The 144,179-nt window shown below is 40.9% G+C and overlaps 4 protein-coding genes across 4 annotated transcripts in view; 2 read left to right on the top strand and 2 right to left on the bottom strand.

The window, feature by feature from the left end:
* Positions 1–280: 280 nt before the first annotated feature.
* LOC124267924 (corepressor interacting with RBPJ 1-like) lies at positions 281–6,444 on the bottom strand. Its single transcript, XM_046702915.1, has 4 exons — positions 6,060–6,444; positions 5,512–5,608; positions 4,033–4,214; positions 281–618 (listed from the first exon to the last, which is right to left on the bottom strand). The coding sequence occupies exons 1-4, from the start codon at positions 6,442–6,444 to the stop codon at positions 281–283; spliced, it is 1,002 nt and encodes a 333-aa protein (XP_046558871.1).
* Positions 6,445–36,922: 30,478 nt separating this feature from the next.
* Positions 36,923–98,623, top strand: LOC124267921 (metabotropic glutamate receptor 7-like). The gene is made up of 2 exons (XM_046702910.1): positions 36,923–41,077; positions 96,436–98,623. The coding sequence occupies exons 1-2, from the start codon at positions 38,966–38,968 to the stop codon at positions 97,075–97,077; spliced, it is 2,754 nt and encodes a 917-aa protein (XP_046558866.1). The 5' UTR covers positions 36,923–38,965; the 3' UTR covers positions 97,078–98,623.
* Positions 98,624–129,295: 30,672 nt separating this feature from the next.
* Positions 129,296–135,261, bottom strand: LOC124267920 (NADH dehydrogenase [ubiquinone] flavoprotein 2, mitochondrial-like). The gene is made up of 9 exons (XM_046702909.1): positions 135,144–135,261; positions 134,021–134,080; positions 133,729–133,791; positions 132,964–133,051; positions 132,252–132,351; positions 131,882–131,985; positions 130,843–130,952; positions 130,160–130,236; positions 129,296–129,535 (listed from the first exon to the last, which is right to left on the bottom strand). The coding sequence occupies exons 1-9, from the start codon at positions 135,180–135,182 to the stop codon at positions 129,433–129,435; spliced, it is 744 nt and encodes a 247-aa protein (XP_046558865.1). The 5' UTR covers positions 135,183–135,261; the 3' UTR covers positions 129,296–129,432.
* Positions 135,262–135,401: 140 nt separating this feature from the next.
* The window catches only part of LOC124267923, a 16,344-nt gene continuing 7,566 nt past the window's right edge, over positions 135,402–144,179 (top strand). Inside the window, 7 exon segments of the mRNA XM_046702914.1 lie at positions 135,402–135,906; positions 136,580–136,704; positions 137,509–137,674; positions 137,978–138,076; positions 140,328–140,521; positions 141,738–141,930; positions 143,303–143,378. Coding sequence (XP_046558870.1) covers positions 135,702–135,906; positions 136,580–136,704; positions 137,509–137,674; positions 137,978–138,076; positions 140,328–140,521; positions 141,738–141,930; positions 143,303–143,378 — 1,058 coding nt within the window. The 5' untranslated portion in view covers positions 135,402–135,701.

Genomic DNA, 144,179 nt, shown 5'->3' with positions numbered 1-144,179 from the left:
TCATATATATTTTCAAATTATAAGCATTCTTACATATTTACAAATTTTACAGTGTAGACTCCTACCTTTCTGCTGGTTTCCACCACTCCACAACAGAGATGCTGATGTGGCGGACGCCATGGTCACCAGGGATCTCTTCCTTCCTTTCCTCCTGCCTGTGTCTTCTGACCCCTGCTGGCCATCTATATAGATTGTTAGGGTCTCCCTTCCTTCTTCTTTCCCTTTCTTAACCTATCTGCTTCTCCTTCCCCCTCATTTCTTTCTCCTTCATCTCCTTCTCTCACTCTTCTTTCTCCTTTTCTCTCTGCCTTTCCTGCTTTCTTCTTTTTCTCCTCCCTCTGCTCCTCTTCATCCTCCTCCCTCTGCTCTTTCTCCTTCTCTCTGCTCTCCTTTCTCCTTCTTGCCCTTCTATCTCTGCTCTTATTTTTCTGTCTTCCTTCGCCTCCTCTTCTTCCACTCTCCTCTTGTTTGCTCCCCTCTCTTCTTTCTCCTCCTCATTCTCCTTCTTTTGTTTTTTAAAATTTCCTGATGAGGATGATGAAGACGAGGATGAGGAAGATGTTGAGGATGAGGACGAGGAGGAGGAGCTTCTGGTTCTCTTTCCCTCGTCCTCACTCTCTGAAGAGGACACAAATTCCTTAGACGGGAACTTCCTGGCCGACCGGGGCCTCCTAACAGTTAGGTTTCTATGGATTTCTCTCTTGTGGAGGTTTCTCTCTCCCGGTCGGCCTTGAAGTTGCACTTGCTGCGACTCATTTCCCCATTCCCATGCACCTTGTACATTTTATGCTTTTCCCAAGGGCAAACATCTGGAAATGAACAGAAAGCAATTATAGTTCCATCAGTCCTGGTGTATATTTATCAAAGACTTATGGTTCCCTCCCCAATCAGTTCAGTTGGTACTTGCTAACTAGTGATAGAATATAATCTTCAAGATATCTTGGGCGCTTACGAGTACGCTTGGAACCATAACCACAAACCTCTTCTGCTGGAGAGTGGTCTTCTATTATAGGTAAGTACTCCACAAAATCTTCACTGTTGTTTTCCACGGGGAAATTTGGTGCTGGTATGGTATTAACCTTATGTGTTTCCCCACTTCACGGAGTTTTGCTGTTATTTGAAAGGGTCATTTCTGCAAAGTACACCATTGTTAATGGTTAACTGATCCCAAAATGCGCAATACAACTTAACAGCCTCACTGCACATTGACATTTCTGACCACTTAGGTTTATGTCCCTTTTCTAGAAAAGTCAGTACTTTTCCTATGTCCTCGTCCTGTTTCTGATTGTCGATTAAGTCCTGCTGACTTGTATCGACCAACTGTAATTGCCAAACTTCCCTAGTTACAGGTGAGTCCTCAGACGTCATACCACATTGTCTGCAAGGAAGGCGAGAAAGGCCATCTGCATTAGCATGTTTGTGTCCTGGTCTATGCTCTATTTCATAATGGTCAGAAGATAGAATCTCCAGCCACCTAGCTATTTGTCTGCATGGTTCTTTAAACCGAGTCAACCAGGCAAGTGCCCCATGATCTGTCCTTATCAGGAAGGATTTCCCATACAGATAGGGTTTGAAATGTTTGACAAAGTGTACTATAGCCAATAACTATTTCCTGGTGAAGCAATAATTTCGTTCCGGTTTTGTCAGTGTTCTACTGGCATAAGCAATTGGCCATTCAACTCCATCCTGTACCTGATTTAGTACCGCACCTATTGCAAAATCGCTCGCATCTGTGTTGAGGATGAATGGTTTGGTGAAATCAGGATGGGTCAAAATGTCGGCACTGAGGAGTTTACTTTTAAGATGTTGAAAAGCGATGGAACATTCCTGGGTCCAATTATACGCTCTGTCAACTTATGCAGACAAGCTGCAACCAGGGATGAAGCAACGGTAGTAGCTACACAAACCCAGAAAACTTCCGATACATTCTTCGGACATGGACAGTTTCTGATTGCTTCTATCTTCTTAGGGTCGGTGTGAACGCCTTGTCCATTTACAATGTGACCTAAGTATTCCACTTCCCTCTTGAGCAAATGACATTTCTTAGGTTTCAACTATAACCTGGCTTCCCTAAGTCTATCAAACACTTGCTTCAGGCGACTGAGTGCCTAATCAAAGTTGTTGCCAAACACAATAATGTCCATATTTCATATTTCCCATTGAAGACCCATAAGTACTGTTTCCATTAACCTCTCAAAAGTTGATGGTGCATTGGTAAAGCCGAATGGAAGAACTCTTGAATTGATACAGCCCTTGACGAGAACAGAAACTAGTGATGGGACGATCATCGGGGTGGACTTCGACCTGCCAGTAGCCGGACGTTAAGTCCAGGGTACTGTACGAACTGGAACCAGCTAATGAGTCTAACGAATTGTCTATTCTCGGTATTGGGTAAGCATCGATCACTGAACGATGGTTCACCGAGCGAAAGTCTACACAAAATCTTGTCGTTCCGTCTTTCTTCTTAACTAGCACAATAGGAGAAGCCCAAGGACTATTGGAAGGTTCTATGACATCTTTGTGTAACATATCCTGAATATGTTTCTTAACCTCTTCCTGACTAAGGACTGGTAACCTCCTAACTGGCTGTTTAATGGGTTGAGGATTGTCTTGCAAAATTCTATGTTGGACAAGGTTGGTTCTCCCTATGTCCGTTGACGAAGCTGAGAAGATGTCCTGATATTTAGTTAGCAAAGTTTTAAGCTTTGAGCCCTGCTCCGGACCTAAGACTGCAACAGCTTGTTTTGCCATTTCTTATAAGTATTCAGTGCTCATGAATAGCACCTGACCCTCTGACAAATCCGGAAGATTCGCCAACGGTCCGATAGAAGTCTACAACCTGCCGGCCCCAGTGTCTGACTGTATATTTTACAATGACTTTGACTGAAGTTGTTATATGTGACATGTGACACTTGTGCTGTTTATAAATATTATGTTTGTTAATAATTTTAGTGCCAGTTATAAGAAATGTAAAATGTGAAATGTGTGTTTAATATTATTCTATGGGTTCTGTGAATTTTCAATGGGTCAAACAGACATCTGAAACTTACAGGACCCAATGTCCTGTTACTTTGAAACACCATTCGTAAACACTGAGTATTCAGGTAATTCTGAATTTACTTTCTTTATGTTCCTCACCCGTCCAGGTGGACTGCCCTGCTTGGACATGATCTATTGGAAAACATTCTGCAAAATGAGTTCCCGCATAAATTTTTATATCCTCCTCAGATGGATTGAGCACCCTGACGACCACCTCAGCTTCATTTTCAGAGGCGCAAGTCAGAGTCCTATCTACGAATAACCCGCTTTTGGACATAAAAGACTGGCTTCCTTCAATGACATAGTCTTTATTTACAGCTTTTGTATTGTCAGTGAGAAATTGACCTGCCAGAATCATCTCATGACGTGCAGGGATACTTACTGTTTTCGGACAGGATACACGAACGCAGAAATCTGTCTCTCTCTCGTCTTCACAACGCAAGATTTTTTCCCGATCTCGAGGGATCCATCTCCCATGTTCAGATTACATGCGTTCTCTTTTAGAAAGTCCAGCCCGAGTATACCCTGATTTCCTATTTCAGCCACCCAGAACTCATGTTTACAAGTGTGTTTTCCCAAGCTTATATGGAAATGTTCTTTTCCCAGAAAGCTCAATGGTTTTCCATGCGCCTGTAATATCTTCTCAGCTGATGACTCTAAACTAGGTTTCCTATTTTTGTGAATTTGTGAATAACGTTTCACAGACATTAATGACACAGATGCCCCGGTATCTATCAACATGGAGAACTTTGAACCATTAGCAACAACAGGAACACAGATCCCGGAATCATCACAATTATCATTTATTTTACCACTGAGTCCTTCATCTACAGCCTTACTCCGACCCGTGAGGCTGACTCTAGTTTCTCGACTTCTTTTGGAACAGAGCTGGACAGTCGCGTTTGTAATGACCTTTTTGATTACAGTGAAAACATTCTATGTCCATGTGCTTATTGAATGACCTCCTCTTATTCTGTTTTCCTGAGGAATTACCCTGAGTTACTCTCTGAGTGAGATTTGCCACTGCCTTTGTCAAGTCAGACACCTGAGACCTTAAATCCTCGTTTCTAGTATCCTCTATCACCCTGGCAAGCTTACGCCCTCCCTGACGTTGAATTTCAGCATGTTGTAAAGCCTCCAACTCCACAGCTAACTGAACAGCCTCATCTAGGGTTCTAGGGATGAAATCACAAATAAGTTTACAGCTCTCCAAGAATATCTACAAGAATTATTTATAGGTAGAACTCCAAGATCTTCCAAAGAAGACCTCTACAAATTATTCACCAAGAAGCTAACTTCTTGACTATGCACAAAATAATTACAGTGATTCCAGTCCAAGGAAATGAGAATAATTACAATTGCAGAGTCCAAGATAATCCAAATATATCCACAAGACGAAGGAACTGGAAACTGTAACAATAATTTGCCGGGACTTATTACAACAACATATCATTAACATTTCTAACTAAATCCTTTGACCAAATAAATACCCACAAAGAAACTGTCTAAAAACAGACAACACAAAACATTATCACTTTCTAATATTATTCATCCCATCGCTGCCGCCAACAATTTATGTAAGGTCAAACAGGGGAGCGTATACTTTTTGATGCTCAGTCACTAAAATATGTACCCTTGTGCATGCGAACGTATAAGTGTAGAATTTAATATCCTAACTGATAATCTGGTAGCGCGAGTTTGTTTACAAACATGCCTAAATTCCGCCCCCTAAGTTGCATTACATTACCGAGTTCGCTTGTTACTCCCAAGAAAATATATTGCTGATAAGTGATTAATGTAGGACAAACGTGTTAAGATAGTTACACTTGTAGTATGTAAACTATTGTGTTCAGTTTAATTCGCTTGTATAAGACTTCTGCGCTTCGCGTCTAGATCATAGAAAACGTCAGCCATGTTTACTATACAATGTACTTTTTCCTAATTGGTCAGTTCCTGGAAAGACCGCCCTTTAACCTCTCTGACCCGGCATTCCTTGCGTATATAATTAGCTAGCTGGCGTTTACTAATGGCTAGACTTAGCATTTGTTTCTGAACCCGCGAAACTTCCACTTTCCATATCTCCGAAACTTTTGAAACAGCAACGTGGAAAAACGTACAAGATGCATTTCAAAAACAATAATAATTTATTAATACAGTAACATATCTACATATATACACTTAAAAAGACACTTAGAAAATTACTCTACATCGGTACATGCCGATCGTGACGTCCTACAGTACAGTAGCAACTGACTGATAACCCTAATTAGAAATTCCCCAAATTCATTATTAATAATTGTTATAAGTACTGGTTAATATTTACAAATGTTCTGCCATCCTCACCTCTTAACTTTGCTTTGTTCTGATGGAGAGATGCTTAGCTGCTTAAAGCTTCCAAAAAAAGCAGGCAGATTTACAGTAGCGTCTCCCTTTTATTCTTAATTACAATGACGTCACAATGGAAATGCACACGCTGCAGTGACCACGTGACCATGCGAGAGATTACTCGTTAGGTAATCAGCCGCGAGGATCCATCTGGCGTAGGGGCCTTGGCTGTTGCCGATGTGGGCTTTGGGACAAGTTGAAAGTCTCTTATCTCTTGATAGGGCTGACCCCAAAGAAAACCCTCTTCTACACGTTTCTCACGGTATCCATGGTCATATAAGAGTACACTGCCCCATAAATACTTTGAGGAGAACCGAGCAATATCTTGCATGAACCGGCATTTTGATTTGGTCCCGACTGATGCCGGTATTGACAGAGTACACTGTATTTTAAATAGTCCAGAATTCCTTGCTGGTCAAGTTCCTTTTCAGTAATCATATCTTTCAATATCCCTAAGCTCGCGTACGTCGACATATCTAAAGTTACTCTGCTAAGACTTGTCCTCGATCCCCGACTTCCAACATCCAAGATCACACCATCACCCAAATCCAAAGTCTTTTTGGTATCATCAACGCTATCGAAGGAATCCACCCATAGATAATCCACTATCTTCCGTGCTTTAGTGGTTTTCTTACCTCCCGCCGTCGCTACTTCTGGCTGACCAACGTCGATATGTCCGCCATGTTGTTCCACGTGGCCCCGCTGCTGCACTGAACCACCCCGATGAGAATCAGGCAAATTCCGTTCAAGAGCGCCTATTTCGGCCCTTAATTTGTTACGTTTAGTCTGTAGTTGAAGTCTTCTAAGCTCTGTTTCCAATACATCACACTCTTTTTCCAAATCTTCTGACTTCATGTTCGGCTCGCGACCGGCGACAGTCATACTCACACTAGGCGAAGACGGATGTGGCAAACTCGACGACGGCGTTTTGGGGGATTGTTTTAGCAAAGCCTCAATAATCTCTGGCATGCGAGCACCTGCTGCTTTTCTTTTTGGTTTAACGTCGGCCAGATCTGCCATTGTTATGAACAATATGAAGAAAATAAGAAAAAATTATGTGCGCTGTACCGCCATGCGGGCGGGCGTGCTTACTTGTCTAACGTGCAGTGGAAGGGAGATAACTCCATCTGGACTTATGACGATAGGAAATCTAAGGGAGGCAACTGTGCAAACATTTACTGCCTCACGTTAAAATATATTTTAAAACATTAAAATAACACGTAAACAAAGATGGCGGCGCCCATAAAAAAAACTGTCATCCCTACGCTGTTTGACGATTCTAACAACTATAGGGCTTTCGCACATACTTTATTCTGACGGTAAGGTAATAAACGTATTCTCTATATAACCGAGAACTAGTTTAATGACGTACAATCGCTTCCTAATGTCATAATCTAACCTAGTACTCCACCGGAAGTATGATGGACATTCGATTCGACAGTTACATGCAGAATGACGTAATGACCAGTACGTTTTAGAATAAGCTAATGATATCCTATTGCGCTTCAATACTTACTGTTTCTATTTATTGTTGTTAATTTACCATTAAAAAAGTAGGGATTATTGGATTTACATGATTGATAAAATGCAAATGATGAAGCCAAGGAGGAAACAGGAGGTTTCATCTGATTAGGAAATAAAGTTCGCTCTACCCAAATGTGTTTTGTAATAAAGTATAGTTTTGCCCTGAACTATTATAATTAAAGCACGAGGACGGTAGTCCGAGTGCTTTGATGTTATAATAGTTCAGGGCAAAACTATACTTTATTACAAAACACATTGGGGTAGAGCGAACTTTACATCTTTTCAAAGATGCTAAATTAAATACTTTCTAAGGATAATTACGATTAATTTAAGGCAGAAAACAAATGACGGTGTCGGTGACCTAAATTAAGAATCCTCGCACAGGGCTAACTGGTACGCTGTTCTATTGATGTGTCTGCCCCCCTACGTTAAGACGAACGTTACCAGAAAAAAACAAATGATAACAGTTTGATGACGGTTTACGTTCGGATTAAATATCTTCTCTGAATTATTTTAATTACATCTGTGATTAACGTAAACCATACGGGGCAATATGAACGTCGCATTTCTACTACCAACGTAAGTTTAGATCAGTACATCCAGATGAAGCTGAGTAGTCAAGCGACATTCCACGATTGCATTGTGGGAATGTAAACATTGCGAACGTTACCGTGTCGCTGAAAACTTGTGAGTTGAATTGGCACATTTTAAACGTCGTAAAACATAAACGTAATGTTTCCACCAGTGATATTAGCTGCGTGTAGCAACTGCAAACCAAGAAACGGGATGCATATGAGTAGTTTACTGTAGGAGGCCGTACGAGGCGATGACAACTGACATGCATCGTGACGTCACTTACATTGTGACGTAATGTAAAATAATTCGATTACGAGGGGGCACACTAGAATGGCGTCATCAAAAAACTATACCTTAATTGTCTCATAATGTATTTTTTTTTCGATTGTTCTAACCGCTAGGCATCTTAGAAATGGATATATATTACTTTTTCTCATATGCAATGGCATTGGCTAGTGGTATGCTCGCAAAAATGGAATATCCCTACTTTTTTTAATGGTATAGTAAAACGATTAAGAAGAAATCACATAATAAATCACACAAGAAGATTATCTCCCAAAACGCCATCAAACTTTGAGTGAGTTTAGTTTCAGGTGGAGAGTAAATTTGTTTTGATAAGAGTGTAGGCCAAATGGGAACATGCCATATAAACCGTCCCTTGGCATGTAATCTGCGTTATGGTGCTTCTATGACCGAAATTTAAATATTCTTGTGCGTGGAGGTTGAATAGTGCGTCTACCTGATATTACAACTTACCTGATAATACTTTGTCATCGACCTAGTCAATAATTCCCTGTTGAGCTGGTGACAGTCATAATAATTTGATCATTTGGGGACGATAAGATCGAAAAATTATTATTCCTTCAAGGATTATCGGTTCCTTATTGACAACCGACAACCATGAGTCAATTCGAAACCATATGAGTACCTTTCTTTAGCTATAATATATTTTTGACAACCAGTGCAGTTCTATCGCTAAACGTGTTTCTTTTCAGTATCGCGGACAGTGTTGGTCACAAAACATATTTCGGGAATCAATGACATGGTTAACGTAAAATGTATTTGAGTAATCTGTATTTATATTGAATTAATGAAACTATTAATTAATATGCTGCTATTCATAAAACAGCCATGTGTTACCAACTTTATCAAGTTGATGTTCTATTCATATTTGGCCACATTGACTCTGTCATTTCCCTTTTCAATTAAAGTATGTAATTCCAAATAAGAATATTTTTGTTTGTTTAATTTGTTATTTATTTTCTAAATACATTTGTTATGCTGCAGCAATATTTTGTAACTATTCCAAATTAAAAACTATTTTTTACATATTCAATATACTGTATTTATATTTGTTAGGAACTATTTGATCTCAAATAGTTCCTAACAAATATCAATATTGATATGTAAAAAATAGTGTTTAATTTGGAATAGTTACAAAATATTCAATAGAGACAATTGGCTTCATGCAATGTAAAATGCATGTGTATAAATACTTGAGGTACTAATATAAACACTATGTAAACTAATTGGTAGGCTTAATACTTTTACTCTCTTCCAAGTCCAAGGGATGACTGTATGCAAGTTCAGGTGACAGAATGACTCAAAGATACAAGAAATAAATTGTTTGTTGTTTTGCAAATGTGAAAGAAAATACATTATAAATTTTACTTTGGATAGATGACAGGGATCTGCATGTGTCAAATTGTTTCTTTGCCATGCTGTAAATATACTGATAATGATATATTGAATACAGGGATTGGAATGGAGACCTTCGACAATTTCAGGATTATTAGCCATTTCTGAATTTAGAATGGGCCACTGCCCTTGTATCAATAGTAAACTTCAAAATTTTAATGGGGCATTTTTATTCTAATGTGCAAAATGGCCCTGTCTTCCCAATGCCTGGAATAAATAGCAGTTCTTGTAACATTATAATTTTTTTTATAAATATATGAACTTTCCCATTTATGGTGATGTTTTTATTCACACAAGAAGTCATAGTGTCACAAATCAATCAACAGCACGACAAAATAACCTTGATGGCATGGTTACAATTATTTCGGTTACTACTGTCAGATATTCAAAACAAAATGTGAAAACCCTCAGCCATATGAATATTCATCATGAAACAATTATTTATCAAATTATGTAAACATTATTTTAGAGGTGATATATAAAAACTGGTTGTTGGACAATATTTATTACACTTTGTACTAGATGTCTTGGAGTGAGTGAACTATGTACTATGATCAAAAGTACATGAGTGTTATTTAGTTCTTGGTTATGCAGGGGTGAGGTTCTGCTATGCTGTAAGCAAAATATGAAGCAGCACACAGCACCTTCTAGTCACAATTGGCAAAAATGCAAGACCAAATACACTCAAAATATGGAGTAATCACTCAAAGACATTTCCTGTATTGTAAAATATACTGATCAATACATGGGGAAACTAAATGGGCATATATACTATGTCATGACTGTAGATTCTGCAGACATTGGCTGATAGCAGCATGAGTATGATTACTTGTCATGTAATATAGTGTTTTTCACCCATTTTTAGTAACTTATATATTCCAAATATTCTGCCAATGAGGCCAAGGTTGGTAACTGGCATTCCATATTTTCAACTACACAGTTAGACCAATATGTTTTTAAATAATGGTAAAGAATAATTTGACTGGTTATTGTGTTATGAACCAGTGTTGTAATCTTACAGCAAATAAAAACAAAGAATTTCATATTTCAACAAAATTCCATGTCATGTAGAATCACATGCCTATGCCATTGATTAAGTTTAACTTTTCATTGGTAAGCATGTTTTTTCCTGGAAACTGGAGTAGTGGGGTAACCTAGTGGTTAAACTGTTGCTACTTGTCACACTTTAAGCCCGGGTTTGATTCCCCACATGTGTGCAAAGTGTGAAGCCCATTGCTGCTCTCCCCAGCATGATGTTGCTGGAATATTGCTAAAAGCGGTGTAAAACCCAACTCTCTCACTTGGAAACCTTTGCTATATACACTGAAAATCTAATCTCCTACATCCATCGTTATATATTTACTGTCAAATCAATATCATGGCTAAAAGCAGAAACCTTCCAAACCATTCAATTTGTGTTTGCTTTATCCACACTTAAAAAAACAATAAACAAGTTTTAGAACTATTCTGCAATTTTATTCCAAAGACATAATTACTCATAACATATCAAACATTCTTTACATTTCCCAGATGCCAAACCTGAAAAAATACTGTGACAGTATAACCTGGAATACAAATGTTCTTTCATGGTCACTCATCTAAATTCTCACTGAATTATCTGAGAGTCCCAAGATGTCACAAGACTTTCCACAACACCTTGCTGGTTACAAGCATTTCCTGTTCCAGCAAGTGTCCAAAGGATGATGTGTAGGGCTTTAATATGTTTTATAACTGTATATACAACACTTCAATGACTTGCTGTTTCTTCATTTGCAATGTATACTGCTTGACCACCAGATGTTAAAAGAAATCTGAAGATCTGTTTCAGTTTGTGTTGCTCTTGATGTCAATGGTAATTGTGGTGATAAAGAAATCTTTTCCTCCTTCTTTCTCCTCTTAAAGATGTGCATATGTTCCAACTGAAAAAAATACATAACACACGTGAGACCAAGTATGATATACTTAATGAAATGTAAACAGTTCCTTACAATGTTGACATCAAGATATTATTGATGAATTAAGCATGTGGATGTTATGTTTAACTGAATATGCTGCACCATAGCCAAATGCTAAATGGGGTTGTAATAATATATTAATCAAGCTCATATTACAGAATACATTTGTGAGAGACACCTATTCAGAGCTATGGGTATCAATCAAAGTGTGGATATAATCATCATTGTTTACGCGCTATTAAATTATTATTTAATTCACTACATTTATTTTTTTAGAATTACACCTGGATTTTCATTGCACATTAAGTTATCTTCTGGATAATTCCAACTGCAAGATACTTTATTTATTAACACAGTTTTTTTGGTACACATGGATTATACCGGATACCTGCCTGCCATATTTTATTAGGTCCCCTCTCCGGGGGACAATAAAATCCCACTGTAAGATACCAAATGCAATCAAACGATTCACCAATCTGCACACATGTCAACTCCACCCTTATTGTGCGTGCCATGCTTAAACAATACCAGCCTTTAAATGAAAACAAAGAACTCCATATCTCTGAACTTCATCCCCCCACCCCCGTGAATATATATACTATTGAAAAGGAAAGGCATATTCAACTAAATGGTGTCACAGCAATTGATATTTCATATTCTAAATGAGACAAATAGTTTAACATTACTTTAATTTGTTCGTTATTAATATAACAATAAAACATACGAGTGGAATGAAAGATTGGCAACTTTAATACACCAGAGGAGAAACTATTACAAAGCCCTCATGCGGGGGGCTTAATGCAGACAAGAATTATTCCTCCAGCCCAGTGTTTTAAAGAAATTAATGGTAAGAGTAGAAAACTAGCAATAACATTGCAAAATTAAATAAATTTGGAAAATTAGACAGACTGTAGGGCTATACAGGAAACATACATTTTCCATTACAAGCTAGTAGGTAAAGCTGCACCAAACTTGCTCATTGCTTGCATTTTTTTTATCAATACTCATTTCTAGATACCTACAATAGGCTGAACTTCTCCAGTAACCTATCTCCTGTATGAGCTCACCTGGCAAACCCAGCGCGAATGCCTAGGTAGCCCCACCTCTGCGAAAAGAATGACCGGACACTTGGTCAAGAATACCTTGGGAAACAAGAACATGTCTAACTATATCAATAAACAAACTGTAAGAAAGAGCAAAACCCTTGTTGTCACACAAAGTGGCTGTGTAGACGTGTCAGTACAACTAGCATGTAATGCAAGTAGATTTTTCATGGCTGCAGCAGGATTCAAAGGGTGATCACCCAGATCCGGTAAAAACACTTGTAGTACCTTTTCCCGAAATTGGAGCGTCTTAGACCACTTTAATGATACAGTAAAGCCCCTATCCTGTCTCTCTACATCTCCAACTGTAATGTGCTTTTAGGGGTCAAAAACACCAACACAAAGAAAATTTCCAGAATCTTAGTAAACAGCGTAACCAAACAGATGCCCCTGTACAACAAGACATATCCAATCTACCCCACAGTGTTAACAAGTGGCTAGGCACAATAGGCGTTGCCCCCTGTTGTGCATCACCTAATTCCCGCTTTACACCCTTGAGCAGAAGAGATATTTGCCAATCACTGCCAACAGGATCTGGTAAATTGTTAGCCCGATGCAAAAATGTGATAGCACACAAAGACTGCCTTACAGAGGCATATTTTAGGCCCTGAACATCCACCAGATAAGCAATATACAAAGCAATAGAGTCGAATTCCATAGGCACAGGGTTGAGCCCAACGGTTTCACAAAACTGCATAAGACACTTTAGCTGACACTTATACGTCCGCTTCGAAGATTCTGCCCATGCCTGTCCTAAGAGTCTTGCCACTGTAGACTGTAATCGGTCAGCCAGTGGACCCCCAACTGGAAAAAATAAATTCTCTTGACATATGTCCTAACGGCATATCTTGATCAAAGGTTTGTAATTGTAAGTTACCCATGCTTTCAAATAACTGGGTCAATCTGCCACTTTCATGTAGTCTAGATATAACATCTGCTAGGGTATTCTCAACACCTGGTATAAACTCTGCTTTCAGACTAAAGGTAAAGGATACTTTGAGCCACCATAAATATCTCAACCATTGCACTTGGTAAGGATCCCGACATGAGCCTTTATTAATGAAAGCCTTAGCTGACTGGTTATCAGTCCTAACTACCACATATTTGTTTGACAGATATTGTCTCTTTAATGTTAATATGCATTTCATGAACCTCTGGCAAGTCTGTCTTCCAATTCACATAATAAAAGTCTCCATTAAAGTGACCGCCTGCCCCTTCATTACATGCATCCGTACCCACAGTTCTGAGAGGGCGATCATCCAAGAAAGAGAGCCAGCCATTGAAAGATTTCATGAAATGCAACCACCATGCAATGTCAGCATGAAATTCTGAGTCCAACTTGCACTTTGACGATTCAGACTTCAAGCTATTTTGTAGGTCCAATACACGCCTCAAAAATGTACGTCCTCCTTGTATCACCATACTAACCCAGCTTAAACGTCCCACAAGTTTTTCTAACTGGTGCTTACTTGCCCTAGCAACTGTAGGTCTCGTAGCTTATCACTTGGCAATGCTAAGGTGCAGGTGCATGTATCGATAATGATACCCCAAAACACCAATCTCTGTGTAGGCCCTTCCACCTTGTTCCAATTTATCCAGAATCCAAGTTCTCGAACAACATCAACAAGTTTGCTCAAAGCAGCCGCACACACAGCAGATGACTCACAAATCACCAGAAAATCGTCTATGTATGCAATTACAGTGAATCCATACTTAACCTTCATTATACGACACACTGCCGCGCTTAGTGTCTGAAAGATTTTGGGGCTTTTGGAAGGCCCAAAAGGCAGTTTAGTATCATACATGTAAGTGACACGCTGGTCACCACCGAACCGCCAGCACAGGCCAGTTAATTCAAAGTTGCTAGGGTGCAAACTCACTGAGCGATAAGCGCTTTTTCTGTCAAGTTTTGCAAGATAATATCCCGGTTTGATCAACTTCAGAGCATGACGTAGATCCATATATTCCGTTTCACAATTCACGATGAAACTGTTCATCCCCTTGTCAACAGGTACACATCGTGAATCAACCTTACTGTTCCATTATCTTTCAATATCGCCCCAAGAGGACTCACCACACTCGGCTTGACATGTGTGATGACGTAGTTACCCAAATTAATCTCTTCCACTATCTGTTTTTCTGTTAAGTCCTTAAGTTCGATTCCCCACATGGATACAATTAGGAGATAAACATCATGTGTTGGCGAATTTCCGGGTGTTATTGAGTATTTGAAGCACGGGAATTCATTTGGAACCGACGGCGTCAGCCGGAGGTTTCAAATGAGATATTCCCGTGCTTCAAATATTCAATAACACCCGGAAATTCGCCAACACATGATGTTTATCGACATTGTAAACACAAAAGTAAACCGAAAGGTCCACACACGTTTTTGTGTCTGCTCTCATTGACATCGAGTACGGGTACAGCAGTGAAATGTCATCAGCCGGCCGTTTCGGCTGTCTCCCATGGTAGCATCTGGAACTGCTCATTTGTGACGTCATTCGGACTTTAAGTCACAATATGATTTTAATGACGTCATCACAGCCGACGACGTAACAATACAATGGTGTGAGCGATGTTTGTATGTATTAATACGCAGAGAATTTCCGGGAATCAAATACCATTTGATCACGTTTTTCAACCAATCAGATTAAAGAACACAGTGACTTTTGGTTTACAATGTGTGAAGCCCATTTCTGGTGTCCCCCGCCGTGATATTGCTGGAATATCGCTAAAGGTGGCCTAAAACTAAACTCACAACTCCGGTACTGAAGATAATAATGACGTGTAGTTCCATGAATATATTTATAACTCCAAATGATCCCCTTATTTTAACTCAGTGATAAGAAAATGATACAGAAAATATCAAAATAGTAAAATAATTACGAATTCTTCTTTTCACACGTCCCGCATAATTAACGAATTTACTGAACGTACACCATTGTGGAAACCTACTGCATGACCCCGTCTATGTCTTTTGTGGTCCGGTTAGTTGGTCAACTACAAACCTCTGTGGGTAGTGTAGTTGTGGAATGTTAATGGAAAGTCGGAGTATGACGCATATGTCCGCGAAATGACATCATTGATAACTTTTACCCTTTGGCGATATATCCCTGTCCCTCTGCTTCGCTTTCTTGCTTAGAGGACTAGCTTTATCTGAAGGTACTATAGATAGAGATTTTGTGTTTTTGCAGATGTGTAATGTGTAATTAGATGTGTAATTTTGTATACCCTAATAACCGCTTGGTACAATGTCATACACGCTTGGTAAATATTGATTCTTGCCTTTGTTTTTAATATTAAATGTTATGGTCACTGTCTTTATTTTCAAATCTCCGTGTTTCTGCACACAGTGATTCACAACTGTAGAAAAGTCATCCATTAGGTGCAATATACACACCTAGCCTTGTTATCCATGTCTTAAATTGATCGAAATTATACTTTGTTACATCGAAACACCTGCTTATTTCATATTTTCGATAAACCTTAAGAAAAGGTGTACAGAAAATTCCGATCAATGCATATTCCAAATTTCCGATCACTGATTTCTGTGATCACTGTACTCCTGCGATCACCTCACCGAATATCAAATTTATATTTTGTACAATAACTTCTTCAATTTTCAGCTGAATGACTTTCTCTTGTAACAGAAACTTCTACTGGTGATATGTTTTAACTCAAAATCATTAAAAAATAAAATGTCTTTTGTTGTCATACTATTATTCAGTAGACTAGTAGCATCCCTGAAATAAGTGATGTGCATGAAATGAATGAGTGAGTTTAGTTTTACGCCGCACTCAGCAATATTCCAGCTATATGGCGGCGGTTTGTAAATAATCGAGTCTGGACCAGACAATCCAGTCATCAACAGCATGAGCATCGATCTGCGCAATTGGGAACCGATGACATGTGTCAACCAAGTCAGCGAGCCTTACAACCCGATCCCCCGATCCCGTTAGTAGCCTCTTACGACAAGCATAGTCGCCATTTGTGGCAAGCAAGGGTTGCTGAAGACCTTTGTCGGGGAGGTACACAAAGTATGTCATCTGGACTACTAGGAGTGACTATTGAGGGGGAAACAACTATTGCGATAGTTCTTTCTTCTCTTTGAACCTGCTAATTTGAAGTCATTTCCCAAATGAATGTGTAGTTTATACGAAATGAAAACAAGTTGACGTAATTTCAGTCTCTTTAATAACTGACAAGAAGCTAAATGACCAGATCAAGTAAACAGTTAAAACATTAACACAATGAAGCTGCAACTCTGCATCCAAACATATGCATTTTGCACTACGAATTTATCAAAGGAAGTCAATTACTAAACTATCCATTGTAGTTACCCATACTATCGATGCATCGACAGTTTTGGGTTTCTACCATCGATTCCATCGATTAATTGCTATCGGAGACTTAACAATTGCAATCCATCGATAGTTCGATGCATCATTTTGTCCGACTTCATTTTTTGTGCAAGCTGCGATGGCTGAGTGGGTTAGATCGCTGACTTTATGTGCCTGACTCTGAGAGTGAAGGTTCGAATCCCCAGTGGGACTCAACCTGACAAAATGTACTAGAATTTGTACATCACTGAGGAAATTGTAATCCCGAATATAACATATGCTAAATTTGACCACTTTCTAAATGGCATTGTGTAATTTTAGATCAACTGTCACGTACGCCTGTGTATATGTCTGGAGGTAAGATCAAGGAACCACTTGTTAAATAGGATCATATGTATCAAATTATTTGACCGGCTGTTATGAAACGCTTTACTCATTAAATCGAACCATCAGACTAATATGCTAAGGAAATGATTCTGATATTTACAGTTTGCACGGGCAACGCTTCCTGCACCAAGCCAATTCTACAGAGTTCCTGCAAGTACCGCTGTCCTGTGTCATACTAACCCTCACCATTAGCGCCAGGTCATTGACATTGCAGTCGAAGCCAGACCAGCACGTTGATCATACGGAGTGTGTCTAACAGGTGTAGATGCATCAACAGAGGCCATTCATCACTGTCCCGAGTCGCTCATTAATTCGATAACTTCATCACTGTAATCTCACATAAGCCATAGAAGGACGAAGGTTTCGATTTTGTGGTTGGTGAAGCTTTGAGTTCCTCACGCCCGCCATTGCTGCTTTCCTTCAAGAACATTAATTGTAGGAAATAGATACCCCACTTTAACAAGGGCGCCAACCTGCGTGAGTCAGGCCTCGTTTCACCTAGCTGAAACAACAACTTGGTCGTACCACTGCATGTCATGATAATGTAGGGTGGAGACTCGAACAGTATGGGTCATGCACAGGCAAACTGTAATGCAAATAGGGTTGCGCAACAAAGAGAAAATGACCAGTCTTCCCATATGCCAGCGAAGCGAGCAAAGGTTGGCAACGTACTTCCCTCGCTTCGGTTTGAAAAAATATTTTAATATCAAAATGAAATATCGCCACCATCAAAGGTAGACGCCCATTTCCTCACAGGGTTATGCTCTCAGATTTCCAACCTCATATTCAATAATTACTCACGTACAATATATTTAATTCAACATTATAAGCGCCACTCGTGGTATGTCAAACCGTTCTTCGTCTCCATTACCCCTGCCGGCTTTCGGTTCAACGGAGTGAATTAACAAGAATAAGCAGAAATTAAAAAAAATATCATATTGCCCAAATTTTGAATTAAACTGTTGGAGAATATTTTGGAGATCTGCCGTCGTTATTGTTAGAATTTTCGTAACATTTATTCTACAAAAAACACTCCGCAAGTATTCCATATAGCGGACATGTGATTCAACAGGATTTAACACCCTTGTCCCTGAGAGCACAACCCTGTGTGGAAATGGGCGTCTCCCTTTGATGGTGGCGATATTTCATTTTGATATTAACAATATTTTTCGAACCGAAGCGAGGGAAGTACGTTGCCAACCTTTGCTCGCTTCGCTCGCATATAGAAAAACTGGTCATTTGTTGCGCAACCTATTTGCGCTACAGTTTGCCTGTGGGTCATGTGAACGATGAATTAAAGATCAAGCTGGAAATACATAGCCGGTGACTGTGCTAAACTTTAGGTTGTTAAAGTATTCAGATGTATCACGGCGTGTCAGTGTGATGTGAGCATGAAAAAGGTCTTAAACCTTGGCCATTTTTATACAGACCACAAAAAGGGAGAGAGTATTCACAAACCGAGTAACATAATCACGGCGAACCGGAAGTCGTATCATAAGGGACGAAACTCTTTGCAGCGAATTGCGCTTCGCAGAACACTTGGCTACCCGTGCTTCTGTGGTGATTTTGAAAACAGTTTGGAAGAAATTACCGAGTAATACTACCCACTTGATGCATTCAAAAATACCATGTTGACAGGTACTGCTAGTCATTTAATGTGACTGGTAACTATCATGCCCGTGTTTGGCTGAACACTTACTCCTATAGCCTACTAGTAGCGAAGGTAGGGTAGCCTAATGGTTTAAACGTTCGCTTCCCCACACGGGTACAATAAACGAAGCCCAATTCCTGTCCTCAGCAGTCGACATCTCAGGAATATCTCTCAAAGCAGTGTAAAACCTTTGTCACCCATTACTCCCTGCGATTTAAACAAAATTCGAATTTTCAGAGACTTCACGTCTATTGTTCCGTGGTCCGACTCTGCGCTGTTTCTATCTCACTTTCAAACAGGAATGCCCATTAACCCAGTTCCTGCCTGACCTGGACGTGCTGAAGAGTAATTGCACAACGTTTCATCATTCCCATGGGTTGTCCAAATCCGGCCTGATCATCAGCTAGGTCTTTCATCAAACGAGTGACACTGAAATGGATCCTTCTATAGAACGAGAGCCTACATTTACAGACGTGACATGATGGAACAACTTGATGCTGATTCTTTCTACTACAGCCATAGTGGGGCGGTGGGGTAGCCTAGTAGTTAAAGCGTTGGCTCGTCACGCCGAAGACCCGGGTTCGAATCCCCACATGGGTACAATGTATGAAGCCCATTTCTGGTGTCCCCCGCCGTGATGTTGCTGGAATATTGCTAAAAGCGGCGTAAAACCAAACTCGATCAGTCAGTCAGTCAGTACAGCCATAGTGAAATATACTAAGGAAAACAAATAAGGTAACACCACTTCATGACATTGTTCCTTTATTTCTTCTGAGATTTCCTCCAACAGCGCTATTCAAAGCTGGTGAGGAAAACTGGAAAATATTGAAGGAACGCTTGAATTTTCCAGCGTTCCTTTATTTGTTTCTCTCAGTATGTTATCCTCAAACCATGTCATAAAATTAAACGACTTCGATGAAGAAAGAAATCAGTAACCTTTCAGTCACGCAGGACTGAATATTCCCGAAGGACCTTGTAAAGGAAAAATATAAGGCTTTGGTTTTGTTCTTGGAAGATGTTAATATTTAACTGGTGGATTATTCATGAAAAAAAGGTGTGTGAATGGGCCCAGGTGATAAGCAGTTCGGTTCTGTCACATGTCAACGTAGTGTGTAGGGTTGGAGAGTATTTCAGGTATATCAGGGCGTGTCATCTTGGTGCCCGAGAGAGCCTTGAGTAAATGAAGTAAACGGTCGATGTTTACCACGTGTGTGAATCCCACAAACTCACCAGAGATCAAAATCGGACGAATCTAAAAGGGAAACCTACGATCGACAACATTTACACGACCAAAGCGCCATGTTTAGAGACAGACTCCAAGGCAAATATATATATAAAAAAATCAATATTGGATCTACCCACGTGCTCACGACATGTGCCCATGTCACCATCTCAAAGTATTAAATTTGGTCAGCGTTGTACGCAAAGGCAAGCGCACAGATATAATGTTGGGGTTAGATTTTGAGATAAGCTAAAGCCAATCGCAAATTAGTTAAAGTTGTCCTGAAGCAAAATACTGAATCTAGGTACAACCACACATTAGGACATCACGAGCTTTAACACCATCCCAGAGGTATTTCCCCCTTCAATGGCGTGACAGTAATTCAATTCCCGAGACGTTTAGATTCCAGGTAAAGTCATTTAGGTGTGTACACTTTTTTAAACAGTTTCTCCTGTGCTAAACCAGCAGATTGAAGTAGTAATAGCCTTTGTGTGAATGGACTTACGTACACACCTTGTTCTATGTAACTGGAGCGCCAAACGATGTTTCGGGGACACACAACAAAATATTTTCAGAACTTCCAGCATGCGCAGGGATGTAAAACTTGAGGTCAATATATATATTCAAGCAGTCTCTCCAAAAGGTCTAGAAAAAATAACTTCACTAATATATTGGCATATCACAAAACTATTTCAAGTGCCCGAATACAGAATAAATGGAACACAGAATCTGCGTATATTCTCGGACATTATTAACTTTTACAGATCGATGGGTCTACAGTTATCACAGCGACCACAGTATCGACTAGAGTCGCAGGTCTTGATAATACTTTGAGCTGTCTTCCATTATCAAACACAGACTACATAGCATCGGAAAATGTTGGTATGTTACCGAATGTGAGCTTTGCACACAAGGCAACTGATTCTTTAAACTTTATCATTCACAAACAAATAATGGCTTCCGTATTTGTCCCACAGCATTCAAATTTCAGAAACAGTCAAAGGTTTCATTTTCTTATAAGAACACAATTTCATTCAAGCTGGAGAAACATGCTGAAGGATGCAAGCTTGGCAGATTAGGATGACCAATCGACAGATTAGGATGACCAATCGACAGATTAGGATGACCAATCGACAGATTAGGATGACCAATGGGCAGATTAGGATGACCAATGGGCAGATTAGGATGACCAATCGGCAGATTAGGATGACCAATCGGCAGATTAGGGTGACCAATCGGCAGATTAGGATGACCAATGGGCAGATTAGGATGACCAATGGGCAGATTAGGATGACCAATGGGCAGATTAGGATGACCAATGGGCAGATTAGGGTGACCAATCGGCAGATTAGGATGACCGATCGGCAGATTAGGATGACCAATTGACAGATTAAGATGACAAATCGACAGATTAGGACGACCAATCGGCAGATTAGGATGACCGATCGGCAGATTAGGGTGACCAATTGACAGATTAAGATGACAAATCGACAGATTAGGACGACCAATCGGCAGATTAGGATGACCTGGACAGATTAGGATGACCAATCGGCAGATTACGATGTCCAATCGGCAGATTAGGATGACCAATCGACAGATTAGGATGACCAATCGACAGATTAAGATGACCAATCGGCAGATTAGGATGACCAATTGGCAGATTAGGATGACCAATCGACAGATAAGGATGACCAATCGACAGATTAAGATGACAAATCGACAGATTAGGACGACCAATCGGCAGATTACGATGTCCAATCGGCAGATTAGGATGACCAATCGACAGATTAGGATGACCAATCGACAGATTAGGATGACCAATGGGCAGATTAGGGTGACCAATCGGCAGATTAGGATGACCGATCGGCAGATTAGGATGACCAATTGACAGATTAAGATGACAAATCGACAGATTAGGATGACCAATGGGCAGATTAGGGTGACCAATCGGCAGATTAGGGTGACCAATCGGCAGATTAGGATGACCTGGACAGATTAGGATGACCAATCGGCAGATTACGATGTCCAATCGGCAGATTAGGATGACCAATCGACAGATTAGGATGACCAATCGACAGATTAAGATGACCAATCGGCAGATTAGGATGACCAATTGGCAGATTAGGATGACCAATCGACAGATAAGGATGACCAATCGACAGATTAAGATGACCAATCGGCAGATTAGGATGACCAATCGACAGATTAAGATGACCAATCGGCAGATTAGGATGACCAATCGGCAGATTAGGATGACCAATCGACAGATAAGGATGACCAATTGGCAGATTAGGATGACCAATCGACAGATTAGGATGACCAATTGGCAGATAAGGATGACCAATCGACAGATTAAGATGACCAATCGGCAGATTAGGATGACCAATCGACAGATTAGGATGACCAATCGACAGATTAGGGTGACGTCGACAGATTAGGATGAACAAGACTTACCGTACTGATGCCTACATATTTATTACACAATGCATGAGACTTCTGTATAGTCGCCAATAACCAGCAGTGACAGTTATTCAAATATGGTCGTAAACAGCCTTCAACCAAAACCGATCACAACTTCAAAATCATTACGGATGCTTTAGAGACGATGTCTGTCAGGAACGGTTAAACCATCGCGTGATGATGTGACTTGCGGGATGCAAGGGCTGACAAAGAGGAAGCAGAACTGAATTAACCCATTCTGTGCCAGCCACTAGCCATCCCAGGTATGGCGGCCCCGATAGTTTGTTTTTGTTTATTCTGACAAGGTTCCCTTAGAGTGAGTGAGTTGAGTTTTGCGCCGCTTTTAGCAATATTCCAGCAATATCACGGCGTGGACACCAGAGATGGGCTTCACACATTGTACCCATGTTGGGAATCGAACCCGGGCCTTTGGCGTACCAAGCGAACACTTTAACCACTAGGCTTAACCACTAACCCTAAGATGTAAGGGCTAAGTCCCCGTTCTACACATGTCACGGGTTGTACGAAAACAAATAAGAAGCCCCTTTCTTGAAGTCCAAAGAATACAGTTCGCTATGTTAATTCACGTTGAAAAATAATAATCGAGGACCTGTTAATTTACATGGAAAAATAACTGAGGTCCTTAACAATAAAAGAATGACTTCCAAGAGAGCAGGTCTATTCCTCCTTGAGACTGGATTCCAAAACAATCATTCAAGGAGAGATAGACAGCCAGGTTCAGCAACTGTACCGCCAAACTCTCTGTCTGAATGGGGGCGGTTGGGTAGCCCAGTGGTTAAAGCGTTGGCTCGGTACGCTGAAGACCCGGGTTCGATTCCCCACATGGGCACATTGTGTGAAGCCCATTTCCTGTGTCCCCCGCCGTGATATTGCTGGAATATTGCTAAAAACGGCGTAAAACCATTCTCACTCACTCACTCACTCTGTCTGAATGGGTAATGTATATCACCCTAAAGATGAAGTGTAATTTTGTTAATTTGTGGTTTCTCAAATATCTAGGTTCAAATCGGGAAAAAACCTTGATTTGTCAACTTTGTGTCTCATCCCGCAATCTAGTGACTGACATCATGAGCATCAACCTACGTCATTGTGATGCGATGACATACATCAGCCAGCAAGCTTCCACCATCCGATACCATTAGTCGCCTCGTACTGCACGCACAGTCTCGTCTTCTCTAGGTTAGTGTGTTCTCAGGTCAATGACCTGAAACTGCCAAGAATTTATCAGTGATTTTCCCAATAACTGCGTGAGTACCAAATATTGAACAGTTTTTCCCTCCGACAGATAATTGATATCGACCTGAGCAAAACTGGAAGTGATAGCCATATATCCTATATATAACTCGCTAATTGTACACGACGGAAAACATAGCGGAATAGGACCAGTGTTCAAATTACTTGTTATCACTTCCATGGAAGACAGAATGTGGACCGGAAGTAATGTGAGAACGGCTGTAATTGGCGTCTCGATACATGTGTATCTACGGTTCCTAATTGCGATTGATGAACGCTAGCACTCGTTAAAACATGACATGGTTCCATTGTTAGAATTTGTCAGAACTGTTCGTTAACCCTCACTACGCAATACTAGAATTTCTTGTTTTTCAAAATCATTTGTGCTAGGTGTTTATTGTAATTGTTTTTCTGTTGTTAACTTTTGCATTGTTGACATCCCCTCTGTAACTGCAAGGTTTATGGAGCTAAACCATTGTTTGACTGACCCCGCTGTGTTGTCTCTTGGAGTTGCTCACAGAATTTCAGCGCGACGGCCATATTTGAAATTTCTTTTATGTCCATTTCTGAGCTATTTCCTCAGGTATCATAAAATTGATGGGCAGCATGTGTGTGTGGGTTGTTTTGGGGAATGACATGTGGCACGTGGCATACATTGCCACTTTTGTTTAATCTAAGACCTTTGACTATAAATTCGCATTTTCTACACTCCATTGGAACTAGAAGACTAACCGAAAATATCAACCCCCTTGCTGTGGTGTCTGTGAAAGATTCTCATAGAATTCTGATCCATTCTGAAATATACCTCCCTAATTTCTTCGTAATACAGGTGAGCTTCACGGACAGGTGACTTCATAATTTCGTAGCGAGCATCCATTTCAGTTCAATGGGGTTGTGTGTGTTCAGGGCGTTGTTTTCAATACATAGCTATGTCCAGAAAAAGTATAGTTTGATTGCAGTAGTACAAATCAGAAGTCTTTGCTGTATAGAATTATCCAAACGTCAATCCCTTTGTGTTAAAAGTGACAATAAATAAATTCAATTTGATTGAGGTCCTCGGTGACGAAAATAAATTAGTTTGTTAGAAACAGCTGGAAAGAAAAAAACAAATAATTGTTAAAAATCTCCATTCTGTAAAATAAAGGTACTTGTGGATGCGGTAGCGCTTCCTGACGGTTTACCCTTCCCTCGGTCTGTTTGCTGATATAATGCTTTTCAATTGAGGTTTATGTGATCTCTTATTAAGCTCTTGAATGTCCTTTTTGAAATACGGTTTTAAAACAATAAGCAATGTTGTGTTTAGATATTTTAGTGATAAGGTTCCATGAATGCTGACTTTCCCACACGTGTGTTGGTGTATTTATGCCAGAACCTTTCAATTCTGTGAAGACATGGACGTGCAACGATGTTTGCAAACCTAAGTCTGTCGCGGGAGAGTGTTCCCTTCACCTGTGGAATGACTGTCTGTCCTACACGACCACAGGACCTGGATTACTTGTATCAGACGCTTGTTAAGCTGACTAGCTAACGTCGCTCCCTGACTACCGGGTGCGGTGTTTGACCACTTGAGCGTTGTTTTCCTTTCTGTTGTTTTACGTTGCACAGGATTTTCTAGTCTGTCTCACAGCCCCTGAACCACATTATTAAAGCCCTAAATGAAGCAAGTCTAGATTCCTCAGGTCCCATCTCACTGGGACTCCTTTTCAATTTAAATGTTGTTATACAAATTAGATATATTAAGAGACTAAGGGTCAGTCTAAGTGTTTTCTTGTTCATTGTTATATTTCCGCCGTGATATTGCTGGAATATTGCTAACAGCGGCGTAAAAATAAACTCACTCACTCATTGTTTTATTTAGCACGATGTTTTCCTCTTCGTTTTTGTACATTGCAGTCTCACATTGTCTCGCTGTCTTACATTGTCTCGCTGTCTTATCTCGCTGTCTTACATTGTCTCGCTGTCTTATCTCGCTGTCTTACATTGTCTCGCTGTCTTATCTCGCTGTCTTACATTGTCTCGCTGTCTTACATTGTCTTGCTGTCTGATCTCGCTGTCTTACATTGTCTCGCTGTCTTATCTCGCTGTCTTACATTGTCTCGCTGTCTTACATTGTCCCGCTGCCTTACATGGTCTCGCTGTCTTACATTGTCTCGCTGCCTTACATTGTCTCACTGTCTTACATTGTCTCGCCGTCTTACATTGTCTCGCTGTCTTATCTCGCTGTCTTACATTGTCTCGCTGTCTTACATTGTCTCGCTGTCTTACATTGTCTCGCTGCTTTACATTGTCTCGCTGCCTTACATGGTCTCGCTGCCTTACATTGTCTCGCTGTCTTACATTGTCTCGCTGTCTTATCTCGCTGTCTTACATTGTCTCGCTGTCTTACATTGTCCCACTGCCTTACATTGTCTCGCTGTCTTACATTGTCTCGCTGCCTTACATGGTCTCACTGTCTTACATTGTCTCGCCGTCTTACATTGTCTCGCCGTCTTATCTCGCTGTCTTACATTGTCTCGCTGCTTTACATGCATTGGTCTCGCTGCCTTACATGGTCTCGCTGTCTTACATTGTCTCGCTGCCTTACATGGTCTCACTGTCTTACATTGTCTCGCCGTCTTACATTGTCTCGCTGTCTTACATTGTCTCGCTGTCTTATCTCGCTGTCTTACATTGTCTCGCTGTCTTACATTGTCTCGCTGTCTTACATTTTCTCGCTGTCTTACATTGTTGAATGTTTTCATCTTCAATGTTGTACTTTGTTAGGCGTTTTCCTCTGTTGTATGTTCTACCGTCATTACTTGTTGGCTGTTTGATATTAAGCTCTTGAATGTCCTTTTTGAAATACGGTTTTAAAACAATAAGCAATGTTGTGTTTAGATATTTTAGTGATAAGGTTCCATGAATGCTGACTTTCCCACACGTGTGTTGGTGTATTTATGCCAGAACCTTTCAATTCTGTGAAGACATGGACGTGCAACGATGATTGCAAACCTAGAGTCGCGGGAGAGTGTTCCCTTCACCTGTGGAATGACTGTCTGTCCTACACGACCACAAGACCTGGATTACTTGTATCAGACGCTAGAGCTGACCTGACTACCGGGTGCGGTGTTTGACCACTTGAGCGTTGTTTTCCTTTCTGTTGTTTTATGTTGCACAGGATTTGCTAGTCTGCCTCACCGTCCCTGAACCACATTATTAAAGCCCTAAATGAAACAAGTCTAGCTTCCTCAGGTCCCATCTCACTGGGGCTCCTTTTCAATTTAAATGTTGTTATACAAATTAGATATATTAAGAGACTAAGGGTCAGTCTAAGTGTTTTCTTGTTCATTGTTATATTTCCGCCGTGATATTGCTGGAATATTGCTAACAGCGGCGTAAAAATAAACTCACTCACTCATTGTTTTATTTAGCACGATGTTTTCCTCTTCGTTTTTGTACATTGCAGTCTCACATTGTCTCGCTGTCTTACATTGTCTCGCTGTCTTATCTCGCTGTCTTACATTGTCTCGCTGTCTTACATTGTCTTGCTGTCTGATCTCGCTGTCTTACATTGTCTCGCTGTCTTATCTCGCTGTCTTACATTGTCTCGCTGTCTTACATTGTCCCGCTGCCTTACATGGTCTCGCTGTCTTACATTGTCTCGCTGCCTTACATGGTCTCACTGTCTTACATTGTCTCGCCGTCTTACATTGTCTCGCTGTCTTATCTCGCTGTCTTACATTGTCTCGCTGTCTTACATTGTCTCGCTGTCTTACATTGTCTCGCTGCTTTACATTGTCTCGCTGCCTTACATGGTCTCGCTGCCTTACATTGTCTCGCTGTCTTACATTGTCTCGCTGTCTTATCTCGCTGTCTTACATTGTCTCGCTGTCTTACATTGTCCCACTGCCTTACATTGTCTCGCTGTCTTACATTGTCTCGCTGCCTTACATGGTCTCACTGTCTTACATTGTCTCGCCGTCTTACATTGTCTCGCTGTCTTATCTCGCTGTCTTACATTGTCTCGCTGTCTTACATTGTCTCGCTGCTTTACATGCATTGGTCTCGCTGCCTTACATGGTCTCGCTGTCTTACATTGTCTCGCTGTCTTATCTCGCTGTCTTACATTGTCTCGCTGTCTTACATTGTCCCGCTGCCTTACATGGTCTCGCTGTCTTACATTGTCTCGCTGCCTTACATGGTCTCACTGTCTTACATTGTCTCGCCGTCTTACATTGTCTCGCTGTCTTACATTGTCTCGCTGTCTTATCTCGCTGTCTTACATTGTCTCGCTGTCTTACATTGTCTCGCTGTCTTACATTGTCTCGCTGTCTTACATTTTCTCGCTGTCTTACATTGTTGAATGTTTTCATCTTCAATGTTGTACTTTGTTAGGCGTTTTCCTCTGTTGTATGTTCTACCGTCATTACTTGTTGGCTGTTTGATATTGCATGAAACTTTCTTGGTCATTGTTTTACATTGCACCGCCTGGTTTACATGCCATGGTGTGTTAACCTTATTGTTTACGTTGCACAGTTTTCATTTTCTTATTTTCATGCTGCACCTAGTTTTCTTGTTCCTTGTGTTTTGTTGCACAGTCTTTCCATTATAGCTGTTTTACATGTTTGTACGATGTTTTCCTCTTTGTTGTCTCACATTGCAGGGGCGGTGGGGTAACCCATTGGTTAACACCAAAGACCTGGATTCGATTCCCCCACATGGGTACAATGTGTGAAGCCCATTTCTGGGGTCCCCTGCCGTCATATTGCTGGAATATTACTAAAAGGGGTGTATAACCATACTCACTCACTCACTCACATTGCATGTTGTTGTTGTTTCTTGTTTAATTTGCACATGTACATGTTCTATCATTAAATATTTACGTGTATATTGGTTGATAATACGTTTTATGTGTCATAGTGGAGTCAATGTTTGCGTGTTCGTTATTTTCAAGTGTCTCGATGTTTGCGTTTTTTTTGTAGTAGCATTACAGCTATACCACACAGACTCTAAAGTTAGTGAGTGAATGTGGTTTATCCAAACGTCAGCAATATTGCGAGGGCATCAGAAATGGTCTTCGGTATTCGTAGAAAATCTCTGGTATAACTGAGTCGATTGGCCGATTCGGACTTTATCATGGACAATGTTTATGAATAACTATCATTTCACCATGGTACCTGGCGACACGTGAGCGTGACGTGCCCTACCGCTAAGCACATGAGGCCGTGACGAGCGAACACTTGAACCACTGGACTACCCCTCGGCCCCGTAAATAATGACCAAAGTCTTGAAGCAAGAGGTTCGTCCCACGCCGACAAGATATTATTATGACACACATGACTTGGCACAGTTCGAGATTTGTTTAACGCAACGGAAAATTTAATACGCGTGAAGATTCGGGTTAGAATTAGTCTTCAGTAACCAATGCTTGTCGTAAGAGGCGACTAACAGGATCGGGTGGTCACCCTCACTGACTTGGTTGACACATGTCATCGTATCCGAATTGCGTAGATCGATGTTCATGCTGTTAGGCATTGGATTGTCTGGTCCAAACTCGAATATTTACAGACTGCCGTCATATAGCTGGACTTTTGCTGAGGGCGACGTCAAACAACAAACCAACAATGGATTCCAGAATAAGGGTGCATGTTCTTGTTGCCAGATGCCACTCAAAGTGATCAGGTAGTTCAGTCACATTACTTTTCACGCAACAGCGATAGTTTAGGACGCTGTTCACACCATTAACCTGTCTGGACAATACGAGGCCCAGACTCGATTATGCACATAGATGGGATATTGCATGATGCAGTGTTAAGCACGCTCGCTATATCCAATCTTAGGGCACTCTAGGTGATTCTCCCGCGTTCCTCCTACGTCACGATCACGTGATTATTTAGGTCTATAGCAATCCCTTTTTGTGGCAAGATGCGACTAATGGGATCGGGTGGTCAGGTTGGACTCGATTACTTAACACCGTCGTCCTATTTAATAATAATAATAATAATGTCCATTTGTATGGCGCCGTATCCACACACTAGTGTATGCTCATGGCGCCCCGTGTGTACAGCTGGAAGCTGCAGTAGTTGTACAAGTCACTCGTAGTCTTTCCTAAAAAGATGGGTCTTTAATGAAGATTTGAATGAGTCAAGGGAGGTTGCTGTTTTGATGGCTATGGGAAGACTGTTCCACAGTGAAGGAGCAGCAAAGCTGAATGATCTGTGACCATAGTTCTTGAGATGGACAGGGGGTGTTGTTAGGAGAGTTCAGAGAGTTATTGAGGCCGTAGGTCATGTACACATTGGAACACAATGGTCAAGGTTTTGAATTCGATACTGGCTTGGATGGGCAACCAGTGAAGAGACTTTAGGACAGGGGTTATATGAGATCTTTCAGATGTTAGGGATACGATACGGGCTGGTACATTTTGGATTTTCTGGAGTTTTGTCAAGTATGCAGAGTTGAGTCCTAACAAAATGACAGAACGAGAGACCTGACGAGAGTATGGTTTCTGACGAATGTTATTGATAGCTCTCAGGTGGAAGAAGCAGATTCTTGAAAGATGGGTGATCTGAGCATCAAGTGATAAGTCCTGGCCCCGGGTCTATGACTACTCCAAGATCTTTCACGGATGGAGCTAGAGTAATTTCTGCATCAGCTATTGTGATTTTCTCAGTCGTGATTTTGTTCAGACGATGTTTACTGGCAACAAGCATAGCTTCTGTCTTATCATCGGTCATTTTGAGCATCATCGATGACATCCAGGATTTGATGGACTTTGTGCACATAGCTGTCTTCTCCTGAGAATGCTGCATTTCATTCAGAGCAAAAGGGTCTACCAGCTGGGTATCGTCTGCAAACGAATGATGAGGAGTGTCATACCTGTCGGTCAAAGGTGTCATGTAAAGGAGGAAGAGGATGGGCCCCAAAACAGACCCCGGAACTCCACATGTGAGATCTGCTGTTGTGAATGAAGACGTCCTATCACATATGATGCAAACCATCCCAATGCCAACCCGGTGATGCCCATTTGGTGTTCAAGAAGCGTGAGGAGGATGCTGTGATTAATCGTGTCGAATGCTGCACTCAAGTCTAGCAATACAAGTGATCCAACATTGCCACTGTCTACAGAGCATCTGAGGTCATTGAGCACCCTCAGGAGAACTGTTTCTGTGGTGTGTCTGGGCCGGTAGGTGGATTGGAACTTGTCGAATAGTCGATTCTGAGTCAGGTGTGATGACAGTCTCATGTTCACTGCTGTTTCAATCAACTTAGAGATAAAGTTAAGGTTGGAGACAGGTTGGAAATTTTTCAGTACGTTAGCATCAAGGTTATCCTTCTTAAGTGATGGTCTGACAACTTCTTCTTTGAAAACCTGTGGAAATATGCCAGACTGTAAACTAACATTGACAATCTGGGTAGCAACACATCCATGTTTTCCAGAACAAGTTTACAAGGCAGTGGGTCAAGAGGGCATGTAGTTTTCTTTGCCGATTTGATGATTATTTCTGATTCTGAGAATGGTTCAAAGCAAGAGAGATGATGTCCACTGAATTGTTTTATTTCGAACGAATCTGTAGAACATTTCGATAACCTTGCTCGAATAGAACTGATTTTCTCGAGAAAGAATGAGTTGAACTGGTGATCTGGCAGTCGGGTGATTTTATGAGTTCCTTGGAGAGACTTCAAGAAAGTACTCAGATAATAACTGGAATATTGTTCGTTGCGGCATAAAACGACAAATAACACACACAAACTACCTTCCAACCCTTTCAGTGCCGACTATGTAGAATATTAGGATATTCCAAGCAAATAGATTATTGCAGACCTGCAATCTAAAGGTTACCGTACAAATTTTATATCACGCGCTATTTACACGTGCGGTGAAAAGAAATAAACACAGCATCATAGCTGCTCATGACATATGACTGATGGACAGAACATATGGGAAAGCTCCATCTCTAATCGATTCGTAAATCGGAAAATATATCAATTTGTCGCAGAAATCACGATTTATCCTCACGCTCAAACCATAAAATATTTTTGTCCAGACATTATGCTAACTGACAACTGACGGTGTGGGCTATACGTTACAGCCAGTCGAAAGAACGCTGTTACAAGTCTCTAGGGCAGTCATTACTTATTCATCCTTGAGCGAGTCACGTCAGATGTGCCTCTGGTGGCACCAGCGCCATCTCGGTGGCAGCACCCCGCTGAATGATTGACTCCTCAGCTTCAGGGTATAGAACAAGGTTGGATGTGTCCACGGGTAGTGGATGACAAAGGTTAGTGTGGTGTCACACGCCTGGAGTGACTAGAGTACTTCACAAGGTGTTAAAAGTAGACATTTCAGACATTCCCAAACTCTGCTTCAGTGAAGCATTTGCAGTTTTCCCTTAAGATAACATGCATACACAATAAAGAGACAACAGTACCTCACAAGGTGTTAAAAGTACACATTTTCAGACAAACTACTGTGAAGTATTGGCGATCTTGCTTTAAGATAGCATGCATGCATACATGTCAAGACTCCGTCCACGTGTACATTATAACGCAATCCTAGATCAATTTGACCTCCGTACCAAAATACCTTAAACGATGGACCTTATTGTTACCTTGCCTGACAATCGGCATTAAGGGGAGAACAGAACGACAGGTCGGCTCGGAGTCTGTATACGGTGTTTTATCTATGTTAAACTGCGGCTTTGTATCTAAGTGGGCTGTCACTGTAAATATATGCACGGACATATACACATCCACACACACGTGCATTAACGTCTCCCTATCAGTGCAATACTCTTTAATGGCTTTGAAGCTAATGTCGTTTCACTTCACCTGAATCAGAGGTGATTCCGGTTGAATTCAGTGATTTGGTACGTCACTTTTGAAAACATTGTATAATAATTCATTGTACTTTATATTTGTCATTCAATGAGCTGTGGGGTAGCGTTCACTTGTTACGTTGAAATCCCGGGTTCGATTCCCCACATGGGTGTTCGATTCCCTCCCATCAGTCGGGCTTGATAACATGAAAGGGACAGTGGTGATTGAATGACTGGAGATCGAACTGGCCATCTACAGCCCGTTGGTCGGAGCTTGTTCTCTCCCCCTAATTACACTCGTTTTATCAAAGAGAGCTTGTGCCAATACGTTCTAAGATTTATCATTAATGAGAGAGTGAGTAGGATTCTAAGCCGTTTTCAACAATATTCCAGCAATGTTACGGAAGGGTACACTTGAAAGGGACATCAGACTTTGGTTGTTTGTTTTATTTGCTTGTTGTTTAAAGCGCACCCATCAATATACCAGTTATGTCCATTGTATGCATACGGGAGATCGAGCCCCGGTCTCAGGGTACCAGAGAACACATTAACAACTAAGCCACCACAATGCCCCGGATGTATTACCTATAAGGTCTGAGGATATATATCCTGTAAATACAAATCACAAAATAATTTTAATCATTAATTGTCTTCTGGAAGCAAAGGCCACTGAACGGTTCGGATCATATAAGCAACATGTATTTATGAATCACTAACCAACAGCAACGATACAAGCTATTCGTGAGAGGTGAGCGTCCCTGGGACAATCCTCACAAACACATGCAAAGCCAAGTCAATTCCACATATGATAAATATAGGGAATTGCACAAGACACCACGTTTATCAATGATAGATTAAATTTAAGTTTCTAGAAAAAAACATTTTCCAAAATGTCTGCCTGTATTCTAATGAGATTGGATATTCAAAGCATACAGTCGTTATCACTTGTATTCTGTTCGGAACATGTTTTGGTGTTCGGTGATTTACGGCAAACATACAACCTTCACACTTGCCACGAGTTCATTTCATGCTTGAAATATACCACACATTCGCAACGCACGTGCCAAGATATGCGCACTTAGACCTGAACTTTCACAGTACTCTTTCAAAGATACAGCTGTTTACATCATATCATGTTTTCTGCAAACCATCAAAACGTCGTGTAATAAGTCTTTTAGAGACTTAATGAGAAGTAGGGCACTGACTGATATCTAAACAGGAAATAACATTTGGCTCTCATGTATATGCAGACCCCCAACGTACGAGCTGTTAGTAAAGCGTTCAGCTGAAAAGTTTCGTTCCAGCCTACTTTTCGCAAGGGCAAGGACAAAACCAAAACCCGTACCTAAATAAATATTCTTTGGAAAAAAATCACCTTTTCTATTTCATTTCACCTACAATTTTGAAAAATTGGATATTTTAAAGTAATTCCTGTTTCAAAACATACAGCACAAACCATTTATGAAGGTTTTTTCACAGTCAGACCTGCCGATTAAGTCACCCTGCCGATTGTTGCCATGCAGCTAAAAGTGATGATTTATAAATCTAATACGTATACAATGTATATATTACAGCTAATTAAACCATTATGATGACGTCATGCTATTGTTCTTGCAGTTACTTCTTGGCCAGGAATTAACTGGGCATTCTGAACATGCAAATTAAACACGGGAAAACTGCCGTTAATAGAAACCCATTATATACAATTAGAGATAAATCATGTTTCATCCATTACGTTGTTTAAAGCCCAAATATCGTAGATTCTATTAACGGAATCAAAAGGTTGTCATCATTTCTCAAACTATTGCTAAAAGTAATCAATGATATTGTTAAATATCTGCACTGGAAATTATAAGGAGTCGTGTTAACTCGCCTTCCGCAGTTACCGAGGTAACTGTATTTCTTTAGGCCTTGTCAGATTGATCGACAGATCAGAATTTACATAGTGTGTATAAAAATGAAACCAGAGGGCGCTCTCTTGCTCATCTTCCGGTGAACGGAAGTGGAACGCAGTTATGTTGACAAGGCCCAAATCTTCATGTTTCCTGATGGCATTCATCATCCGCCGGCACATAGATGCAAGAACTTTGTCGAAATTCAAATTAAATTTTCAAAATGTCAAAAGAGACATAGTTTCTGTTTTCTGGAAGCAAAAGAAGGCTTAAGGACTATCAGGATCCTTCACATCCATTCTACACGTTTCAAATGACAAGATGCCATGAAAAACCAACAATAAGCTATATACGCGTTTAAGAGTAGTAACAGTGTGCCTGTCTGGTTGGGTTTTCACACACATGTATCTTTTCTTCAAAAGCACTTTGAGTAAATTGTTTGAAAGTTTTACTGAAAGTTTCTGAAGTGTGGGTAAAAAAAACCCATGACGATTAAAGCCAACAGCAATGTCTGTTCATTCCGGCCTGCTTGAGGGTAAGGAGAAGCAGAAGAGCTCACATATGGCTTTTGTCGGCTCTTTCCGTAACAGAAAAAACACTGTCGGAACTGACCTGTTGATACTGCGATTATGATCTTTGGATTGTCCGCGCCATACCCGTGATTGAGACTTTCATTCGAGTGATGAACATCTGGGACATGCATCACCTCGGGTATTCGCCCCACACCAAACAGACACGAAGGGGAGATAACTGAAATACTGTTTAAGTGAGGGAGTGAATTTAGTCCTACGCCGCACTCAGCAATATTCCAGCTATATGGTGGCGGTCTGTAAATAATCGAGTCTGGACCAGACAATCCAGTGATCAACATCATGAACATTAATGTACACAATCGGGCTACGATGTGTCAACCAAGTCAGTGAGCCTGACCACCCGATCCCGTTTATCGCCATTTACGACATGGGTTACTGAAGACCAATTTTAATCCTGATCTTTTCGGGTCCAATTATTACAGACTACATTTACAGATCTAACAGAACGAGAAGAAGTAACACATGAAATCATTGTCACCAAAACATATTAAATATTTTCAAGGCGCGGCAATTTTAGAGCGATCGAGTATACATTCTATCGGATGTTCTTGCATTAATTCGTTGGTTCATAACAGCCCGAAAAGAAGTGCTGATTTCGATACCTGGTTTCAGTTGACGATTGCAATAGCTGGATTTTCTTTGCCATCGTTTTTATAAAACCTAGCTGAGTTCTGTTGTTTCTCAAAGCAAGTATTACATCGTGTCGTGCATCATCGATTATTTTATGAAGTTCTCTGATGGCAAACTTTAATCAAGATCCAAAAGATATTATTAATATCATCGCTAGAACAGTGCGAATGTAGAGTGAGTGAGTGAGTTGGGTTTAACGCCGCTTTTAGCAATATTCCCGCAATATCACGGCGGGGGGACACCACAAATGGGCTTCACACATGGTACCCATGTGGGGAATCGAACCCGGTCCTTCGGCATGACGAGCGAACGCTTTAACCACTAGGCTACCCCACCACCCCGCGAATGTAGAGGTTTTAATGTCAAGCAAGAGTTGGTATCAACGCCGCTTTAAACACTATTTCAACCTGTGAAGGTCCGGGTTAGAATATTGATCTTCGGTAACCCATGCCTATCGTAAGAGGCGACTAACGGGATCGGGTGGTCAGGCTCGCTGACTTGGTTGACACATGTCATCGGTTCCCAATTGCGCAGATCGATGCTCATGCTGTTAATCACTGGATTGTCTGGTCCAGACTCGAATATTTACAGACCGCCACCTATAGCTGGAATATTGCCGAGTGCGGCGTAAAACTAAATTCACGCTTAAACAACCAGCCATCCGTAATAATTGGAGAAAGTGATAGAATGTCCATTTACGGCGCAGTTGGTATCATCACGACTGGCTGAATATGATTACATCGGTACGAGGGGAAGCATGTGAGAACTGACAGAGGGTGAGATGAGAGCAGCGAAATGCATCATGCATCACAAGACACGCACCTGCTCTGTGTACCCACCTGTTATAGGGATACGTCCTTGACATTGAACTAATGCGGACTAAATCCGTTGCTCCATACACAGGCGTCAGTGGAGACACACATATACAGAACCATACCTACAAACGCTGCAATGGTAAAGGGTTGGGAAAAACACGTTAAGTTTTACAACGATGAGCACCAAACATGAATTAAACCCATTATTTAGCACTATCCTGGAGAAGGTTCTGCTAATTTGTTAATGGAGACTAATGGAGTAATTTAAAGAATTAAATACACATCTGTTGTATGAAACGTGCCGTTACACGGCCTCTTGAGAAGCCTACTACAGTGTTCGATTTATTAACGTGCAGGTATCGGAGATCTTAGTGCCACTCAGCTCGCCGATCCCGCTTAGGCTTTTGAGAAACAGCCGGTGATGTTCGCTCCGTGCATCTTATCGCCGGTCTGAAGCGATACCGTCGTCATTACTCGATATGACTGCGCGTGTTGACGAGCTCACTCGTTGCTGTGAAGAGCTTCGATCAGATTGATTTCTTTGATTTGCATGCGCATGCGCTTGTAAAACAGACGACAATGCGGTTCTACAGTTGGCAGTTGTGTTGCGTGTAACGGCAACGAGCAGACGACAGTGAACACAGTGTCTAAAAGGAATTTTAGAACACTTAGTAGTGTTGTATGAAGACGGGAGAAAGTAATTGCCATAAAATGGACGGTTGACAAGACAATACAATATTTCTTTTTGGATAAAAGATTAATGGATGTCGGCTGAACCAAATTGGAAATAATCATAGTCGACCCGAAGGTAGGGGAGAGTGTCACGCAATGCACATCTAACTGTTACGCTGAGAATATAGGGCGTTCGTGATCCGGTAATTCGTTATTCCATCCTGGCTCCTCGAGATTAGTTCTGCTGTTACGTTAGGACATGACCACAACTTAACATGGACATAGGATCGGACAGCTGGATCAAGGAGGACAAATGAGCTCTGAAAACCCATGTTTCACAATTCCAAGTTTGGTGAGTGTGTGTTTTTGTTTGGACGTCCGTAATCATTGCAAGAGACTAAAGCTAAGAAATGTGTCATTTGATCAACGAAAATGTCAATTTTGGATGCTACACACGGCCGTGAGCTCTTTATGAAGATCATTTAAGCTTGAGGCTGAAAACCTGCCACGCTGACGCGGAGGAGGATTGTCACAAAGTTTCAAAATATCATCGAACGTGAAACCCATGGTTTATATGCCAAGCAGAAGCCAAGGTTGCTGTCAGAAGCGATTATTATCTCAGTCCTGGAAGTAATTATGTTTCAATGACAACAGCATAAAGTGACAAATATATTTAACCAGACTCAGAATCGTGAAGTTGTAGTTTAGTTTTTATGTCACGTTTGTATGCTGAGTATGCTTTTTTGGGAGAATTGCGAAAATCTGTTCATACTCTGAAACAAAATAATCAGAAATAAAAATTCCACGACCAGATTGTTTTCCCAAGGAAATGCAAACCGTGCACCCTCACCTGGGCTGTGCCTGACGTTTGTGTCGGAACTATCATGGATTAACAGCTCTGAAAGAACGCAGGACACCGCGGGCTCCACAACTTGTACACATTCCCCCGACAGATGACTCTTAGAATTGAATGCAGCCCCACCAGAAGCGGGGAACATGCCTCGTCTAATTAAGGCAAACTGTTGCTGCGGAGGTTGGTGTTTAACTCTACTTTAGGTTCTGTAAAAGCAGTAATGCAATTATCCTCAGAAAAGACTCTCAGAGAACGAACGTTACTTAACATAAAATAGCATGAAGTATTTCAAAGTTCATCTGTACGTGTTTACCTTTCGAGAGTGATTGTATATCTAGCTGAGCTGTCATCCATAGTGATATTTATGGTGGTTATTAGTGAATTCAACAAGAATCCACTGATGTAGGAAGTAATACTACGAGTATATTCCCACTGCAGTACTAACTGTACCTCCAGGGCAAGGTATCCGAGGAAACAGTCAATGACGCCAGCCTACCTCTGCTCCTGGAACTTTCCACGTCTAAGACAGACTAATTATACGCAGTATATTATCAGAACAAATGTGAATGTTTTCTCAGCGTTGTTTGCAACGGTTTAGCCTATCTAGACTCTTGCTCAGTGTGCACTGGAGTGGTCTTTTACGGAACAGCTTATGAGTTTATGAGCACTTGACTGAGTAATAGGCAGAGCGCGGTATATTGGCACGCCTGTTACAAATGTGCGACGACGCATACAAACGATTCGTTAGTTAAAGATTTATTCTATTTCTAGCTCAGCTCATGAAGCGGCCAACTACCTTCATGGATGTGTACGAGTAATCAAGACAGTTTGGAATCAATAAGATTATTGGATTAAAATACCTATTTGGGTTTTCCAATGAATTATGAACGTAAATTGGGATTTTAGCAAACACGTAACACCAATGTCATTTTGAATTCTAAAATAGAATACAAGTTCTATAAATATCGGCGGATTCGTAATTTCGATTCCAAATTTAACAGAGTAAAGAATATGATAACGGTTATATCAAAGTAGCGCTTCGGAGGTAACCAATCACAAAGAATTATGTGTTAATGTGTCTGGAACTCTCAAGTCGTAATTACAGTTTCTGAAGCACCATGGCGACAGGAACTCCCCTTGGAGTCTGCATCTCTGTGTTATTGATATCGGCACTCTTGCTTTTGGGAATACACTCTTTTCCCGACGACGTGTATGACAGTAAGTACTCCACCAGGATCGACGGCGACATCAACCTCGGCGCCGTGTTTTCAATACACGCCTCAAAAGACGGCCGCTGCAGCGACAGTATATTTGGATTCAGGGCTATTGAATATTTCGAAGCTGTCAGGTTTGCAATTAGTGAAATTAACAACAGTTCTGACATCCTGTCAAACATCACGTTAGGAGCCACCATCTTGGACGATTGCTTTCTGGCCTCGATGGCCCTAGCTCGGGCGATGCAATTTATGCCGGAAGCTAACAGGCTACACGTCACGTGCAATGATTCGTTATGTGAAGACCGGAAACTACCGAAATTTTACGATGTTGTCGGAGTGTTGGGTGCATATACGAGTTCCTTAAGTATCGTCGTTGCCAACGTGATGACCTTGTTCAAAATACCCCAAATCAGTCATACGGCGACAAGCGATTTGTTAAGTGACAAAAAGAAGTTTCCGTACTTCCTCAGAATGGTTCCAGCAGATCAAAATCAAGTGAAAGTCATAGCGGACGTGCTGCAATACTTTAACTGGAGCTACGTCTCGGTGGTGTTTTCCGAAGGAAGCTACGGACAGGAGAGCGAGAAGAAGTTGAAACCGCTTCTACGCCAAATTGACATATGCGTGGCCCAGTCTATTGAACTACGAGACGGAATGTCTGAGGACGATTACGATGACGTGATAACGTCTTTAAGGAGATTCACAACCGCAAAGGTTGTCGTGTTGTACGCCGACATCAGGCATACGACATTCATTATGAAGGCCGTGAAAAGAACCAGTGCATCACGGGAGTTTATCTGGATCGGAAGTGATGGTTTATCCGTTGTGTTAAATGATCATTTGGATATGTGCAAGGACATAGTAGGCTCTCTGGCCGTACGGCCGTATTCATCAACGTTGCCGAGATTCATGACGTACATGAAAACTCATCTTCAAGCAAGAAAATTCACTAAGGAGGAACGTAAAAAACTGAAAAGTTTTGACCAGTGGTTTTGTTTTGAAGGAGATGAATCTGGTACTGAAGTGGACGAGATCTTGGATAATTCCACGATGGACCGTGTTGACTACATCCCCAAATTTGCTGCATCGTACGTAGTTGACGCAGTGTACGCCTTCGCAACTGCGCTGGATGCGTACATCAAAGATGCGTGTCCCACCGCTAGGGGTAAGGATGTACAAAAGTGTATAAACACTGAAACCCTTCTGCAATACGTTAAGAAAGTAGAATACGAGGGCTCCATTGGGAAGATATCGTTTGACCAAAATGGTGACGTAGTTGGAAAGCTGGATGTTCGTCAGTGCCAAGTTGTCGACGGTGTTCCACTTCATCAGAATGTAGGTATGTGGGATATGAGAACCGCCATGTTGAACATAAACGAAACCTTTCTTCAGTGGCCAAGGTTCACAAACGGAAGTGAAGGCTTACCCCACTCAGTGTGCGCAGAACCGTGCAGTGTTGGTGAAATAGCAACGTTCCCCAGAGAGAATTGTTGCTGGACATGTGTCATCTGCAAAGACAACGAGGTTACATCCTCAAACTCAACACAGTGTCAAGCATGTGACGAGTTTTTCTGGCCGGATAATCAAACCCGAAAGTCGTGCCTTCCACTAGATCCAACGTATGTCAGAATGAGCGATCCAATTGCAATCGTCCTCTTCTTTTTCACCCTCGTCGGACTCTCCATCACCACTTTCGTCATTCTGTTCTTCCACAACTTCCGGAAGGAGCGCATCATCCGGTCGTCAAGCCGTGAGCTATCCCAGATGATGCTAGTGGGGATCTGTGCCGCCTACCTCCTCGTATTCGGCTTTCTGACGTTCCCAAACAACTTTTCATGTTACGTCAACAACGTTGGCTTCAGTCTGACCTTCACCTTGGTCTACGTACCGCTGTTGGTGAAGACCAATAGAATCTACCGGATCTTCAGAGCGGGAAAGAAAACGACTGTTCTCCCACGCTGCACGAGCTCTTCGTCCCAGGTTGTCATAGTAACCGGCTTATTAACCTTTCAGGTAGGTAAACAGTTATAGCATGTTTCTTCCGCCAATGGCAATTTCTGGTTTTAATTACCGACGCCATAAATCCTGTTCTGATAATAACTCGTATGTAATTATCTTCATTGGAAGCATGAGCAGTAGTTCTTGACTTAAAGAATATACGCTTTCTACCACGTGTTTTCATTCATGTTTAACTATTCCGTACCAGGTTTATGGCAATGGGATATTTTGATGAACTCGATTTTTAATTTATGTATAATCTATGTAGTCTTCAAAGTGATGTTATCAGGCCGAAGAGATTGCGTGTATTCATTTTTATATAACCATTTTTATATCCCGGGTTTGTGTGTGGACATATTTTAAGTATATTTATATAACAGAGTGTAAACGTACTTGGATGGAAAATGCATGATTGTGTGCGCGTGCGTGTGCGTGTGCGTGTGAGTGACATACATGCGTGTGAGACATATGTGTGTGCGTGTGTATTGTTTCCAAAACTGGTTCAGTGTGATCCGTCTTCCTTTCGGCTAAATGCTAATATTCTTTCAATGGGAACTGATCCTGCCGATGTGGAGATGTTTACGAAATACCTGTTTAGATGTGATCAACACTGAAGTTACTGTTACATGGCCTATGCACGATGGAAGTACAGGACGATATGTCAATAAAATGCACATGTCATAGTTAACAGAATCCTCTTACGATGGTAAACATAATGCTCTTATGATCGCTTACAAAATGTTCTTATGAATCATAAGACTGACTGACTGACTGAGTTTGGTTTTACGCCGCTTTTAGCAATATTCCAGCAATATCACGGCGGGGGACACCTGAAAATGGGCTTCACTCATTGTACCCATGTGGGGATTCGAACCCGGGTCTTCGGCGTGACGAGCCAACGCTTTAACCACTAGACTACCCCACCGCCCCTATGAATCATAAGAACGTTCTATTATCTATCATAACTTATGATAGATAACAATATGTTCTTATGATCGCAAACTGAATGCTTGAGAGTTAAGGCTTCTGTCGGAGAGTCGAAAGAAAATAGTAATAAAATGTATGGTACAACATTGTTTTAATCAACTTAGAGTTTGATTTTGAAATGTGTGTAAACTAAAGTCAGCTATGGGTACAAATTATCAATCTTTTAACTTCATAGGAGAATACTGTTTCAGTCATTTCAAAATGCCTTGATTTTTATCAAAAAACGCGATCTTTACTGTACTGCCATTCTGATATGTTTCTTTCTGAATTCTTTCGTCGGAGCCGTAACTCAAGCAAACGAATGTAGGACCATTAACGCCTAACATCTTGCAAGTCGACGTCAACTCACACACATTATACCTAACAAAGTAGTTTGACTTAAATTATTTATGAGAAACTTCCCAACTAACATTTCTCTGTATAAATGGAGTTGTCATCATTAGGGACGTGTTGGTCAAGCACTTAGAACGGGTTCGTGACAGAGAGTAGTTATGACTGTAATGACCTCGGCTGATAGTCCTATTATTTTTCAAATTAACAAAAAGGAATGCTGACGTGACCAAACACAATTTATTTCCTCTTCATACAATATATTCATCGGTTGCTGTGATATTACTGCAATCCCCATGGCAACCTGCACGCGTCTCCTGTAATATGACTGTAACTGAGTGTAGCGCAGTCAACTGACGCCATGATGCATCGGCGATGTCGTCACAATTCATGAATGAGAACGTCTTGACCCATGTCAAGCTCATATAAGAAGACTGTTTCAATTCCTTTGGGGACGTCTAACCTGTTCCAGACTCTTCTGTGGGACAGTTCTAGACACAAAATCAATTTTCGTGTCAAATTTATGATCATAGTAATTGCCAATCACTTTATTGTCTGCCATTTTGGCTAATAAGCGATGTCCCATTGCATTATTTCAGAATTAATTACTAACATAAGATGTGGCATCTGTTCTCCAGCATACAGACTGAATTACTTTGTCCAGATAAAATGTCACTGTCGCTGTTGGAGAATTTACTGTCATGCAATGAAACGGATTTGGGCAATATTTGTTAGGACATCTTTTGTGGGACGCGACTTCCTAATGGTAATTTTTACCTCAGTGTATATAAATACGTTCTCGGGCAACGATAAATATACAGCCGTGTTTGGTTTACCATTTAGACCAAAGAAATGGTTATTCGGTGGTGATGAATTTGAGGCGGGCATTATAACAGTGTTTGGGAAAACGTATTTGCTGTGTTTCCGTCACTGTTTTCAGTCTGGTAATGTATTCCAATTATCATGGGTATGCATTATATGTATTTTCCCGTTACCTTGTTAACCCACAGGTGGGCTTAATACAAATTGTACAGGTGAGTTGATTTCCTACATGATATAAAGGGTGAAGCATATGGGTAATTGCAGGGCCGACAAAATCTGCTTTTGAACATGTTTCATAATTTTCATACCAATATTTTTGTTTTATTTCATTTTCAATTTGACATTTGCAGTGTCCAAAATTGTCTCAGTTCCCCGTTTTTCACATTATGACACAGTACCGTTCTTGAATCGGACATTTTCAATTAAAGGTATATTCCCGAAGTAACAGGTGTCAGAAAGCATAAAATAAAACAAAAAAAACGTATAGAGATAAATTTAACAGATTGAATAGGTAGATTTGTGTGGATTTTTAACGTTCTTGAATCATACATTTTCAATTAAAGGTATATTCGCGAAGTAAGACTGACTGACTGAGTTTGATTTTACGCCGCTTTTAGCAATATTCCAGCAACATCACGGCGGGGGACACCAGAAATGGGCTTCACACATTGTACCCATGTGGGGATTCGAACCCGGGTCTTCGGCATGACGAGCCAATCGCGAAGTAAGAAGTTTTAGACGGAGCACAAAATGAATGAAAAATACAGAGATAAAATTTAGCACATTTTCTTGAATGGGTCAGGAACTGTGAAACAGCCTGAGGTCGGTCGCCGCAAAAACTTGAACATATCATTGAGGCGAAACAGGCTGATGTTGACCTTTTCTCTAGACTAACAACTGGTCTCTGAAATGAACATATTTTACAGAAAAAAAGCTCACAGTAAAAAAAAAATATAATGATAAGGAGCCCTGAGTCTTTCATCATTTTCAGAAGCTGTGGAAATCTAGACTTGCCACATTTTCTAGACTTGCGTGGGCTTTCTTTGATATATTTGCTTCAGGGTCTATATGACAGACTATCCTTTTTTCATGCATGGAGACACCATTTAGTACCTAACCTAGACTCGATTGTTCACAGACTGCAATGATCTAGGTGCAATACCAGCCGACTCAAAAGCAACATACGTTCGTTCACTCAGTTTGTTATAATATCATTTGGATCAAACACAGGACAAATACTATTTCAACCAAGACTTCTGTTTGAAGGGGGGCAGGTGTGTCCTCTTCATCTAAAGCACTGGTATTCCTTCTACAGAGTTCCGTCCCTTGGGTCCGCCAGAAACTGTGAGTGTTGGTTCGAGTCCCAGTTCGCTACGATTATTATACTTGGTTTGCTGTCTCATGGTTTCAGCATAGTTTCAAAACGTCCAAGGATCACTTCGGGATTTCTCCCACATTAAACTAACATGAATAATATAGCAGGATTACTGTTCAAAGACCTGTTAAACGTAACTAACTACTCTATTTCAATCATGATAGTAGAGAGTGTTTCAAACATATATAAAAAAGAACTCACTCATTTCATACCCTCACACTCAGATCCAACTGTACTCTGTCTCGCAGTCCCTGAACCACATTATTTCCCCTAATGCCTAGCCCTACATGCAATGTAGTCTGTCTCGCAGTCCCTGAACCACATTATTTTCCCTAATGCCTAGCCCTCCATGCAATGTAGTGTGTCTCGCAGTCCCCGAACCACATTATTTTCCCTAATGCCTAGCCCTCCATGCAATGTAGTGTGTCTCGCAGTCCCTGAACCACATTATTTTCCCTAATGCCTAGCCCTCCATGCAATGTAGTGTGTCTCGCAGTCCCTGAACCACATTATTTCCCCTAATGCCTAGCCCTCCATGCAATGTAGTTGTGTCTCTGAACGCAGTCCCCTGAACCACATTATTTTCCCTAATGCCTGCCCTCCATGCAATGTAGTGTGTCTCGCAGTCCCTGAACCACATTATTTTCCCTAATGCCTAGCCCTCCATGCAATGTAGTGTGTCTCGCAGTCCCTGAACCACATTATTTTCCCTAATGCCTAGCCCTCCCCTGCAATGTAGTGTGTCTCGCAGTCCCTGAACCACATTATTTTCCCTTGAACCACATAATGCCTAGCCCTCCATGCAATGTAGTGTGTCTCGCAGTCCCTGAACCACATTATTTTCCCTAATGCCTAGCCCTACATGCAATGTCCTGAGTGTGTCTCCATGCAGTCCCTGAACCACATTATTTTCCCTCGCAGTCCCTGAACCACATTATTTCCCCTAATGCCTAGCCCTCCATGCAATGTAGTCTGTCTCGCAGTCCCTGAACCACATTATTTCCTAATGCCTAGCCCTACATGCAATGTAGTCTGTCTCGCAGTCCCTGAACCACATTATTTCCCCTAATGCCTAGCCCTCCATGCAATGTAGTGTGTCTCGCAGTCCCCGAACCACATTATTTTCCCTAATGCCTAGCCCTCCATGCAATGTAGTCTGTCTCGCAGTCCCTGAACCACATTATTTTCCTAATGCCTAGCCCTACCATGCAATGTAGTGTGTCTCTAGTCAGTCCCCTGAACCACATTATTTTCCCTAATGCCTGGCCCTCCATGCAATGTAGTCTGTCTCACAGTCCCCTGAACCACATTATTTTCCCTAATGCCTAGCCCTCCATGCAATGTAGTGTGTCTCGCAGTCCCTGAACCACATTATTTTCCCTAATGCCTAGCCCTCCATGCAATGTAGTCTGTCTCGCAGTCCCTGAACCACATTATTTTCCCTAATGCCTAGCCCTCCATGCAATGTAGTCTGTCTCGCAGTCCCTGAACCACATTATTTCCCCTAATGCCTAGCCCTCCATGCAATGTTGTCTGTCTCGCAGTCCCTGAACCACATTATTTTCCCTAATGCCTAGCCCTCCATGCAATGTAGTGTGTCTCGCAGTCCCTGAACCACATTATTTTCCCTAATGCCTAGCCCTCCATGCAATGTTGTCTGTCTCGCAGTCCCTGAACCACATTATTTTCCCTAATGCCTAGCCCTCCATGCAATGTTGTCTGTCTCGCAGTCCCTGAACCACATTATTTTCCCTAATGCCTAGCCCTCCATGCGTAGCTAAACAACTAAATGAAGCAAGTCTAGGTTCACGTTCTGAATCTCCCATCTCACTTGGGCTCCATGTAAATGGGTTTATTTATTACTATCAAATTTATATATATTCAGAGACTAAGCGTTAGAGGGGCGGTGGGGTAGCCTAGTGGTTAAAGCGTTCGCTCGTCACGCCGAAAACCCGGGTTCGGTTCCCCACATGGGTACAATATGTGAAGCCCATTTGTGGTGTCCCCGCCAGGATGTTGCTGAAATATTGCTAAAAGCGGCGTAAAACTATACTCACTCACTCACTCACTAAGCGTTAGTCTAATCCAGCTGCTGCGAAAGTTAGCGAATGTTGATTTACATGTGTATAAACACACATGGTAGCATTCCGTTTCATGTCTCGAGATTTTATCAGGAAGTTCTTCAAGTGTCATGTCTTCCTTGTATTTCTTTACATTTATTTCTGTTCTCGCTTTGAAGTTGCCATTTCAAATTGAGCTCCTTTCTGATGACAGGAAATTAGGCATAGCGTTGGTTAATCATTCCTTGTAAACGTAGTTAAAAACAAACTCCAGTCGTCGTGTATAATTAGGTTTTCTTCTCTGAGGTAACCGAGAGAAAATAGGGGTCGAGTTCATGCAGGGATATGTGATCTGTGTGAGGTACATAGTCGCGTTAGTCTATGTACATTAGTGTTGGGAATTGGTTAAAATCTCACAATTGATGATTGGTTCATTACAACCGATCAATCATCGAAAAAATTGGTTAGCGTCATTAATGAAATTTGTTAATGCACATAAAAATAAGGAATAAACATGTAGTTCTTTTGGGCTTTTTTGGCAAAATTTCACATCTTTAAAGGATGACTAGTATGTCAGGAACATAAATTTCTTGGAGTCTTTAAGATAAATTCAATCATGACTTGAAACGAGCTTGTAGTGCTTATGAAATGTAACAGACAAAACCAACCTTGTGAAAAATATTGTTTATGAAAACAAGTGTTCCAGAATTGTTTGTGTTCGATTATGAGAAAACATGATCGATTGCTTGGTCGTTTAGTCACTGCGACCAATCTTCGATTATTTCAATTAATCGGACCACCTATAATGTACATAGACGGCCTCATTACCTATGAGTGAGTGAGTTTAGTTTTACGCCGCTTTAAGCAATATTCCAGCAATATCACTGCGGGGGACACCAGAAATGGGCATCACACATTGTACCCATGTGTGGAAAATATAAATTCAGTATTTTGGAGTCAGTGGTGTCTGAGGAAAAGTACGATAATGCAGTCATCCTTTCTATATGAATTTATAAAATGTCTTGTTTGTTTCATCTATACCCTTGTCTGGATACCTTCGCTCGGCACCAAGATGGCCATCAGTGCAATCTCAATCAGTGTAACTATTGCCATAAAAATCATTAGTTTCATGTATGTTTTAATGGTGACGATATTTTATTGGGGAAGTTTGTGCTTCCATAATCCCGTTGTTATGGAGACATACGCTTCCATGACGTCAGCCAGACGTAGATATAATCAAGAAAACAAGTAGGTACCAATACAGTAACATCTTCCTAATGTGCGCAGATAAGAATATACTTAAACTTACGACCAATGGATAAACAGATTTGTATTTGTCAGCAATGATGCTAATTTAAGACTCTGATATCACTTTGCCATGATCTTATATTTACGACGTGTATGAACACGTGTAACATATGTTGTATCTGGCTACTATATATATATATATATATATATATATATATACATATATACTATATGTATACATATATATATATACTATATATTCTTAATAAAGTACAGATTCTAGTGCTTTGGTTTGGTTGAGTCCCATCCTGGATTTGAACCCTCACTCTCAGAGTCAGGCACCTAATCGCCAGCACACAAAGTCAGCCGTCTAACCCACTCAGCCAGCGCAACACATGTACTTAAACCTGTACTTTACTGAGAAAGTGTAATCCCAAATATGACATGTGCTACATTTGACCACTTTCTGAATGGTATTGTGTATTCGTGTTGCTGTATATACTAGTCCTGGTTGTTTTACGGCTTTCCAATACAATAGCGCAGTTTAACATGAATATCGAATACTGATCCCCAGTCTTTATTTTATGCACGAACGCCAGGCAGGGTAAAACAAGTACCATGTTTTAGTCTTCTGGAATGACGTGGTCAGTTGACCTTCCACTCTCCGCTCACAACATATCGTGAGGCAGTCCCCGGGCTTCACACATTGTACCGTGCCAAGTGGGGAATCGAATCCGAATCTTCGGCGTGACGAGCAAACACTTTAACCACAAATCTACCCCACCGCCCATCTAGTATCTTGAAATAGTCATTTCTTATATGTCTCTGGTAACAGTCATAACGAAGGGCTTGCTTCGACCACACCCCCGTTTTGTGCGGACGTATCGTCATCCATTTGTGTCAAGATCGTTTAGTTAAGAGTCAAAATCGGGTTTCAATCGACTTGCAGAAATAACAATAAAGAATTGGTAGGTTTCATGATTGGTGCTCGATAGGCCAATCATCCATGACTATGTTCACATTAAGTTTTAATCGATTACATACGATGGTAGCGTAGCGATCGGCAAAGCAAGCGGGTGGGGTATACCGAAGTGTCCTGCCTTGTCATAATGTATTGTGCTGTGTAGCATTTCGAGTCGGGGGTCATCTAAAAAAAAGCATTTATAATCTATAATCTTCGCAAAGACACGAGGGCCTGTGCTTTACATGTGAGAACACGATCACCTTGTTGTGTTGGTCTTGGAGGGATTTGTTCATTGCCCTGAGGACACGTCACCTCGGGGGCAAGTACAGGATTACAGGAACACGCGCGGACAGTGTCAGTCTCGTTAGTGTAAAGCTGTCTGGAGTTCTCAGGGAGATAATGGTTTTTGTCGCCCGAGTGGTGATGGGATATGAAACACTAGATCCCTCTTCCTGGACGCAGTTACTGTGACGTCATTGTGTATGAAGGTCAGGGACGGAACCTTGTACTATTCAGTGTGCGCAGGTGAGTGTCTTTGTGCGTTTGTGTGTGTGCGTACGTACGTTTGTGTGCGTGTGTTTGAACTTATGTACGTGTGTGTATGTGCGTATATATGTGTCTGTGTGTGCGTATGTATGTTTGTGTTTGTGCCTATGTACGTGTGTTTTGTGTTTGTGCGTATGTATGTGTGTTTGTGTGTATGTACGTGTGCGTATGTGCGCATGTATGTGTCTGTGTGTGCGTATGTCTGTTTGTGTCTGTGCGTAAGTAGGTGTGTTTTATGTGTTTGTTTGTGTGCGTGTGTGTGTGTGTGTGTGTGTCTTTCTGTGTAATTACAAATGTATGTGTTTGTGTGCGTATGTGTGTGTGCCTGTCTGTGTCTGAGTGTCTGCATGTGTGCCTGTCTGTGTCTCTTTGTGTCTGAGGGCGGAAGGGTAGCTAACGAAGCCATGTGGCTAAAGCGTTCGCTCGACACGCCGAAGACCCGGGTTCTATTCCTCACAATGTGAGAATCCCATATCTAGAGTTCCCCGCCGTGATCTTGCTGCAATATTGCTAAAAGCAGTGTACTATACATACTCACTCTCTCTTTGTGTCTGAGTGCGTGGGTTTTCCGATCCTCGCGAGACTCGTTACCGAAGTGGGCGTCGGGATTATCACACATCTAAAATACCAAATGTACAGCATTGGAAAGAAACTGGAAGACGCACAGGATGAAATAGAATTTATCAGGCTGCTTGACACTTAAATAAGTCATTTTTGAAGTTGGTATGTTTGACATTTTGTTGCTACATAAGCCGGAGCGCCGAGGGTATCCGTACACCGCCTCTGACGTCTCTCTCTGAAACACAGGACAAACATGATGATTATCATTCAGTTTTTAATTTGAATAATTGAGGTAATGTGAAATGGATTTTAACGCTGCTAAAGATCATTTGACCTCTCTGTGTGTGTGCGTGCGTGTGTGCGTGCGTGCGTGAGCGTGCGTGTGTGTGTGTACTGATACTCGTCATGACTGACGTCAAGACAAAAACACCAGCCTTCTGGGGGAGTGAGTGAGTGAGAGAATTCAGTTTTACGCCGCACTCAGCAATATTCAAGCTATATGGTGTCGGTCTGTAAATACTCGAGTCTGGACGAGACAATCCAGTGATCAATAGCATGAGCATCGATCTGCGCAATTTGGAACCGATGACATGTGTCAACCAAGTCAGCGAGCCTGACCACCCGATCCCGTTAGTCGCCCCTTACGACAAGCATAGTCGCCTTTTGTGCTGCTTTTAGCAATATTCCAGTAATATCACGGCGGGGGACACCAGAAATTCGCATCACATTTTGTACCCATGTTGGGATTCGAACCCGGATCTTCAGCGTGACAAGCAGACTGTTTAACCACGAGGCTACCCCACAGTCCAGCCTGCTGAGGTACCAAACAGCACTTTGACATTGTTAACTCACTCATACATAGCGGACTTGTTCCACGAGACGAGTGCTCCTTAATGCAGGGCAGGACGGTGGGGTAGCCCAGTGGTTAAAGCGGTCGCTTGTCACGCTGAAGGCTCGGGTTCGATTCCCTACATGGGTACAATGTGTGAGGCTATTTCTGGTGTGTCCCGCCGTGATATTGCTGGAATATTGCTGAAAACACACCGAATCCCCAAATCCACGGGATAGGTCCTATTGTAAAAGCAGTTTGTATCTCGTACCATGAGTATTTTTGCGATCTTAACCCTGAGTCATGGCAAGACAATGCCCTCGGGTTGTATCCCTCATCAGTCAATGGTAATCCGGATTAGTGAATGTCACAGTGGTAGGCGCCAATTGTATAGGGTTACCGGAATGACACGAACGTTTCCGAAACGCTCCCATGGTAACAATGCGAGTGTTTGAACGCTGGAACACCAATCTCAAGCACTGAGCCTGTGGTTTATGTATGCATCTTTTGGAGTTCCTAGTATTTATATTTCTTATCAACAGTCCCCGGGCCGACGGCCCTCTTAGTGTTCTCCGTAATAGTGCAGCGTTGATACAGACTGCCTCTGCAGGAAGCTTAACTCTGAAGACACATGATTGTATTCTGAAAAAGAAGTGTGAATGAGTGAGCGAGTGAGTGAGTGGGTGGGTGGGTTTGTGAGTGAGGGAGTGGGGGTGGGTTAGTGAGTGGCTGAGTGAGTGAGTGGGTGGGTGGGTTTGTGAGTGGGTGGGTGGGTTTGTGAGTGGCTGAGTGAGTGGGTGGGTGAGTGAGTGAGTGAGTGAGTGAGTGGGCTTTGTTGTTTACGACCCACTAAGTTGTATTCCCTATATATGACGGCGGTCTGTAAATTATTGAATCTCGAGAAGACAATCCAGTGACTGACGAGTGAATAGAAGGGTGGGTAAGTGTGTGAGTGTATTGGGTTGAAGCTGCTCCACGCATAGTTCTTGCTCTGTCTCAACGTTGTCAAACCAAGATATGGCGGGGGAATCGAACCCTAGGCGTGACGAGTCGGCGCTAAGATGTAGGCTACCCCGTCTCTGAAAGAAAAATCACACAACAACTTTGTAATGAAGGCTTTGTGGTTATTTAAATATATTATCACAAAGTGATATTGTTTGAATATTCAGTAACACATACTCTAACCTCTTTGTAGAAGTATCGTAGAGTATTTCTCGCTTTAAGACCTTTCCTTCTTTAAAAAAACTTGCACTATGGAACTGTGAACTGAGATATTGTGTTTCAGTTTTCACATAAACACAAAAACACGTCACGGTAATTAAATGCAAACGTCCTTTATGGTTCTTCAAAATTTACATAGGCTACCTGTGTTACCAGAATCCGATATTCTCATTTAGTAACACATACACCATGTGCAGTTACGCTGATATCTAGACATCAACAGCCTACCTATTGTGGCTGTCTCTGTCTCGTTAGCATGTAGGGCTTTGCTATCCCAGTATTTTTAAGTTCAGAGCATGCCATACCTTGGAGAGATTCTCCTCCGTGTTGTTGATTACCATGGTAACAAAGCAGCGTTTGTATCTGGAACTGAATGGAATCGTAATTAAACAAAAAAGCGTCTTCCGCCCCGTCAGATTGTACCGCTGGCATTGTCTTCGTTGTGTATTCATCAACTTAAGTCAACAGCTAAATCTTGAGTAAGTTCCTCGCAGTGTTTGAGATTGTAGTTATCATTTCTTTAAACAGGAGCATTTAAATGTTAGGCGTTTTCAGTGGCAATGCTTAATTTACAACCCCACACTTTTTTGACGGAACACTGTGAAGATACACCAGGTGGACAATCAAATGATCACTGTCTGGAATGTCTTGGACGCACGTACGGTGTCATTGGAACCAAATCAGACATACGTATGTATCAGTGACAACGCTTCAGATAGAGATCAAGGGTGTGTGTGGTCGTGAGTTGGAGTCATGGTGACAGGTGCTACCATTGATATAAAGGGGTTGTCAGGTGTCATTGTGACAGGTGCTACCATTGATATAAAGGGGTTGTCAGGTGTCATTGTGACAGGTGCTACCATTGATATAAAGGGGTTGTCAGGTGTCATTGTGACAGGTGCTACCATTGATATAAAGGGGGGTTAGGTGTCATTGTGACAGGTGCTACCATTGATATAAAGGGGGTTAGGTGTCATTGTGACAGGTGCTACCATTGATATAAAGGGGGTTAGGTGTCATTGTGACAGGTGCTACCATTGATATAAAGGGGTTGTCAGGTGTCATTGTGACAGGTGCTACCATTGATATAAAGGGGTTGTCTGGTGTCATTGTGACAGGTGCTACCATTGATATAAAGGGTTGTCAGGTGTCATTGTGACAGGTGCTACCATTGATATAAAGGGGTTGTCAGGTGTCATTGTGACAGGTGCTACCATTGATATAAAGGGGTTGTCAGGTGTCATTGTGACAGGTGCTACCATTGATATAAAGGGGTTGATATTGTGACAGGTGCTACCATTGATATAAAGGGGGTTAGGTGTCATTGTGACAGGTGCTACCATTGATATAAAGGGGTTGTCAGGTGTCATGGTGACATGTGCTACCATTGTTATAAAGGGTTGTCCGGTGTCATTGTGACAGGTGCTGCCATTGATATAAAGGGGTTGTCAGGTGTCATTGTGACAGGTGCTACCATTGATATAAAGGGGTTGTCTGGTGTCATGACAGGTGCTACCATTGATATAAAGGAGCTGTCAGGTGTCATTGTGACAGGTGCTACCATTGATATAAAGGGGGGTAGGTGTCATTGTGTCAGGTGCTACCATTGATATAAAGGGGGGTAGGTGTCATTGTGACAGGTGCTACCATTGATATAAAGGGGGGCTAGGTGTCATGTCAACCACTGTCATCTTTGATATGGAGGGATATGTGTTTATGGGATTACTGTTACCTGTGCCACAGGCTTATTTCGAGATATTCAAGCAAGTGTTATCTCAGGCGCAGTGTATCGAGTCAGATATTTAGCAAGACAGTGGTGGAGGTAAGGGGAGATAAGAATGTCCAGAAATAAACCTATCTTCTTGTATGTTTACAAGCGTTAATGAGCTCTCACTCAAGATCAAGTTCTGATTACACTACCTATGCAATCCGACGCGGATGGTGCTGGAACCTAAACTGGCGCTACTTGTCATTTGGCGTAATAATTACCAGGTAAAATGTAAACTGCACATTTTCTCCTTAAGAAAACGAATGAATAAGTAGCAAATTCATGGCATTGACGCTTTCTACTTGTCGCTGAAGATGTTCGTAATTAGTTCGATTTTTTCTAATGGCAAACTGAATATATACACTTACTTACAGATACATCATTATTCCCTACGAACATATGCTGGTAATTTGGAATAGGCAAACGTGTTCTTTTTGTCATTCTGGCGATATGGCACAAACCAAACCATCTGTTTCTGATCACTTTTCAATACATATAACTGAAGGTTGAATTATAATATAATAGGAATATTTCGATTTCCCCTTGCACCTAAAGTCCCTTGGTTAGAACTGGCTTACAGAATCCTGTTCTTCTCGTGATGACTAAATGGTTCAGGTGGCCAGGCTGGATTGACGCATGTCATGGTATCCCATATAGCTAATAATTTGATTGTGAGGTACAGAGTCTGAGATCGTTTGAAGGTCGATGATGATGCTAGGAGGTCTGATGGGGATGGCTGCTGAGTGAGTGAGTTTAGTTTTACCGCACTCAGCAATATTCCAGCTACATGGCGGCGGTCTGTAAATAATCGAGTCAGACAATCCAGTGATCAACAACAGGAGCATCGATCTGCGCACTTGGGAACCGATGACATGTGTGCAGCGAGCCTGACCACCCTATCCCGTTAGTCGCCTCTTACGACAAGCAAGGGTTACTGAAGATCAATATTCTAACCCGGACCTTCACGGGTAGGGATAACTACTGAGGCTGAGGACAAAAGAAACCTTGGAATTCTTGTATAATGCAAAACATTTTACGTAACACAGGTCCTTTTCACGTTGTCCAAACGCGTGATTTCAAAGTAAAAGGCCAGTTTCAAAATGTAATCCTACTTCCGTTAAAGACGAGATCAAAGTACGGAAAATCTATAAAAACTGTGGGCTAACGTTTAGCCTCTGAAAATATGTCATTTTGATAGGAACATAGAACTTCATATAAAACCAAAGGGAGCCCAATGAGGTGAGAGTGTCAGAGTAAAATCTACAATTGGTTCAGTTAGGACATTGGCAATACAGTAAGGCTGGATGGAAGTGAAAATAATATGGTACAGCGACTGTCAGACAGACTATAACCTTTGCAGTGAGTCAAATGACAAAGGTCTGCGAGTACGCTTTTGTTTTAATGGGCTGGTGTATATAGAGGAAGGAGTCTAAAAGGGGAAGATGGCGTAGGCAGTATCATCTTCTCCAGGAATATCGTATTGTCTGCCGGTACCTGACCCCCGAGTGAGTGAGTGGGTTGGGCTGATAAGGTTGCCAAGTCTAAGGTGGTCATTTGATAGACACTACTGACAATAACAATCCAGGAGTTGATTTTCGGTATGTTTGGAACCGTATGGGTTCTTATGTCCGAGCAAGGTGCTCACCATACCATACAGATAATGGTAAGGACTATGTAGTACAAGCTACAGAAATGGAATAATATGGATAGCCCTAAAAAGATATGGGTCCTCATTCTCGGTTTCTTTGGAGTGCATTTAAGAGCAGCCCTTCACTGCTTGAAGCGGCGGTGGGGTGGCCTGGTGGTGAAGGTGTTCGCTCGTCATGCTGAAAATCCGGGTTCGATTCCCCACATGGGTACAATTTGTGAAGCCCATTGCTGGTGTCCCCGCCGTGGTATTGCTGGAATATTGCTAAAAGCGGCGTAATACCTTACTCGCTCACTCACTCACTATTCAGGCTCAGAATGAGTGGGCTTGTTTTAACGGCGCCTTGCGCTGTATCTCATACATATGACATCATGATATAACGGGAAGGAGGTCAGGGCAACTAGTCATATACGTATATAACTGTGGTGGGATTCCGGGTCAGACATGGTTTCAGCTGTTTATGTTGGTCGTAAATAGTGACTGAGTTTAGTTTTACGCCGCTGTTAGCAATATTCCAGCAATATTCCAGCAATATCACGGCGGCGTCGCCACTAGAAATACAGACCCGTGCCGGTTATTTTCGGACACTTGGCGTACTTCCATAGACTTACATGTTAATTTAGTGTGGCATAATTAATTTTCATGAATTTAATTTTCGTAAGATCCAAGTCAACTTTTGCACATTTGTGTGGAATCATCTTACCTACAATCACACAATTTCTGTTTAATTTTTCGTTGCTTATTTATCGAATGGCAACAATTTAATCAACATATGTACAGTGCCGTGAACTCCTTTAACATGGCGGCCTATGGGATTGTCCATACGTAAGTTGATAAATGTGATGTCATTAGTTAAATAGTGGTCAGAAAACTGAACTTATTATGTGCGCAGAGCAGAGATGATTTCAAGTTTGCCTGTCAAATCTTACAAAGATCCATCCTAAACTCACTTCATGAAAATTATTTATGCTACACTGAAATAACATGTTAGTCTATGTAAATTACGTCAGGTGTCCGAATATATCTTGCACGGGTCTGTAGACTTCAAACAGTTTACCCATTTGGGTAATCAAACCCGGGTCTTCGGCGTGACGAGCGAACGCTCTTACCACTAGGCAAACTTACCGCCCGCAACGAAATAGACTGGGGACAGTCTTGGTGACTAGACTGATAGCGTGTCATCGTATCTCCACAGTGTTGTCAATGTTGACAATATCGATCACTGGACTGTTGTGTGCGACAAGAGACAAACCCACCAGTGGTGCTGACATATAACGCAGAGAGCACACGTAATTGTATACATTGTCTGGAATCGACGTTCCATTAAACCTGGAAATTCTGTCAACATACATTGATTCCTTAAGGGAACACATTGCTTGTATAATGATGATGGCAAGTGCGGACTTTCCAGTCATGAGAATAACCAGGCGCGACTACCCGCTAGAAATCAGTCGAAGTACCGGAATATATTGCAAAACATGTTGTCACCATGGGCACACAGATAATCTCATTCTCATGTCGTATGTTGGTGTTAACACGTAATAAGCATAAGATTCGACTTTGGGTACACATGTGAAGGTCCGGGTTAGAACTGATCTTCAGTAACCCATGCTTGTCGTAAGAGGCGACTAACGGGTTCGGGTGGTGAGATTCGCTGACGTGGTCGACACATGTCATCGTATCCCAATTGCGTAGATCGATGCTTATGTTGTTGATCATTGGATTGTCTGGTCCAGACCACAGGGGCGTGTCACGCTTAGAAACAGCGTTAGAAAGACATATAGGTATATAGACCCTACCCTAGTACTATATAAAAGGAAAGGGATGTAACGACGGAACCACCCCCTCCTCAATCTAAGTTAGATTTCACCATGTAAACTATTTTTAAGGCTCCGTCGAGGCCTACGGATCAAAAGCGAGGTGATTTCCCTACAAAATGAGCTATAAATGGTCACAATCAGATCATTATTTCAAAAGTTATACGCCACGACTCACCGAAAACAGCTACCTCCGCAATTCCAAGCCAAAATCATGGATCACCCAAGACAGCGAAAACTCACCTATTAAATTCGTTTATTAATTCCAGCCACGTGGTCCAGACTCGATTATTTACAGACCGCCGCCATATAGCAGAAATGTTGCTCACAGCGACGTTAAACAACAAACAAAACACATCTTAATAAACATGTGTGAGAGAACATGTCAAACAGTACATTGCCCCGTGGATGTGCCATTAGTTATTATCCAATCATATTTTCTCATCATTTGCCCGTTTCTTCTGGTGGTGCTGGAACACTGGCCCACTTCCGGTTAAGTCCAGAGAAACTCATTGTATTCGCTATTATTGTTTGATCGCGGTAATTAAATTCAGCGGCAACTGCGGAAATTGGTCCGCATCTTCTATCAGTTGCACTTGATTCCTGTTTGCAAAAAAAACCCCTTTAAATGGGCTCAGATAGCGCCTCCAACAAGAAGCCAGTCCTCATTCAGCACAGACCTTAGTTCTTCGGCCAAGGACAGAAGGTTCTGCCAGCTTGGGTGTCATATGCTGGTTTTCAATTCTTGTATATATCTTTACTTATGTTTTCAACACTACATATACACTCTTTCAATTTTTTTTATTGGAAAGGGGTGTTTAGGGGTGTGAGGTGTGGGGGTGGGGAGGGGGTGACAACCATTATTGGCATGAGTATATAATTCATTAAAATGTTTTCAACATTTCATCTTTTCCTTCTCACAACCCCTGACGCTGTATTTTCTCTTCCGCCCAGTCCTTTCTATAATGCTAAAGCAGCAAGTGAAGCCACTTTAGATTTCCTCATGTTCAGGTTCTGAATTTCCCATCTCACTGGGGCTGCTTTTTAGTTAAAAATAAAATTATTTGCTTCTATCAAAAATATATTATTCAGAAAGTCTACATTTCATCTGACGGCTCTGGAATTAATATAAAGCTGAGATGTATGCTAGTGATCCCAGCGATATTTTCTACAAACTGTGAATTAACATCATAAATGTAAATTTCACCCGCTCCTGTCTTCTTTCCACATGTATCCTTATTCAATTGTGACAAACAGTAACATTGTGTTTTGTGGAATGGAGGATGCTTATCACACCCTCATCCCTTGACCTATACCTACTTCAGTGGCTGCCAATACGCCCACGGTTGTCATGGTGATACTGTCTCTCTGTTATATCATACAAGTACCTTTGAGTAATTTCATGAACACTGTGTAACGATGTCTGTTTAGTGGAGAATATTGTTATTTCTTAATCTGATACGCCTTTACCCAGTATGACCTTTCTGGTCTAATAATGCTATTCCAGGTAAACATCAGGTGAGCAACCTGTAATTAGTGGGTGTAATGTTTCCACATATCACAGTGTGGTTTTCCATTAGTTTAGCTAGTTTCAGATATGATTTACACTGCAGTACAGAGTCTGTCCCTAATAAGTCACGTGTTGCAAAATGATGTATGTACATTGTATTGGCAATCCTAACAGCGTCAATACCACAGGGGTTCGAATCACTAGTACTGTTTGGAGAATAATTTAAAAAAATAAAAATCTAGATTTGTTGCAACCGCATATTGTTTTTTGTTTGTTATGAGTAACTTATATTTCAAATTTGAACGAAATCGGTGAAGAAATGGATTTTTTTAGAAAATTCTCCCGCTACACTCATTACATAAAATACACATAATACCATCGTTCGTAACATCCCTGGGTGTTCAGTACAGATTCTGTCCCTAATAAGTCGCGTGTTGCAACATGATGTATGTACTGACAACAGCGTCAATACCATCGTTCGTAACATCCCTGGGTTTTCCCTTCGTCGCTTGCATCGTCAAGTCCAATAGGTTGACAAGCACTTACGCCATGTTTGTAGGACATGGGTCTCTCCGCGTCCCCTGCCGTGCAGGCTGATTACTCAGTTAACTCTGGTATTTGGGAAACTATTGCCGGTCGATGTTTCTTTACGATTCACAAATGGTTTCCCCGATTGGAATATTATTTTTGTTATAGCACGGTATAACAGATAAACCTTGGGGGAAGTAAAATATTAGTACGAACAATGTTATCCATATGTGACATAACGATATGAGACACGAGGCACATGGTGCATCAGTGCACGCGATACGACATTCGAGGCGCTCGCTTCGATACGCACATGGTGCGCTATTCGATATTCACGATTGTCAAAGTACGCACTGCAATATTCTAAGCACTTTATAACATTCAAAGCACACACTGCAATATTCTAATAACTTTATAACATTCAAACTACGCAATGCGATATTCTAATCACTTTATTGCAATTCAAAGCACATTCCGCAATATCCTTAGCACTTAATATATATTCCAAGCACACACTTCAATATTCGAAGTACTTTTCAACAATCGAAGCACACACTGCGGTATTCTTTGCACTTTACGATATTTTAAGCACACAATGCACGTACTTTTCCTTATTCTAAGCACACAGTGCGATATTGTAAGTACTTTTCATACTTTTAAGCACAGGGTACGATATTCTAAGTACTTTACAATATTCTAAGCACACACTGCGATGTTCTTTGTACTTTACAATGTTCTAAGCACACACTGTGGTACTATATGTACTTCTCATTATTGTAAGCACACACTGCGATATTCTAAGCACTACACACTGGGATATTCTAACTATATATATGGTACGATAAGCTAAGTACATTATAGTGAAGTGTGGTGACTGGTTACACTCCCAATGACCAGTTGAGCATGTTTGGTGGTCCATTAGGATTCAGTAGTCCTAACGGCATTCCTGTCTGCCCACTAATGCTACAGCTAGACGCTCTTTACATGTTACTTATATCACGTTCTCATCGTCACTGACATTGGCAGCGATACACTCTGGTACATCCTTACTCGCACGGGGTATTCGACTGTACATGAAAACCGAATGTTGCACCTCTGCACAACCCATTTTCCACTGTATAGTGTTCCAGGGACAACCCGGGCTCCCCGTTTACAGTTAGTTTAACGCTTCCCCACCTTTAACAAATGCAACATTTTAAATATGAGAATACAACATCTTCGAATACCCCCTGTGCTACTGTGGTACCCGTGGAGAGCCGGGTTAGAATTGGTCTTCAGCAACCCATGCTTGTCTTAAGAGGCGACTAACGGGATCGGGTGTCAGGCTAGCTGACTTGGTTGACACATCGTAGCCCGATTGTGTACATTAATGTTCATGATGTTGATCACTGGATTGTCTGGTTCAGACTCGATTATTTACAGACCGCCGCCATATAGGTGGAATATTGCTGAGTGCGGCGTAAAACTAAATTCACTCACTCACTGACACATGTCATCGTATCCCAGTTGCGTAGATCGATGCTCATGCTGTTGATCACTGGATCAACTGTAGAATCAGCTAGAATATTCCTGAATGCGGCGTTAAACAACAAACCAACCAACCAACTTTACTATGGTACCGTCGTGCTACACTATCAATCTCACCATGCCCACAAGGACGCTGGAGGAGTAATCACACAAGACAAATTGCAGTACCCGTGGGACCAGTCCCTCTCGCTGGAGAAAACCACGACATCATGGCTTTCATTACAACCTGCTAGGAACAATCCAGCTGTCCTATTAATAGCGCTTGTAATTCAAGAGGGTCAAGGTACGGGTTGAGGCTATTTCAGGAACTATTGGACCTTGGTAATCAGAACGGGTCTGTTTGTATTACACGGTAATTACAGTTGACGTATTAAGACCCAGTTATGAGTGACACACGTTTGCTATGCTCAAGTGCCATTAGTCAAGGTTGAGGAGATTGGTGGACATAGGTCAACATCAAATGTGGCTGATATTTAAGTATTTCCTAGTAATACCACAAATATTAGTGGACTAGGACATCGTGTTGTTCAGTACTGCTGCTAACAAAGCAGTTTTTATTCAAATTGTTTGATTGACGGGTGTTGGTAGGTCAGGACATGGTTGCCCTCCTCGCGAACACCTCTCGTCAGAATTGATTTTCAGTGATCTAATCACATAATTCTAGCGCTATTTTGCTTTTAACTCCAAGTAGTATCTGTATCGATCGATAAGCAATACTTGTTATTTTCTGGCGTTGACTTTTACTTTTACTTTTACGCCGTTGACTTTTACTACCCGCTGGAAATCAGTCGACGTAACGGAATATATTGCGAACAGTGTTGCCCCCGTGGCCATACACATATGCATCCATGTAATCAACATTCACTGATTTTTAAAGAATAATCTGAAACTTATAAATGTCATGAATCGGTAATCTTTGTGGTCTGTAAGTACAAAACTTGTGTATTTTTGTTGGTTTTCTTTAAATATTTACAGTTTTCAATTCCAAAACGTTTTTATTAACTTCAGAATCTCTGAACTTCTACACAGAAGTTGTAACTGAAAATGAGCACCTTGACTTTTTAGTTCATCGATCACTTGATTGTCTGATTTGTTTACAGACCGTTGTCGCATGTTTGGTTTGGTTGTTGTTTAACACATTCCAACTATATGGCGGGGGTCTGTAAAAAATCGAGTCTGGACCAGACAATCCAGTGATCAACAGCATGAGCATCCATCTACGCAATTGGGATACGATAGCTTGTGTCAGTGAGCCTGCACCCGATCCCGTTTGTCGCCCCTTATGACAAACATGGGTTACTGAAGACCAATTCTAACCCGTCTCTTCACGGGTATTGTCACATGTCAAGAGTACTGTTGTCAGGAGTGGTGCTGTTGTGTGGTACTGTTGTGCTGTAAATACTTACATTGTTTCAGGTAAAATGTGTGTTCCATTACTCGAACATCCGGTGTCATCACTGCTTTTCTGTGTCCATTCGCACAATTGTCATAGCTGTCTTGCCCTTTACACCCAAACGAATCGATTTCCGAGGATAGTCAAGACTGGCTATTCTTTTGTACTGACGTTTTATGTTATTGAATCTATTTTGAAACTCTCAGAAAGGATCAGAAAGGACAAGCATGGGGGATTCAATACTCCACAGATAAGGTCATTCATGATGGGTACAATTTGATTGTGTTCGTCTATATGATGTGGTTCCGTTGTTTTTTCCCGGCGAGCCAATGTTGCGACCTGGTTTGTATTAAAGTGTCTGTTATCTCCGCGTCTTGACGTCGTCTTGGAAACAATGTCTCCGTGCAATGTAAAATCACTCGTTTCATTATTTTTCTGTCGAATACAGTGCACTGAGCTTCAAACTGCCTGTATCTTTTTAGTTTCTTTTTATACACGCCACGATGGTTCTTTTAGGAGATAATTGAACAATATTGAGTCAGATTATAGGATCTCTGTTTTAAGGCTCTAATCACAATACCGTTTCTAGGCCTTTTATGACTATGGACGTTGGTTGCTTGTTATATATAGTGTGCTTGTGGGCGGTTTGGTGATAAAGAACTTCTGATTTCTCTGAAATATTACAGCCGAGTAAGCTGTTCTTGAGTGACTGAGTTTAGTTTAAGGCAGCACCCAGCAATATTCCAGCTATATGGCGGCAGTCTGTAAATAATCGAGTCTGGACCAGACAATCCAGTGATCAACAGCATGAGCATCCATCTACACAATTGGGATACGATAGCATGTGTCAGTGAGCCTGACCACCCGATCCAGTTAGTAGCCTCTTACGACAAGCATGGGTTACTGGAGACCAATTCATACCCGGATCTTCACGGGTATTGTCACATGTCAAGAGTACTGTTGTCAGGAGTGGTACTGTTGTGTGGTACTGTTATGTGGTACTGTTGTGCTGTAAATACTTACATTGTTTTAGGTAAAATGTGTGGATGGCGGGTGCTACCGGTAGGGAAGGACATCTTTACCCATTACTCAAACACCCGGTGTCAACACTGCTTTAATTTTTCTGTGTCCATTCGTACAATTTTCACAGCTGTCTTGCCCTTTACACCCAAAAGAATCGATTTCCGAGGATAGTCAAGACTGGCTATTCTTTTGTACTGACGTTTTATATTATTGAATCTATTTTGAAACTCTCAGAAATGATCGGAAAGGACAAGCATGGGGGATTCAATACTCCACAGATAAGGTCATTCATGATGGGTACAATTTGATTGTGTTCGTCTATATGATGTGGTCCCGTTGTTTTTTCCCGGCGAGCCAATGTTGCGACCTGGTTTGTATTAAAGTGTCTGTTATCTCCGCGTCTTGACGTCGTCTTGGAAACAATGTCTCCGTGCAATGTAAAATCACTCGTTTCATTATTTTTCTGTCGAATACAGTGCACTGAGCTTCAAACTGCCTGTATCTTTTTAGTTTCTTTTTATACACGCCACGATGGTTCTTTTAGGAGATAATTGAACAATATTGAGTAAGATTATAGGATCTCTGTTTTAAGGCTCTAATCACAATACCGTTTCTAGGCCTTTTATGACTATGGACGTTGGTTGCTTGTTATATATAGTGGGCTTGTGGGCGGTTTGGTGACAAAGAACTTCTGATTTCTCTGAAATATTACAGCCGAGTAAGCTGTTCTTGAGTGAGTGAGTTTAGTTTAAGGCCGCACCCAGCAATATTCCAGCTATATGGCGGCGGTCTGTAAATAATCGAGTCTGGACCAGACAATCCAGTGATCAACAGCATGAGCATCAATCTACGCAACTGGGAACCGATGACATGTGTCAACCAAGTCAGCGAGCCTGACAACCCGATCCCGTTAGTCGCCTCTTACGACACGTGAGTTAGTGAGTGAGTGAGTGTTGTTTCACGTTGTAATCGTTCACGACGCGCTATAAATACTCCATATAGGTGAGAAACACCAGTGACTGACAGTAGAGTTGAGGCACCGATGACCAAACAGAAGAAAGCCTACCATGGGAAACTGACCATCCAGACCATGAATACCCACGAGGCGATCTAAAGGCGCACTCACAGAATGGACCAAATGGCTTACTGGGGACCCGTGGCAGCCATCCCCGAAATCCTCACGGAACAGATTACCACAGTCTACCCTGTGTTATCCTGAATACTTATTGAGTAGAGGAGCGGTGGGGTAGCCTAGTGGTTAAAGTGTTCGCTGTTCACGTCGAAGACCCGGGTTCGATTCCCCACATGGGTGAAAATGTGTGAAGTCCATTTCTGGTGCCCCCGTCCGTGATATTGCTGTAATACTGCTAAAAGTGGCGTAAATCTAAACTCACTCACTCATTGAGTAGACCAGTGTACTAGGTACCTACACTGCACATGAAAACTAGTGGTCTAGAATGGGGTACTTTGTACATTTTTATCCACCAGAAAGCAAAAATAAGGTTGTCCTACTGAAGACCTATTCATCAAAGGAATACCAACGGTAGACACAAATTTGGATACAATTGACATTTTCTGCTCTGACTACATGCATAGAGCACTAGGGACCAGAAACCCCTCCTGGTGTATTCCGCCGCGTCAAACTGGTTCAATTCAGTGCTCTAAATGCATCGTAAAGTCAGGTCTTAAAGACAGGCTATTCTGGGACGGGCGCCCCGAGCATTGTAGTGCTGTCCATCTGCAGAAGCCTGCGTGATGACGTGCACGATGAAGCCCGAGACCACTTCCCATTGATCAAGGAATAAAAATAAGCCTGAATGCTGTAGAAGCACCTTCATCAGTCAGGCAATCTTCAACATGGGCCAGCATAAACAGTTTCATTGTCGATAATGTTGTTCTGGGTTATCCTAAAACACGACGCGAGTCCAGTGGGTTGCGTTCATACATATTCAACAGTTAGTATTTATGGGTGTATGAAACAGAAGACTTCCATCGTTTTCTTTATAAAGGACATGAACGTATTTTAAACCCTGGCTTAATACGTTATCCATGAGTCCCGAATGGAACTTGAAAAGCTTCAGCCTCAAGGTCCACCGCCTTTTATCTTAGAGAACATTAAGTAATGATATTACATGATAATCCATGAGGGGTAATTGTTTGTGGCATGCTAAACAGGTAATGTAAGCACCTGTCCGTGATCTCGTGTCGGATCCGTCGTTTCAATGTTTTAAGTGTCCTAATGACCTACAGTCAACTGACGTGAGGCATAATTTGGCACAAGAATGATGGAGTAAGTATGTTTTTACGCCGCTTTTAGCAATATCCAGCAATATCACGGCGGGGGACACAATTGATGCAAAGAACTTTTTCTTTGTATTCCGTTTGTTACGTTTTTGTGTAAATGTATAGTAAATTATAGTAGTAGTAGTGTTTTAGGGACGTTGAAGTGAAACAATGCTCTTACAAAGGCATATTCAAAACGCAAAATAGAAGTGATCAGAAGATAGCAGACATTGGACACCGTCTTGGTACTCATGAAGTACACGGCCTTGACTGGCTTGGCATCAGGTGACTTACAGTAAAACTAACATTCTGGTTATATTCAATTTGAAACGACCTTGGTTAAATAATTTCAGTGAGCTACAATTTCAGGTGTTCTACTCCTCGATTCCTTTTTCGAAACGATCTCAGGTCACCTCAATAAGAGTTCGCATCAGCCAATCAAAGTCCTCGGTATGAGTCAGCGAAACATTCACATTAACATATCTGAATTCTTCCAAATGTAGATAAATAAGACCGACATTTATATTGTCGTGTATATATCACGCACCTCGTCACAGCACCTAAATCTACAAGGATGTACTATGGAGGGCTTTATTTATTGGAAATGCTGTTCTGATGCAATCCATAATGAACTAGGTTTTCAAGATAAGTCCCATCATTCAGTGTAGGAACACTGGTGTGCCCAAGGTGACATGATCAGTTATTTCTGGACACACACAATGTTCCAGGATCAGTAGCGCTTTTGATACACCTACAGAATACCGGATACCGCCATATTGTTTAGGGTCACGTGCACTTCCATTATAGGGTAGCACGAGCTATAAAATTAGCAAACATAAGGGAGCATGAAAATAAAAAAATAAAATCGGATTATTTGGGACGACTTCCGGTTAGAAAACCTAACCAACGATTTGGAAAATGAAGGTAACTTACAAATCAAAAATATATGTGTCTTTGAAAAAACGAAGCTACGAAATTCTGGCAGTTGGGGCGAATGAGCGTGGAATAGTTACCTACCCTTAACCCTACCCCTACCCTAACCCCCTACCCCCCTACCCTACCCTACCCGTCCCTAACCCTACCAACCTACCCTACCTAACCCTACCCTACCCTACCCTACCCTACCCTACCCTACCCTACCCTACCCATATATGTTAAACTAACCCTAAAGAAGATAGTGACGAATATCCGGGGTAAAAAAAGTAAGTACACTAAGATAGCGAGTCGAGTAGTCTTTCCGCGCTTTTAAGAGTTTAGAGTTTATTACTCAAAATGGAACGACCTCCGGTGGTACATGAGTATATAATATGGAATGCAGAATATACAAAGTATGCAAGAAGGTGACAGGGAATATATGCAATGATTACTGAAAACTAGAACATATACATTTGATAAATTTAGATAGGTGTTTGATTGTTGAAATTTTAGTACTTGACATCAATTGTTTATATGTAGAGAGATTAGGGAAGGAACACGAGCTATCTTCTAGGTGAGTGATGCGTTGTTGGCTAACATATGAACATTGAAACATATAATGGAATTCATCCCCAGTTTACTGCGGTTACAAAGGTTACATACTCTTTCTTTTCTTGCGAGATTCGTCCATCTCCCACTTTCTATTGGCGATTTATGGTTAGATGTTTTAAAATATAGAATAGGTTTATCTAAATATTTTCAGATAGCAGTAAGTATTTGTCGAGTGAAGGTGAGTTTTTGAAAATCTGATATGATATTGTCCTTTAGATGAGTTATTTATTTCACTGGTCCACGATTGTAAAAAGTGGTCTTTAAGGATTCATTCACATTTTGATATGATCCAGGATTGAGTATAATGAAAGGGGTTTACAAATACATCCGTTGATTTAGCCAGGGAGCATCATCCATAATATAATCTAGAATGAAAGCTGCTATTTTATTGTTTGGATGGGAAAATTTCAATTTGCACTAATAAGTAATTAATCGTTTAGAGATTTGGAGCTGAATAGGTTGTCTTCCATAAACCATAAATTGTTCCATAAGTGTCCAATACTAACGCATACCAAACAAATGTACCGGTGGTGACTCGGGTCTGAGATCAGCTACATTTCATGCTTTCATCCCCAATTAAGGTGACACGCGGTGACATATCTGGAATACTGCACGAAGCGTCATTAAACCCAACCTACTAACTCACTAATGTCAGTAATCACCGCACTCTTTATATCCCGAGTCGTCCATCACATGCCGGAATCAGAGCATCACTGCTATTCCATTCCTGCAGTACTACCAGAAGGCGCCATCGCAGAGGTGAACGACCGATGTGTCATTGACCTCCTACGTGTAATTCCACGGTTAGATATATTTGAGTGTAAGAAACTGCACCCATAACAATAAGTAACCTAATAGATCCTTCAATAATTCATACTTCATGGTTCACCAGACACCGTTATTACAGTCTTCTGTACAACATGCTTCTAAGATTGGCGACATTCTGATGGTATGTTACATACACTGGGTCGTCTCTGGCTGGAGGGCAGTGACCCAAAGCGCCGGAATGCGCTGTTCAAAGCTAAGGCAAGTTCAAAGTTACGTCTCTTACCCGTGACAGGATCCTCTGGTCGTGGTTTCGAATCTCAGATTCACAGCGATTTTGCCCATCGTTCCATCAGAATGTTTCTCGGTCTCATGGGTTGTACCAGAGCGGTAATCGATCAGCTTCTTTTCGGTAGTTACATCCATATCAAGCTTGCACATTGTAATTGCATTCAGAGCTGTGAAAACCGGCATTATCCCTCACAGAAAATACCAGCATGAGCCAGCTTGTATCATCTATCTCAAAATACCAGCATGTGATAGGTTGGATCATCTAACTCTAAATATCTGTAAGGGCTAGTTTGTGTAATCTAACTTAACGGTTTGTGTAACGAGCTGTGCGACGTCTTCTCTATAACATGGTTCAAGTTAATGTAAGATGACATATACTTTGCCAAAGAAAAATTGACATGTCTGCATTTCCAATAAGGTCACAACCGTGACAGAGGTACATCTTTGTTGAACACAATTCAAGCTAAATATACCTTATCCAATCCTGAAATAGTTAAAAGCTATTTCTTTTCTCTGTGGTTTGGCATTCCTGTGCAGGGGACTCTGAGCAGCTTAGCTAAATCTCGGTGCTATACAAATAGCTATATATATTTGTTAGTGAAACACTGTCCTTAATTTCAATACTACTCTATATCAACGCCAGGGAATAATCAGTTTAAATTATCCGACGAAACAAATTCCAAAAGGCAAACCAGCCGTGTTCGCGGAAAGTGTATTAATGTCGTCAGCTACAGGTATCAGAACAGGTAAAAGGGCCGTGTGTTATGCTTTGCAGAACTCCATTCAACTCTTGCTCAGAAGTTGTTCGATCATGGTTTCAATATTCACAGCCTCAATAAAGTTAAAATGATGTGCGATGCAATTCCCCATTTTGACATGAACCACACGTTCCTGTGATTGAGGTGAACAATTGACTGGACTTTGCATGTGTTTATGACGGGTGAAACCAGTGGCCCAGGATACGCTCACCCTTTCACGAACACCTGGTATCATCACTATCGTCAATAATAATTCCTTAACACTTGCTTATAATGTTCATGTAGTCGAACTTGTAAAATCGACTCAGGAAAAGGTTTTATTGCTTTTATTGTAATGCATACTGTTAATTTAGAACAACCTCACCTTCGTATATCACTGAATAACTGTGAGCTTATGTACCTTTGGTCCTCTGGGTCCAGGGCCCCGTTCCTCAAAGCGATCGTAGCGCTACGACAGTCGTAAGTCTATGTTAAAGTATGGGAGTTACGATCATCTTAGCGCTACGATCGCTTTGAGGAACGGGGCCCTGATCCACAAAGCGTTCGTAGCGTTACGACCCATCGTAACTCTATATTTTAGCACTGGCTTACGAAATGGGTGTAATGCTACGAATATTTTGTGGATGAGGTCCCTGGTATTATGATAGAAAAACTTGACCTATCAGCTTCGTGGGGTCCTCCCCATCACCTATAAGGGTTTGCTTGCTTCTTGCGTAACACCTGCTCCACTTGATGCAACTGAAGCATGCTTGAATTATGTACATTCACAACGAATTATGTACATTCACAACCAAACAGACCATTGAATTCTAACGCAAAGAGGTAAGGTATCGGACTAAATCATTCGGGTATAGGAGAAGGACGCTTGGTTGACAATGAGAAATGTATGGATAACACCTTCTTTTATTTTCTGAGTGCTACATTTCGGTACCGTACAGATTGTTGTACCGTTTTCTAGCAGGGATGACCCCAGTTCTCCCAGAAGAACTTCTGCTGTTTGACGGCTGTTAGAAAATAACCGAGTCTGGACCAGACAATCCAGTGAATGGCATAATTAGTATCGATCGCCGCATGGGGGAATGACTTAAATCAACCAAGTCAGCCAGCCCAATAAGTTGCTGAAGATCAATCTTAGCCCTGATCTTCACGGGATCTCCCACCAATATCTTCCTCAGCATGTTTGTAGAAAAAGTGCAATGTGCGGCTATTTTTAACGTGGTGTCATTCCAGTGGTATGGTAGAGTGAGTGAGTGAGTGAATTTAGTTTTTCACCGCTTTTAGCAATATTCCAGCAATATCCAGCGGGGAACAGCAGAAATGGGCTTCACACATTGTACCCATGTAGGGGATCGAACCCGATTCATGGGCGTGACGAGCGAACGCTTTGACCACTAGGCTACCCCACCGCCCCGGTATGGTAGAGGATGCGTCCGGTGTATTTATCATCATATTATGGAAAACCAATTCCCTGGAAATTAGAGGATAAGCTGTCTCCAATTCCGAGACGCTACAACTCACCGGTATTATAAGCACATTAAACATACGATGTAAACATCGATATTAACCCAGAAAAGCATGTTATCCAATAAGGCTAAACAAGATGAGCCTGTCAAAATTACAATTTAATTCCATTATTGATATTATTTACACCCATTAAGAACATTTCGCTGACGTTGGACCAGATTAAATTTGTTTAACCGCATGATATAATGAAAATTGACTTAAATCATATTGACAACGGATTACCTTCTAATATTTCGCGCCCCAAAACCTAGGCTTGGATATCTAAGTTTTCTTACAATCAATATTTAGGTGAATTTGCGAAAACTCATGAGGTTACGGATTCGCATTGTAATCACAGAGTGTCTAAATGAGGAAACTTGATGTCAATAATCAATATGAGCCGGTTTATCTGACAGGAACATGGCACTCATGGTTGCACAGGGAATGTTCCCTGGACTACAAGGAGTATAATCCTAGGACTTCACGGAGTATAGTCCCAAGACTTCACGGGGTATAATACCCAGGACTTCACAAGGTATATTCCTAGGACTTCACTGGATATAATACCATGGCACAGGGTATTTTCCCAGGATTTCACAGGGTATATTCACGGGATATGATCCCTGGACGATCTCTGGGTAAAATTCCAGGACTTCACAGGGTATATTTTCCGAACTCACGGGATATAATACCCATGACTTCACAGGGTATAATACCCTGGGCCCCGTTCCTCAAAGCGATCGTAGCGCTAAGATGATCGTAACTCCCATACTTTAACATAGACTTACGACTGTCGTAGCGCTACGATCGCTTTGAGGAACGGGGCCCTGGACTTCACAGAATATAATCCCAATACTTCACGGGGAATAATCCCAGGACTTTATAGGGTATAGTCCCAGGACTTTCGGGGTATAATATCCAGGACTTCAGTCAGCAATATTCCAGCTGTATGGCGTCGGTTTGTAAAATTATTGTTTCTGGACCAGACAGTCCAGTGACTCACATCATGAGCTTCGATCAACGCAGTTGGGATACCATGACATGGAGCAACCGAATCAGCGAACCTGTCGATCCGAGCTCGCCTCTCATCACAAACTTGGGTTGCTTGTAACCCGGATCTTCTATTGCTTATCTGTTCACAAAGCAAGTTGTCAGAACCTGAGAACATATTTCTCAGAGAACTGACTTCAGAAGTCAGAAGTCAGACCTCAGAAGTCATGACTGAAGACTCCAGAAAGTTATGTTCATGATATACACGTGGAAACGAATATGAGAACACATGAAAGAACAAGTGTTCCTTTATTTATTCCCAGAATTTCGCCCACAAAGCTTGTGAAGAAACCTGGAAAAAATAAAGGAATACTTGTACTTTCATGTGTTCCCTAATTCGTTTCCATGAGTATATATTAGTCATCAGTTTAAAGTAGCAAGCTGATCTTTTTTAAGTTGGATTTGAAATGTGCTAATGCACAAATGTTTTCTTTATTTTTATATGAAAAATGACTTTAAGCATTTGTTTTCGATGATTGAGATTTCAACCAAGTCTCAACACAGGTATAAACACGTTCGTATCGTCCTTTGAGAACATATCTTACTGACAAATTTCCGTTTTTCAACGAAAGAAGAGTTCTAAATGCACAACTTTGTGATGCGCTGAAATAGGAAGCAAGCAAACTATTTTTGGACCATGTCCTCAAATTGTTTCACCAGGATGGTTGCTAGAATCTGACCTCCGTAGGGCTGTAACTACCACTCATCCTTCGGTAAACTCGACGCTGAGGCTTCACATCTTTCGCTCCCCGAGCTATACAACGTTAAGTGCCGCCGTGTATACACGGAATTACACATCTCTCTGAATCAATTTACATCGTGGTTAGCTAACATATATATATGGGCTGTGTAGTACACATTACATTAACTGATTAACAAATTGCTTTCTGATTTTTATGGTAGATAACAAACCTTTAATGTTACACGACGTCTCTTTATTGGAGACAGGAGAGCGTGTTTCAAGTGTGTAGGTTGTCGGTCTATCGTCGACCTAAATGGTTAAATAGAGGAAGGATTGAATTATCTGTCCCTTCATTTGGACGTAAATAACATCTCCTGATGCCCCAAGGCCTTTACTTAACTCCTGTGTGATAGCAGAGCACTCTTGTCTTGATTTACACTAATGGTTCTATCAAATAGTGTATAAACCTCTAATTGTGTAGAAAACGCTATTAGTGTGATAATCTCTGTGAAAGCAAAATTTGCGGGGTTGGGTCAGCATTGTATTTACTCCTAAATTAATACTTTTGCATTGAAAAGAACCTTATCAACGACATTCCCATGAGTTGTTTGTGTTCCTTTGACGCAACATTTCATGGTATTCCCGTTTTAAAACGATGTGACATATTTAGAGCTTAAGTCTGTGGTATAACTTATATATCCAACTGAAATTGCATTTAGCTTGATAACGGTGTAAGGATCTACAACGTTGTTCTGTGAAATTAACAACAAGTTGTAATTAATAAGTTCGATGCTTCGCTATTGACTTACCAACTTCTAGAATGTCGATCTAACAATTAGAAATACCGGAAGGTGACATGTCGTAAATTTGATGGGAAAACGATTGCCGTGGCTCAGATGCTTAAAGCATTGGCAAGGATGTGTCCTGACCAGGAATTCTTTGTGTCATTAAACGAGATCAAACTAAACATCCATAAACGATTCCGGGACAGATAAACAAGTGACTGACGGTATCAGGGAGTCTATTAGTCGGTCATATAGACCGTGAAACATATCAAAGAAAGCCCATGCAAGTCTAGAATATGTGGCAAGTCTAGATTACCACAGTTTCTGAACATTATAAAAGTCTCTGGGCTCGTTTTTATTATATTTTATGATTATAATTTAGGAACTATTTTGTGAGTCTAACACATGTTCATTTCAGAGACTAGATGTTAGTCTAGGAGTCTATGTATCCTATGAAGATTCTCTGATGTCAAGAGCTACGCCTCACATTGTCGGAGTGTACGGCGACCACGTCTGACCCCATGAACAAACTTTCATTACCTCATAACAATATCCTGACCAAATGTATTACATAACTGCAAGTGAATCATTCAATAGGATTACAGACCGCCAATGATTTTTGTGATTATGCCTGTATATATACCGAAACGATATTAGTCTGTGCCCACTAGCAGACAACTGATTCCTGACAAAGTGAATATGGATATAGGGTTCTGTATTATTGCCTTGAAATAACTTTTCATGTTACCGATTCAGTAAGTTGTGATTGTGGTATTATTAATTTAGAAGAATTGACGTAAATAGTGATTTGCCTTTGTGGAGCTGTAAATACAAAGTTTTTATCTTGACGATTTTACGGTTGTTTTATATACTCATGCCAATAACGGTTGTCACCCCCTTCAATTTTTTAATTGGAGAGGAGGTGTGGGGTTGGGGTGGGGAGAGGGTGACAACCATTATTGGCATGAGTATATATACGAGGGATGGCTGAACTGTTTGAGCCTTAAATATAACAGTAAGTCCTCCTCAGCAGGTATAACAGATGGGTCAATGATTGATAAGTTCTGAGTCTTAACACACAGTCCTCCTTAGCAGGTATAACAGATGGGTGAATGATTGATAGGTTCTGAACCTTGACACACAGTCCTCCTTCCCAGGTAAAGCGGATGGGTCAATGATTGATAAGTTCTGAGCCTCACCATAAACTTGCCCTAAAAAGGTTGAAAATTGGGATTTGTTTCCACATAATCCTCTTGCATATCAACGTACTTACGTCATATATTTGGGGACAGTTATCACCATTTCGCAGAAGTTCATCTCATTGCTGTGCACAGGTCTCGTGACATCTGAATTGAAGGAGCACGATTGAGGTGGGGATCTGGGGGAGATGAATACCACCCTTGTAGATGATTGGTATGGGCCATGACTGCTTTGGTCACAGACACACTGCACTGATGGCAGATTACTTCTTTTCTCAGCTTCCCGCGTTTCTCATTCCGGCGTTGAAGAAAGTCTACCATGATGACTACCATGGCATACATGAACAAGGATTGTTTAACCTTTCGGTCGGATGTCAGACAGAAGCTTTGGAACCCTACATAGTCTTCATTGCCGAGGATTATGTGATAATGGAATCACTCTGTGCTTGGAACTGCCTACCGACCTATCTCTATGGCGCTCAGACATTCACGATTCGGTCGTCACCATATCGTGGGTTTTCTGGATCTTCCCTGGACTTGTTGACGTTACCGGTGGTCTTGAAGACTCTTCGTGACACTTAAACTCTGCTGCCCCATCCTCCCCTTGTGGTGAATACATGTATTTATAGCTTTCAGCCGTGGCGGCCGTGCCAGTTTACACTTGTCAGAGAGGAACACCATGTATGTGATCTAGACGTCCAGTTGTCCGACTTCCATTTGTTAGGAAGATGCGGTGGCTGAGTGGGTTAGATCGCTGACGTTTTGTGCTGGCGATTAGATGCATGGCACTTCTAAAGATGGAACTCAACCTAACAAACGTACTAGAATCAGAACTTTACTGAGAAAATGTAATCCCGAACATAAAAAGGATATGTTACTTTCCTTGTGTTGTATACACATCTTCATGCCGGTTTTTTTTATCACGCGCCTTTTCTGAAAGTACTTCCTGGTTTTTTGTCCATGTTCCGAAACTCACGACCTCCTTGTGTTTTATTGACTTGTCACGGCAAAACAGTTTGTTTGTTCACCTCAAGTCTCTGTTGACATTACTCTTTGACATCTTCTAATTACTGTTACGCAATTAGCTCCTTTTATGAACTTATCATTCAGTCCTCGGACGTTCAGTACGTTCCACGAGCTATATTTGACCTGAACACACAACCAGGCACTGTGTAAGTGATAATGTATTCACTGTTAATTGAAATGACAGCGGAATTCAAGAGGGTGGAGAAAGGCTCGATATTGATCCAAGAACAGGAAGATGTTCAACTACCACCACTAAGGTAAATGTTGATAAAATAATGATATGATTAATAATGATAGACAGCTCTGATGAGAGTTTTGAGACCATTCTGAATCACTAACTCGGCATGACAAAGTCTTCAGCACGCTTGATTCCAAGGCTTCTGACTACTGATCAGAAACTCTCCAGATATACATCTCCACAGAGGCTTAGTGCAGTTTAGAACCAGACCCTGCTGATTCTACAGAGCGATTTGTCAGCACGGACGGGTGTTCGGTTTATGACTACCAGACAGTGAATAAAGACCAGTATGAGTGGAGACATCTAACGTCTCATCCGAAGGAGACAAAGTGTATTCTATTCTGGGTTTCCGAAGGAGGACTGCCTCCAGGAAAGGTCAGACAATTAATGGGCAATGATATGTCATTCTGCTAGGCAAGTGCGTGAGAATATAGAGGTTAAACGTTGTAGAAAACTATAAATGTATCTTAGCGGTGTTTTTGTATAAAGAGAAATTGGCATTTTGCGAACCATCAGGAAGAGGCCTTCTACACCTATGGGGTCCGGGCACATCGTTGGAAGAACTGTGTTGACCTCCGGGAGGGGTTAAGTTTAAAAAATAGTCAACAAAACACTCCATCAACGAATTCGATCATATATATACTACCCATCAAAAGTTTACACTCACTATTGTAAATATAGCCACTTACTTCAGTCAAATATTCTAACTAGATTTTGCAAAATATTCAATTCTGTATAAAGATACTGTTTACACATGAACTGATGTATTATAAAACAAATTCGTAACGTTGAAAAGATTAGTGTTATGAGTTCAGTAAATGTTGAAACTCGGTGAGAATTGGCGAATTCTTAACAAAACTTTACACCAAAACGCAGCTGTTCACATGCACGATATTGATACATGCTTTTCAGCACTTTGATGCATGATCCTGGTGAAAGTCGTCTACATAAGGTTTGCAGTTGTTTCCCCCAAGTTAGTTGAGAAATTCATCTTCGATGTAACCATATATATAAACATAACATATAGTGAATGCTTTGAGTGAGTCTAAACATTTGATGGGTAGTATAGTTAGCCCCAGTACTTTCTAATCACATCAAAGGGGCGGTGGGGTAGCCTAGTGGTTAAAGCGTTGGCTCGTCAAGCCGAAGACCCGAGTTCGATTCCCCACATGGGTACAATATGTGAAGCCCGTTTCTGGTGTCCCCCGCCGTGATATTGCTGGAATGTTGCTAAATGCGGTGTAAAGCATACTCACACACTCACTCACGCCAGGGATAATCTAGTCTCCCTGCTCACGCTAACAACCCCTACTTCAGAGGGAGATTAAGATTTAATTCAGTTCGTCATCTTTAATAAAGACCTGTTGCAAGTATACTCCGAGTTCAGTGGCATTACCTGACTAGTGTTCCACAAAATACGTCCATGTCCCAAGTTAAACTCACCGTATCGACCGACCATGTCAAGGTAACCTCACAATGACGCCGATTTACGACACCGCTGATATTCACCGCCCATTTGGTGCCTTATCGCTTTGGTGTCCGCAAGAGAGTTGGTAATTAATTTGAGCAGATTGGTTCGCCACTGACTGCCTTTGATCCAGTTAGTTGAGTGGGAGTTACCGTAATTGTAGCTGGGAAACAACATGTATTCTTCGATTACATAACGTGGTTCGCCAGAGCGCTGATCGAATCCATTAACACTGGGGCGCAGTCTCGGGGTTCAAAAAGTACAGTTGTATACAAGGCTTAAAGACACTATTACCTGAAGTAATGTTGTTCCCTTAACCTTACAACACCGTACCGTGGTGGGTCGACTTCCTACATATGTAAGACATTACTTTAACGACATTAAGGCCATACCGATGTATTTCGCTTTTCGGAAATTGCTATATGGCGTCACTGAAGATGTTCTGTGATTATTTCTGCAACTGATTAGGTAATACAAGGAAATCGATTAACGGTATCTTATCTACTTTCATATTGTGAACATCCACAGCTGCTCACATAGATATACGGATAAGAACTCGTCTTTTTTATTATTATTATTATATCATTTTTTTTTATTATAGGATATTTATATAGCGCACATATCCACGCACTAGTGCATGCTCATGGCGCTCGATCACTGGATGTCGATCTCAACGGCAGCCACTAGGCGCACCGAGTTATTGACCAATAAATGGACCTATTGATTCATAAATAGATCTAAACACAACATCTTTTTTAGGTTTGCAAACAGTAGTTTGTGGGAAAAATTATAAAGGGATTTTAAAAGTACCATGTGACGTTGGACACTCTGTTGCGGAGAAATTGAATCGGCCTCTACTCTCACCCATATTTGGCTTTCGTCCATTCAGATACTCCAGAAATACTTTATTTTCACATTTGCGTTTGAAAGAAATGAAAAGGAGCTAAGTACCAACAACTCATTTTTGTCGTGAGAAGATATTTTACTGCCAGGCGGCTTCCCAAGGGGAATCCAAATACGTATTCGCCATGGTTCCTCTTTATGGCACTATAATGCTGTTTTGTAGCAGAAGTAAGGAGCAGTGCGGGTGGGCGGGCGACATATGTATGACGGGTGTGCGGTGATCATAGACAAGGATTTATATTCTGCAGTTGGCCCACACGACAGGTCTTGCACAAGTGAGTGAGTTGGGATTAATGCCGCTTTGAATAGGACCTTACATTTCAACTGTAAGAAGGACAGAACCCAGTACGATGCGAATCTTAAATATTTACCTCATTGTCAAACCGCCGATCATTTTATCGTTATGTAAATGCAACTATGGATTACAGATGTTTGGACAAAAAGATTCATCCAAGTACTATTCAATGCGCGGCATTCGAGGAAAAACATCGTTCATGTAATCATGCACAGCGACAAACGTTCTTACTGTCCCGTCTTATTACCAACCCGTGAAGATCCGAGTTAGAATATTGATCTTCAGTAACCCATGCTTGTAAGAGGCGACTAACGGGATCGGATGATCAGGCTCGCTGACTTGGTTGACACATCATGTCATCGGTTCCCAATTACGCGAATCGATGCTCATGCTGTTGATCACTGGATTGTCTGGTCCAGACTTGATTATTTACAGACCGCCAAACTTAACTCACTCACTCACCCCGTGTTATCACCTCTAAATATTCATGACTGGTTTACCAGCAATCAGGCGTTTCAAGATGCCAATTTAAAGGACCTATTACCACAGCAATGTATCATAAAATGATTCAGCAACGACCTTGACAACAATTGTTACATAGATTACATAGACAGTATAACCTTCAGTCTGTCTCCCCGTCATTGTATATCACTGTCCAATGCAATAGCCGTACTGACTGACTGACTGAATTTAGTTTTACGCCGCTTTTAGCAATATTCCGGCAATATCACGGCGGGGGACACCAGAAATGGGCTTCACACATTGTGCCCATGTGGGGAATCGAACCCGGGTCTTCGGCGTGACGAGCCAACGCTTTAACCACTAGACTACCCCACCGCCCCGCAATAGCCGTACATGAAGCAGGGGTTAGACTTTTAGGACGTTCAGGATCTCCAGTCTCTCTGGGGCTTCATAAAACTTAGGTTGTGTTATCAAAACTGTATATCTTCAGAGACTAACAGCCCCCAACCAGAGCCAGACGCCATGACCCCTCGGCCCGGTCGTGTATTCGTAATATTAACAGCGATAAAATGACATGATGTCATGAACCAAGAAATAAACATCGATGCTTCACGATACTGATTCCTGTCAGTGGCATGCTAGTATTCGCAGTTCTAGTCAGATGGACAGGTTTGTTACACATTTTGACACCACAGTTTCCTGCCTACCCACGTGGTTGTCTTTATCTGTGGTTAAACGGACATCGCGACGCTCGTTTATGTCAGATACTTAGTCTTATAGACTTTGAGATGGTGCGCTGTCCCATTCTTGATTATTTAATACCCCAAGACAGTGTTATTTAAGCCTGACGTTGAGCTTACATACTTTGTGTCAATGTTAGGACGTTATGTCTGTGTAAGGAGCTTTGCGGTCCTTACCCCCTGGGGACTGTATCAAAACCTTTGACGTCAGACTAACAAGATGCACATTATATCGAACAGGCTCGTATGCTCGGATATAGCCTCACCCTATCAAAGATTAATAACCTGAAGATTGACTTGCCTTTGTATGTGTTTGTGACGGATGCCACAGGTTGAACAGGATCCGCTCACTTTGTCGCGAACACCTGCTCTCGTCACTGTTTGATGATGGTTCATAATACATGGCTATGATTTAGTGATAATGCTATGCTGGATAATGCATTTACGAGACACAAACTGCTATAACCAGGATATGTCTCATGATTATTGAAAACAAACTGTCGCGTTAATGTCATGTACTTAACTAGACTAACAACTAGTCTCTGAAATGAACATATTCTGCTGAAAAAAGTTCATAGTAAAAAAAATATATATAATGAAAAGGAGCCCTGAGACTTTAAATCTAGACTTGCCACATTTTCTAGACTTGTGTGGGCTTTCTTGGATATATTTGCTTCAGGGTCTGTACGAGAGACTAGTACTTAACCTGAGGAACGGTCTCCGTTGTGAAGCATGTTGTTACGTCTTTTCATTTGCGTATCATCTCAGATTTGATTTTTTTTCTGAAAATCAGATTTTAGTTGAATCCTACATTCCCTGTTGTCACTGAACTTGTACTTACCATTAACGCGCACTTTAGCGTAAAACGTGCCAAGTTCAGGTGCCGCTTGTGAGACAAAGCAAAGCTCACATTTATATACAGGGTATTTACTATCCCAAAACGCACATGTGTGACCGTTATATTTACCGTGTTTGGGTATCGTATTGTTAAACCAACTACAATAACCTATGATGTCCAGGTAAAGTAATTATCTGGTTAGGCGCGTTTTCAGCTAAAACAAAATTGACCACACCCTTTCACACTGGAAACTAATAAAACAATATACAGCCACCCGTAGCTTGTGTCACTTTCTACGATGGTATTTATAGAATCCCCTGATCCCTGGTGGTGGGGTAGCCTAGTGGTTAAAGCGTTCGCTCGTCACGCCGAAGACCCGGGTTCTATTCCCCACATGGGCACAATGTGTGAGCCCATTTCTGGTGTCCCCCGCCGTGATATTACTGGATTATTGCTAAAAGCGGTGTAAAACCATATTCATTCACTCACGAAATGTAGATCCAGTGGCTAAAATGTCTGACTATGTGAAGAACATGGATGGACGACAACACCTTCTGCGTGGTGGTCATAATATCAACCTTTAGTCCTTGTTACCACACAAGGGACGGTAGGGTAACCAGGTGGTTAAAGCGCCCGCTCGTCACGCCGAAGGCCCGGGTTCGATTCCCCACATGGATACAATGAGTGAAGCCTATGTCTGGTGTCCCCGCCGTGATATTGCTGGAATATTGCTAAAAGCGGCGTAAAACTCACTCACTAATGCAGGAGCCTCCAGGAGATCGACACCGAATCCCCAAATCCACGGGATAGGTCCTATTGTTAAAGCAGGTTGTATCTAGTACCATGAGTATATTTTCGATCTTAACCCTCAAAACTCACTCACTTGTGACCACACTGCAGGCTACTATCGTAAAAGTTTTTCTCTTCCCGCAATTTCATAACATGCAATTTTGATATTTTTACATTTTAATATATTTTTTTTATCCCGTCGAGTCAGTAATTTCTTTAATATGCAAATATAGTTGGCACGTAAAACTTGATATCTTAATTATAAACAACAATGCTTTGTAATGTCCTTCATTCAATCCACTTTATGCATATTGTATTAAAATAAAAAAATGTTTTATAAATTGTATTTCGATTCAAACATTTAATTCGCTAAAGTATCGTGTAATTGCTTTTGATACCACCCCTGAGATACATAATACAAACCGATTGCCAGGCTGGAGATGTAATCATCGTGCACTCAAGCGTTTGATGGGCGTGCTCGGGACAAATTGCTGCGGAATTGTCAGTGATATTTATACATAATCAATATATTGCCCCAAAATAACTTCTTGCATGAAAATTGTATCCATGAGCTATCTCAGACGCCATTTACGAAGGATTGATTCTCATAACGCCGCTAAATCAAACCATGACTGAAATTTACGATTGGCGGACGATAATACCTCAAAATAATTCGTAATTAAGTAAGCTTTTTTGACGAAGCGTCTAACGTTTTTTAAATATAGATAATTCAAACACACCTGAAGTCGCTTTGCATGATTTCTTCATAAGCAACCAATCATCGAGTTGCTCGCAATGGCCTCAGTGGTCTTCTACGTTCAGCAGTACATCTGCACCGAAAGTTACTGAGTGAGTGAGTGTTGATTATCAGCTGTCTATCAATGTCCAGTGATTGAAAGCATGAGCATAAGTCTTTTCATATGGGGTACAACACTCGTCAACTGTCAGCGAGCCTGACCACCCTATAAATCGGCGGTCTGTTAATAATCGATTCTGGGTCAGACAATCCAGTGATCAACAGCATGAGCATCAATCTTTGCGAATGGGATACGATGACATATGTCAACCAAGTCAGCGAGCCTGACAGTCGTAAGTCGATGTTAAGGTGGGGCCGTGGGGTAGCCTAGTGGTTAAAGCGATCGCTCGTCAAGCCGAAGACCAAGGTTCCATTCCCCACATGGGTGCAATGTGTGAAGCCCATTTCTGGTGTTCCCCGCCGTGATATTGCTGGAATATTGCTAAAAGCGGCGTAAATCCAAACTCACTCACTATGTTATGGTATGGGGAAAAAGGCCACCTTAGGTGCAAGATCACTTTGTACAACGGCACCCTGGTCTATAACTCTAAGCTGGTGGTGAAATGGATGTCGATTCTTGTCGGTTCAATGAAAAGATGCTGGTTTACACGGATAAGCCGTGTTAGAAGGGGCATTGGGCTGAAACATTACATATGTTCCGGGACGATGGGGTAGCTTAATGGTTAAGGCGTTCGCTCGTCACGCTGAAGACCAGGGTTTGATTCCTCACATGGGTACAATGTGTGAATCATTTTAGGTGTACCACGCCGTGATATTGCTGGAAAATTGCTAAGAGCTAATATTACTCACTCACTCACTCATTATATACGTTCCATTAAAAACCGGACATCAGTTCATCGCATGTCCATGCCTACACCCTATAGTTTTTAACCGTTCTGGTCCGGTATATTCATCAGCGTTACAAGTGAGTGAGTAAGTCTAGTTTTACGCCGCTTTTAGCAATATTCCAGCAATATCACGGCGGGTTACACCAGAAATGAGCTTCACACATTGCACCCATGTGGGGAATGGAACCTGGATCTTCGGCGTGACGAGCGAACGCTTTAACCACTAGACTACCCCACCATCCCCTCAGCGTTATAAACATCTTGAATAAAAAACGAGACAACTGCTGCCCATGCGGGAGTTGATAAGCGATATGTATGGAATAATATCTCTCGTTAGCTGGATGACAGGCGGGGGTCGGCGTTTCCTGGTATTTATGAACTCCTGATTTACGATTCCAATAGTGTCTTGAGCCGTAACCATGAGCTCCGCGAACAACGTAGGCGTCATAGCCACCGAGACATTCTCTCGTGTACTCGCGACACGTGGGTTGCCGGCATGCAAGTGCTTGTGTGGAATTTCTGAAAGGGAGAATAGCTGACCAAAGTGCCAGCTGAGAATAGCATCATGACTCGTCATGAAATAATAGAAGCACTGTTCCTTGACACCATTTATTCCTTAAGTAGACTGCGCCTGTCTTCCGAGGGCGTTCCACGGCAGAACAGCGAGTGAGTTAGTTTAGTTTTACGCCGCACTCAGCAATATTCCAGCTTTATGGCGGCGGTGTGTAAATAATCAAGACTGGAACAAACAAATCCAGTGTTCAACAGCATGATCATCGATTTATGCAATTGGGAAACGATGACATGTGTCAACCAAGTCAGCGAGCCTGACCACCCAATCCCGTTAGTCGCCTCTTACGACAAGCATGGGTTGTTGAAGATCAATTCTAACCCGGAACTTCACGGGTTCAGGACAGAACAGGGTCCATGCTTGTCTCCCTTTGGGATGGTCCTCAACAGCCGTATACATCCTGCTTACTGGATACAAAAGTCCCTCTTGTAGGACCGACATAGATGTGAATACGGTTCTGATAATGAGTGACCTTGCTGGTTGTGTTCCACCTAACACGACAGCGTGTTTCGGTGTTCATGACATTAACCACTGGTCTACCATTAACAGGATGTTTCGAGACAAGAATACTCACAGACTGTCGTTAAAGACTGAAATGCATAAAACAGCGTAAAAATACATTCACACTCTTGACAAGGTGCATTACATTTCCAAACCTCTGCTAACAAATTGAGTGAAGACAGTTTTAAGTCGCTTGTAGGCTTGAAATGGGCATCACACATTGTACTCGGGACGAGAATCAAACCCGTAAGGCGTGAAGGTCCGGTAATGTGTTTGGTTAAGGCAAGGCGTGTAATATACATGTATACTCACAGAAAGAGACATTATACATTTATTTCAATTTATGTACTGCAGAGCTTGGGGGAATTGTTTTTCTTCATTTAATCTGGGACGAATATCAAATAATCAATCCCTCACTAGGCGAAACCCAAGGAAGTCGCAGATGGCGCAATGCTACAAACATCCCAATACTATATAGCAATACAGTTATGATTTATTAGCGTGTCAGAGTTATGTCCCTTGCCTGTATAGATTAATGAATTGATGAGTTGGATAACACATTGATATGCTCAAAGTCCCACTGTAAGTATGATAAACGGTATATAACACACGCCGGGTTTGTAATGATCATTATATCATGATCTATGAGAGCATGCTGTTGTAGACTACCAGATGATTCTGACCTGGTAGCCTGGCGACTGTTGCTCAAAGTCCCACTGAAAGTATGATAAACGGTATATAACACACGCCGGGTTGTAATGATCATTATATCATGATTCTGACCTGAGAGCATGCTGTCCCACTGTATGATAAACTATATAACACACGATGATTTATATCATGATCTATGAGAGCATGCTGTTGTAGACTAAACCCTGGTAGCCTGGCGACTGTTGCTTGATCGGTATATAATCATCATCGATTTATGAGAGCATGCTGTTGTAGCCATCTGCATCAATCTAGACTTCTATTTATGACTCCGATAGACGCTGACAGTCCACATTTCCATGTTACCTTGGTTTATTTTAATTGTTTCGTATATAAGCTGAAGCCGCACTATTTAGCCGCTGGCGCCCATGTGTGTCATTGTTTATCCAGGATTAACATCATATAAGTGATCGTATAAACTTGTCGGGGAAGTATGGGACTGAAAGGGCATGTCATCATTTTCTTGAATACAATAGTGTGGATTCTTTCTGTATATTGATGCGATGATGTTACTACTGTTGTATGTGCTTAGAGCATGCCCATGAGGTGTGGGCATCAGCGCTATACAAATGTCCTGATTATCATTATCACCTTGCAAAGTCAAAACGTTATACAACATAGAAGATGCCTGGATTTAGTATAATATATATTTTCAATTTGTTTTCAATTTGCCAACGTCTGTGACGCGTTCAATTTGCCAACGATGTGTTAAACGAATGTTTATCAGTTGTTTGTTTGTTCTTCAACGCCACCGGTACCTACGACAAGATTCTGCTAAAATTCAAAGACGCTTTGACCAGTATTCCAGTTACATCACGTCAGCTAATCTGGGTTCTAAGATGCCTAGCGGTTAGAACAATCGGGGAAAAAATACATTATTTAAGAAGTACACTTCGCTCTACCACCATGTATAGTGTAATAAAACACACTTTTGCCCTGAACTATTATAGTTATATTTCTTTTCTAAGATGCCAAATTTAATACTTTCTAAAGATAATTACGAGTAATTTAAGGCAGAAAACAAACGACGGTGTCGGTGACCTAAATTAAGAATCCTCGGACAGGGCTAACTGGCGCGCTGTTCTATTGATGTGTCTGCCCCCTACGTTAAGACGAACGTTACCAGAAACAAACAAATGATAACAGTGTGATGACGGTTTACGTTCGAATTAAATATCTTCTCTGAATTATTTTTATTACATCTGTCATTAACGTAAACCATATGGGGCAATATGAACGTTGCATTTCTACTACCAGCGTACGTTTAGATCAGTACATCCAGAGGAAGTTGAGTAGTCAAGCGACATTCCACAATTGCATTGTGGGAATGTAAACATTACGAACGCTACCGTGTCGCTGAACACTTGTGAGTCGAAATGACACATTTTAACCGTCGTAAAACATAAACGTAATGTTTCCAGCAGTGATGTTAGCTGCGTGAAGCAACTGCAAACCAAGAATCGGATGCAACGGAGTAGTTTACTGTAGGAGGCCGCACGAGGCGAAGACAACTGATATGCATCGTGACGTCCCTTACAATGCAATCGTGGAATGTCGCTTGACTACTCAGCTTCCTCTGGATGTACTGATCTAAACTTACGTTGGTAGTAGAAATGCGACGTTCATATTGCCCCATAAGGTTTACGTTAATGACAGATGTAATAAAAATAATTCAGAGAAGATATTTAATCCGAACGTAAACCGTCATCAAACTGTTAACATTTGTTTGGGTTTTTTTTGGTAACGTTCGTCTAACGTAGGGGGCAGACACATCAATAGAACAGCGCGCCAGTTAGCCCTGTGCGAGGATTCTTAATTTTTCTGACCTGTATTGTTCGGGGACAAAAGTCCATGATGGATTAAAACTTTTCAATTTTTAAATTAAAACAAATCTTGTCAAACTCCATCAATATAGAAATGTTTTAAACATTATGAACGGCTTGTGTGTCAACACTGTAATCCCAAGAATACATGGTCCTTATATGCAGTCGAAAGAACCACGGGTTAACGCGTTCGGTCATCATGGCTTCTTATACCCAATTTGTGAAGCCTATTTCTGATGTCTCCCGTCATGATAGTGTTAGAATGTCGCTAAAAAACAATGCTCTCTTTAATGAACATGTGCGTATATTTATATGCTCAATATTTCTTTCAATTTCTAATTGTTACACCATTCATAAGATACCCAAACCCATCTTACATAACCTATCATCTGACATCAATTATGCTGGATTAAACCTTCGCAACATTTATTAAGGATGTCATTCGAGTTTGATGTTATTAGGCGCATTATCAAGGAATACCACATTGTATAAATATTTTATTACAGTACTGTAGGATTGTATTAACACTGTCTAAACTATGTAATATCTGTATGAAAGGAAAGGAAATATATTACAAGAACGCTAAGACTGCCAATTTGCTCAAAGACAGGTTGTTTGTATAGCAGTAGCGATGTGTCATTGGCGCCATGGCTGTCTGCGTGAGATAAGCAGTTTGCTGTGTTGAGGGCTATTCTGTAAGGGTTCAGACACGACTTAGCAACAGGAGCTAAAGTTGTCTTCTACTTATCAAAGTTTGTGCTGTTGTTGATTAATTGTATTCACAAATACTTGCTAACGCGATACATTGTTGTGCCACGTCTATAAAACTATGATAAATCTTGTGTGCAGATTTGTTTGAAATTCGCCAACGTAATCCCGACCCAATCCAATATCCACAAACCTAAGGTAAATAATGACAAAGATATATTTTTAGAATGATAACACGGTGAAATAGCAACGTTGTGAAATAAATGACAAATTCTACTCTTGAGTGAAAACAGTTATAAATCAGCAGATGAATTATATTTGGTATTTCTGAGCTTCATTAAACATCAACACCAGATGTTAGACACATGCGGGAATGTCTGTGCGGTTCTCAGAAATAATGCAGTAATATTACGACGGGGGAATCAGAAATACCCTTCACACTGTGCGTCCATGTGAAGACTCGAACCCGGTTGTGACAAGAGATCGCTTAGACCGCTCGACTACCTAACCGGCAAACATGTTCCACGGTATTGCGGGGACAATTGCAGGCGCTTGACCTATGGCATTATCATGAGTATATGCTGTAAACTAATACAACGAACCAGAAGGACCGGTAAATTGTAGTTTTGTTATAACAGTAGTTCGTTATAAGCGTTTCGACTAAAATATACAACACAAACATATTAGTCCATGGGCTGATATAGGTGACCCTCCCCCTCCCTGGGGGAATTTTGAAGACTATATTTTTTTGAAAGCTTATCATATGTACATTCAAATTCCAGGTGTTTGCAGGCTGGGTGCGGGGGACTTTTCCCGCAGTGACCCCCCAAAGGGGGTCAGGGTGGGAAAAATTTGGGAAAATTAGTTTTTGCTTTTTTCACAAAATACATTCTAATAACTGCTTTCTATTAGGAACTATACAAATGTTTAAAGTTTATTGATAAGTTATAGGTACAGGAAGACATTTACTTTGAAAAATGCAAAGGGAAAAATTAAACTTTATAGCTGTTTTTCTACACTTTCTAGTGGGCAATTGTTTTAAGAAGGTATTCTTGTTTCAATAGCTCTAAAATGATCAAAATTAATGTTACAGCTATACTTAAAGCATGAAAGGACTTTGAGTTGGTTTATTGTACTCTGGGTGCTGGGGATTTTTCTTGCCCTGACCCCCCAAGAGGGGGGCCAGGGGGTAAAAATTTGGAAAAATGAGTTTTTTCCTTTTTTTCACAAAATACATTCTAATAACTGCCCTTTATTAGGAACAATGAAAATATCTAACATTTATTATTTAGTTAGAGGCACAGGAAGACCTATATCAGCCCATGGACCATACATTGTCAGGAATCTGCTTCTGGAAATAGCAAAAACATGATCGCAATCTACACATTCCCACAATGCAGTTGGGATTCCAATCTAAGGGACCCCAATAAGCTTTGTCGAGAGAGTTACCTCCCTGCAACACTTCCGGCCTTCTTGTCAAAACAAGCTGATATAACTGGAATACTCTTGAAAGTGGCGTCAAACCCAACGCCCTCACTCACTCACATCACAGTGGTCTGGCAGTGTTCGATATGTCCCAGATTCGGTAGACATCAGGAAGGGGTCCCTTTGTCGTCGTCAGTTCAAACAAGGCTGACAGAATTTTCTTTACTGTACTACGTCTATGAAACCTGTGGATAGCTACGAGAATGTGAATATCGGGTGTTGATATTCTGATTGGCATGTTCTCAGTTGTGTCAGGAACAGTTTGAATAGATTGATAGTTCGATTAGTCATTACAGCAACACGGTATAGAAGAGAGTGGGTGAGTGTGGTCTCACTTTACTTTAGGGGCTGTGGGGTAGCCTAGAGGTTAAAGCGTTCGCTCGTCATGCCGAAGACTCAGGTTCGAATCCCCACATGGGTACAATGTGTGAAGCCCATTTCTGGTGTCCCCCCGACGTGATATTGCTGGGACATTGCTAAAAGCGGCGTAAAACGAAACTCTCACTGAGTAGTATTTCAGTATATTAGTGTCAACAGGATGTGGTAGGAATAGGCTTGGTTGACACATCTCATCGGTTCCCAACTGCGCAGATCGATGCTCATGCTGTTGATCACTGGATGGTCTGGGCCAGACTCGATTATTTACAGACCGCCGCCATATAGCTGGAATATTGCTGAGTGCGGCGTAAAACTAAACTCACTCACTGACTGACTGGAAGGAATAGCTGAAGTCATGCAGGAAATAGATATTCACCACTTTGGAGAAGTCAACACTAACTGGCTTGTTGCATTGTTTGATAGGCAAATTGAAAGATGACAAAGAAACCACAAATGAAAGATGACAACTTCTTTAATACACTGGTATAAAGACGTTTCGGTATAAATCCTGTCAGTCAAGAAAGGAATGGTGCTGACAATCAACATGACCAGTCGTGGCCTATAACTGATGTCCACACCAATCCTCATTACGACCATGGCGCGACCTAAACACGACACTGTGCAATTGAACTACCGCATCCTAGTCGACACCCGTGGTAAGAGCAATCAAAGGCTTAAATATTGCTGGGGCGGTGGGGTAGCCTAGTGGTTAAAGCGTTTGCTCGTCACGCCGAAGACCCGGGTTCGATTTCCCACACGAGTACAATGTCCATATTGCTTTAATATTGCTAAAAGTGGAGTAAAACTAAACTCACTCCCACTCACATGAATACTGAGTGCATGTGGTCCGATGGTGTCACACCCATAGTCTCAGATCCTACAGAATAAATTAGAAAATTCTAAACTGATTTGGTAAGGCTTGACTGCTTCAGCTGCTTCTGGAACATATTTTGTATTTTGTAGATATATAGTTATAAATGGGATAACTAAAGGACTAAGTGTTGGTCCAATACACTGGCAATCATGAACTGAAACAGCAACGATGTTCATATGATTTTTTTCTGACAATGGTCCAATCTACCACCCATAATACCTATCAAATATACGTTAACCCATAGTGTCTGACAACGATGTTCATATGTTTATTTCTGACAGTGTTCCAATCTACCACCCATAATACCTATCAAATATATGTTGACCCATAGTGTCTGACAACGATGTTCATATGTTTATTTCTGACAGTGTTCCAATCTACCACCCATAATACCTATCAAATATACGTTAAGCCTCTAGTGTCTGACAACGATGTTCATATGTTTATTTCTGACAGTGTTCCAATCTACCACCCATAATACCTATCAAATATACGTTAACCCATAGTGTCTGACAACGATGTTCATATGTTTATTTCTGACAGTGTTCCAATCTACCACCCATATTACCTATCAAATATATGTTGACCCATAGTGTCTGACAACGATGTTCATATGTTTATTTCTGACAGTGTTCCAATCTACCACCCATAATACCTATCAAATATACGTTAAGCCTCTAGTGTCTGACAACGATGTTCATATGTTTATTTCTGACAGTGTTCCAATCTACCACCCATAATACCTATCAAATATATGTTGACCCATAGTGTCTGACAACGATGTTCATATGTTTATTTCTGACAGTGTTCCAATCTACCACCCATAATACCTATCAAATATACGTTAACCCTCTAGTGTCTGACAACGATGTTCATATGTTTATTTCTGACAGTGTTCCAATCTACCACCCATATTACCTATCAAATATATGTTGACCCATAGTGTCTGACAACGATGTTCATATGTTTATTTCGACAGTGTTCCAATCTACCACCCATAATACCTATCAAATGAACCCTCTAGTGACTGACAACGATGTCCATATGTTTATTTCTGACAGTGTTCCAATCTACCACCCATAATACAAATCAAATATACGTTAACCCTCTAGTGTCTGACAACGATGTTCATATGTTTATTTCTGACAGTGTTCCAATCTACCACCCATAATACCTATCAAATATACGTTAACCCTCTAGTATCTGACAACGATGTTCATATGTTTATTTCTGACAGTGTTCCAATTTACCACCCATATTACCTATCAAACATACGTTAACCCTCTAGTGTCTGACAACGATGTTCATATGTTTATTTCTGACAATGTTCCAATCTACCACCCATATTACCTATCAAATATACGTTAACCCTCTAGTGTCTGACAACGATGTTCATATGTTTATTTCTGACAGTGTTCCAATCTACCACCCATAATACCTATCAAATATACGTTAACCCTCTAGTGTCTGACAACGATGTTCATATGTTTATTTCTGACAGTGTTCCAATCTACCACCCATAATACAAATCAAATATACGTTAACCCTCTAGTGTCTGACAACGATGTTCATATGTTTATTTCTGACAGTGTTCCAATCTACCACCCATAATACCTATCAAATATACGTTAAGCCTCTAGTGTCTGACAACGATGTTCATATGTTTATTTCTGACAGTGTTCCAATCTACCACCCATAATACCTATCAAATATACGTTGACCCATAGTGTCTGACGACGATGTTCATATGTTTATTTCTGACAGTGTTCCAATCTCCCACCCATAATACCTATCAAATATACGTTGACCCATAGTGTTCCATCCTCTGTAAAAATAATTAACCGTCTTCAAATTTTCCTGATTTGCCAAATACAATTATCGTAAGAATATACTTTGATAAAGTCAAACTATACTTTATGAATAAAGCATATTCTGTGAAAGTGAGGTTTGCAGTGGAAGTCGTGGTCGTTGTTACCTACAGAGTCACTGTCATGTACATCCCTACCTTCCACACTAGGGATATCAGGGTCGGATGCAGCTTTTTGAGAAAGAGAGGGTGCACACTATTGAGAAGGAATGTGTGGTGTGGGGGTGGGGAGATGTGCACACTCTTCATTTTCACAAAAGGGGGGGTATCCAGTATCTTTGACTCTTCTTAAAACATCTGGGGCAGTGGGGTAGCCTGGTGGTTATAGCGTCCGCTCATACCGTCGATGGCCCTGGTTCGATTCCCCATGTGGGTACAATGTGTGAAGCCCATTTCTAGTGCCCCCCGCCTTGATAATTGCTGGAATATTACTAAAAGCGGCGTAAAACCATACTCACTTACTCACTCTTTAAACATTTGTGGAATGTCTCGTTTTCACCATGAGTCTCGACATGTTTCATTAGAGAATCAGACTCGTCAGCCAATGAATGTGTGCAAAAGTGCGCAAAAACATTCTGTCACGAGCCTCCATGTTAATGACTCAACGTCCTCTCATTATTTATAGATTAAGAGTTTTATCGTCATAATTATCATTATTTATGGCCCAACGTGAAGCATCAGCACTCACGACATGCATAATAACACGGTGTACGCGTGCGTGTGTCTTCCTCTTGGTGCTGGTCTTGGTGGCCACGGGGCGCTGGGGTAGTCTGGTAGTTAAAGGGTTCGCTCGTCACGCCGAAGACCCGGGTTCGATGCCCCACATGTTTACATATTTAAGATTTTTATCATCATCATTATCATTATTTATGGCCCAACGTAAAGTATCAACACTCACGACATGCATAATAACACTCGTGTACGTGTGCGCATGCGTGTGAGTGTGCGTGTGCGTGTGCGTGTGCGTGTGAGTGTGCGTGTGAGTGTGCCTTCCTGCTGGTGCTGGTCTTGGTGGTCACGTGTTTGTGGTCATCTCTGTCGCGATAGTGTGGTAACGTAGGTCCAGCTTCACTATGGTCACAGACATTTCGATCACATAAGTCGCATTTGTGTGTGAAAAGCTTTGCTACAGCATTATCAGTCGAAAGAAAATAAATTGTACATCATTTCCCTTTCATTTCTGTGAATCTATTCTTGGTTACGCTAACGAGAGACTGGATTTCCTTTTTTTTAACAATACGAAAACATTTTCCTGATCTAAAACAGCAGATGAGTTCTTTAAGTCCCTCTCATTAACAACAGACATCCGAGTGTTGCCGCTGGTTATGTTCCCTTCAGCTCAGATCGTTCCTTGCAGAATGTTTTTGTGACTGAACTCTTAATGGCTAATTATTTCTAGAACAAGATGTTTATCGAGAAACAAAATCTATTTTTGTTTATCTTTGTTGAACTAAAGACGTGTGATTTCCATTTGTTGCGACATGCTATGAAAAAAGCGGTATTTTTAATGATAAGTAAAGAAATATCAGTTGATGGCGAAAGGTGACAGCTAGTCCTTGCCCAACCGGCGGCATCTGCCACCCGTCACCCGTCAGAAATGTTTCCGCATGTGAGATCTGTGTCTAAATAAAACAGGACCTGAATGTCTAGAATGTCAGAAGGAACAAAACTTTTTCACAAACGTAAGACACTTCTGTTGAAAGGAGCCATTTCATAAACCCGTCAACATCGACTGAATCGTCAACGTTTGGCTAGCAACGTGAGGCGCTAGAAACATCGCAACTGGGCACGATATCTGTGGTAATATGTGCAGAATAAATGTCCCTTGTAAGTCTTAATCAAAACAAGTTTCAAAATATTTACGTTGTTTTGGGGAAAATGATCGAAAGGAGATTAAGTGTGTACTTTCTTTTCTACGTCAGTGTAATGTTTCACAGTGGACGTGTGACCACAGGCCCTCGTGTCTTTGCGAGGATTAATGATTTTATAAAATATATACAAAAATGTGAGATGACCCCCCGACTCGAAATGCTTCACAGTATAATGCATTATGACAAGGACGGACACTTCGGTGCACCCCATCCGACTGCTTTGCCGATCGCTACGCTATCATCGCATACAATCGATTAAAACTTAATGTAAACATAATCATGGACGATTGGTCTATCGAGCACCACTCGTGTGTCGTGTGAGTGAAGTTAGTTTTCCAGCTATATCACGGCGGTATATAATCGAGTCTGGACCAGACAATCCAGTGATCAACATCTCGAAATAGTCATGGCGGACAGTGATTCTACAGGAGGAGGTACACGATGATTTAAACCGACATAAAGTAGACCACACGCGTTCAACATTTATAAGACACAAGACAGCGCCTCGTGTGATAATCGTCAATTATCAAGTTGAAGTTTTGTTAAGTTAAAAAATCAAAGCAAAGGAATGAATTCCTCCAGCTTCTGAGAACTCGCTATAAATTTAATTCAACAAAAAATCTTGGCTTGACATAAGAGATAATTTTCCTCCCCGTGAGACGCGATAGTTTAAAGTAAAATAATTTGGTTAAAAGAGAACAAGCATATACTTCTTCACCCACGTGGTTGGTATCCTGGCAACACCACGTGCTCCTTATATACAACTGTAGAACAATGTTCCTGCGTATTGACGCTGTGAAACAAAAGGCGTGTTAAAGGAAGCGACCATCTTAGAACACATTAGGCTCTTAATGCATAGCAATTGATTTAGGGTGTCAATAACGGGAAACGCTGTAGAGATGTAAGATGTCATTGATTATCATGAGAGAGAGGTCGTATCGATATTGATCTCTGAAGAGGTTTCCTAAAGATTCAGTAGACAAAGGCACCGTTGTTGACATTATTGTACCTCTGAGAAAGTATGTAATAAAACAACAATTGCGTTGATACTCACCAACGTTTTAATAGCAGTATATCGGAGTTTGGGTACCAGCCCAACTTGTCACCCTCGCTCCAGTCTGTTTCCCTTGGGAATTCATTATATAGGGGTCCTACTCAAGCATACAATAACTCAACACGTCTACCGTGCCTCAGTTTCAGAAATTAAGGTTTGTTCTTGTCCCCATTTGGATTTGCTTTCTAAATATATATTTTACATATTTTTAATAAGATAATTATATTTCTGGGGCTAAACGCCAGTAAATAACGTGATGGTTAGGATTGGTTGCTGGCTATCTGTAGCCCGAATGTTATACGGCTGTTGTTGCATGGTTCTATCTGTTTACTGTTCTCAGATTAGTTTTTACAGTCAGTATGTCATGTTACTGTCTGAAGGCGTTCATGTAATATAAATATAGTGAAGCTTAGTTGAATCCTTTCTCTGTTCCCAAGCTAATCTTTCATCTCAATATCCTTTTCGGAAACACCTTGTGTCAATGATTTCCTGTGGTCCTACCCCAGGGTTTTCACCACTATGTTACTTATTGCACAGGGCGGTGAACAGCCTAGGGGTTAAAGCGTTCGCTCGTCGCCCCAAACACCTAGGTTCGATTTCCCACATATGGGTATAATGTGTGAAGCCCATTTCTGGTGTCCCCCGCCGTGGTATTGTTGGAATAATCAAATCAGAGCAGCGTAAAACCAAACTCACTCACTAGCGCATAATCGAACACAAACAATTTTGGAACACTTGTTTGCAATAACGATATTTTTCACAAGGTTGGTTTTGTCTGTTACATTTCATTAGCACTACAAGCTCTTCCAATTCATGATTGAATTTATTTTAAAGACTCCGTGAACTTCATGTTCCTAACATGCTAGTCATCCTTTAAAGATGTGAAATTTGCAAATGCATTTTGTGCAATTTGCGAAAAAACGAAAGAACTACATGTTTTTTCTTTATTTTTGTGCATTAACAAACATAACCAGAAAACTTTAATAAATGACGCTAACCAATTATTTTCGATGATTGATCGGTTGTAATGAACCAATCATCAATTATGAGATTTAAACCAATTCCCAACACTATCACTCACTCACTCTATCCGCACAGTGCCAAGTCAGCACCCAGTGCTTCTGCGTGGATATATTTTCAGAAATATAACCTTATAAAATATAATATAAACATGATAAAAAATGCATATTGCACATCAGTTGATAAGCATGTTAGACATACTATCTACATACTTAGACTACTAAAGAAGTGTGTTTTTTGGCACAAATGTACATTTCAAACATGATAAGGGCCAGGTGGTAGCATGTCTTTTCTTACTCCAGTTGTCTTGAACTAACAAAATTACCCAGCCACAGTTTACACAATGTGGCAGGAATTGGTGCTACATAATCAAATACAACTTCACATTTTAATTACAATAAGTGTGATTATGTCCCAGGAGTGACACACTAGATAGGGATCAAATCACTCACATCAGGATATAACCATCCCCACCCTCTCCCAATAGAATCAAATCACTCACTTCAGGATACAATCAGTCCCCTCCGGATAAATCTCAGGATCAATCAGTCCCCTCCGGATAAATCTCAGGATCACTCAGGATCACTCAGGATCAATCAGGATCAAATTACTGCCCTTTCAGGATAAAACATTTCCTTCAGGTTAAATTCATTCCTACATAGGATCTAATCACTAAGACGGAGTAAGACGAAATATACCCTTTTGATAGTTGAAAATCGTTACAAAATAGCACAGTAATTATCCACAGACTTGTCACCGTTGTATCGTTGTAATATACACAACTATTGGGAACTATTTAACTGGGGAAATGTCCAATATCCCATATCTTAAAGACAGATTCTGACTCGTCTGTCGTGAAGATTCTAAACCAGACTCGTCTTTCGTGAAGATACTGAATCTCCTTGTCTCTCGTGAAGATACTGAATCTACTTGTCTCTCGTGAAGATTCTCAATCAGTGCCATTGATGACATGAGACATGAGACATGAACATTCTCTCTGTCCTATACCCCCGTCAATTTGTCCTCGAAACCTTGTTCCAAAGATTGTTCTTTATAGTCCCGCCACACTAATCTGACACATGGTATTAATTACGCATGTTCTCATTTCAGGTAATCTTGGTGACCGTCTCGACGAGTTTTGCGCCTCCACGTGTTACAAAGAGTATGCCTGTGAGAACAGAGAAACTTGTGGAACTATATTGCGACATGCCGTTGGTGGGTCTACTATCATCCCTGTCCTTCAACCTCGTTCTGGTTATCATCTGTGTATTTTACGCCTTCAAAACGAGGCGACTTCCGGACAACTACAACGAGTCCCGTTACATCGCGTTTTGTGTGGATACAACTCTTTTGGTGTGGATTTCCTTCGTTCCAACGTATTTCACCACATCTCTGGCGTATTACAAAGTCATCATACTATCAATAGCGTTGATTGTAAACAGTTCAGTGTGCTTATTGTGTCTGTTTATTCCAAAAGTCTATGCTCTCTACCAACAGAAGCAAACGAGCAGTGGAACGCAAGATCGTTGTTATAATCCATTGAACACTACCCGGAAAGACACTGGAATCTGCCCGAACCGGTTCTCGAACAGTGACTTCTTTACGTCCAAGTCCTCTTTTAATATGGCAGAACAAACGGAAAACCACCAAACTGGAAATGGAACCGGTTTATCCAAACATGTTGAAATTGTTCTTAAACCGGAACCGGATTCTTCTCCAGGAAATTCGGAACTGAGTGTTAATTGCCAATAATGACATAAATAATATAGGTTTCAGATTGGGTGTTAAAATGTTCAACATTTACAATGATTTGCTGCATATATGTGTTAGACTTTATTGTTGGTTTGTATCTGTGGGCTGATTCACTGAAACACACCTGAACTGACGAAGAACTACAGTGTACATTACTCCCGGGCGAAAGATATAAACATATGAAAATGTAATTTGACCAAAATTTCAAACCTTATCAAAACCGTCAATTTCTTTGAGTGGTATTAAGAAGTTGGTGTGATGAACAACGGGGAAGGTTCTATGGATATACAACTTCTTTATTATTAATGTAAGCGGCGTCTTGGTGTAGATGATAATACCGTTATCAAGCAAGTGTCATAAACAGTTAATATAGGGCCAACAATGCAGACTTAAGGTCTCAAACGCAATATAATACTGTATAAAAACGTCCCCTCAACAAGGGCGTAGCTACCATTATAGAAAAAGCCCGGGCTTACACGTGAGTTGTTGCTAAAAAGGCTGGGCAAGCCCTCAGTAATATCTAGATATGAAGCTTTGTAACCTGTCGGGCTTGCTACGCGACTGCTCAGATAACAGCTTCTTAATTGTTTCATTTTTAGCAACCATCAGTAATGCCTGTGTAGTTTCTTATGCACGACAGTATATAAGACACAAAGATACCATTCTCGTCAGCCAGCTTGTGGAGCCAAGATTTGATGTTGATGTGATGAACTTGCTATCATTCGTTTAAATTATTACCACTGGCTATATTACAAGATGTTCCAAGATTATATTTCAAAATGTACACGAACTGATATGTCTGAAAAAGGGTATGGCAATATGTTAGTAACATCATTACCTGCTTGTCCATTGTTGAGGACGATTGGCTGGTATATTTAATTGGCGTTATCACAAAACATCATTGCGATCCCAAACAAAACAGGATTTATGAAAGTTTCAGAGATGGCATTCCATTAATTCGCTGAGGTAGGTGATGTTGTAGAAAGATTGTTATTTGGGGCTCTAGAAGAGTGAGTAAGTGAGTGTATTTAATTTTACGCCGCTTTTAGCAATATTCCAGCAATATCACAGCGGGGACACCATAAATGGACATCACACATTGTAACCATGTGGGGAATCAAACCCGGGTCCATGGCGTGAGGAGAGAACGCTTTAGCTACTAGGCTACCTCTCCGTCCGGTCGGGAAGAGAACAGGTGTACTTGTGTGTAACTTATTCTGTAAAGACTGTAGCTTTTGTTACAAGACCAGGGATATATCGCAAAATGAAAGCTTTATCTCAACTAGATTACAGGGATCCAGTCCGCTAATATCATCAGATACTTTTAGAAATGGGTGAATAGAGTTATATTTTGATAACATCACGGCGTGGAATCAGTAAAGATGCTTAACGTATAGCAACCATGGAAACTAGGAACCAACCCAGGTCTTCGACCTGACGAGCGACCGCAACAACCACGAGGCTGCCTACCGCCCTCAGATATTATTCAATCCACAGGGGTTCGAATCACTGTTTGGACAATAATTTTTTAAAATAAAAATCTAGATTTTTGCAACCGTATATTGTGTTTATATATTATGAGTAACTTATATTTCTAAAAAATCCATTTCTTCACCGATTTCGTTCAAATTTGAAATATATAATATGTAATGAGTGTAGCGGGAGAATTTTCTAAAAAATCCATTTCTTCACCGATTTCGTTCAAATTTGAAATATAACGAGAGAAAAACCCAAAACACACTTATAACCTAGACAACATCAATGCGGAATATGCACGTACGCTGGAAAACAGGGCGGCGCAATTTGCTGGCATTTGCTTTCATGGTAAAGGCTTGAAGTAGTTGATGTTATACGTGCTGGAGGCGACTAATTCAGCCTGATTCTGCTTCAAATATCGATTACTATCTTGCCTCTGGAACAAGGAAATTAAACATGTGAATGGAAACATTATCTCAAGTGTCATCTTTTTAATCATATTAGCTAACGACAAAACTCATTCATTGGAATTGCGTGTTACAATATTAACTTTGTGACTTTGCCTTCAGATGGCTACCAGTATGTAGGTTAAATACTGAACAGTTCTGAATTACAGTGGAAGCTGTCAAAACCGGCGTGTGGCGAGGAGTCGGTCGAATGTATATTGTATAGTACTTGGACGTGAATTTTGTGATATGTACTCAATGATATTCAATCAGATTATGAAGTGTACAGTGGCAAAACGGTATACTTTATTTTGAAACATGTCAGTGTAAATATTTTAAATCAAATGGGTAAACATAATTGTTTGGGACGTGGATATCTATCGTCATATAGCTGGCATGTTACTGACTGATGTTTATCAGTATGACTTCGGTATAAATATAACAGGATCATTTTGTCTTTTGCGGCTGATAGTAATCTCTGAGATCATTATTAAGCAAACAACCTAAAATGTTTTAACACGCAATAGAGCAGGGATGTCACAGGGTGCGGCGTGACACAAGACTCTGACAGGTCAAGGCCTATCGATGGTCATTAGAAATTACGCGACCTGCAGTGTATAACTGTTTGCCTGATTAGAAGAGCGAGGGAGCAATCAAGGTTATCCGCCGCTTCCAGCAATAGCACGAGGGGCACTAAGAACTGGATTCATAGATTCAGGAAGACTATATAACGTAGATTATCCCTGGTAGATTGTATCCTTGCTGGGAATCAAACCTTCGACTGACTGACTGAGTTTGGTTTTACGCCGCTTTTAGCAATATTCCAGCGACATCACGGCGGGGGGACTGCAGAAATGGGCTTCACTCATTGTACCCATGTGGGGATTCGAACCCGGGTCTTCGGCGTGACGAGCCAACGCTTTAACCACTAGACTACCCCACCGCCCCTTAAACCTTCGAAGCGGTAAGGCGTACTTCAAGGTCATGCAGTCGCACAGACATGTAGGTACAATTCAGGCGGTTGGGTAGCATGGTGGTGACAGCATGAGCATCAATCTTCACGAATGGGAACCGATGACATATGTCAAATACGTCAGTGAGCCTAACCACCTGATCCCGTTAGTCGCTTCTTACGACAAGCATGGGTTACTGAAACCTTATTCAATTCTATCTCGTATATTTTCATATATACTCATGCCAATAATGGTTGTCACCCCCTTCAAATTTTTTTATTTGAGAGAGGGAGGGGGGGGGGGGCAATCATTATTGGCATGACTATATGTCCGAACCAGTAACCTGGATCGTGACGCACGTGTATGTACGACACAGTAGTGTATGCTAGGAATCTGGAATTTACCTGGGTGCCGTTTTACAAAACAACTTCAGCACTACGACAGTCGTAAGTCGATGTTAAGGTGGGGCCGTGGGGTAGCCTAGTGGTGAAAGCGTTTGCTCGTCACGCTGAAAACCCGGGTTCGATTCCCCACATGGGTACAATGTGTAAAGCCCATTTGCTGGAATGTTGCTAAAATCGGCATGAAACTAAACTCACTCACTCACACCTCAAATTGATTTAATTATTTTAACAGGTGAAAACAACCTTTGTTTTTCTGGAAGCCTGCGACTGTATAAAGTATTATATCTCAAAATTAAAATCCTCGTCACCCAACCCCTTTGTAGACGGTCGCTCCCTGAATCCTGGACAGTGATATTTTAGGTGAATATTCCAAAAAAGCCCCGTGAGTTTAGGACTGGGGCGGTGGGGTAGCCTAATGGTTAAAGCGTTGGCTCGTCACGCCGAAGACCAGGGATCGAATCCCCACATGGGTACAATGTGTGAAGCCCATTTCTGGTGTCCCCCGCCGTGATGTTGCTGGAATATTGCTAAAAGCGGCGTAAAACCAAACTCAGTCAGTCAGTTTAGGACTAACTGGACTTATCTGTAGTTGTAGTCGTTGTTGCTAATCCGAAAACAGAAGCAGAACCCACTGTTACCATTCTTACCATTCTTACAACGCCATGGATCACCACGACTTCTACTGTAACGATGTAACTCATTGCTCCAAGGACGTGAATACGTCTTGTGAAAGGCCTTTAAAACCATGGCCGCATATGTGCCAGGATTAAACACTTGAGAAAAAAATGGTTTAGTGTTTCTGGTGAAGATAGCATGCTTGATATTGTTTAGATTTATGGCATTGTGCGTCTTCAAGTCGTAACCATGGCAACAGCAGTTGAAACGGTTGTGCAACACATTGCGGTACTGTCTGGTATATTTAACGCATGGATGTAACGTTGATCTGTTTCACCAGATTATACAACATTTACCTGCTTCGCGACGAAGCTCTGCTGCAGTAAATGGCGATTGATAATTAATGAGCAAAACGTGTTTTCACTTTTCATTCTCTATGGATTGAGATTAGTGTCATGATCAAGGTGGAAAATAAATTACGTATTTTGTACATCTCTTGTTTGTCGTGAAACGCACATCTAAAACAACGTCCATGTCTCCAGCGTTCCATCGCTATCGCACCTGTGAAGGTCCGGGTTAGAATTGCTCCCCAGCAACCAACGCTTGTCGTAAGAGGCGACTAACGGGATCGCCTGGTCAGGATCGCTGACTTGGTTGACACATGTCATCGTATCCCAATTACATGTTGTTCATGCTGCTGATCACTGGAGTGTCTGGTCCAGACTCGATTATTTACACATCGCCGTCATATGGCTGGAATATTGCTGAGTGCGGCGTTAAACAAAACACAAATAAACAAAATACACTTCAGTCTTATTTAACAAGATAAGAGTTCTGTTCAGTTTACCATGCATAACGACAATTATTTCAGTAAGGCTGCATTCGCAATACGACTGATGCCTTGTCCATCCAATAAAGGCAACCAACCAGGATGAAATACCAACCAGGATGAAATTAAATGAAAAATGTTTGGGAAATACTTTAAATAACACAAAAGAAATGACATAATAGCAATAGTTATCACACGCAGAAAAACGCAGAGACCCCCAACGTAAAGAACGAACGCTTTAACCACTTGCATATTTCTGGTGTCCCCCCGCGGCGTAAAACGCAACGTAAGAATCTGTGTTGACAAAGGTAAAACATGTCACCCCCCTGAGTGCAGTTTTACCAAGATGAACTTTAAATGAGGCGAGGTGAAATTGGGTTTAACGTCGTGCTTGAGAATATTTCGCTCATATGACGACGTGCATGCGTGTGTATGTGTATGTGTATGTGCAGCTGCTTGTACTAGCCCAGACTGAAGCTGGTTTTACAGTGCTAGCCCACTGAGATACCATACCGCAGTGAAGCATGGATACCCCACTCAGACACATTATACTGACTCCGATCCGGCCAGTCCTTGTTGTACCCATTAATGCCGAGCGCCAGGCAGGGACCAACAAGTGCCATATTTTAACGTCTTTTGGTATGACGCGGTCGGGGATCGAACCCGCGACCTTCCGCTCTCCGGGCGGACGCTCTAACCACTACACCACGGAGGCGGTCAACTTTTAATGAACGCGTACCTTCGCTGAAGTACATTTTACAATATAACAAACTGTTTCTTCTGTACTTATAACCCTAAAGCTTGAACTATACCGTTACTCCTTTGAATACATCTACTCAAGAAAGAACACGTCAACGTGCTATGCGTGAACATGGTTATTACACAGAATGAGTACATTTTATCACAGGTATAGGCAATCCCATTTGTAAATGTTTGTGTATATATATCTAGATTTAAATATTTTTTTACGCATATTTGTTGCATTAACACTAAAAATGTAATGACGCATCTGTCATAAGAATTTTTAGTGAGTGAGTTAAGATTTTAAGTTACATCAGCAGCATTTCAGCCATTTCGTGAATAAGAATATTTAGTCGAGGCAAGGCAATTAGCGTGGGGAGATGATATATACATTGGTTGGTTTCAGATTCACACATCAGCCTGAAAGTACATTATTTGTACATGTGTGTAAAGGTTTGCAAATACTTACGTACACAGTACATTTGCAACATGCAAATTTGCACATATGTTAATGGTTCATGAGAACACGTGGCAAAAATACAGTCTGAAGAATGATGCTTTTTCGCGATGTTTCTGATAAAAAAAATCTGCGATAATGAAAATAATCCAAAGGTCGACTTCGTGAGCCGACACCGTCGGTCCATGTACACTAACTTTTGACGACCATCTGTGATGTCTTGTAATGAAAACATCCGTCGAATGTGCTTGTATATCCAGACGTGATCGGCAGACGACTATTTTCCTATCAATATATAGGAACGCACGACTGACTGACTGAGTTTGGTTTTACGCCGCTTTTAGCAATATTCCAGCAACATCACGGCGGGGGACACCAGAAATGGGCTTCACACATTGTGCCCATGTAGGGATTCGAACCCGGGTCTTCGGCGTGACGAGCCAACGCTTTTACCATTAGGCTACCCCACCGCCCCAGGAACGCACGAACTTAAGGACCTAATTTCATTGCCCTGGAAGAATGTGCACAGCAGACACTCCACTAAAATTTGTAAAGAAAATAATTATATTCATGAACATATATTTTATCCTTACTGAAGTTCTGTCACGGTGTAATCATTGACTTTCAGTCTCTGAATATTACCGACTAATAACTTATCTTGAAAATATCAGTCACTTTTCCACCAACTTCAAAAGCTTGCATTAATACACAATTGCGTGTAGTAACACTCAAGTGAGTGAGGGAGGGAGTAAGATTTTACACCGCTTTAATAATATGTCATGAATGTTAAACAATATGTTTTAAAATAGGATAAAAATGCACAGCTCACTCTACGGAAATTTGCAAAGCATAACTATGCTGGACAAAAATAGTTAGGGATATATGTAAATTTTGATATTATGAGTAATAATCTATTTACTGATTGACACACTGTTAAAATATCAATCATCAAAATACCAATATCCCTAACTTATTTTGTCCAGTATATATTCATGAACATATTCGATTTAAAATCCTTACTGAAATTACAAACACAGAGTAGTTCAGGATGACACAAGCTGTAATTACACGGCAGACAAATTCAACAACGAAATGGAATCTATTTAGAAGGCATGTTCCAGTGGCCTTTCACTCGACCAAATGGGTATTCAATGGTCGTGCCCACATTATTGAACAGCATTTGTTCCACAGTATATATCTGTGGCAGAAAGTATTGAGAAACCATGAACGCAGTGAATATGCATCTTGTCATAGAGAACAGTGAAGATCCGGGTTAGAATTGATCTTCAGTAACCCATGCTTGTCGTAAGAGGCGACTAACGGGATCGGGTGGTCAGACTCGCTGACTTGGTTGACACATGTCATCAGTTCCCAATTGCGCAGATCGATGCTCATGTAGTTGATCACTGGATTGTCTGGTCCAGACTCGATCATTTACAGACCGCCGCCATGTATATAGCTGGAATATTGCTGAGTGCGGCGTAAAACTAAACTCACTCTCTCACGCTCTCTTGACATTTACAATATGGATATTTCTGTGTCTCCAGGATGTGTTCCTTGACGCCGTATAGAATATACGTCCGTTTTGAGAATCCTTGGAAATGATTAAGTAGTTTGTTTATGATAACTGTCGTTGAAATAATTATCATCGTAAGAGATATCCCGTATGCAAATAACAAGCTATAACCATGCCATTAACCACACGCGAACAGAAAGTAAATATACCTTTCCTCACATTATAAATTATACTCGACATACAAAACTATTCACGTGGGTATAAGTCTACATATTACTGGGGCTTCACACGTGAAAGCAACACTGTCATGTAAAAGTAGGATTAAATAAGAGGCGTTAAACTCTCATTCATTCACTCACGACGTTCCGATTCCTGAAAATGTCGTGACGTGACCCTCAAGTGCCCCTGTCTACTGTTCCTGGGTTGGCGTTTCATCACAAGAAGAACGTTTATGTTATTATTCATAAGTATACTGCGTGTGACAGTGTCCTAAGATGTGGGCTTAATCACCACCAAGTGGTAGTTATTCAACAGACGAATGAGAAATGATGTTCATCGCGTGTTTGAAATATCTCACGACATTCAATGCAGGACCACAGGTGGTAATTATATATATATATAATGGATGGCAGTGTGATTTGTTTACCTGGATCTACTGACTGTTGTGACCGACGTACGCTCGTCCTCCCCACGAGCGATCATTTCTATAGTCACTTGGTTTGACGGTCATAGCGTCGTTTCAGTGCATGCGTCCATAGACATCTTGCTCATACGTAATGTGAGATGCCTGCACGTGAGAACACATGTTTACCGATAATGTAACTGGCATCATGAAGAATGGACATTGGTCGAGTCCAGACGCCCGCCGCACTGTGTGGGTGGGCGGCTGGTGATTTGCAGCCCCACCGGTGCCAGAACGTTGAGCTCAACACGACGTGGTATTTACCAAGACCCGGGTGTGTTGGTGTACAAATGCATATTAATTCAAATTGGTTGTCCTGTCACCTTGACGATGTATTTCTACAGATATCATGTGTCTGGAACTGAATTACCCATGAAGGTCCGGGTTAGAATGAACCTTCAGTAACCCATGCTTGTCGTAAGAGGCGACTAATGGGATCGGGTGGTCAGACTCGCTGACTTAGTTGACACATGTCATCGGTTCCCAATTGCGCAGATCGATGCTCATGCTGTTGATCACTGGATTGTCTGGTCTGTCTATTTACACACCGCCGCCATATAGCTGGACTATTGCTGAGTGGGGCGTAAAACTAAACTCAGTCACTCGCTCACTCACTCACTCACTATATAAAAGGACAGGGGTGTAACGACGAAACCACCCCCTCCTCAATCAAAGTTAGATTTCACCACGTAAAATACTCCTAGGGCCCCGCCGAGTCCTACGGATCGAAAGCTAGATGATTTCCCTACAAAATGAGCTATGAATGGTCACAATCGGAGCATTATTGCAAAAGTTATAGGCCACGACTCACCTAAAACAGCTACCCCCGCAATTCCAAGCCAAAATCATGGATCAGCCAAGACAGCGAAAAGTCACCTTTTAAATTCGTTTATTGATTCCAGCCAGGTTGACAGCGTCTATGGAGGGCTAGATTCGATCGGCAGCGGTATTTCACGGGTCTAAAAACTTATTGCAACATCTACATATCCTTTCCTCGACAGTAAGCAGTCATTTTCTCCTAAATCATCGGCAATCATACTCACTTGTCGGCTATCGATGACCTTGACATCCAAGTGACTTGAGCAGTAAATTGGTAAGACTAATTTTAGAGGTTGAATATTTATAAATATAATTTATTAAAAATGAATCAACATTAAATGCATTTTCATAACCTCTAAAATTATTCTTACCAATTCACTGTTCCGTACATCACCCAAAATAGAAGTTCACATTTCGCGCCCATTAGCAAACAGACAAAATCTTACAGTATATTTTATCTTCAACCAGTCGGATGGCTCAAGTCAGTTTGTGCGGATCTGTTCAGGTCACTTGAATGTCAAGGTCATCTATGGCAGACAAGTGAGTATGATTGTGAAACTGCTCTGTGCATAGTGACATGATTTGAAGTAGTTCACTTCTCAGTGCATTGGGTCATACGCTCCCAAAGTACACTGCTCTTCGAACGGACATATACACCCATGAAATGCACTGCTCCATGAACGATGTAAACTTCAACGTTGTGAACAGCTCTGTGCAAGATGACGTGCGAAGCCCACGTAGAGCACAGTTCCATTGATGATGACTGGTCTGTGCAGTAGATCTATAAGCACGGGGGGCACACGATCAGTATACAGCTCAGCGACCGAATATGTACTCCGTCGGAGTGCGCAGCATGGAGGTGTTTGTCCATGTTGTACACAGCTCTCCGTGGGGAGATATACGAGTGCGGAGATATACGTTCCCCAGGCACTTTCCCTGGGGTATGGAATACTTCTTGCCAACTCAGCAAACAGGTCACATTACCATGACGGTAACACTGACCTGACCAATATGGGAATCGAAACTGCACTGTCAGTGTGATGATGAAAGTTTAATCCACTGGACTACCCTACGGCCTTATATTATAAGATAAAACACACAGTGGATATATTCCTCCCTTACAATGTATTTTCAGATATGGAATATGAAAAAAATAACATACATTTCCAAAGTTGAAGTTGAAACAAACTAACGGGCAAAAGAAACGATACTAAAATTTCATTTGATAATTTGGACTCGAACTCAAATTTTGTAGGTAGTTATGAGCTTATAACAATCGCCACAATGTGTTTGGGCGAACAGTATCACTGCAACAAGCACGAAAATCTCGTGAACGGATTGCGTGAAGCACGTGCATCTTTGGCGTACAAGAGTGCAGACAAGCCTTCCTCGACATCAGACCTTCAAGTCAGCTTCAGCGATTATCGCAGGAATCCAGAGAGAGAGAGAGACATTGGAACGGTACAAATGGGTACCAACTCATGCACATGTTGCAGCGACCTTGGGCTGTACACGTCTAACCATCACGACGGTGATGACCCGCGACAGCCAAACAGGGCGGACAGTAGACAAGCCCAGAAGTGGAAGACGTCGCGTCACCACCCCCAACGAAGACCGCTATTTACGTATCCTGCACCTGAGAAACCCTTTCCTATCTGTGACGTCATCAGCAGCTACTGTACTTGGATATCCTATCGGTCGACGAACAGCAGCACGACGACAATAACCTACCGTGCTGTAACGCCGACGTCAGCGTCTTCGATGGGCACGCACGGTTCGCCAGTGGCAAGACAGACAGTGGCAGAGGGTGATGTTCTCAGACGAAAGCAGGTTGCGTCTGAACAGGAATGATGGCAGGGCTCGTGTCTACTGACGCCGTGGAGAACGTGTGCAACGTTGCTGTGTACAGGAAGAGGAACCGTTTGGTGGCGAAGGTGTCATGGTTTGGGGCGGCATATGTGACGATATGAAGACAGATGTTGTGGTTGATGGTAATCTGCACTCAACGATACACTGATGAAATTCTGCGGCCGGTTGTACTACCATTCCTACGTCAACGCCGTAACCGGATCATGTCCCAGCAGGACAACGCCTGTCCTCATACAGCACGTATTGTCATGGGTTTTCTACAGAGAAACAACGTCAGTGTGCTTCCTTGGCCCTCCATGTTACCTGATATGTCACCAATTGAACACGTGTGGGACCATTTGGATCCTCAGATTTGTGCGAGAGCAGTTCTTCCAAGCCCTTCAAGAGGAATGGCGAAGGACCCCTGCCCAAGGTATACGGCGTCTGACGTTCTCAGCACGTCGTAGAGTTAGGGCTTGCATTGATGCCCACGGTGGACATACCAGATACTCACTACGTTTATTGTTTTGTTTACATCTGTGATCGAATACTGGACACTTCATTCCTTCATTTATACAGTGACTCAATGGACTTGTTATTGATGCTGCTACAATGAAATGACTGAGTGCATGTTGCCCATACACCTGTTATTAACATTCACAGTCCTTTTCACAATGGTGGTTTGTCGTTTTGTAATACCAGTGATTTCGACTTGGTATCGTTTCTTTTGCCCGTTAGTTTATAAATACAATGGTAATATACTATAAAGACACTGATTATAGCAAATGTGACAGAGACGTTAATATTCACTTCGCTGAAACAGTGGTCAATGGAAACTTCCAAAATGGGATTTTCTTTTAATATGAGATATAATGTGAGATGACTCAGCAAGAACACGACCCTTTTTATACATAAAATAGGCTACCCCACCGCTCCTACACTGAGTAGAAACACCCAGCAGCGAATGAGCAGCTCTCACAACACAGGTTGAATTCACTCTCCGTTGTATGATGACCTATGGGTCATATTGTCACGAGTTGAACTGCTACAATCCCCAACTTCTCCTGTCAAACCGTGTTGCTATTTTACTATAAGAACCTGCCTCTCATTGTTACAATGCAGAAAGAATTCATTGTATGCAGAAAACTCGTCCACTGTATATTCCAACTTCTAAATGCCCATCAAGCATCTGTGTACTCTTGGTCTTTTATCGTCTCTTAACTTTATGTGAGTGGCACTGCACTATTTTATGTATATACTTCTGTTTAATGCATGTTTCATACGATGTTCTGCAATAAGATGTAAATAGAACATATTCTGTTAAACGTCTGCTTCTATTAAGTTAGTTGGATGTTACGCGCATCAAAAACTCGTGCACCGGAAGTGATCCTCGGTTTGGTTTAACTATGACATCGCGTGATAAATCTGCAAAACACTTGTTCATTTAAGTTATATGACGAAATGGTCGTTTCAGTTAATAGCAATATTTTCTGGTGTGTTTCACATCAGCAACGGATTATCTGTGATTGATGCTTGAGATTGGACAGACACATTGTCGGTAGCAAACTGGTCGATGTGTAACAGGGCGACCCACAGCGCCTGCAGTGACTGGAGTATTGTCCACCAAGGATCGTCTTTCCTTATTTAAAGTCGAATCATGTAGTATGAAACAAATGGACGAGACTGTTTCAGATAACATGTGTTACACCATACTTCCGATCTCGTTAACATTCCGTCCCAAAAATTCATATATACATAATCCAAAGTAAAATTTAAATGAAGTCCAGGACAATGTTTAATTTCAGAGCATAGTAGTGTTGGGAATTGGTTTAAATCTCATAACTGATGATTGGTTCATTACAACCGATCAATCATCGAAAATAATTGGTTAGCGTCATTTGTTAAATTAAAGTTTGTTAATGCACAAAAAATACAGAAAAAACATGTAGTACTTTCGTTTTTTTGCAAATTGCACAAAATGCATTTGCAAATTTCACATCTTTAAAGGATAACTAGTATGTTAGGAACATGAACTTCATGGAGTTTTTAAAATAAATTCAATCATGAATTGGAAGAGCTTGTAATGCTAATGAAATGTAACAGACAAAACCAACCTTGTGAAAAATATCGTTATTGCAAACAAGTGTTCCAAAATTGTTTGTGTTTGATTATGAGAAAACATGATCGATTGATTGGTCGTTTTGTCATTGCGACCAATCTTCGATTATTTCAATTAATCGGAACACCACTAGAGCATAGACAATAGAGACTGGACAAACCATTCTATGCTTGGGCTGGAAGTGTCTGAATGCATTCTGGAGGGTCTGGAATGTTGTTGTCCTTTGGATTGCTATCACCACTACCGCAGCAGCTGATATTTAGAAATATATTTTTTTTTTTACAATTGTCAGTAGACATTTTGAAATCCTGCTATGTACAATTATGAGGTGATGCTACAATCTTTAACATGTGTATCACAATACATTCAGGAAGAAACCACTGAGAAGTCGTCTAAGAAAGGAAACTTTAAGCCTTAAATAAAAGGGAGAGCTTGAAATTTGCCGCACGAGATGAATGTCGTCAGAGCTGAGTGGTGTAGAAATATACTTTGGAAGACAACATTATAATTATCATTTATGGGTGCACGTTTCATTTTGGCTCACGTATTTTTGAAAGCGTTCCGTGAAAATAGTTATGGAGCTACGCCTTGAATGTTTTCCCCTGCTTCTTTAGTGCAGTGGCTAGTGTGTCAGCCCGTAGAGCGGAAGGTTGATGTTTGAACCCTAGCCGCGTCACACTAAAAGCGTTAAAAGATGAACCCTGTCTGTCTCTCAGAATATGGGGGATAAACAAGGACTGGTCGAGTGTGAGGTACCTTTTAAACTGAGGCATCGAGTGGGTTAGAACAATAAAACCAGCATGCATGCACGAGGCTTAAACTTGTTAGACTCCATTATATACCTTATCTCTTTGCATTTCATGATTTGAACAGTACCTATCTGCGGAAACATTGAGATGCTCATGTAATAACCTTTCAACAGGAAATGGTTGTAGACACGTTCACAGATACCCGGAAGTTCTGGATACTTGAAACTGAAGAAAAGGTGATGCTAACCATTTCCTGGTGTGTACTTAAAAGAATTAAAGGTCATAAACAGAAGCCTCCAGTAAGTGAGGTGTTTCACACATATATTTAACAACAGGGTCAACAATATTCCAGCCATGTAAGAGAACATCACAAACTAGTGATCGATAACAGGAGCACCGTCCCATTCAGTATGGTACAACGGAGACACTGAACCTGACTATCGTAAGTCTGTCTTACGGTTTGGGAGGTACGGTCATCTTAGTGCTAAGATCGCTTTGTACAACGCACCCAGATCCGATTGCATGGTTCTTTCAACGCATGCACACCAACTGCTTACCAAGAAATATTCAGGGGGAGTCATATTTCAACCATATCACCTTATTTCAAGTAAATAGCACATGATCACCGTCCTCATCAACACTCCAAGCATTTGTCATCACTGTCTTGTGTCTCCATTTAGTAGTTCAGGATGACACAAGCTGTAATTACATGACAGACAAATTCAACATCGACACGGAGTCTATTTAGGAGGACCTTCAGTTGCCGTCCATTCCATCAAATGAGTCTTCAATGACCATACCCATACTGCTAATCTATTATTGAACAGCTTTTGCCCCAGAAAGTATTTGGAAACCATGAACACATTGAATAGGCATCTTATCATAGAATCATGATGATCCTCGGTATGTCTGTGTCTGGAAGCTGTGTCCCTTGACGCTGTAAAGAATATACGTCCATTTCGAGAATCACTGGAGATGACTGAGTAGTCTGTGTATGATACCTGACGTTGAAATAATTATCATCGTAATAAATATCATCGTAATAAATATCCTGCATGCAAATAACAGACTACAACCATGAGATTAACCACACGCCAACAGAAACTAAATATACTTTCCATCACATTATTGATTATACTCGACATGCACAACTATGACATGACTCGGGCTTCACGCGTGAAGCAACACTGACATGTCAAAGTAGGATTAAATAAGAGGCGTTATACTCAAGTCATCCATTCCCTGTGGAAGCAACACTGACATGTCAAAGTGGGATTAAATAAGTGGCGTTATACTCAAGTCATTCATTCCATGTGGAAGTAACACTGACATGTCAAAGTAGGATTAAATAAGAGGCGTTATACTCAAGTCATTCATTCCCTGTGGAAGCAACACTGACATGTCAAAGTAGGATTAAATAAGAGGCGTTATACTCAAGTCATTCATTCCCCGTGGAAGCAACACTGACATGTCAAAGTAGGATTAAATAAGAGGCGTTATACTCAAGTCATTCATTCCCTGTGGAAGCAACACTGACATGTCAAAGTAGGATTAAATAAGAGGCGTTATACTCAAGTCATTCATCCCCTGTGGAAGCAACACTGACATGTCAAAGTAGGATTAAATAAGAGGCGTTATACTCAAGTCATTCATTCCCTGTGGAAGCAACACTGACATGTCAAAGTAGGATTAAATAAGAGGCGTTATACTCAAGTCATTCATTCCCTGTGGAAGCAACACTGACATGTCAAAGTAGGATTAAATAAGAGGCGTTATACTCAAGTCATTCATCCCCTGTGGAAGCAACACTGACATGTCAAAGTAGGATTAAATAAGTGGCGTTATACTCAAGTCATTCATTCCCTGTGGAAGCAACACTGACATGTCAAAGTAGGATTAAATAAGAGGCGTTATACTCAAGTCATTCATTCCCCGTGGAAGCAACACTGACATGTCAAAGTAGGATTAAATAAGAGGCGTTATACTCAAGTCATTCATTCCCTGTGGAAGCAACACTGACATGTCAAAGTAGGATTAAATAAGAGGCGTTATACTCAAGTCATTCATTCCCTGTGGAAGCAACACTGACATGTCAAAGTAGGATTAAATAAGAGGCGTTATACTCAAGTCATTCATTCCCTGTGGAAGCAACACTGACATGTCAAAGTAGGATTAAATAAGAGGCGTTATACTCAAGTCATTCATTCCCCGTGGAAGCAACACTGACATGTCAAAGTAGGATTAAATAAGAGGCGTTATACTCAAGTCATTCATTCCCCGTGGAAGCAACACTGACATGTCAAAGTAGGATTAAATAAGAGGCGTTATACTCAAGTCATTCATTCCCTGTGGAAGCAACACTGACATGTCAAAGTAGGATTAAATAAGAGGCGTTATACTCAAGTCATTCATTTTCCCGTGGAAGCAACACTGACATGTCAAAGTAGGATTAAATAAGAGGCGTTATACTCAAGTCATTCATTCCCTGTGGAAGCAACACTGACATGTCAAAGTAGGATTAAATAAGAGGCGTTATACTCAAGTCATTCATTCCCTGTGGAAGCAACACTGACATGTCAAAGTAGGATTAAATAAGAGGCGTTATACTCAAGTCATTCATTCCCCGTGGAAGCAACACTGACATGTCAAAGTAGGATTAAATAAGAGGCGTTATACTCAAGTCATTCATTCCCCGTGGAAGCAACACTGACATGTCAAAGTAGGATTAAATAAGAGGCGTTATACTCAAGTCATTCATTCCCCGTGGAAGCAACACTGACATGTCAAAGCAGGATTAAATAAGAGGCGTTATACTCAAGTCATTCATTCCCTGTGGAAGCAACACTGACATGTCAAAGTAGGATTAAATAAGAGGCGTTATACTCAAGTCATTCATTCCCTGTGGAAGCAACACTGACATGTCAAAGTAGGATTAAATAAGAGGCGTTATACTCAAGTCATTCATTCCCCTGTGGAAGCAACACTGACATGTCAAAGTAGGATTAAATAAGAGGCGTTATACTCAAGTCATTCATTCCCCGTGGAAGCAACACTGACATGTCAAAGTAGGATTAAATAAGAGGCGTTATACTCAAGTCATTCATTCCCCGTGGAAGCAACACTGACATGTCAAAGTAGGATTAAATAAGAGGCGTTATACTCAAGTCATTCATTCCCCGTGGAAGCAACACTGACATGTCAAAGTAGGATTAAATAAGAGGCGTTATACTCAAGTCATTCATTCCCCGTGGAAGCAACACTGACATGTCAAAGTAGGATTAAATAAGAGGCGTTATACTCAAGTCATTCATTCCCTGTGGAAGCAACACTGACATGTCAAAGTAGGATTAAATAAGAGGCGTTATACTCAAGTCATTCATTCCCGTGGAAGCAACACTGACATGTCAAAGTAGGATTAAATAAGAGGCGTTATACTCAAGTCATTCATTCCCTGTGGAAGCAACACTGACATGTCAAAGTAGGATTAAATAAGTTATACTCAAGTCATTCATTCCCCGTGGAAGCAACACTGACATGTCAAAAGCGGATTAAATAACAGGCGTTATACTCAAGTCATTCATTCCCTGTGGAAGCAACACTGACATGTCAAAGTAGGATTAAATAAGAGGCGTTATACTCAAGTCATTCATTCCCTGTGGAAGCAACACTGACATGTCAAAGTAGGATTAAATAAGAGGCGTTATACTCAAGTCATTCATTCCCTGTGGAAGCAACACTGACATGTCAAAGTAGGATTAAATAAGAGGCGTTATACTAAGTCATTCATTCCCTGTGGAAGCGACATGTCAAAAGTAGGATTAAATAAGTCATACTCAAGTCATTCATTCCCTGTGGAAGCAACACTGACATGTCAAAGTAGGATTAAATAAGAGGCGTTATACTCAAGTCATTCATTCCCTGTGGAAGCAACACTGACATGTCAAAGTAGGATTAAATAAGAGGCGTTATACTCAAGTCATTCATTCCCGTGGAAGCAACACTGACATGTCAAAGTAGGATTAAATAAGAGGCGTTATACTCAAGTCATTCATTCCCTGTGGAAGCAACACTGACATGTCAAAGTAGGATTAAATAAGAGGCGTTATACTCAAGTCATTCATTCCCTGTGGAAGCAACACTGACATGTCAAAGTAGGATTAAATAAGAGGCGTTATACTCAAGTTATTCATCCCCTGTGGAAGTGACATGTCAAAGTAGGATTAAATAAGAGGCGTTATACTGTGTGAAGCAACACTGACATGTCAAAGTAGGATTAAATAAGAGGCGTTATACTCAAGTCATTCATTCCCTGTGGAAGCAACACTGACATGTCAAAGTAGGATTAAATAAGAGGCGTTATACTCAAGTCATTCATTCCTGTGGAAGCAACACTGACATGTCAAAGTAGGATTAAATAAGAGGCGTTATACTCAAGTCATTCATTCCCCTGATGTGGAAGCAACACTGACATGTCAAAGTAGGATTAAATAAGAGGCGTTATACTCAAGTCATTCATTCCCTGTGGAAGCAACACTGACATGTCAAAGTAGGATTAAATAAGAGGCGTTATACTCAAGTCATTCATTCCCCTGTGGAAGCAACACTGACATGTCAAAGTAGGATTAAATAAGAGGCGTTATACTCAAGTCATTCATTCCCTGTGGAAGCAACACTGACATGTCAAAGTAGGATTAAATAAGAGGCGTTATACTCAAGTCATTCATTCCCTGTGGAAGCAACACTGACATGTCAAAGTAGGATTAAATAAGAGGCGTTATACTCAAGTCATTCATTCCCTGTGGAAGCAACACTGACATGTCAAAGTAGGATTAAATAAGAGGCGTTATACTCAAGTCATTCATTCCCTGTGGAAGCAACACTGACATGTCAAAGTAGGATTAAATAAGAGGCGTTATACTCAAGTCATTCATTCCCTGTGGAAGTAACACTGACATGTCAAAGTAGGGATTAAATAAGAGGCGTTATACTCAAGTCATTCATTCCCTGTGGGAAGTAACACTGACATGTCAAAAGCAGGATTAAATAAGTGGCGTTATACTCGCAAGTCATGACATGTGTCAAAGTAGGATTAAATAAGAGGCGTTATACTCCAAGTCATTCATTCCCCGTGGAAGCAACACTGACATGTCAAAGTAGGATTAAATAAGAGGCGTTATACTCAAGTCATTCATTCCCCTGTGGAATGTCAAAGTAGGATTAAATAAGAGGCACTCAAAGTCACATTCCCTGTCAACACACTGACATGTCAAAGTAGGATTAAATAAGAGGCGTTATACTCCAAGTCATTCATTCCCTGTGGAAGCAACACTGACATGTCAAAATACCCTCGTCATCATTCCCTGTGGAAGCAACACTGACATAAATAAAATAACAGGCGTTAGAGGCTTTATACTCAAGTCATTCATTCCCTGTGGAAGCAACACTGACATGTCAAAGTAGGATTAAATAAGAGGCGTTATACTCAAGTCATTCATTCCCTGTGGAAGCAACACTGACATGTCAAAGTAGGATTAAATAAGAGGCGTTATACTCAAGTCATTCATTCCCCGTGGAAGCAACACTGACATGTCAAAATAGGATTAAATAAGAGGCGTTATACTCCAAGTCATTCATTCCCTGTGGAAGCAACACTGACATGTCAAAGTAGGATTAAATAAGAGGCGTTATACTCTAAGTCATTCATTCCTGGAAGCAACACTGACATGTCAAAGTAGGATTAAATAAGAGGCGTTATACTCAAGTCATTCATTCCCCTGTGGAAGCAACACTGACATGTCAAAGTAGGATTAAATAAGAGGCGTTATACTCAAGTCATTCATTCCCTGTGGAAGCAACACTGACATGTCAAAGTAGGATTAAATAAGAGGCGTTATACTCAAGTCATTCATTCCCTGTGGAAGCAACACTGACATGTCAAAGTAGGATTAAATAAGAGGCGTTATACTCAAGTCATTCATTCCCTGTGGAAGCAACACTGACATGTCAAAGCAGGATTAAATAAGAGGCGTTATACTCAAGTCATTCATTCCCATTCATCCCCTGTGGAAGTTATACTCAAGTCAACACAACACTGACATGTCAAAGTAGGATTAAATAAGAGGCGTTATACTCAAGTCATTCATTCCTGTGGAAGCAACACTGACATGTCAAAGTAGGATTAAATAAGAGGCGTTATACTCAAGTCATTCATTCCCCTGTGGAAGCAACACTGACATGTCAAAGTAGGATTAAATAAGAGGCGTTATACTCAAGTCATTCATTCCCCTGTGGAAGCAACACTGACATGTCAAAGTAGGATTAAATAAGAGGCGTTATACTCAAGTCATTCATTCCCGTGGAAGCAACACTGACATGTCAAAAGTAGGATTAAATAAGAGGCGTTATACTCAAGTCATTCATTCCCTGTGGAAGCAACACTGACATGTCAAAGTAGGATTAAATAACAGGCGTTATACTCAAGTCATTCATTCCCTGTGGAAGCAACACTGACATGTCAAAGTAGGATTAAATAAGTGGCGTTATACTCAAGTCATTCATTCCCTGTGGAAGCAACACTGACATGTCAAAAGTAGGATTAAATAAGAGGCGTTATACTCAAGTCATTCATTCCCCGTGGAAGCAACACTGACATGTCAAAGTAGGATTAAATAAGAGGCGTTATACTCTAAGTCATTCATTCCCTCGTGGAAGTAACACTGACATGTCAAAGTAGGATTAAATAAGAGGCGTTATACTCAAGTCAATTCCTCAGTCACTATAGAATGTTATGGTTCGTCATCTGAGCATTCCTGGATTACAAGAGGCGTTATACTCAAGTCAACACAACACTGACATGCCAAAAGTAGCAAGAGGCGTTATACTCAAGTCATTCATTCCTGGGATATAACCAAAAGTAGGATTAAATAAGAGGCGTTATACCTGTCATTCATTCCCCGTGGAAGCAACACTGACATGTCAAAGTAGTAGGCGTTATTAAATAAGCAGGCGGTTATACTCAAGCTCATTCATTCCTGTGGAAGCAACACTGACATGTCAAAGTAGGATTAAATAAGAGGCGTTATACTCAAGGCGTTATACTCAAGTCATTCATTCCCCGTGGAAGCAACACTGACACGTCAAAGCAGGATTAAATAAGAGGCATTATACTCAAGTCATTCATCCCCTGTGGAAGTTAACACTTGACATGTCAAAATAGCATTAAATAAGATTAAATAAGAGGCGTTATACTCAAGTCATTCATTCACCACATGTGGAAGCAACACTGACATGTCAAAAGCAGGATTAAATAAGAGGCGTTATACTCAAGTCATTCATTCCCCTGTGGAAGCGTCAAAGCACCCTGATACATGTCAAAGTAGGATTAAATAAGAGGCGTTATACTCAAGTCATTCATTCCCTGTGGAAGCAACACTGACATGTCAAAGTAGGATTAAATAACAGGCGTTATACCTCAAGTCATTCATTCCCCGTGGAAGCAACACTGACATGTCAAAGTAGGATTAAATAAGAGGCGTTATACTCAAGTCATTCATTCCCCTGTGGAAGCAACACTGACATGTCAAAGTAGGATTAAATAAGAGGCGTTATACTCAAGTCATTCATTCCCTGTGGAAGTAACACTGACACGTCAAAGCAGGATTAAATAAGAGGCATTATACTCAAGTCATTCATCCCCTCAGGGAAGCAAACAATGACATGTCAAAGTAGGATTAAATAAGAGGCGTTATAATTCAAAGTCATTCATTCCCCTGTGGAAGCAACACTGACATGTCAAAGTAGGATTAAATAAGAGGCGTTATACTCAAGTCATTCATTCCCTGTGGAAGCAACACTGACATGTCAAAGTAGGATTTCAAATAAGAGGCGTTATACCCAAGTCATTCATTCCCGTGGAAGCAACACTGACATGTCAAAAGTAGGATTTAAATAAGAGGCGTTATACTCAAGTCATTCATTTCCAGTGGAAGCAACACTTGTCATTCATACTCAAGTCATTCTATTTCGTGGAAGCAAACACTGACATGTCAAAGTAGGGATTAAATAAGAGGCGTTATACTCCAAGTCATTCATTCCCTGTGGAAGCAACACTGACATGTCAAAGTAGGATTAAATAAGAGGCGTTATACTCAAGTCATTCATTCCCCTGTGGAAGCAACACTGACATGTCAAAGTAGGATTAAATAAGAGGCGTTATACTCAAGTCATTCATTCCCTGTGGAAGCAACATACTGACATGTCAAAGTAGGATTTAAAATAAGAGTGGAAGCAACACTGACATGTCTTATACCCAAGTCATTCATTCCCTGTGGTGGAAGCAACACTGACATGTCAAAGTAGGATTAAATAAGAGGCGTTATACTCAAGTCATTCATTCCCCTCGTGGAAGCAACACTGACATGTCAAAGCAGGATTAAATAAGAGGTCGTTATACGTCAAGTCATTCATTCCCTGACGGGGTTCCAGGCGGTTATAATTCCGTCATTCATTCCCCTGTGACAAGACTCTTGTCAAAGCGGATTAAATAACAGGCGTTCCCATCTACAACACTGACTTTGTCATCAGAAGAAGAATTCCGATGACCCCTCGGCATCTTATCTACCGTTTCCAATTTTATTATTCATGCAAGCATAGTGCGTGTGCGACAGTGTTCCCAGATGTGGGCTCAAATCACCACCAAGGTAGTTATTCAACAGACGAATGAGAAATGATGTTCATCGCGTGTTTGAAATATCTCACGACATTTTTAACACAGGACCACAGTTGGTAATGGAAGGCAGTGCGATATGTTTGACTGATCTGTTGAGTGGTGTAAGATCAGACAAGTCTAGACGTTAGAGTGCATGATAGATGATTTTACGATGTTTAAATCTCTCTCAAAGTTAACTTTTAAAGTACCAATCTCGTGCACCTCCAAACCATGTGACTACTCAGGGGATATCTTGTGAGAGTGGTAGTGAGAGTATCTGGAAGGATATACGTTCATACGAACACAGCGTTCGTACACGTCATGTGTACACTCATTCTCGATCCAAAGGTTGAACTCGTAAATAGTAATCAAACACCTAAATTAATCTACCACAAAAAAGGCCTTTCAACGTGAATCTTTTGATTTGGTTAGTGGGGTTTAGAATTTAAACTTGACCAACATATATACACAAAGTTTTGAGAAAAATCGCTTTCTGAAGTCGCCTGAAGTTTCTGGATGCTTAACGCCGCATTCAGAAATATTCCATCTAAGCGACAGAGATCTGTAATTAATCAAGACTGACCAGCATATCCAGTGATTTCACATCACGAGCATCGACCTACGCATTCCTTTTGACATGTATTAGCCAAGTCGTTTTCGAACCTGACCACCATCAGTCGTCTCTTCTTATGACAATCCAAGAGTTGGCGAATATCAAGTCAAGCAATGATTCTTCAATTCTTCACGGAGCTCTTCACCCTCTAACCTGATAAAACTCCCCAAGTTGTATGAAGTAAAGAAACGCGTTAGTAATTACGTTGGCCATAAGACCTTTTTATGAAAATACCTGGTTATCAAATAAATCATTGCATAGAATACACGAAGTTAATTACTACTTACGATAAATTCATTAGCGCTCCTTGAACGAAGTGGACATAAAGGCCAGCAAATACTGAGACAGTTGCCGTGCACGTGGTCGTGAACCATGGCGTCACTGTTGCTAAAGTTATCGATGGCAACCCAAGATAAACGCAGCCACACATCAATTCTGTTTCCGCTAAATCACAAAGTGATTATTTTCCAGTTTGCTTCCCGTCACACTGAGACAAATATCACGAACAAGGATATCCATGTTACTTCCGGTTTTCATGCGTCTACTCTGATACGTCAATACCGTCTCGTCACAAACATGTCGCAATCTATCAGGTATGGAGATGTTCTCAGTGGTTCAATTAGAACACCGTTCATTCAAAAATGCAGTAAAAATCTTAATGTAATAAAAATGGTTGAACCTTCAATTTCATTTGTTCTTCATTGCTGGGTCAGATGAAAAGAATGCGGCTTTGTGCGGCACTTTAAGAGCGCCTTTGCTCTTTGAACAAAAAATAATATTAATAAAAAAGAGCTGAACTGTTGCGCGCTCTCAGCAGCGTCGTTTCAGTGCATGTCCATAAACATCTTGCTCATACGTAATGTGAGATGCCTGCACGTGAGAACACATGTTTACCGATAAATGTAACCGACATCATGAAGAATGGACATTGGTCGAGTCCAGACGCCCGCCGCACCGTGTGGCTGGCGGCTTGCGATTTGCAGCCCCACCGGTGCCAGAACGTTGAGCTCAACACGACGCGGCATTTACCAAGACCCGGGTGTGCTGGTGTAATAAATGCATTTTAATTCAAATTGGTTGTCCTGTCACCTCCGACGATGTATTGCATACAGCTCATCATGTGTCTGAAACTGAACGCCGTTGGGTAGACAGAGCCAACGATTTGTTTGCGCCATGTACTTTGGTCTGTCCAAGTCCTTTGGCGGGTTGGAGTAATGGGTAAATGCGCGTATTTAATTCACATATAATGCTCACCATGGCGCCTGCGTGTGGTTACGTTAAACAATTCCATATCGCTACTTTGCTTCCTTCGAGTAAGCAATAATCATCCCTATGCCCTGCTGAATCTTAACACAAACAAATTGAACCAATGTAAACCAACACAACACTGTTCTGGCTACAATGTTTACAAGCACCGCCACATAACAATACATCAAACATTTTAAAATTCAACGTAATAAAACATGAAACTCAACCTGAGTAAGCATTTATCGTCACAGTCTCCGATCACTCTTTATCGACCACTTCCTGTGTGGTGCATTAAGTGGATGACCTACACAAGCTTGTTAACCAACACGAAGACGTGCAGGCATGCCGAGAACATTACTGGTATAACATCGCGACGCTATTTCCAGTTCAGAGGAAGCCACATTTGTTCAAAAAGAGCGCCAGCCCAGCCCCAGCATGTCTGATGGGTAGAAACCGGGCTTGAGACTAACGAACTGTGTCAACATATCGAATTATCATGAATCTGGGTTAAAGGGAGAAACCTTGTAAATAAAACCCGGGCCAAATTGTTGTAATGGAAATCATTTTGAAACCTTTCAGCGTGACGAGTCCAAAACACGTGTTGATCCTTAATATTAAGTACATCAAAGATTGGAGCCGCAAATTGGAAAGAAAAGTACGTGAAATGTCCAGGTGTTGAAGTCTGAATATCCTTGCGTACATCACAGGGTATCGTGAAATAGTGTTAGAAAAAGACGTTAGTCTATAGACATATATGTCTATGCCTAATGTCTTTCTAACGTACACCGCCCCTAATATTGGTACCAGGGTAGGATCTATATACTACATATGTCTTTCTAACGCTGTTTCTAAGCGTGACACGCCCCGTGGCGTACATCGTCAAACATCAATGCAGGTACACAGAAGAATATATTTCATACCTTGCACCCATGTGGAGAATGGAACCCAGGGTGAACGGCGAGACGACCGGACGCTTTAAACTTGAGACTACCCATGAAAGTTAGACTACCCAGGTTTCCATCTGGTTTAGTTCTGGTTTAACAGTATCGTTTCTTTATTATTTTATGAATGTGTTTTCAAAGTGTTGTAAAGTGGATCCTGACACGATGTTCACATGAGGAATATAGTAATCAATACAAACAGTATTCACCTACAACTGCATTCAAAGGACTGAACTTTCGAAACGCAAGTCATGACCGACGTTTCATTCCGGAAATGGGCGTGACCCCTGTGAATGCTGGAACCCTTCAAAGCGAAGTTGTGACAATGACGTCATCGAACATTCCTTCTGGTTTGGTCCTGCTTCTAATCCTGACATTCGTTTAACGGTTAGTGGATTTGTCCTTCGTCAGTCTCTCCTGTATTCCACATCTGTTAACACTGCTGGCCATTGATCGAGATGACGACGGTCAGAATTCCACAAACTTAATGTGCTAATTAGTCTCTGAGTCTTGACACGTCACTCGTCTCACTGGTATGACATTCGTTGCATTGATTAACCTTCAACATACTACCTTCTCAAGACGTGTCCAGCAATCACCAGATGGCGTGCGCTACGGTAATAGAAACAAACCGGAAGCGGAAATTCGTGATCAAAGAAATGGTAACCCGGATGTTGTCTTCTCTGTGTTTGGACACTAATGTTTCACAGACATTTGTAACGTCTACTAACGTGGCTTGTATATTTGTTCAAGAGTGATCCTTCAGTTCCTAAGATGCTGCTAAAACAACTGTATCCGTGTTTACATAATCTTGGCAAGCTAGGACGAAGCGAAAGGTCAAGGTCGATCACATTCGAGTAGAACCATGTACTTAGCCCATTTTATCAATATTTTATCGACGTCTGAACGTGGACAGCTATGGAATGCATCCCAGCACAAATCCACAAATATTTTATGGATATCGTGACAGTGTTCACCGCGGATATACAGTAAAGTACAGCTATAATTAACCCGAAGTGACCTCTAACTAATCTAAAGTGGCCACAAACTTCAGTTCGTTATAATCATAATTCATTGTACTATGATATGCAGAATATGGTCGGGACCAAAAAACACAGTTCGATATATCCGTTACTTCGTTACAAGCATGTTCGTTATAAAGGGGGGCGGTGGGGTAGCCTAGTGGTTAAAGCGTTGGCTCGTCACGCCGAAGACCCGGGTACGAATCCCCACATTGGTACAATGTGTGTGAAGCCCATTTCTGGTGTCCCCCGCAGTGATGTTGCTGGAATATTGCTAAAAGCGGCGTAAAACCAAACTCAGTCAGTCAGTCGTTATAAAGGTAGTATACTGTACCTTGTAGTTCGTACACTTATTGTTCGTGTTCCCTATGAGTTTATCTAGTCTGTTCGTTCGATGTAAATTGTACAACAATACAATTGACCCGTGAAGGTGCGGGTTAGAATTGATCTTCAGTAACCCATGCTTGTCGATGGGGTAGCGACTAACGGGATCGGGTGGTCAGACTCGCTGACTGGGTTGACACATGTCATCGTATCCCAATTGCGCAGATCGATGCTCGTGCTGTTGATCACTGGGTCTGGTCCAGACTCGATTATTTACAGACGGCCGCCATATAGCTGGAATATTGCTGAGTGCGGCGTAAAACTAATCTCACTCACTCACAAAAATACAATTTCTCAAGCCCTGAAGAAGAATGACAACTCTGAATCTGTCACATGTTAAACTTGTCTCAGCTTATTTTTGATAATTCGAGTGCGCGATGGCCTAAAAATACTCCAAGCTTCCCCGACCCTTATTTGATGTCAAGTCATCCGACGAAAGATTCTATACATTATTCAAAACGCTTTAACCACTAGGCCACCCCACCGCCCCTGAAATGAACGAACAGCTCTCAGAACACAAGTGAAGCCAAGTGAGTGTCAAACTGTTGGGGTATTTACTGCTAAAACCTGATTCTCAGTATTACAATGCAGAAAGCATTCATTGTATACATGGGGCGGTGGGGTAGCCTAGTGGTTAAAGCCTTGGCTCGTCACGCCGAAGACTCGGGTTCGATTCCCCACATGGGTACAATGTGTGAAGCCCAGTCCTGGTGTCCTCCGCCGTGATATTGCTGGAATTTTGCTAATTGCGGTGTAAAACCCAACTCACTCACTCATTGTATACATAAAAATTGTTTACTGTATATTCTTAGTCTGTTATCATCTTTTTAAACTTCATATGAGTGGCACTACACTATTTATATGCATACACTTTTGTCTTATGCAGCAGTAAAATGTAAATAGAATGTATTCCTGTTAAACGTCTGCTTCTATCAAGTCTCAGCTTATTTTTGATAATTCGAGTGCGCGATGGCCTAGTCAGGATACACGGGGAATCAGTTGATCACCTCCTTGGGCATTCCAGTCAAGAACTGGCTCTCTGCCACCTGTGCTTGCCTTCGGGTAGTCGGACTCAGTATTGGCAAGTTTGAAAGGTAAACATTATGCGTTTTGTTTATCAGCCTTTCCAATAGTTTTACGTGAATATTAATAGACAGAAACGTCACTCCAGCACCAAAACTAGCAACACAAGTCTTGAAAAGTTGAAAACTCCAAGCTTCCCCGACCTTTATTTGATGTCAAGTTATCCGACAAGAGATTCTATACATTATTGGAAACAATTCTCCCAACCTTTGCATTTTGTAAACAGTAAAAAAGTTACAGACAGTGTTAAAACTACAGACATTATTCTAAGTTGGAAGAAAGATTAGTGATGTTATACGACCGGTGGAAGTGCCAGAAGCGCCGGGTTCCAAATTTAAATGGGAGGTAACTATTCTGCAGTTTGACAGTCTCAAATCTTATCTTGGTTCTGTAATGCCATGTTTGAATAGTTCATGATTACCCCGATGGAACAAGGACAATGTCTCGTGCGGGCACGTATTACAACCCTGAAGGGCAGGCTACATGAGCCACCCTGCCTATTTTAGCAATATTCCAGCAATATCACGGCGAGGGACACCAGAAATGGGCTTCACACATTGTGCCCATGTAGGGAATCGAACCCGGGTCTTCGGCGTGACGAGCGAACGCGTTAACCACTAGGCCACCCCACCGCCCCTGAAATGAACGAACAGCTCTCAGAACACAAGTGAAGCCAAGTGAGTGTCAAACTGTTGGGGTATTTACTGCTAAAACCTGATTCTTAGAATTACAATACAGAAAGCATTCATTGTATACATGGGACGGTGGGGTAGCCTAGTGGTTAAAGCGTTCGCTCGTCACGCCGGGTACAATGTGTGAAGCCCATTTCTGGTGTCCTCCGCCGTGATATTGCTGGAATATTGCTAATAGCTGTGTAAAACCCAACTCACTCACTCATTGTATACATAAAAATTGTTTACTGTATATTCTTAGTCTGTTATCATCTTTTTAAACTTTATATGAGTGGCACTGCACTATTTATATGCATACACTTTTGTCTTATGCAGCAGTAAAATGTAAATAGAATGTATTTCTGTTAATCGTCTGCTTCTATCAAGTGAGTCTGGATCTTACGCGCATAAAAAAACCTCGTGCACCGGAAATGACTCTCCGTTGGTTTAACTCTGACATCACGTGATAATTTTGCAGAGCACCTGTTGAGTTCAGTTATATCACGAAAAATAGTCTTTTCAGTTAATATCAATATTTCCTGGCAACTATTTCAATATTCTTTCACTCATGTTGGAAGATGATATGGAACCTGCGATTTCAGCACTTTAACATGAACATTTAAGTCCTTTCTGCGAATACCATTTTCTCTCTCGAACATTGGCTTGATGTATCTAAGAAAATTGATATTGGCAATCATATTTCTCTGTATGCTTGTACGAACATGATTTGTAGAAAACTTAGGGCAAGGAATTCACTCTAGCGTTTACTAGTACATGTTTTCAACAACAGCAAGAAAATCTTTTTTTAATTGCATAGCATTGGTCATCAAGATTGGGACCGAGAGTGCCACAGTGTCCCTAAACTATAGTAGGTATCCATCTGAGATTGTGTCATTATTACTACCTGTATATTTTAGTCTTGAATATTCATATGCGGCAGTCAATGTTCTTGTACTCAATCACAAAAGAGTCCACTGATAGTCCGACAATACAGAAATGAGACACCATACGTAGGCACTGAAATGGATTCTTATTATTTCGCTTGTTGTCGCTAATGGCACGACAGTGATACACATGCTCGGCACGTGTGGCGAATATTTCACCGCCATTACCCAATATCAGTTTCACTGGGATCCTCGAACCTGCTGTAGGAATGTGCTTCACAGCAGCGACACATTACCTGTGATTGATGCTTGGGGCTGGACACAGACATTGTCGGTAGCAAACTGGTCGATGTGTAACAGGGCGACTCCACAGCGCCTGCAGTGACTGGAGTATTGTCCATAACGTTATCCGACTACAGGCAATGATATCTAACTTTTTGAAAAACATATCTGGCCTTATTTCAAGTCGAATCGCGTAGTAAGGAACAAATAGAGGAGACTGGTTCAGATAACATGAGTTACACCATACTTTCGATCTCGTTAACATTCCGTCCAAGAAATTCTTATTTACATAATCCAAAGTAAAATAAAACGAAGCCCAGGACAATGTTTAATTTCAGATCATAGACAATAGAGACTGGCCACATCATTCTGTGTGACGGCTGGATGTCTTAATGCATTCTCTGGGGTCTGGGATATTGCTGATTCTTTAAATTGCTATGGTTAATCTGTCAGGGCAGTTCAGATATTATTAATTACTGTAATCACCAGATGAAAACCACTCTACCGCAGCAACTGATATTTAAGAACATCATTCTTTTGTTATAATTGTCAGTAGACATTTTGAAATCCTGCTATGTACAATTATGGGTTGCAAAAACAGGGTTGATGTTGGTACACATTTCCATATGTGTGTCACAATACATTTAGAAAAAAAACACTGAGAAGTCGTCTAAGAAAGGGCATTTCCACGTTTCATTTTGGCTCACGTATTTTGTAACTGTTCCATGAAAATAGTTATTAGACTACACCTCGAATGACTTTCCCTACTTCTTTAGTGCAGTTGGTAGTGTGTCAACCCGGAGAGCGGAAGGTCGGCGATTTGGTCCAGTGTCATACCAAAAGGCGTTAAAAGGTGATATTTGTAGTAACCCTGTCTGGCTCTGGGTGAGTGAGTGAGTTTAGTTTAACGCTGCACTCAGCAATATTCCAGCTATATGGCGGCGGTCTGTAAATAATCAAGTCTGGGCCAGACAATCCAGTGATCAAGAGCATGACCATCGAATTGGGAACCGATGACATGTGTCAACCAAGCCAGCGAACCACCCGATCCCGTGAGTCGCCTCTTACGACATGCATGGGTTACTGAAGGTTCATTCTAACCTGGACCTTCACGGGTCTGGCTCTCGGGGTAACAAGGATTGTTCGACTCAGAGTCAGCATGCTGCATCCGGGTGCGGAATCGTGTTAAACTCACAGGGGCGTGTCACGCTTAGAAACAGCGTTAGAAAGACATATAGGTATATAGACCCTACCCTAGGCCTTTTATATAGTACTAGGGTAGGGTCTATATACCTATGTCTTTCTAACGCTGTTTCTAAGCGTGACACGCCCCTGTGGTTAAACTAAGGCATAACTAAGTGGGTTAGAACAACAAAACCGGCACGCATGCGCGTGGCTGTATGGGTGCACCAATCTTAAACTTGATGTTAGACTCCTTTCTACCTTATCTCTTGCAGTAGATGATTTGAACAGTACCTATCTGGAGAGACATTGAAATATTCATGCAGTAACCTTTCAACAGGAAATGGTGGTAGACACTTTCACAAGTCCCCGGAAGTTCTGGATAGTTGAAACTGAAGAAGAGGTGATGCCTATCATTTCCTGGTGTATAACTTACATTACTTAAAGGTCATCAACAGAAGCCTCCAGGAATTGTGGTGTTTAATATATATTTTACACCTGGGTCAACAATATTCCAGCAAGGCAAGGGGGACAATCCAGTGATCGATAAGAGGAGCAACGTCCATTTTCAGTCTGATACAACTGAGTGAACCCACACGTGCCCTTGTACAATACATCCTTAAGTCTGTGTTAATGTATGGGATGTAGGGTCACCTTCCGCTGAGATTGCTTTGTACAACGCACCTATATTTTATACCAGGTTCAACAATATTCCTGCCATGTAAGTATGGGAGGACCAGTGACCAATAAAAGGAGCAACATGTAAGAGAACATCACAAACTAGTGATCGATAACAAGAGCACCGTCCCATTCAGTCTGGCACAACTCAGTCACTAAGTACCAAGAAATATTTAGGGGTACTTTCATTCCAGACAACTAACCTTATTTCAAGAAAATAACAGTCCAATGGAATTACCCATTGGATTGTTCCAAAAAGAAACATTAGGACAATCACACTGGAGAGGTGGTTGATGTGGTGGTGGTGGAATTGGGTTTAACGACGTGCTTGAGAATATTTCGCTCATATAACGACGTGCATGCGTGTGTATGTGTATGTGTATGTGCGGCTGCTTGTACTAGCCCAGACTTAAGCTGGTTTTATAGTGCTAGCCCACTGAGATACCATTCCGCAGTGAAACATGAATACCCCACTCAGACACATTATACTGACTCCGAGCCGACCAGTCCTTGTTGTACCCATTAATGCCAAGCGCCAGGCAGGGACCAACAAGTACCATATTTTAACGTCTTTTGGTATGACGCGGTCGGGGATCGAACCCGCAACCTTCCACTCTCCGGGCGGACGCTCTAACTACTACACCACGGATGCGGTCCAATCACATTGGAGAGGTGGTTGATGTAATTACATGAGTTTGTTTATTGTTGACCTGCTCAACCTGGGACCAGTCAATTTCTTGATTCAGTGGACAAAACAGAGACTGCACCTTACAGAAGCCCAATGAATTCATGGATAATATAGCATAGTAAATACAAACCCTTGAAGTGCTGACGATGATTTGCAACATGAAATTTAAAAAAACATTTTATAGTATTCACAATATTTATTATTTTCTATCATACAATGAACAAAGAACTGCCTGAATCTCAACAAGTCAATAGCTTCTTTTGATGGCCGGCAGCCCAGTTTAAATGTCAGAGCACTCATCACAATCTACAACCCCACTCATAGCCCCTCCTGCAGGCCGAAGCCAGGCCCTGTGGGGGGTTCTGTCAGACTGGTCAGCCCTCCTTTAGGCTCTGAGGCAAACCGCCAATCCTGTCCACTCCTGTGACAGACAAGGGAGAGTCATGAACAACTGACATTTCTTCAAAGCTTCTGATAACACAAGAACATTATTTCATGAACCTGACCTTAACCAAGATAAATTCTTAACCAAGTCGCAATGAATGTGAAGCTGTTACAATAATCTCAATGAGGACCCAAAGATCGATATCGCCACTTGTCCGTTGGTGGGAGGTTAATGAAAATTGGGGAGGGCTTGTTCTTTCATTCCAGAAGCTATTTTATATAAATCTCTTGTCTGAAATGATCAGGGACATGTTGGAAATGATCAATGGTATCCAGCCCCCTAGTAATCTTGAGCCTTCATAGGTGTACTACCAACATAAGCTGTAGAAGGATCTGTACATATCCTAACATAGAGATGCAATTATTAGAATACATGGCTGGACAGATGAAATATTTTTACTTTCTAAAAGTGCCCCATCCTAGACAAGATGTGTACTTAGTTTATGAGACTGGCACCAGTACTTTTGGAGATAATGTTACAAAAAGATTTTGTCAAGAATTAATAACTCAATACCTGGACCTTGGACCTTTTATGACATGTGACAATTTAATTTTCAAAAGTAATCTCTAACATCATAAATGTTGTCAGAGGTCAACTTACTGGGGCCCGGGCTTCGGCATCTTCCCTGCCTTGACTTCATTCAGTATTCTTTCCATGTCCTCAACTGTCAGGTCCTCCTGAACACAATACAGTGAGTTCTAAAACTTGGGAGATTTCTCCAACATACAATACATGTCACTATCATTTGTATGCATGTGTCTGTGTCTATGCGTGTGTGGTTTAACACAACACTGAACAATCATGGCAATATTCTAGCTTTGTGATTGAGGAATGTAAATCAGGTATGGACCACACAATCCTGTGGTTGATATTGCCAGCAATGATCCACACCGCCAATGACACCTCATTAGATAGGTCATAGTCCATGAGTGGCCGATTCATTAAGTCTCCTCTTATTCCATTGTAAGTTGCTCGAAACCATTTGTATTCGAGAATATTGACTGGTCTATTTCCATTAACATTTTGTTAAATACATACACTGGACATTAACTTAACTGAAAAATTATGAAAACAATGCCAAATCATAATGCGGAAAAAGAAAACATGATTCAATTGTGGCAAATTGAGAAATATTATGAAAACATGCGTAATTGGAAATTTTCTATGCGTATTTTACCCGGATACGCAGGTTATTCTGGCCTCTGATGCACATATATTTATATTAAAGAACATGCTGCCACTAGCAGTGATATATATATTCAACTTGTCTGCCATTCACGTACATAGTAGTTGTCGTTGATCTGCACCATAGGAGCATTGATACAAGCTCCGAGACACTCCACTTCCATCAGCGAAAACATCCCATCTTTTGTTGTCTGACCAACATTGATACCTGCAGGTAAAGGGATAACACAAGTGTGAGTGAGTGAGTTTAGTTTCACACTGCTTTTAATAATATTCCAGCAATATCACAGTGGGAATAACACAAGTGTTGGAGCCTGTCTGTGACATCAGTATATATTCCACAGCTTATTTCAATAACGATCTTTACTCTAGGCTGCCTGTCAATGTCAATGTTGGAGTCATGGAGTAACCCTTACCTCCGCATGCTCCATGTTAAGATCACATACTGCACAGCCAGAAGTGAGGAACTTTTTACAAAAATTGGGTTTACAGATTCTGAACCATTTCTGGAGTACCCTGCCATGATATAGCTGGAACATTGCTAAACGCAGCATAAAATCATACTCACTCTGACAGGATTACTACAGTCAACACTATTTCAACTATATCTTATTAACATGTAACTACAAAAGTCTGGGACAGGGAAAAAATGAGTTGACAGCATGACCAAAATCCAAGCTGTTACAAAAACTAGGCCCCACAGAATAACCACCTCACCAACATGATCAAGTATCTTGTACTCAGAACATTCCGTAAGAGAATAGATCCAGTGTACTTATCAATCAGGAATGGAGTGAGGGATATTGTTTTATGCCGCTTTAAGCAGTATTCCAGCAATATCACGACAGGGGACACCAGAATTGGGCTTCACACATTGTACAAATGTGGGGAATTGAACCTGGGTCTTTGGTGTGACGAGCGAACACTTTAACCACTAGTCTACCCCACCGTCCCAATAGTGGTGTTTCAGTATAATGGGTAACTGGAGATGGGCATCCTTGTACAATGTTTTTTATGTGGAAGTTTTAAGTATTCTTTCATGACCATGATGACATATACATTTATTGTATTATATGAAGACATACAAGTGTGATGCAATATATCCCACAGACTGCATAATTATATCTAGCAATTTACCTAAATTTTTCTTGATACATTCTAAAATGACATCAGACCCGACTCCTCCAAGCTGACAAGGGGTTGTGGTGCAGATCTGCACAAAATACTTGCCAACAGGCTCCCTGGGAACATACAAAACATTTGTTATTACATGGACGAAAAATGGTCATTCATTCTTGGTTTCTCACAAGTATTTTAATACCTGATATTTCATATCATTATACATGCAGATAATTTGGATCAAGAGATAGACTATAATACATACACAGAACAATTCAAGCCATAAGAATGGGGCAAAAGAGATTTTCAAATTTCACTGTTAAATGTCAATATAACCTGTGCAGTAACCTGATTTGTCGGACATGGTGTAGAAACTTTGCAACCTCACCTGTTAAACATGGTGTAGAATGTTGCAACCTCGTATACTCTCATTCGTGGCATTTTCAATATTTCCGCCACCTTGTGCATAGCAGATATCGGGAGCCAGCCTGGAACACAACATTGTAGACACAAACAGCACTGACAGAACCTTTTCCCTGGAGTTCTTCTCTTCATGTTCAATCAGATATGCCAAGGTTTTATTTGTCTATTCTCAAGGGCCATATGTCTGTCCCATCATCACTAAAGCCATATCCCTTGTATCAACATTTTTGAACATGTGTCTCACTTATAAAGACTGGGTCTGATTAAAACTCAGATGAAATATTATTTGACAAAATGTATTGGTTGATCTTCAAGTCCCATTAATGTTCTGCACATTTGCTATGAGGCAAACCTTGAGAAAATTTACTACACATGATCATATGATGACATATTCCTCAGTTAAATTCAGAAAAGTGAAAGGTTTTCATTAAATTCTAATTGATCATTCTATTAGTATTACCATGAACATGTCTCTGATGCTATTAACTGTTAAGACATCAAAAAGCATGACTAGTCATGAACACATTACAACCAGGTCCATCAATGAAATCATCTAACAGATATTCTATTGTTGTAGAAATGGAGTAACAAGGCCTAAATTTCCATCCTTCAAATTACATGCCAGGCACTAGTCAAATAGTAGCTAATTGAGCAAAGGGGCATAACTCTGCCATTACCATGTTGCCTCTGGGCCAGGTCGAGCAGGGGAATCACTGCAGCCGATTCATGGCCGTCTGGGTAGTTGGAAATAATAACATTGCACCTCTGCAACAACAATATACAATTTGTCTAAGGTCAATACCTGTTTTTTCTAAACCCAGAAATAACACTGACTGGGTATGTCGATATAGTTCAAGGTTGTTATTGGTTATTGAGGTTCAATAAACAGACAAGCCTCTTGCAAAATTTGTAATTTATATGATAAAAAGACAACAGCAGATTGAAAACATCAATCTAGTCTCGGCACATAATGTTAGGATGTTCCAACACACAAATGGGCAATTCCAAGATACTCTGAACAGACAAAACAGGAACAGACATCTAGTAATGTCATTAATTTAAACATGTTAAATGACATAAAGACAAAAACAGATTCAAACTATTTTAGGTACATCAATGTTAGGATTCTCCAACACTCAGGGACATTTCCAAGAAACTGTGACATGATTAATGGCTCATCATCAATACTATTAGTTTATGATCCAACAATATTGTGCTGAATTTAAGCAAATACTTGAACTCAAACATCAGATTAGAAAACATCTATAACATGATATTCATACCAATGATAGATCGATGCTCTTGATGTTGATCACTGGATTACTTGGTCCAGACTCGATTATTCACAGACCGCTGCCATATAGCTGGAATATTGCTTAGTGCAGCGTCAAACAACCAACAAAAAGCATACCAATGATACTGCCAGTTCTGGGTTAACTTACATCTAAATTCTCCTGTGAGAATTCAAACTTGATGTCAGGATTGTTGGTGGGAGTATCCCTGTGCTGCAACAAATTGACAATCAGGATGAGACAAGGCCACTTATCAGTTGACCCTTGTAGTACTTAGACTACGGAAAATCATGATGGAATACTTGTTTGGAATGTTCCAAAGCTAACTGAGGATTATTTATTGTTGACAAAATAGGCATCGCATCGATGTACAGATTTTACTAAGACATAAAAACCTCATTTCCTTGACAATCATTACCATGGTTACAAAATGTAAACTCACCACAAACAATTGATCACTGCATGTTGGGGCAGCTCGGTGAAAGCTTCTGACCTGCTGGCTCTGAATGTAAGAAATCTCAACTCATTTGTAGTTCATGACAGTGGAATGTACAAGGAAAAGCATGATAAGTGATATATTAATGAATTACATTTTTGCTATAAAGTATAATGACAAAATTTGCCACCATTGCTTATTCTTCAACAGCATGATAGAACAGTGCCCCTTAATCATGCTAACTACAAACAACATGCACAATCAAAGGATTTGGTTTGAGTTCATTACTGAAACAGTGACTGGAAATATCTCTTACACGCAAACAGAACATACTGGTTTTTCCACATGTACAACTCATTTTCCAGCAACTTTACGTGTAATCAACTTGCATGCTTGATAAACATGGTGAAGTGCAACACTCCCATTTTTTCAACAAAACTGCAGTGTACCATGCGCAGGTAAATATCTAGTGATAACTTGTTTCTGCTTCACTGATTTGGCATGGCTCTGTAGTAACTTGTTTTGATTAGTTAGGTTAACAGTTTAAGATATGTTACTAAATGTCTATCAGTAGCACTATATGAGTTTTCCAAACACTAGGGTGAAGCACTCATTTCCAATCCTCTGGGTTTGCACAGTTGGAATCAGAGTAAGTGAGCCAGGCAAAGTGCTATAACCCTTACAGAGTGAATCATTCTTTATTGATACATGATCATGAACAAAAGTCCAGTACAACATGTTGGGTTGGCTGTGATGCACTGAATGTGAGCTGAATTGTCATACGCATACTTTGATGCAAGGTCAGAAACTGGTTAAAAATTGCCTGTATGTAGTTCTTCGACTAGTTTGAGACTACTGCACTGGGGAGTAATGCACTTTGTTGCCCTAACGTTTCCGAATCCAGAGGGAGCTTGAGGGAAGGTGGGACCCATGGCTGACAGATGCCTAACTCAAATAACTGCAAGCATGTCATAATAATCATGGTAAGATGCACTGGATAACATGAACATTTCACAAAAGCGGCTTCACTAGTGCAGTAAAATATTGACGACTCGTTTCGACCTAATCGATGTGAAAAACTGCTCAAATTATACTGAAAGGTTATTTCTTATACAATGAAATCACGTACAACAGACGAAACTACTCTTCTGCATGCTGCAGCAAACATGATGTCCTTCCAAAACACGACCTCCAAACTTTATGTAAATTCCGGACACTTCCGCTCCGGGCGTACCGAGGAAAAATAAGGACTCAATTTCACAAGATAAAAATGTTACGATTCTTTCATATTTGATCAACAAAAACATAAAGGATATGGTGATGGTTTAAAATAAATATGTTATCTAAACATATATGTTTCATACCCTTATAGCTGGTAAATGCTATTTAATGGATGCGTTCATATTCAGTGCGGTCCGTCCACAGCTATGGTCACACATAAACAATATGGCCGACTTCTGGCTTTGAGTACCGTAATATTTTATTTCATCTTGGATTCAGATCAAAAAGCATGTCTTAGAGACGCAACAATTGATTCACTTCATTGCATGGAAGTATCAGAAAATGGTGATAGTGGATTTAATTGTATGTTACATGAAAGCCAGGTTATATATTGACTTTCGTTAGAGCCTGGATCCGTCCTCCATTTGGCAGTTGCAGATCGTTTCTGCTGAGTGACCTTTCCATAATGGCAAACAAAGCAAGAAGCAGGTCCCAATTTTCTAGTCGGGACAGAAACAATTTTACAATTAATGTGAAAATCGAGGCCACAGATGAAGTGTTTCCGCTGAAGAATATTTACGGTGAAATGAAAATATCAGAATTGAAGGATTACATGGAATTTGCAACAGGGATACCAATAAACATGCAAAGGATAAGTTACCTTGATGAAGGTAAGAAAATATTCTATATTATATTGATATTACCAGCATATCTGCCATAATATTGGGGCCCCAATGTTGTTTGTGTAATTATTAAATTTGCCATTCAGAAATGTCAAAACTTTTACCACAGTAGTTTTAAATATGGTCTTATAAACATATTGTTTTTGAGTGATCAAATGATCAGGGACATAATGTGACTGTGAGACTTTATTTCTGTCCCACACAACAATCCTGTGCATCCAAACTCATCACAAGAAGGGGATACTACGACACCCCCTTCACAATTAATATGCTGTTACTTCTGACAATTCATAAGGGGTATAAGTATTCATAAGTAATATTCCGGTTTGGAATGTTGACTGTGTTGGGTTTTGTGGCTGTGGATACCCAAATGGTACCCTGGGCATTGACCAGCAAAAGTAAAACATTTTTGTTTTGAAATTACTAAGAAAATAAGGCAGTGTTATCATGGTTATATAGTGTTGATAAGTCATTTATTTAGTATTCTATGATATTCGTTAAGATCCGATTTTAGAATAAGTGCCTGCTTTGCTAACAATCTCTGACAGTTTTTATCTCTTGTCAGCTGCATATGATTCCTATTACAATTTGACTCAAGTGGACTCAAAGATATTTGTCACAGACTATTCTGTTTGTATTAATATCAAGTTGCATGTTGCAGGAGACTTGCTGGAACACATGGATATACGTTCAAATGACATTGTACCTGGAGCAACACTTCTGATGAGGGTGTGGTCTCAGTGGAGGGATTTGTTGGAAGCAGCCGCAGCAAATGATGATGAATGGGTAAGAACATGTGATGGGTGAGTGAGTTGGGTTTAAAGCTGCAGTAAACATTATTCTTGTTTTATCATGGCCTGTACGCTAAATCGTGATAATGTGAGAGGAAAGCCTGAAGTGATGCAAGTCTTAGACGTTTACCCTTTGGTGTAAACCACATTAGCATGCATGGTACATGTGTGCAGACTGACAAACGTAGAAACAAAATCAAGATATCACCAACCATTGATTTCTGGTGTTCCCAAATGGCACAACACTGCAAAACAAATTGTCCAAGAAAATAAGAACAGTTGTAAACTTGCTTAATAATATTGTGATTACCTATACCAAGTTTAAGACTGTAGTGTTACTGAAACATAAAACCTGTGATCTGAAGATCAATATCTTCAAATTTCAATGGTTTACAAAATGTGTGTACTGGTTTGCCATTGGACAGACCAGGTACACCGTACACAGTGCTGCAGCGATAACTTGTTAAAGATTACAGATTAGAAATGGCCTCCAGCAACCTATCCTTGTCATATGGTCAAAACGGTCAACTAATAGGATTTCTGACATGGTTGAAGCTTGTTATTGTATCCCAGTTGCTCAGACTGATGCTGATGATGTCAGTCACTGAATTGTCTGATTCAGACTCAGGCCGTTGTCATAGAGATGGAATATTTCTGACTGTGGAGTTAACAAGCTAAACACAACAAAATTATTTCTCAAATGGTTGAAATAGATATTATACAGCATACATGACATATTAACGGTTATTCAAGTGGCTACATCAGAGCTATACTTTCATCTCTACTGTATTTTTAACAGGTGTTTAGTCTAGGTGTGACACACCCAAGTGATTATAAGACTCCCAACAGTGAGTACATGACGAAGAGGTCTCGGAGAGCATGGTATGAAGAGAGAGCTTTTGTTGCCCTGTGCATAGCTGCACACAGAGGTCATGATAAGCTCTGTACCAAGTTGATCCAAGCAGGTGTGTATTGCCATACTCCCTGGAGATTCAGGAGTAAAATCATGCATGTTACCCATTCTTTAAAAATAATACTTATTTGGATTTGAAGTGAAGCATAAAAGTCAAGAGGTCTTTGGCAATAGCTCCATGTTAAAGCTGAAACATTTCAGGGTCTCCATCTATGAGAACTATAGAAGCAACTCTCAGATTGCAATTAATGCTTCCACAATCATGTTTTAAAACAGTTTTGTTCTCACTGATCTCAGTGTTGTCTGAACTAGAAGTCTTTATTCAGTTTCTTCATTTGTTTGTTTGTATTTCCAGGTGCCAATGTAAATGCCACATCTCCCCTTGGCCGAACAGCTCTCCATGTGGCAGCAGCTCAAGGTCATGGTCACATTGTTGACCTCCTCTTGGAGAAAGGTCAGCCTCTCCATTATGAAAATTATTTAAGCAATATGTCTACATGTTAGTTCCTTAGTTCCTCTGGATTTATAAACATTTTGGTTAAACATAGTACAAGAGACATATTTTAATGAATGGAACTGATATGATATTTTTAACATAAAATTTTATTTCTATTAGGAATTCTGGTAATTGATGAAAGAATTCATGAAAGTGGCGTTTAGTTATGAAATACTGATTTGATGAGTGCTATTGTAACAATTTTGTAGTCAAGCAGGATGATATGGAAACATCAGTCCATTTGAGAAAGTATTACAATAAAATCCCAACATTTTTGTTTTATAATAAATTTATGCAGTCAAAGAGAATCAGAAATATTAGGAACATGTTATAACATCCATTTGCAGCCAGTAAACATGCTAAATAAGCAAATCATTTTGGAAAAAACTCATGAGGTCAAAATAAATTACTGCTTAAATTTTTATGCAAATTTAGGGACTGTTCACAATTAATGGCTAGGGGGGTGATGATGATTTTAATGGGGGTGGGTGGGTGTGTGTGACCCATTTTGTTCTGGGGGAGCTAGGGGTCATCAATTTTGTACATAACAATATGTTTAAAAGTATGCTTAGAAATCATGGGAAGGGGGCATTGATTTTGTACATTACATTCGTGTGGGGTGTCACTTATTTTGTACATAATTTTTTTTTTTTTTGGGGCATTCACATTGTACATTTTTCCATAAAAATCATCATCACCCCCCCAAGCCATAAATTCTGAACGGTCCCTTAAAGGTCACATGCAACCAAAAAATCAAGCATAATTAAAACAAAATTATCACTTATTCATGACATATAATATACATTGCTGATTATGAAAAAACATATAAACAAAGTTATAAGCGTACATTTGCAAATCAAAGTGCAATATTTTGTACTTGGGTTTACTTCCCTAGAAACGAAGCAGCCGGGATACCGAACCCAGTCAGAGCGGGTGGATGTGCACTCAAGTGTAACGGCTGGTTCATTTGCAGATGCCCTCACAGCTCATTGTGTGTGTATATATAGAGATTTGTAAATACATGCTCATTTTCTGTGTATAACATTTTACAATCAACAGACATCATAACATGTCATGTGTACAAGTATCACACCTGCCTGTCTGTGTAATTACATAATGTGACAGAGACCGAACTCAGGCCATAAATCAATGCGTTTTTTTTATGGTGTATAGCCTGATAGGTGTTAAGTTCCAATTGCATGTGGTCAGTGATCGAAGTTATGTATTGAATATTGTCATTAGCAGACAGGCAGGCAGACACATAGGTGTCAATAAAACAGACAATGAGTCTGTGACAAGGACATATCTATATCACAGTTAGAAATTCTGTCAACGCTAAATAATGACATTGCTTTTAAGTATCGAACTGGGAAAGTGACTCAGTAAGAAGAATGTGTGGTGAAATAGACAAATGAAATAAATAAACAGTTAAATCGGTAATCTACTGTCATAACATATAAAGCTCGCGCCTGTGAAATATCAACAAAACATTAGAAAAATAGCTCACACCAAAGCCTTCACCGAGTATTCACTGGACAACCCGCTTCAAGCTGCTGCACGAACCTATTTCACTGCGCATGTACTATGAGCGCAGCCCAGCGCAGCACAGCCCAGCTGTTGAGACCACTTTTACCCCAAGCTCTGGGGGAAAATTAGTGAATCGTTTGAACTCCGATTTCGCGCAGGTTTTTTTATCGCGTTAATTTTCAACTTTATAAGTTTGAATTTGCATTTTTGATGATTTGTTTCGGTAAGTCCATACCGAAAGGTATTAGAATCTGCAAAGTTGTGTTTTATGTTGCATGTGACCTTTAAGTAGAGTCTAATAACTGATTTATTATGGCCTAACAGTTATACTACTTTCCTTACATCATTTAGTGTATGAAATAAGCCAAAAATCCAGCCAGACATCAGGGCTGGTAACTTCAAAATGTTACCAGCCCAAAATGGATTCAACCAGACCAAATATAGTGAATTTACTCAGATGTAAATTTTTTACCAGACCATCAAACTGGCTAGCTGTAAATTTATACTGCCGTCAGAAATCTAGACCGTCTCGGGCGGTCGGACGGGCATTATTTCATACACTGCATGATTGCTAAAGACTTCAGTACACGTAGCCCACTTCAAATGCCTCTGGTGAGCTACTGTGGTGCTGTATTGGTATTGTGTCGTACAATGCTGACATCTATGTTACTGTATCCCTCAGGGGCCAACATTGATGCTGAAGATGATGATGGCAACAATGCGTTGACAATTGCTGACAAGTTTGGACACAAGAGCTGTGAACGTCACTTGTTCTTGTTCCGATGGCAGCAACGAGCCAAGAAGCTGCGTCCATCAAGACAGGTCCCTCTCAAGCCACATCAGTATTATGATTCCAAGTTCCCAGTGTGGGTGGAGGTGAGCTGTCATTGCAGAGATGAGTGGTTGCCATGGATACTAAAAATACTAAAAATATTTGGGGGCGGTGGGGTAGTCTAGTGATTAAAGCATTCGCTCATCACGTCGAAGACCTGGGTTTGATTCCCCACATGGGTACAATGTGTGAAGGCCAGTTCTGGTGTCCTCCGCCGTGATATTGCTGGAATATTGCTGAAAGCAGCGTAAAACCATACTCACTCACTGAGTTTATTGTCCTAACTCAACACTTTGCAGTTATTCTCATCATCATCTTGATCATTTAACACATGACATATAATATAATGCATATGCAGAATGTCTAATATCCACCTCAAAGAAGCTCAGTGATGCTAAGAACAAATTATGTACAAAGCTCAGACATTGTCATATTACATCAGTTGACCAAAGCTTCGTGTGAGGCGTTAGTAGGTTAACAGTCATATGACCACCTTATCCCACTGGGTACCCATTCACTGCTGGGTGAACAGAGGCAATTTTGAACAAAACTCACTGGCCTAAGGTGAGATCACATATATCACATGTCGTTTGTTATGGGGCATGACTGACCTGATGGCCACAAGCTTGGTTGAATAAACAATTATACATTGATAAATGTGTTATTAGTTTATAATTTACTTCTTTAAAAAAAATATTAAAAAAAGAATTCCTACCTACCTACCCTAAATATTAAAGAGGTGTAATCGGAACCACAACATTTTTTTGTTTGGCCTCAAAGTTAAGAATTCTTAGGGCTACGAACGTTTCGAGAATAAGGGCCCTGGTCTCTAGGCAAAACACCACACTCCACCATATGCCTTGTTTACAATCAGGGTGCCTGTAGGCTCTTGATTGCCAACCAGAGTTATCTGCCCCTGATCCTTTATTTCCTTCCTCATGATTGTGCTAACATCAGAGACCTCTGCTAACATTTAGGAGTTGTGCTTTATCAACAGTATTTCAGATGTTTTAGGTAAACAAAACTTGACATGTGCCTCCCTTTACTGTTACTATATCATATTATGTATTTATATTTCATTTTTGCCATTTTTCTTTGTCTTTTCTTTCCATTTGTCGTTTTGTAACAGCTGCCATTTTAACAGTATCGTTTATTCCCAAAGTTAGTCCAGAATTCAAGTTGTCTTTGTTACTTTATGAGGTATTGATTTGTCTGACTACTTGAGATATGATTTAATGGCTGTTTACATCGACATGACAGGGAGGTCAGTGCCAGCTTTATCTCACAAACATCACCCCCCCTGAGGAGTTTGAGGGGACAGCTCTTAACTCCCCTGCCAAACGGCCCCATCCTGGAGTAGTCAGGCGGAACCAGTTCCACTTGGATGAGCCGGCAGACAGGCCTCATGTACGCATCAACGTCCATGACGAAGATCAGATAGAAGAGCATGCAGGTAATATTTGAAATCTTTTTTACGTTGCCGCGAATACAATTACAAGTAAATAATTGAGAAACTGAACATCAACATTTTTGGTTTGGTTGTTGTTTGACGACGCATATGGCGCCGGTCTGTAAATAATAAGTCTGGACCAGACAATCCAGTGATCAACAGAATGTGCATCAATCTACGCAATTGGGATATGATAACGTGTGCATGTTGTTTAATATAAGTGATTTCTTGATTGGCAAAGAAGTAGGTGGGTCTGGGTAATAACAAGTGATTTCTCATTGTATTCTACACGGCAGGAGAGATAAGAATGAAAGGCTGGCTATGTTGTGGAGAGGTGTTTCAAGGTCTTCGAACAGATGTGTTTGAAAGCACTGTTCCAAAATTTTGTTTAAAAAACATGTATCAAATGATAAATGTAACGTTAAGGTAACAAAATGTGAGGATGACAACATATATATTTACAGGGACCAGTTACAGCTTAGATTAAGTACTCAAAAATATGCTGCTCATATGAGACAACTAAATGTATTGGTCGGTCAGACTCAGGTTTTAGCACTGTTCCCCAAAGTTGCAGGATGTGGCTTATGGTATCAATCATAGGTTTGTCTGGTTCTTACGCTGGAATACTGCTGTGAGATACGCAAAATAGAATATACCGGTATGCAAGCCATGTAGCGGCATAACTTGTGACATTCTGAATTGGGCCCAGCGCAGAACTGACATTAGGCTATAAGCCACATTGTTCCTTGTTTTTATAGAAATTATCATTTACATGTCCCAACTTAAGCCATTATAATTGTTTGTTGTTTGTATTCCTAGATATTAACCACAAAGTATTCATGAATAAGTATTTGTGTTTGTGACTTCATATTCGTAAAACATTGTATTTGCCTCATAGTGTATTTGTTGCAGCACTACAACTCACATCAGTTCGAATCTTGTCAACAATAGTCCCTGTACTCGTAATGATGATCAATATATGTAGTCTTTGCAATTTATTCAATACAAATTTCCTTACTAAAAACTTACTCGTGAAGGTCCAGGTTAGAATATTGATCTTCAGTAACCCATGCTTGTCGTAAGAGGCGACTAATGGGATCGGGTGGTCAGGCTCGCTGACGTGGTTGACACATGTCATCGGTTCCCAATTGCGCAGATCGATGCTCATGCTGTTGATCACTGGATTGTCTGGTCCAGACTCGATTATTTACAGACCGCCGCCATATAGCTGGAATATTGCAGAGTGTGGCGTAAAACTAAACTCACGCACTCACTTACAATACAAAATGATGGCATCAAATAGGAGTTAACCTTTTAATAATTATGAATATATTTGAGAAAACATGGAAGTGAGTTCAGCAAGTTTCCTTCCCAGGAAAGAAGTTACCCTCCATTCAATCTGCAGATGCTGCTAGGAGACAGAAGCTTCAGAAAGCATATGCCTTCTACACGTAAGTCCTCAGTGTTTCGCATTTCAGCAGTAGGAATTCTTGTATAAAGAAGGGCCTGGTACTTGAAGTACTGAACTGCTTTTCTTGAAGCAACATCAACATTGTGACATGTCTTCTCATGGGTCTTGCACAAACTATTGTGATGGAATAAAGTTTTCATTCACACACACAATACAAGTTAAGTCTTTATTCATGGTCAACTTCTAAATTATTTTTGGAAAGCTGTTTTTATTAGTAATCCATCCATGAGTCAGTAATCTGAGCAAATGCCAAATGTACTTACGGTTTGACCTGTTGCTATCAGGGAACCGTCAGCCAACATTAAACATACACTTATGACAGTCTAGTGCATAGGTTGTTTTGTACAGCAACACCCAGGAATATGCAGAGTCATGTTTCTCCATTAGTGTATGTGGTACTATATCCTCTCCATTGCCAAGGTTCATGTTTTGGTGCTATAGGTACTAGGGCTGTAACGATGCATTGCAATTGTTGAGTCTCCGATAGCAATTAATCGATGGTAGAAACAAAAACTATTGATGCATTGATAGTATGTTATCCACCCCATGTTACCTTGAAACAAACTTCATCTGGGTTCAAGTTTCTTGTCGGTTATTAAAAGAGACTGAAACTACTTAAGGTTATTTTTATTTCATATAAACTATGCGTTCATTTGGGAAATGACTTCAAATTTTAGGGGAAAAAAACTATTGCAATAGTAAATTGGTCGCAAAAGACTATCTCTATCGCAATAGTATATTGCAATAGACTATCGCTATCGCCATAGTTGCTTCCCCCTCC

Source organism: Haliotis rubra, unplaced genomic scaffold (assembly GCF_003918875.1).
Source record: "Haliotis rubra isolate DU_JTF1 unplaced genomic scaffold, ASM391887v1 Scf1349, whole genome shotgun sequence".
Lineage (NCBI taxonomy): Eukaryota > Metazoa > Mollusca > Gastropoda > Lepetellida > Haliotidae > Haliotis > Haliotis rubra.
This window is presented reverse-complemented; position numbering and strand designations above follow the sequence as displayed.

What these genes read in the sequence shown, in the direction of transcription:
- LOC124267924 (XM_046702915.1), bottom strand. Translation starts at nt 6,444, where the DNA reads ATGGCAGATCTGGCCGACGTTAAACCAAAAAGAAAAGCAGCAGGTGCT. An exon ending in GGTCACGTGGTCACTGCAGC is followed by an intron (nt 4,215 to 5,511) that starts GTGTGCATTTCC and finishes TTTCATCCCTAG; the next exon opens with AACCCTAGATGAGGCTGTTC. An exon ending in CACTCAGAGAGTAACTCAGG is followed by an intron (nt 619 to 4,032) that starts GTAATTCCTCAG and finishes TGTCCTCTTCAG; the next exon opens with AGAGTGAGGACGAGGGAAAG.
- LOC124267921 (XM_046702910.1), top strand. Translation starts at nt 38,966, where the DNA reads ATGGCGACAGGAACTCCCCTTGGAGTCTGCATCTCTGTGTTATTGATA. An exon ending in CCGGCTTATTAACCTTTCAG is followed by an intron (nt 41,078 to 96,435) that starts GTAGGTAAACAG and finishes TTCTCATTTCAG; the next exon opens with GTAATCTTGGTGACCGTCTC.
- LOC124267920 (XM_046702909.1), bottom strand. Translation starts at nt 135,182, where the DNA reads ATGTTTGCTGCAGCATGCAGAAGAGTAGTTTCGTCTGTT. An exon ending in GCAGTGATCAATTGTTTGTG is followed by an intron (nt 133,792 to 134,020) that starts GTGAGTTTACAT and finishes AATTTGTTGCAG; the next exon opens with CACAGGGATACTCCCACCAA. An exon ending in TTCTACACCATGTTTAACAG is followed by an intron (nt 131,986 to 132,251) that starts GTGAGGTTGCAA and finishes GTATGTTCCCAG; the next exon opens with GGAGCCTGTTGGCAAGTATT.